A 118,440-nucleotide genomic window follows, 5' to 3' on the forward strand; every position below is an offset into this window, starting at 1 on the left:
CTTAAAGGGTTAAAATGTTTCCAAGCTTTAAAAAGTTCTGTATCATACCTGTCCCCTTGCTCAAATTGGCCCTCATTTACTATTGCAAACCCGACATGTTTTGTCGGGTTGTGCGCCAGATTCTGTCACATTGCGCCAGCAATTCTGTCTGCACCAGATTGTGCGCCAGAATTGAAACACCCCGACTAACTCTCCATTTTGCTAAGAAAACCTGAAAAGGGGTGTGGCTGCCGGGGAAAGGGGTGTGGTCTCAGAAAAGGGCCGTACTCCCGACATTTTCACAGAAACCCAACATATTTACTAAGGTTTCCACATAAAATGTGGTAGATTTGAGCTGAGGAAAACCAGACAGATCAGAGCATGTGTAAAAAAAAGCAAAGTGTAGGGAAAGTGGAAAATGTAGGGAAACCTTAGTAAATACCGTGGAAAATAAATTGTAGGGAATTAAAACCCACAAAGAAACCTACACTCCACTCTTAGTAAATGAGGGCCATTGTGTGAGTTCCCGGCAGGAGAAAGTGGGCATTCCCCAGCAGGCGCAACGTCACTGAAGATTCCCGCCCAGTGCGCGGTGGGGACCGAAATTCCCACGGGAGCACAGGTATGCCCTTGGTCCTTAAGTGTCAGGGCGTACCCGTACGCCTGTGGTCCTTAAGGGATATAAATGTTTCGGAGCTTTAAAAAGTTCTGTATCATACTTTTCCCCTTGCTCACATTGTGTGAGCTCCCGGCAGGAGAAAGTGGGCATTCCCCAGCAGGCGCAACATCACTGAAGCCTGCAAGAGCTGTGCCTTGCCATGCCCCACATGCACTTCCTGAGTTTGGTCTCCTGCTAGACCGGGAGGAGACCAAACTAACTGTTTTGCTGTAGGGAACAGAACAGAGCCACCTAATGGCCATTTTTTCAATCACATTAACCCCTTAACGACGCAGGACGTAAATGTACATCCTGGTGAGCTGATACTTAACGCACCAGGACGTACATTTACGTCCTATGCATAACCGCGAGCATGGAGCGATGCTCGCTTCATGCGCGACAGGTCCCAGCTGCTGATAGCAGCCAGGGACCCGCCCGTAATGGCGGACATCCGCAATTGCGCGGATGTCCGCCATTAACCCCTCAGCCATGATCAATACAGATCACGGCATCTGCAGCATCGCTGTACTTTAAATGGATGATCGGATCGCCCGCAGTGCTGCCGCGGTGATCCGATTGTCCAGCATGGTGGCCGGAGGTCCCCTCAGCTTGCTCCGGCCGTCTCCCGGGGTCGAGCAGACCAGAGCAGAAGATCACCGATAATACTGATCAGTGCTATGTCCTATGCATAGCACTGAAAAGTATTAGCAATCGAATGATTGCTATAAATAGTCCCCTATGGGGACTATTAAAGTGTAAAAATATTTTTTTATACATATTAGGTATCGCCACATGTGTAAATATCCCAGCTATTAAAATAAAATGTTAATGAACGGCGTGAACATAAAAAAAAAAAAAAAAAATCCAAAATAGCTGCTTTTTTATAACATTTTATTCCAAAAAAAATTTATAAAAAAAGTACTAAAAGTTTTATATAAGCAAATATGGTATCAATAAAAAGTACAGATCACGGCGCAAAAAATGAGCCCTCATACCGCCGCTTATACGGAAAAATGAAAACGTTATAGGTCTTCAAAATAGGGGGGGATTTTAAACGTACTAATTTGGTTAAACAGTTTACGATTTTTTTTAAGCGCAACAGTAATAGAAAAGTATATTATAATTGGTATCATTTTAATTGTATTGACCCAAAGAATAAAGAACACATGTCATTTTTACCGTAAATTGTACAGCGTTAAAACGAAACCTTCCAAAATTAGCAAAATTGCGGTTTTCTTTTTAATTTCCCCACACAAATAGTATTTATTTGGTTACACCATACATTTTATAGTAAAGTGAGTGATGGCATTACAACTGACAACTGGTCACGCAAAAAACAAGCCCTCGTACTAGTCTGTGGATGAAAATATAAAAGAGTTATGATTTTTTGAAGGAAAGGAGGAAAAAACTAAAACGGAAAAAAAATTGTCTGAGTCCTCAAAGGTGAAAACCTTTTTTTTTTTTTTTTTTTTTTTAAATCAACTGGTGCCAGAAAGGTAAACAGATTTATAAATTACTTCTATTAAAAAATCTTTATCCTGTACTTATTAGCTGCTGAATATTACAGCGGAAATTCTTTTCTTTTTGAAACACAGAACCGTCTGCTGACATCATGAGCACATTGCTCTCTGCTGACATCTTTGTCCATTTTAGGAACTGTCCAGAACAGCATATGTTTGCTATAGGGATTTCCTTTTACTCTGGACAGTTCCTAAAATGGACAGAGATGTCAACAGAGAGCACTGTGCTCATGATGTCACCAGACAGCTCTGTGTTTCAAACGGAAAAGAATTTTCACTGTAGTATTCAGCAGCTAATAAGTACAGGAAGGATTAAGATTTTTTTAATAGAAGTCATTTACAAATCTGTATAATTTTCTGGCACCACTTGATTTAAAAAAAACTTTTTCACCGGAGTACCCTTTAAGGCCCAAATGGGTTGAGTCCTTAAGGGGTTAAAAACATGTAAAGTTTGGGAATTTTAACAGCAAGTGTCTTATAATTACATTAGGAACAATATATTTAAAGGTTAGTTTGGGGACAGGTACTCTTTAAACAGGTAGCTTACTAGCTGAGATGCCTGTCATTGTGGATTTTTCCCTTCACCACCGTTCCTTTGCACTCCCCTTGCCATTGCCTGCTGATTTTGTACTATACTATCCTCCTGGTTTCACTCCTGCTCTGACTGTGATACTGTTTCTGTTTTGTACTGCATGGCCCTCTTGATTTTTAACTTTCTGCCTTGTTCCTGGTTAACTCCTTGTCTATTGTCTGCTTATGCGTTGATTTTGTACCTTTCTGCCGTTGTGTTGCTGATCTGGGCTGTCTGACTACTCAAGATGCTCTGTGCACATAGTAACTGATGCCCAGTTGATGGGCACCGTTTTAGGGTGGATTGGCCAATCAGGTAGGGACAGTCGTTTGGAGTTAGCTCAGATCTGCACTGCTCCCTACCTGCCGTCACAAACCAGCTGCAATTCACAACAGACCTACTGAATGTTGCCCAACCCACTTATCTACCCACTTTACTATGTGGGACACCAAGGGGGCATTATTAAGTTTTGGGGCATTATAGGTGGTGGAAAAGTGCCATGCATCAGAGAACACGTCACCTGTGAGTCACCGGATGTAACTGTAGAATGCAGTCACTTACTGTATGTGGTCTATAGTGGTAATGATGGTGGTTGTAGTCGGCCTTGTAGTATAGGAGTTGGGAAAAAGTTGGGAGGTATGCTCTTTGACACTTAGCATTTGTCTACTTTATTGATACACAGACAGGCATATGAAAGGTACCATTGGAGAGAGTTATCAAAACCTGTGCAAAGGAAAAGTTGACCAGTTGCCCATAGCAACCAGTCAGGTTGCCTTTTTTTTTAAAGAGGCTTTTTTTTTTAAAATTAAGGACGCTATCTGAGTGGTTGCACGGGTTTTGATAAATCTCTACACATGTCTCCATGCTCTAACACAGTGTTTCCCAACTAGGGTGCCTCCTGCTGTTTCAAAACTACAACTCCTAGCATGCCTGGACAGTCTTTGACTACAACATACAGTGATTCTTTTTCTAACATATGGTTAAAAAGATTTGGTGTTGTTCTTGGAAGATATCAGATCTGCTTTTACAATCATGAATAACCCTAGACATGCTATCCTCTATCCAGAGCAGTGTTTCCCAACCTTTTTCGGCTCGGGGCACCCTTCGAAAAAAAAAATGCAGGGCACCCCTACCGAAGTTGCCAAGCAAAAAAAAAAAAAAAAAGGCAAAAAACCGCAATGCACAATATGCAATATCTATTTATCAGTGTGTACATGGTTTAAAGTGCTGCTTCATACAGCAACTCACATGTGACGTCTTCTCTGATCAGCATCGTTCCATGTTCTTCAAGGCCATTTCTTCCAGCCACAACTCTTCACCATTAAACCTGCAAAACAAATCTATTAGGCTCCGCACTTAACCAGCATCAGCCTCCTGATTCCCCCTTTACTAGTGAAGAGGAATACAGGGGCGTATAGGTGTAAAGGGGTAACAGAGGGGTGTACATGGGAGACAGGTGTGTAGAGGAATCTACGGGGGTGACAGAGGGGTGTAGAGGAGTGTCCATGGGTGGCAGAGGGGTGTAGAGGAGTGTCCATGGGTGGCAGAGGGGTGTAGAGGAGTGTCCATGGGTGGCAGAGGGGTGTAGAGGAGTGTCCATGGGTGGCAGAGGGGTGTAGAGGAGTGTCCATGGGTGGCAGAGGGGTGTAGAGGAGTGTCCATGGGTGGCAGAGGGGTGTAGAGGAGTGTACATGGGTGACAGAGGGGTGTAGAGGAGTGTACATGGGTGGCAGAGGGGTGTAGAGGAGTGTACATGGGTAACAGAGGGGTGTACATAGGTGACAGAGGAGTGTACATGAGTGGCAGAGGGGTGTAGAGGAGTGTACATGAGTGGCAGAGGGGTGTAGAGGAGTGTACATGGGTGGCAGAGGGGTGTAGAGGAGTGTACATGGGTGGCAGAGGGGTGTAGAGGAGTGTACATGGGTGGCAGAGGGGTGTAGAGGAATTTACATGGGTGGTAGAGGAGTGTACATGGGTAACAGAGGGGTGTACATGGGTGACAGATGGGTGTAAATGAGTGTACATGGGTGACAGAGGGGTGTAAAGGGGTGTGCATGGGTGGCAGAGGGGTGTACATGGGTGATAGGAGTGTAAAGGGGTGGCAAAGGGTGACATGGGTGACAGAGGGGTGCGGAGGAGTGACAGATGAGTGTAGAAGAGTGTACATGGGTGACAGAGGGGTGTAAAGGGATGTACATGGGTGGCAGAGGGGTGTACATGGGTGGCAGAGGGGTGTACAGGAGTGACACATAGGTGTAGAAAAGTGTACTGTACATGGGTGGCAGAGGGGTGTACATGGGTGACAGAGGGGTGTAAAGGGATGACAGAGGGGTGTAGAAGACTGTACATGGGTGACAGGGGGTGTCGGGGGTGACAGGGGTGGACAGGAGGGACAAGGTGGTAACAGGGGTGACAAAGGAACAGAGGGGTGAACATGGGTGACAAGGAGGTGGTCAGAGGGGTGGACAATGGGGGGTAACATGGGTGACACAGGGATGACAGAGGGGTGGATAGAGGGATGGCCAAGGTGGACATGGATGACAGGAGGGTGGACATGGGAGACAGGGGGTCAGCGGGGTGGGCATGGGTGGCAGAGGGGTGTAAAGGGGTGTGCATGGGTGGCAGAGGGGTGTACATGGGTGATAGGAGTGTAAAGGGGTGGCGTGACAGATGAGTGTAGAAGAGTGTACATGGGTGACAGAGGGGTGTAGAGGGATGTACATGGGTGGCAGAGGGGTGTAGAGGAGTGACACATAGGTGTAGAAAAGTGTACTGTACATGGGTGGCAGAGGGGTGTACATGGGTGACAGAGGGGTGTAAAGGGGTGACAGAGGGGTGTAGAAGACTGTACATGGGCGATAGGGGTGTCGGGGGTGACAGGGGTGGACAGGAGGGACAAGGTGGTAACAGGGGTGACAAAGGGACAGAGGGGTGAACATGGGTGACAAGGAGGTGGACAGAGGGGTGGACAATGGGGGGGTAACATGGGTGACACAGGGATGACAGAGGGGTGGATAGAGGGATGGCCAAGGTGGACATGGATGACAGGAGGGTGGACATGGGAGACAGGGGGTCAGAGGGGTGGACAAGGGTGACAAGACGTTAAAAGAGGTGTTGACAGGAGTGACAGAGTGACAGAGCGGTGAATAGGGGGGGTGGACATAGGTGACCGAGGTGTAGACTGGGGGGTGGTCAGAGGAGTGGACAGGGGGGGAGTGAACATGGGCGACAGGGGGATGGACAGGGGTGACAGGAGGGTGGACACGGAAAATATGGGGGTAAACAGGGATGACAGGAGGGTGGACAAGGATGGCAAGGGGAATAAAAAAGAGGGGTGACAAAGGGACAGAGGGGTGAATAGGGGGGTGGACATGGGTGACAGGGGGTAGACTGGGGGAGGTAGACTGGGGTGTGGACAGGGGTGTGGACAAGGTGGACATGGATGACAGGAGGATGGACATGGGTGGGGGGGGGGTGGACATGGTACAGTACCATAAGCAAGCCATTTTTCTTCCCCGTTCTTCCCCTCTCCGGCAGGGCCCCAACTCAGGGCTCCAGCAGGGCACTCATTCACTGCGCCACAGAGGTACGCTGGGGCACGGGTCCCTACACCGGCCTGGCGCAGCTTCCTAATACTTCCCCTCTCTGGCAGGGTACTCACGTAGCCGCAAGGGGGAGGGGGACGCTGAGGGATGCAGGGGGGCGCACGGACGGACGCACACACAGCGCACACAAACTTCCCTCCCCCTTTTGCCCCCCGGGAGGGAAATAAAAAAATATAAATATAAAATTTTACAGCAAAATCCTGTGGCACCCCCGGCAGTGCCGAACAGCACCGCAGTGTGCCGCGGCAGCCCGGTTGGGAATCACTGATCCAAAGTATAGGGGATAGCATGTCTGATCGCAGGGGTCCCGCTGCTGGGCCACTCCGCAACATTAAGGACACAGAAGCCTGGGGCTTAAGTGATCGTGACGTCACGCCACACCCCTTCCATTCATGTTTAGTACACAGCCATCACGCCCCAGGCTTCCGTATCCGTAACAGCGGCCCCAAGAATTTGGGGGTGGATCAGACATGTGATCCTTTGCATAGGGGATAACATGTCTAGGGACAGAGTTCCCCTTTAAGGTAGGTTTCAAACACAGCATGTAGTGTTTCAGTTTTTTAAAGGGGTACTCCGGTGAAAAACAATTTCTTTTTTAAATCAACTGGTGCCAGAAAATTAAACAGATTTGTAAATTTCTTCTATTTAAAAATCTTAACCCTTCCAATACTTATCAGCTGCTGTATGCTCCACAGGAAGTTCTTTTCTTTTTGAATTTGTTTTCTGTCTGACCACAGTGCTCTTTGCTGACACCTCTGTCCATGTCAGGATTCAGGAACAGTACCGAGCAGGATAGGTTTGCTATGGGGATTTTCTCCTGCTCTGGACAGTTCCTGAGACAGACAGAGGCGTCAGTAGAGAGCACTGTGGCCAGACAGAAAATAATTTTAACCCCTTAAGGACCCAGCCATTTTACACCTCAGGACCCGGCCATTTTTTGCACATCTGACCACTGTCACTTTAAACATTTATAACTCTGGAATGCTTTTAGTTATCATTCTGATTCCGAGATTGTTTTTTCGTGACATATTCTACTTTAACATAGTGGTAATATTTTGTGGTATCTTGCATCCTTTCTTGGTGAAAAATCCCCAAATTTTATGAAAAATTAGAAAATTTTGCATTTTTCTAACTTTGAAGCTCTCTGCTTGTAAGGAAAATGGATATTCCAAATAATTTTTTTTTATTCACATATACAATATGTCTATTTTATGTTTGCATCATAAAATTGATGAGTTTTTACTTTTGGAAGACACCAGAGGGCTTCAAAGTTCAGCAGCAATTTTCCAATTTTTCACAAAATTTCCAAACTCACAATTTTTCATGGACCAGTTCAGGTTTGAAGTGGATTTGAAGGGTCTTCATATTAGAAATACCCCACAAATGACCCCATTATAAAAACTGCACCCCCCAAAGTATTCAAAATGACATTCAGTCCGCGTTTTAACCCTTTAGGTGTTTCACAGGAATAGCAGCAAAGTGAAGGAGAAAATTCACAATCTCCATTTTTTACACTCGCATGTTCTTGTAGACCCAATTTTTGAATTTTTACAAGGGGTAAAAGGAGAAAAATGTATACTTATATTTGTAGCCCAATTTCTCTCGAGTAAGCACATACCTCATATGTCTATTTAAATTGTTCGGCGGGCGCAGTAGAGGGCTCAGAAGCGAAGGAGCGACAAGGGGATTTTGGAGAGTACGTTTTTTTTAAAATGGTTTTTGGGGGGCATGTTGCATTTAGGAAGCCCCTATGGTGCCAGAACAGCAAAAATCCCCCACATGGCATACCATTTTGGAAACTAGACCCCTTGAGGTACGTAACAAGGAATAAAGTGAGCCTTAATACCCCACAGGAGTTTCACAACTTTTGCATATGTAAAAAAATAAAAATAAAATTTCACTAAAATGTGTGTTTCCCCCCAAATTTCACATTTTTGCAAGGGTTAATAGCAGAAAATACCCCCTAAACATTGTAACCCCATCTCTTCTGAGTATGACGGTACCCCATAAGTTGACCTGAGGTGTACTATGGGTGAACTACAATGCTCAGAAGAGAAGGAGTCATATTTGGCTTTTTGAGAGCAAATTTTGCTCGGGGGCATGTCGCATTTAGGAAGCCCCTATGGTGCCAGGACAGCAAAAATCCCCCACATGGCATACCATTTTGGAAACTAGACCCCTTGAGGTACGTAACAAGGAATAAAGTGAGCCTTAATACCCCACAGGAGTTTCACGACTTTTGCATATGTAAAAAAATAAAAATAAAATTTCACTAAAAGGTGTGTTTCCCCCCCAAATTTCAAATTTTTGCAAGGGTTAATAGCAGAAAATACCCCCCAAAATTTGTAACCCCATCTCTTCTGAGTATGGAGGTACCCCATAAGTTGACCTGAAGTGCACTACGGGCGAACTACAATGCTCAGAAGAGAAGGAGTCATATTTGGCTTTTTGAGAGCAAATTTTGCTCGGGGGGCATGTCGCATTTAGGAAGCCCATATGGTGCCAGGACAGCAAAATAACCCCCACATGGCATACCATTTTGGAAACTAGACCCCTTGAGGAACGTAAGAAGGCGTAAAGTGAGCATTTACCCCCCACTGGTGTCTGTCATATCTTTGGAACAGTGGGCTGTACAACATTTTTAATTTGCACAGCCCACTCTTCCAAAGATCTGTCAGACACCTGTGCGGTGTAAATTCTCACTGCACCCCTCATTACATTCCGTGAGGGGTGTAGTTTCCGAAATGGGGTCACATGTGGGGTTTTGTTTTTTTTCGTTTGTCAAAACTGCTGTAACAATCAGCCACCCCTGTGCAAATCACCTCAAATGTACATGGCGCACTCTCCCTTCTGGGCCTTGTTGTGCGCCCCCAGAGCAGTTTGCGCCCACATATGAGGTATCTCCGTACTCGGGAGAAATTGCGTTACAAATTTTGGGGGGCTTTTTTCCCCTTTACCTCTTGTCAAAATGAAAAGTATAGGGCAACACCAGCATGTTAGTGTAAAAAGTTTATTTTTTTTACACTAACATGCTGGTGCAGACCCCAACTTCCCCTTTTCATAAGGGGTGAAAGGAGAAAAAGACCCCCAAGATTTGTTAGTCAATTTCTCCCGAGTACGGCGATACCCCATATGTGGCCCTAAACTGTTGCCTTGAAATACGACAGGGCTGCAAAGTGAGAGCGCCATGTGCATTTGAGGCCTGAATAAGGGATTTGCATAGGGGTGGACATAGGGGTATTCTACGCCAGTGATTCCCAAACAGGGTGCCTCCAGCTGTTGCAAAACTCCCAGCATGCCTGGACAGTCAACGGCTGTCCGGCAATACTGGGAGTTGTTGTTTTGCAACAGCTGGAGGCTCCATTTTGGAAAGAGTGGCGTACCAGGCGTTTTTCATTTTTATTGGGGAGGGGAGGGGGGCTGTGTAGGGGTATGTGTATATGTAGTGTTTTTTACTTTTTATTTTATTTTGTGTTAGTGTAGTGTAGTGTTTTTAGGGTACAGTCACACGGGCGGGGGATTACAGCGAGTTTGAGCTGCCGCGCAAAATTTGCTGCATTGCAAACTTGCAGCCCGATACTCACTGTAAGCCCCCTGCCCATGTGAATGTACCCTGTACATTCACAGGGGGGGGGACCTCCAGCTGTTGCAAAACTACTACTCCCAGCATGCCTGAGAATGTTTGGGAGTTGTGGTTTTGCAACAGCTGGAGGCACACAGGTTGGGAAACACTGAGTTAGGAAACAATGTTTCCCAACCAGTGTGCCTCCAGCTGTTGCAAAACCACAACTCCCAAACATTCTCAGGCAGGCTGGGAGTAGTAGTTCGGCAACATCTTTAGAGCCAGATGTTGCCGAACTACAACTCCCAGCATGCTTGGAGTTGTAGTTTTGCAACATCTGGAGGACTACAGTTTGCAGACCACTAATACAGTGGTTCCCAATCTGTGCCCTTCCAGATGTTGCAAAACTACAACCCCCAGTATGCCAAAACTGTCCAGGCATGCTGGGAGTTGTAGTTCTGCAACATCTGAAGGGCCAGATGTTACAGCACTACAACTCCCAGCATGCCTGGACAGTAAGGGCATGCTGAGGATGTGTAGTTTTGCAACATCTGGAAGGGCACAGTGGTCCAAAAACTGTGGACCTCCAGATGTTGCAAAACTGCAACTCCCAGCATGCCCAGACGCCAAGGGCTGTCTGGGCATGCTGGGAGTTGTAGTTTACAGGGTCCTATTACAGCAATGCATGTCACTTTACGGCGACGTGCATTGCTGTAAAGGGCCCGACCACGGCTGAAGATCTACTCACCTGTCGCCGCCGCCGCCATCTTCCTCGCCGGAATCCGGGTCTTCAGGGACGAGGTAAGTACCGGGGCTGGTCCCCAGCACTCCCCCGTCCCCCGCCGCGTCCTCCGGTCTTCCTCCCGTCCTCTCCGGACTTTCAGGGGCCTGGCAGGACGGGAGGAAGTAACCGCCCCCCCCCCCCTCCTGCGATTGGTCGGTTAACTAACCGACAGATCGCAGGGTATAGGAGGAGGTGGCCGGCTTGCCACCTCGCTCCTATACGTTAGCATGGTCCTGGCTGTCTGTGACAGCCGGGATCATGCGAAATTACCAGGCGGTCGGGTCCCAGAGACCCGATCAGCCCGGTATCGCCGCAGATCGCAAGGGTGATTTCCCTTGCGATTTGCGGCGATTGCCGACATGGGGGGCCTACATGGCCCCCCACGGCGTTTGCCCTGGATGCCTGCTGAAGGATTTCAGCAGGCATCCAGTTCCGATCTCTGCCCGGCGCGCGGCAGAGACCGGAAAACGCCAGGACGTACGGGGACGTCCTTGGTCCTTAAGGCCCAGGGTGCGGGGACGTCCCCGTACGCCCTGGGTCCTTAAGAGGTTAAAGGGGTACTCTGGTGGAAAACTTTTTTTTTCTTTTTTTAAATCAAGTGGTGCCAGAAAGTTAAACCGATTTGTAAATTACTTCTATTAAAAAATCTTAATCCTTACAGTACTTATTAGCTGCTGAATACTACAGAGGAAATTATTTTCTTTTTGGAACACAGAGCTCTCTGCTGACATCATGAGCACAGTACTCTCTGCTGACATCTCTGTCCATTTTAAGAACTGTCCAGAGTAGAAGAAAATCCCCATAGTAAACATATGCTGCTCTGGACAGTTCCTAAAATGGACAGAGATGTCAGCAGAGAGCACTGTGGTCATGATGTCAGCAGAGAGCACTGTGTTCCAAAAATAAAATAATTTCCTCTGTAGTATTCAGCAGCTAATAAGTACTGGAAAGATTAAGATTTTTTAACTCCTTAGGGACGGAGCCCATTATAACCCTAAGGACGGGAGCATTTTTTGCAATTCTGACCACTGTCACTTTAAGCATTAATAACTCTGGAATGCTTTTACTTTTCATTCTGATTCCGAGATTGTTTTTTCGTGACATATTCTACTTTATGTAAGTGGTAAATTTTTGTTGATACTTGCATCATTTCTTGGTGAAAAATTTCAAAATTTGATGAAAAAATTTAAAATTTTGCATTTTTCTAACTTTGAAGCTCTCTGCTTGTAAGGAAAATAAACATTCTAAATAAATAATATTTTGATTCACATATACAATATGTCTACTTTATGTTGGCATCATAAAGTTGACATGTTTTTACTTTTGGAAAACATCAGAGGGCTTAAAAGTTCAGAAGCAATTTTCCAATTTTTCACAAAATTTTCAAAATCGGAATTTTTTAGGGGCCAGTTCAGTTTTGAAGTGGATTTGAAGGGCTTTCCTATTAGAAATACCCCATAAATTACCCCATTATAAAAACTGCACCCATCAAAGTATTCAAAATGACATTCAGTAAGTTTGTTAACCCTTTAGGTGTTTCACAGGAATAGCAGCAAAGTGAAGGAGAAAATTCAAAATCTTAATTTTTTACACTCGCATGTTCTTGTAGACCCAGTTTTTGAAATTTTACAAGGGGTAAAAGGAGAAAAAGCCCCCAAAATGTGTAACCCAATTTCTCTCTAGTATGGAAATACCTCATATGTGTTCGGCGGGCGCAGTAGAGGGCTCAGAAGGGAAGGAGTGACAATGGGATTTTGGAGAGTGAGTTTTGCTGAAATGGTTTTTGGGGGCATGTCACATTTAGAAAGCCCCTATGGTGCCAGAACAGCAAAAAAAAAAAAAACACATGGCATACTATTTTGGAAACTACACCCCTCAAGGCACGTAACAAGGGGTCCGGTAAGCCTTAACACCCTACAGGTGTTTGACGATAACTTTTCGTAAAATTTGGATGTGTAAAAATTTTTACTAATTTTTCATTTTGCAGTTTTTTCCCCAAATTTACCATTTCTACTAAGGGTAATGGGAGAAAAATCCCCCCAAAATTTGTTAAGCAATTTCTCCCGAGTACGGAGATACCCCATATGTGGCCCTAAACTGTTGCCTTGAAATATGACAGGGCTCTGAAGTGAGAGAGCGCCATGTGCATTTGAGGCCTGAATAAGGAATTTGCAGTAGGGGCGGACCCGGATGCAAGATGGGGCTTGTCTCCACCAAAACCCTACAGCAGTGTCTCCCACAGGGTGCCTCCAGCTGTTGCAAGACTCCCAGCCTGCCAGGACAGTCTATGGCTGTCCGGCAACACTGGGAGTTGTGGTTTTGCCACAGCTGGAGGCGCCATTTAGGAAACACTGCCGTATGAGACGTTTTTCATTTTTATTGGGGGGGGGGGGGGGGGGCGACGTGTAAGGGGGTGTATATGTAGTGTTTTACTTTTTATTATTTGTTAGTGTAGTGTAGTGTTTTTAGGGTACATTCACACAGGCAGGGGTTCACAGTAAGTTTCCTTGAAGGAAACCCACTGTAAACCCGCCCGTGTGAATGTACCCTGTACATTCACATGGGGGGGCGCCCCAAACCTTCAGCTGTGGCAAAATGACAACTCCCAGAATGCACTGACAGACCATACATGCTGGGAGTTGTAGTCTTGCAACAGCTGTAGGCACATTGGTGGGGAACCACTGAGTTAGAAAACAGACTCTAGCTCAGTGATTCCAACCCATGTGCCTACAGCTGTTGCAAGACTACAACTCCCAGCATGTATGGTCTGTCAGTGCACTCTGGGAGTTGTAGTTTTGCAACAGCTGGAGGCACACGGGTTGGAATCACTGAGTTAGGAAACAGACTCTAGCTCAGTGTTTCCCAACCAGTGTGCCTACAGCTGTTGCAAAACTACAATTCCCAGCACGGCCAGACAATCAGGGATGCTGGGCGTGTAGTTCTGCAATATCTGGCCATTCAGATGTTGCATAACTACAACTCCCAGCATGCCTGGACAGTCTGGGCATGCTAGGAGTTGTAGTTATGCAACAGCTGGGGAAGAACAGTGGTCTCCAAACTGTAGCCCTCCAGATGTTGCAAAACTACAACTCCAAGCATGCCCAGACTGTCCAGGCATGCTGGGAGTTGTAGTTCTGCAACATCTGAAGGGCCAGATATTGCAGAACTACACGCCCAGCATCCCTGACTGTCTGGGCATGCTGGGAGTTGTAGTTTTGCAACATCTGGAGGACCACAGTTTAGAGACCACTTCACAACTGTGACCCTCCAGATGTTGCAAAACTACAACTCCCAGCATGCCCACACAGCCTTTGGCTGTGTGGGCATGCTGGGAGTTGTAGTTTTGCAGCTTTTAGAAGGCCACAGTGAAGATCACTTACCGCGATCTTCACTGCAGCCTTCTCAGCCGCACTTCCCGGCCACCGCTCTTCCTCCTGCCACCGCTTGCTCCTGCCGCCGCTGCTCTGGGATGCCGCCGCCGATGCCGGTCCGGGTAAGCCGGGCCATGTTCCCCCCCCCCCCCTCGCCGCCAGTGTTCCCCCTGCTCTGTACCGACTTCGATGGGTGCGCAGAGCGGGTGGAAATGAACTGTAGCCTGACCGACCAATGGCAGGGGATTGGAGGGGGTGGCAACATTGCCACCTCGCTCCTATGCTTTAGGCTGGTCGGAGCTGTCTCTGACAGCTCCGATCAGTCTTATTCTCCGGGAGATCGGGTCACCAGTGACCCGATTTGCCCGGATCGCGGCAAATCGCAGGTCTGAATTGACCTGCGATCGCCGATATGGGGGGGTCTCAGGACCCCCCTAGGCATTGCCACGGGATGCCTGCTGATAGATATCAGCAGGCATCCTGGTCCGATCACCGCCCGGCGAGCGGCAGTGATCGGAAATACGGAGGGCGTATGGATACGCCCTCCGTCCTTAAGTGACGGAACGCGAGGGCGTATGCATACGCCCTTCGTCCCCAAGGAGTTAATAGAAGTAATTTACAATTCTGTTTAACTTTCTGCCACCAGTGGATTAAAAAAAAAAAAAAAAAAGTTTTCCACCGGAGTACCCCTTTAAAAAAGAAAATAACTTCCTATGGAGCATACAGCAGCTGATAAATACTGGAATGATTAAGATTTTTAAATAGAAGTAATTTACAAATCTGTTTAACATTCTGGCACCAGTTGATTTTTAAAAAAAGTTGTTTTTCACCGGAGTACCCCTTTAAGCCAAAGCCAGAAGTGGATCTAGCAGGAAGGAGAAGTATAAGTCCTTCCTTTAAATCTCCATTCCTTTTACTCTATTTCAGCCTTTGGCTCGAAAATCTAAAAGAAAAATTGTCACAAATGCTGTACCCCCCCCCCCCCCCTTATAAATATGGGAGTCTAACCTTTCCTAGCCACACCCTTATTTTAAATCTTTTCAGATTTTAAGATGAAAAGCACATTTGGCATTGTTACTTTGCACATACTCTGTATTTGATTGTGTAACTTGTTTTCAAAAGGATTTGGTTAATTTTTCTGCCTTCTGCTGTAGCTGCAGTATGTCATTTTTATTTTAGTTTTTTCTACAAGTTGTGCGGCTTTTTTTTTGTTGTTCCAGTGTTGCTGCTTGTAAACGGATTCTAAACGGTTGTAAAATAATCCCATTGATGTCAATGGGATTTTTTTTTTTTACAATCCTTTTACATCCATTTGCACCTGTCTGCGCTCATTTCCGTTTTATTTATTTTTAGGGGAGAAAATACAGTGCATGCAGTATTTTTTCTCCAGTCCAAAAAAAAAACGAAAGAAAGAAAAAACGGATACAGTAACGTTAACATTGAAGTCTATGGAAAACGGGTGAGTCATGTCATCCGTTTGCACCGTTTTTTTCAATCCGTTTTTTGATCCGTTTTTACTTCTGAGCATGCTCAGAACAAAAATTTTTATTTTTTTTGGTTTATTAACTGAACAATAACGGGTCCAAACGGATCCATTTTTATTTTCGATGGGAGAAGAACAGGACGGGTCTAGACGGCCGTGTGAACGCAGCCTTAGAATTAATTTAGACCCTTAGAAAATGTATTTATTTATTTTTCATTGTTTTAAAATATATAGTATTTAAACTTTCCATACAGTTTTGAATTCTAGAATACTCTTCTAATCTATCGCCGCCTTTTGCTGGCCCTAGTTCTCCCTTGAAATGAGGTTGTAAGGGTTAATGTCACACAGCCTGTGTTTTAGACACCAGGCACTAGGTGTCCTTTTTGGCAAAGAGAGAGAAGGAGAGGGGGAAGGAAGGAGAAGGAGGAGTGGAGGGAAGGAGGGGGTGTCTGTTTTTACGTCTGGTTGCGTAGGAAAGATCATGGCGGATGGAGACTGATATCTCCCCCTTCTCTGCCAAAGCCCGGGAGAAAAAAAATTGAATAAGCAAAGGGGTAAGTAAAGATTAGGACTAGTGACTGAGGCACCACAGTGCTAGCAGCACACAGGCTCTTGTCCTCGGTCCTTGTCACTTTAGCAGCAGAGTGTGACAGGGAGAGCAGGCACTCAGTCGTCCATTCTGGGCCCTGCAGGGGAATAGGAGGGTTAAAAGCCAGCTTTGGAGTGAACAGAGGAAAAAGCAATGGCTGCTGTTCACTTGCTTGTGTTATGGTTGTAGATTAGGGGGAAGGGAGAGCTAGGGGGAGGGGAGAAAGGCAGCAAGAGGAGTGTACTGCAAAATAAGACAGGACAAGATGGAAGGAACATGGATTTACATGTCAAGTGTTTGCTATTAGTTTGCGGGCTCCGCTGGACAGAAGTCTTTGTGCTCAGGACATGTTTGTTTGTCTATTATGGTGCGGTCATTGTCCCTGTTGTATGCTGTATATACCTTGTGTTGTGCCCTCCTACACTGAATGTAAACATTTGGCTGGCAACCCCTCCGTATGCTGTACCTACATGACTGGCTATGTATATATATGCACGTATTCATGTATAGGTGATTACATGCTTATATAAGTCATATAATGTCTTACTGTCCATTCATTCCTATCACACCCTAATAAATGCCAGCTTCTACCTATCCTTGACCTATATTCCCATACCTGCTGATGGCTGCTTTTGAGCCAAACCAGTATGTTTATGAAGACTGATTGCTAATAAAGTTATTTTCAATAAATAAATAAAAAATGATTGAGCTTGCGAGCCAAGTATGCATGTTTTGGGGAGTCGGGAGGAAAAGCTCTGTTAAAAAAGCAGTCAAAGCACGAATATATCACGGACAAACTTACCATTTTATTCCGTAAGGGGCATGTTCACACTCTGTGCCGATTTGGAGGCAGAATCTACGAATAATTTTCCAGTGTCTATATCATGCTGACAAATCTGTGCAATTTCAGTAAAATCAGCCTGAAAATTGTCATGTTTCTGTAGGGAATCACTGCAGCTTTATTATAAAATCCAGATTTTGTGGCGACAGCTATTTTATTGTGTGAACAAGCCCTGAGATTTGCATATCCTGATAACTAAGGTAATATAACACAGTAGGCTTACCTGTAGTCCTATGTAAAAGTTCTTACAACACAACATGATTATGTCGGGTTCACATGTGCATGTTATATGTGTATTTTGGGTCGGTAGTCTGATGACCCCAACTGACAGCTGTCAGTTGGGGTCATTAGAAACGTGGTCAGGTCGGGATTTGTGTCTGTAAGGCTAGGTTCACATCAGCGTTGAACGCAACGTTCACATCACGATTTCTCCATCCGACTTGAGTACGCGATTTTTATAGCTTGAAATCGTATATAAAGTCTGATCCATTGACCTCTATTAAAAAAATCAGATCCATTACACACATCCGATTTGATCCGCATCCGATTTCACACGATTTTTGTTCGGGTCTGAAATCGGGGTTTGACCACGATTTCAGACCTGAACTAAAATCGTGTGATATCGGATGTGGATCATATCGGATGTGTGTAATGGATCAGATTTTTTTATGGAGGTCAATGGATCAGACTTTATATACGATTTCAAGCTATAAAAATCGCGTACTCAAGTCGGATGGAGAAATCGTGATGTGAACGCAGCCTTAGTCTGTTAAAACTATGATACCTGAGCAGAGACACTTGACAAAAACCTGCCGGACCCTATTAAAAGTCAATGGGCCCCGTCTGTATCCATTGTGCTCCAACCTGTTTAGGGTCTGTTTGGTGCAAAAATCCTATTACATCTCTCTATGCAGTGTCTCTCTTTTTAGTGCATAATGGCTACAGAAAGGGCATGATAATAGGTAGAAAAGTAGCACATAGTAGGTGGGGGGTCCTTTTACATATTCTGCATCAGGGCTCAGAAGCCTCAGGTTACCCTTCTGTACGTGTATACAGCCACAATCCTTTAGGTATATCTAGATTAGCGGTCTTCAAACTGTGGCTCTCCAGATGTTGCAAAACTACAACTCCCAGCATGCCCGGACAGCCAACGGCTGTCCGGGCATGTTGGGAGTTGTAGTTTTGCAACATCTGGAGGGCCACAGTTTGAAGACCACTGATCTCGATGAACCAGTAATGCTGCAGATTTTCAGGTATAACGTCCTATTTGTAGCCAGTGATTTTTCTGAAGAAATGCTGCAGATTTTACCAGCAAGATTGAAAATCCAAAGCCCAGTTTCCTATGGCCTTACCCTTAAACCATGGGCCAGATCTATCTTTTTACATGCATGCCATGCCCTAGCCTCACTGCCACAACAATAGCCATTCATATCAACTGGCTAGACAATTGTCAGGAATCAATGACTTCCTAAATCCTTGACACTTGTCGGGAATAGTGCCGAGTAGTATGGAACTACATGAAACAGTCTGTTGAGTAGCGTGTGGACCCCGAAACAGTCTCTTGAGTAGTGTGTGGACCCCGAAACAGTCACTTGAGTAGTGTGCGGGCCCCGAACCCCAGTGTGACTACTTTTACTTAACATATATCATTATATTCATTTGCCTTTACTAAAACTGTCATGGAGATAGCATGCTGGTTTGTATGATGTATTTATATTTGATCTTGTTTCTCTTATTTCCTGTAGAGTGGATGCTTCTTGGCCCCTTTGCTTTCTCCATCCTATGGTTGCAAGTCGTACACTACCTTACTGCTGGGCATCTGGTGAAACTAAGGAGCTCCATGGAAACATAACACGGGACCCGCTTCTTGTCATCCTCCAAAAATTTAATCTCGGTACCTGCTGTTTATAGGACCATAACTTGTCAGTCGAGTTTACATGTCAGCTGTGTGACTCCATCTTGAAGACTTGAGGACTGTCTCCTTAAGGAATTATAGTATTACCTTGCTCCTGGAGTCATGAAGAAACCTGGGCATCTGAGGGGTAATTATTTGCTGTTATTTCTTACTTAACCATTCTATACATCCATACTCATACCAGGGTTGTATATAAGGTTTAGGGATCGACCGATTATCGGTTTGGCCGATATTATCGCCGATAATCACGATTTTGGACATTATTGGTATCGGCAATTACCTTGCTGATAAGCCGATAATGCCCCCCGGCCAGAGACGACCGTCGCCGCTGCTGCCCCATTGCCTCCCCCCATCCTCTGCCCACATACCGCTGCCCCATTGCCTCCCCCCATCCTCTGCCCACATACCACGGCCGCTGCCCCATTGCCTCCCCCCATCCTCTGGCCACCTGCCGCTGCCCCATAACCTCCCCCCCATCTTCTTCCCACATACCGCCGCTGGCCTATCTCCTCCCCCATCCCTGGTGTTATAATTACCTGTTCCCGGGGTCTGCAATCCTTCTGGCTCCTGTGCTGTTGCAGTGCACTGCGCAATGACGAGTGACGTCCCCAACGCGACGTCACCGTCAGTGCGCACAGTGACAGCGCAGGATGCCAACGGAGCCAGAAGTATCGCGGACCCCCAGAACAGGTAATTATAACACCAGGGATGGGGGGAGGCGATGGGGCGGCAGCGGTATGTGGGCAGAGGATGGGGGGTGCGGCGGCAGTATGTGGGCAGAGGATGGGGGGGGGGGGAGGCGATGGGGCAGAGGATGGGGGGGGGGGGGGGCGATGGGGCAACTGTGGTGGTTAGACTCAGGACCCCAGGACAGGCAGGGGGAGAGAAGCGGGCGGCGGTCTCTGGCCCGGCAAAAGCCGCTGCAGTTCATTGATTTAAAGCACCTGCTTTAAATCATTGATCTGCAACGGCTTCTGCCCCGCCGGGGGGGGGTGAAATAGCCAATAACTTATACCGGAATATCGGTATAAGTTATCGTCTATCGGCCTGAAAGGTGACAGATTATCGGTATCTGTATCGGCCCTAAAAAAAATCGATATCGGTCGATCCCTAATAAGGTTGTTCTTCTTTTCTGCCTTTAAAAGAAGACAAAAAACACAGGCAGGTATTTAGTACTTCATTTTTTCGCTTGAAAGAAGTAGAACATAAAAAGTTATCCCCTATGCAAAGAATTGGGCAGAATTGGGCAGTGCCTTTGGTTGTCTGTGCATGCTAGGAGATGTAGTTTTGCAACAGCTGAAGGTACACTAGTTGAGAAACACTGGGATAGGGGATAACAAACTGATTGGTGGGAGGGTTGACCCCTGTGTTTAGAAGCTCAATTCTTTGAGGGGACCACAGTAGTCAGACCCTGACAGATTACCCTAAGTTCAGACTAACCCAACAGAATAATTATTGCAATTATTCCAATATACTTTCCTCCCCTACACCAACTCCATTTGGCCAATACCTACACAAGCAACCCAACAAGTCTTGGATCTAGTTCCCAAAAACCAGACTTGGCATGAAACCTCTTTTAACAGGCTGATAATATACTCGGCCTCACCCACCTTAGTGAAAGCCAACACCAAATTCCTTGTGCTATTAAGGACTTGGACTCCTCACCAGTAACCCAAAGGTATTTAATATATAAGTTGGTCGGCACTTCTGTTTGAGGTTGTGCACCTGGTGGATCAGGTCCAGGAACAGTGTAAATAATGTCCCAGCACTCACCAAGTATATTCAGGAACAAGAAGCTTTATTGTATAACCTTTAAACCAAACAAGACATATTTCAGCAGTAGCCTTACTCTTCTGTACCCCAAAAGTAGTCCACACACTAGTGCACAGGGACGTTACTCAGGTGAGCTGGGGGTAGTAGTCCTAAGGTGCCTGTCATGTGGCGGGGTGGTGTAGCTAACCTGATGTTGGAGATCCATGTTTAGCCTCCTCCTCTCTGGTGTAGTCGATATTCTTCCTCTCGGAGATGAAGAACTTATAGACCAGAAGCAGGAACAGTGACTTGATCATAGACAGGATTATACCTAGATAGACGACATGTGGCCTAGGTGTAGGTAGCAACAGTAGAGCTAGGAGATATAGACAGTTTGCTGTCTGACTAGAATACTTAGCAAGTGCAGAGCTAGAAGATGTTCCCCTGGCAAAAGCAATGTCTAGACTACTAAAAGTTTTGGGTCCACCCCTTCTCCTGGCTGCACTTGAGGCTGCACTCGGGGCTCCTCCTGCAACCATTGGTTGGGAGGATCATGTGATCGTTTAAAAAAGGTTAACCCTTTACAACTTTAATACCTCATTGTATACAATAAAAGTGATGCAATGCACATAACTCTCCAGTACCTAATATGCAAAACCTTTTACTCTCAGCAACACAATATCTTTCTCAGGATAGTAGCTGGACTGTTTGTACCAGTTTCACAATGTTGTACCAGGACACTACCCCACTGCCTCTTCTGTTACAATCTACAGGCCTAGGTAGGCAACCCCAATGCATCATGACAATATGCCCCCAGTGGATGACCCACACAATGTGGATGACCCACACAACTTCTTCCCAGGCCTAACATCACTCTCAGGACCTTGGTAACCAGTGACATCTGTCAATAGTCAGCCACTTCAGCCTCACCTGTGTCTTGCAATGTAGATAGCCTCCAGCCTACTTGGGGTTGGACAAAATAGGTAGAACACCTCTATTTTTCTCAGTTACATAGTTTATATCACTATATGTAGAAAAAGAGAACGTGCGGTTCTAGCATTCACCACCAATCTTAATCAATGCAACAAACCAGGCTTTATTCAGTTCAGCGCATAAAGCTACATCCAGTTAGGCTGGGTTCACATCACGTTTTTCAAGTACGGTTCCCGTATACGTTTTTATTATTGAAAACGTATGGAACCGTATTGAAAACCGTATACATAGACAAATAATTGAAAACCATATGCACCCAGGTGCATCCGGTTGCGGATGGTTTGCTTGCAATACGTTTTTTTCCCATACTCAAAACCGTGGTTGACCACGGTTTTGTCTCCGGTTTAAAAACCGTACTGCATATGTTTTTTTTGGACGTCAATGGGAAACGCACAAGTATATGGTTCCATACGGGAAAACCGTATACAGTTTTTACTTTGCACATGCGCATTTGCATCCTAAAGTTTACATTTTTAAAAATTAATTTATTTTAAATAACATTTTCAAAAACTTATGTTTTTTATTTTTTTATTAAAAAACAGACGGAACCGTATGCAATTTTAAAAACGGTAAACGGTCTAAAAACGCATACGGTTTACTTTTTTCCATACTGTTACATCCGTTTTTTTGCCATACAGTTTTCTTTAGAAAAACTGATTGAAAACAGTATGGCAAAAACATGATGTGAACCCAGCCTTAGACAGACACACAAGGGAGCAACGGTGGACAGGTGAGGCGGGGGGGCGTGCACAGGGGCAGCACAAAGGTGCTTCCTCTGGCCCGTACCGATATTACATGTCAAGGTGTGGTTTTTATGTAGTAACTTGCGGGCGTTACTATGGAAACAATGAACAGGTATGTGATTTAAAAACTATAAAAACAACACTTTATGCATGTGAGGCATTAGTGGAGAAAGGTACCAAACTCATTTTTATCATTGAGCCCCAAAGGACCAAGCGCTTCGGCTCTGATGATCCAGCAGGCTTCTTGTTCCATGAGTATATGGTGTCTGTCTCCACCTCCTACTGGCTCATCAATCTTTTCAATTCACCAGATTTAAAAACAATCACGACAGAGAATCCTATCATAACACATAAGCGCAATAAAACCTTACAGTCTTTGTTAAAAACGCATAAAAAATAGAATAAGGCCAAACCAACAAGTACAATTGATTAACGGATAGCACTCCAAAAGGTAATTTTAAATGTCACAGTTGTTCAGTCTTTAGCCAGAACCTGGCTAGGAGCTGGTTCAGATTGGGTGAATGTGAGATAATGGTAAAACACTGAATCACTTGCCAAACTACTTTTGTAGTTTATTGTATACCTTGCTCATGCGGGTATTATTACATTAGGCAAAACTAAAAGAAAACGGATGGTTAGAGTAAAGGAGCATTTTCGCTCAATACATACAGGTGTAGGAGCCACGCATTTTATAGCCCATGTCCGCACCTGTCATTCATAATAGTGATATGTCTAACTGAGGTTTGCCAGACTTGAAAAGATTGAAGTGTCAGTAGGAGGTGGAGACAGACACCGTATACTCATGGAACAAGTAGCCCACTGGATCACTTATGGTTTTTAAATCACTTAAACTGTATGTCACATACCTGTTTATTGGTTCAATAGTAACACCCGCACGTTACTCTATAAAAACCCCACCTTGACGTATAACGTCAGAAGTTCCAGAGGAAGCGCCTTTGTGTGTGAAACTTGTTGCCGCCTCACCTGTCCACCGTTGCTCCCTTGTGTGTCTGTCTAACTGGATGTAGCTTTATGCGCTGAACTGAATAAAGCCTGGTTTGTTGCATCGATCAAGATTGGTGGTGAGTGCTTGAACCGCATGTTCTCTTTTTCTACATATGTTAAAGTCTTGTTCCTTGGGAATATAGCACCTCCACGATTAACAGTATACTATGATCTGCTGAATGCTGATTACTACACTGCATAATAGAGGATTGATCCACAGCTAGTGGTGCCAGACGGTTTTCCTTCTCTAACCACATGTAGTTTATATTACTGTTGATAAACTTTATAACCTGTGCTGTTCTAAATATCTGTTTATTTGTATTAGGACATATGTCATACTTATGTTGTGGCCCAGTGAGGGGGTGTTGCCCCGTGCCCTTGCTGCCCTGTCTGGCAGTCTCCCTTCAGTGTCCCCTGGGCACCTTGTACTTTTTTCCCCCATGTATATATGTTTTGCTATGTATTATAATATATAATGTGTTGTTGCTTTAAGAAATGTACCATGTGATTGTTACCCAGGAGGTACCAGTGACCAGGTGATCCAACGGGTGACCTATGAACTCCCTGCTAGTCTCCTCCATATAAGCCCTGGGTGGAGCTAGTTTGCTCTCCTGTTGCTGAGGTCCAGTGCTGTCAAATCGAGTCTAGGTGTGTGTCCAGAGTCATTGGAGGCCTCAAGCCAAGTCTGCAGCCACAGTCAATGGCAAGTAAGCTACAGTCATAGCTTTGTCAGTCATCAGTCAAATCAGTCCCTGTCAGCTACTGTCAAGTCAGCGTAGCCTGCATCAAAATTGTCCAGTCCTACTACAAGTTCCAGCAAGCCCTTAAGGTCTCTGAGTCACTGGTCACCTCTGTGGGCCCTGGCTGAACTGTATAGACTTTACCATCTGTCTACCCTCAGTAAAGCTACCATTATTCGTAACTTAGCGTCGGAGTCATTATTGCCCCCGTGCCTAACCCAGGATCTAGCGGTATACCTTTGGGTGGTATCGAGGATAAACCATGCCCTGGCGTCACGAATACAAAGGGTTAATTCCATCTGCCCCTAAGGTAACAACATCTGCCCTCATCACACCCCGTTACCACAACTTTTGGCCTCATGAACTGGATACAGGTGTGTGCCTTATGCAACAAGTTCTCCCCCCCAGTATGAACTGTGTCCAGTATTGTCAGAAAATTGCATGCCAATGCGAATTAAATTTGCCCAGAAAGTGTATGGGACTCTGTCAGTGGAAAGTGTTTTACCCGAGGCGCTTGTGAAATAGAGGGGAAGGTGAAGAAAAGACTGTTATCTGCTATTTAGAATAACCCTAAAGTCGTGAACACTATGTGCAAAATCCGTACTGAAATAATGTTACGTGCCAAGATGTCTGCTGCCATACCTGAAAGGGTTAATCTGATGGAAGAAAAGCGTAAGAAAGGATCCCGCCAGAGCCAGGGTCCCATCCCTGGGCGTGGAAGCCAAGTCGCAGTCCCTAGTCCTAAGTGGAGCTCAAAAGGTCCACCCCTTGTTGCCGGGGGAGCGGAAGAAGAGGACGCACCGCTGAGTCATTTTCGGTGCCAGGCCCTGCTGATGACGTAGTTCCGGCTGGGGGCGATTTTGCTTGAGACCGGTATAAGAAGCGGAGCCAGACCTTCAGTCTTGTGGATGTTCCTGGTGAGAGCAAGAAGATGGTGGATGCGCAGCAGACTGCGTGTGCAGAGAGTCCCAAGATGGCGCTGGAGGCCCGGCGAGTCACCGCGGTACACATGTTCCAAGCGTGTTCTGGACCATCTCCAGAAGATCTTCATCGGGGCCGAGGAGGCCTGCTGCGAAGTCCCACTGCCCGAGGATGACGGAGACTGGCCAGCAACCCCGGCGGAAAGTACTCCGAAGTCTTCAAGAGGGCCGTTGCAGCTGTCGCCCCACCACAGGACCTGGGGATCCTGGGCGGAGATCTACACGGAGGAATCAGAAGTGAGTACCGCGGCTGAGGCCGCATTCTCTACCCCTCCATCTACCCCCAGTCCAGAGCCTGCGCCCCAGGTCCAGCAGCCCCCAGTCACCACCATTACCTAAGTGGCTATTTGGCGATGAGCCTCCATTAATCCAGTTCATGAGGGACCATCTTCTACCCCTGCCAAAGAAGTCCCATCCTTCTGTTCCAAATGCCGAGGCTGAGAAGGCCAAACGGGAGGCCGAAGTGGCTGCCATCATGGAAGAGTTAAGGGCACAGAGGAGAAGAGAGTATGGCCCTAAAGTAGTGCCTTATGAAGTACATCAAGTCCAGCAGCAGGACACTAAAAACCTTGAGGCCTTGTATATCAGAGGGAGAGCCACCCTTAGAGTGGCGGAGAGACACAGTCATCAAGTTCAACAGAGTGAGGGGGGTATGGCACATTAATGAACTGTCACCACCATGGTACTATTCTGGTCAACCGGAGAGCAGTGAAGAGAGACTACCTCCCTCCACCACTACACTCCCTAGAGCACGGGGAGATTGTAGAATTGACCCCGGTACAGAGCCTGCAAGGGCAATGGGCAGCAGCTGTCACTAGGCCCAAGAACCCAACACAAATCCACTTCGCCTACTTCCCCTCTGAAGATTGGGATTCAGATCCATTTGGTCTCCTGCCACCAAGCATCAAGGGAAAAGTCATCCAAGAAGAATGGTATCCTGAGTCACCTGTTATGGACCCCAGATATCTGCATCGAGGGTCTTCTACAGATGTGCTCAGGCCTACTCCTGTGGTCGAGGAGGTTTGGACTAACGGGCAACAACTAAAGTGCCTCTGCCTACTCCTGCAGGAGGAGGAGGTTTGGCCGGCCCAACAGGCACCTACACATGATTCCCCAGTGGCACATGCTGCTGCTGTACAAGTGGTGATCACAGTGAGCCCAACCGTCACTGATTCCAGCTTGTCCCTTGTGTCATGGGACACTCATGTCAGCCCTATGGAGGGGGCACAGTCTCGTGGTCCTAGGTACATGTTCCAGGCGAGAAAACAAGCTGACTGTCGAGGTTGGGATGCAAAGTTGCCTGGCCACAGTGCAAGTGCCTGATGAACTTGTCAAGAAGTTTATTTGTAACCATATGTGTAAGTGTTCGTACCCGGCTTATAGCCGTGATCCTTTACTGAGAACTCAAAATGTACCAGAACTGTAGAGCGGTACTCTCCATTTTTATTCAGAGTAACATATTTTGTCTATATTTTTGCACAGATAAATGCACACGTTACTGTACTATATTGTTTATGGAATGTTGTAATAAAATGTATATAACATGTATACACGGAGTTGTCTAAGATGTATCCTTGTGTTTATGGCGATTTATATAGGAGGTATCCTGCCAGGTCAGGAGAAACATTACTGCCTCACCGCCATGACAAATTCCCGCAAGCTACAAAGAGTAGGCCACAATATAATGTGTAAAGTTGTACCACACATCGTTAGTCCATACATAATCTAAATAGTCCACACACATGTAAATATCTAAGTTAGGACTGTAACATCATTCGTAGTCCCAGTCCACAAGTCTTCAATGTATGCATATATATATATATATGTCTAATGTTTTCTCTCCTGTCCACGCTTACACGGTACTCTACTGGCCAGAGGGTTCCCTGAGATATAGGTTAAAGCACGTATAGATACTGAATACAATATGTAAAGGTAACACTGTTGTATAGAATAACAATGTATGTTGAGTTCTGGGGAGAAGTGTTGAGAACCGAAGGGCGCCAGCAGCCAAGGCATTGGGAAGATAGCCTCTGGCAGCCCAATCCGCAACTTTTGTGTATTGGTGTCTTAACTGTGTTACTAAAGCAGTTACAAGGTCCGTGACCCCCACATGTTTATTGCCCTAAAATATAGGAGCCTGTATGGACATTTACAAGTGCTACATGGGATCGCCCCTGTTTTGCTTTTCATAACCAGACCTGTGAAGAACATTTTGTATAATGCTCCAGGAACTATCACTAAGCCCCAGTGGCCACTTCGGTCATCCACCAAAGGCTGTCCGGGCATGCTTCGAGTTTTAGATTTGTAAACTCTGGAGGCACACTGTTTGGAAAACACTGCTTTACATGGTTGAAATAAGTATAGCAACAGTGCCCCCACTAATGCTCCATTCACAATGGGAATGCAAGGACTGCGTTTGCAACAGCTGGAGGTTTGCCCCCCCTCCCCTCCATGTGAATGTACAGGGTACATTAACACGGGAGGGGGTTTACAGCGAGTTTTCTGCGGCAAGATTGAAATGCTTTAGGGTATTTTGGTGGCGGATGCTAATCCCCAAAATAGGTCTCAAATGCACATGGCGCTCTCTCGCTTTGGAGCCCTGTCATATTTCAAGGCAACAATTTAGTGCCACATATGGGGTATTTCTGTACTCGGGAGAAATTGCATTACAAATTTTGGGGGGCTTTTTCTTCTTTTACCCCTTATGAAAAGGTAAAGTTGGGGTCTACAACAGCATTTTAGTGTAAAAAAATTTAATTTTTTACACTAACATGTTGGTGTTGCCCCATACTTTTAATTTTCACAAGCGGTAAAAGGAAAAAAAGACCCACAAACTTTGTAACCCAATTTCTCCTGAGTACGTAAATACCCCATATGTGGTCGCAAAGTGCTCTGCGGGCGCACAGCAGGGCTCAGGAGTAAGAGCGCACTATGTACATTTGAGGTCTAAATTGGTGATTTGCACAGGGGTGGCTGATTTAAACGCAAAACAATAAATACCCACATGTGACCCCATTTTGGAAACTACACCCCTCACGGAATGTAACAAGGAGCATAGTGAGCCTTAACACCTCACAGGTGTTTGACGAATTTTCATTAAATTTGGATGTGAAAATGAAAAAAAAAAAAATTCACTAAAATGCTGGTGTTGCCCTATATTTTTCATTTTTACAAGGGAGAATAGGAAAAAATCCCCCCCCCCCAAATTTGAAGCCCCATTTCCTCTGAGTAAGAGCATACCCCATATGTGGATGTACAGTGCTCTGCTGGTGAACAACAATGCTCAGAAGAGAAGGAGCATCATTGGGCTTTTGGAGAGAGAATGTGTCCGAAATTGAAGGCCATGTGTGTTTACAAAGCTCCCATAGTGCCAGAACATTGCACACCCCCCATGTGACCAGATTTTGGAAACTACACCCCTCACAGAATTTAATAAGGGGTACAGTGAGCATTTACACCCCACAGGTGTCTGAAAGATTTTTGGAACAGTGGTCCGTGAAAATGAACATTTTTAATTTGCTCAGCCCACTGTTCCAAAGATCTGTCAAACACCAGTGGGGTGTAAATGCTCACTGCACCCCTTATTAAATTCTTTGAGGGGTGTAGTTTCCAAAATGGGGTCACATGTGGGGGTCCACTGTTCTGGTACCACGGGGGGGGAGGGGGGGGGGCTTTGTAAACGCATATGGCCCCAGACTTCCATTCCAACCAAATTCCCTCTCCAAAAGCTCAATTGCACTCCTTCTCTTCTGAGCATTGTAGTTCGCCCGCAGAGCACTTTACATCCACATATGGGGTATTTCCATACTCAGAAGAAATGGGGTTACAAACTTTGGGAGTCTTTTTCTCCTATTTCCCCTTGTGAAAATGAAAAATGTCAGGTAACATCAGCATTTTAGTGAAAAATGCGGAAATTTGTCAAACACCTGTGGGGTGTTAAGGCTCACTGTACCCCTTGTTACGTTCCTTGAGGGGTGTAGTTTCCAAAATAGTATGCCATTTGTTTTTTTTTTTTGTTTGTTTTTTTTTCCTAAATGTGACATGACCTCCAAAAACCATTTCAGACAAACTCACTCTCCAAAATCCCATTGTCGCTCCTTCCCTTCTGAGCCCTCTACTGCACCCGCCGAACACTTGACATACACATATGAGGTATTTCCTTACTCGAGAGAAATTGGGATACAAATTTTGGGGGGCTTTTTCTCCTTTTACCCCTTGTAAAATTTCAAAAACTTGGTTTACAAGAATATGCGAGTGTAAAAAATGAAGATTTTGAATTTTCTCCTTAACTTTTCCGCTGTTCCTGTGAAACACCCAAAGGGTTTACATGCTTTCTGAATGTAATTTTGAATATTTTGAGGGGTGCAGTTTTTATAATGGGGTAATTTATGGGGTATTTCTAATATGAAGGCCCTTCAAATCCACTTCAAAACTGAACTGGTCCCTGAAAAATTCTGATTTTGAAAATGTTGTGAAAAATTGGAAAATTGCTGCTGAACTTTGAATCCCGTCTTTCAAAAGTAAACACATATCAACTTTATGATGAAAATGTAAAGAAGGCATATTGTATATGTAAATCAATGTATAATTTATTTGTTATATCTATTTTCCTTATAAGCAGAGCGTTTCAAAGTGACATTTTTTTTTCACCAAGAAATGATGCCAAAAATTTACCACTGACATAAAGTAGAATATATCATGACATATTATACAGAAACATTCTCTGACTGAAAGTAAAAGCATCCCATAGTTATTAATCCTTGAAGTGACAGTGGTCAGATGCGCAAAAAAATGCCTGGGTCCTTAAATTGAAAATGGGCTGGGTCATTAAGGGGTTAAAAATGAAAGAAGCATTCTGATTGGTTGCTATGGACAACTGCATCACTCTTCCTCTACACACATTTGAATAAAACTCCCACAGTGTCTGCGTCATGTCTGCACCCAACGGCGCCAGTTTGCACCAGAAAAATCCCACAAACCCGACATTACACTGTGAAAAGCTGAAAAAGGGGTGTGGTCTGTCCAAAAAGGGGTGTGGGTAACTAATGTGTAAATAGAAGGATACCTAGGAAATAGTGATCATAATATAATACATTATAACTTGTTCTTCAATAAGGGAACCTCGTGTGGGGCCACAAAAACAATGATCTTTAGGAAGGCAAAGTTTGATCAACTCAGAGAAACCCTTAAAATAATAAAATGGGATAATGTCCTCAATAACAAGAATACTGACACTAAATAGGAGACTTTTAAGAATATTTGAAATTCTTGCTGTAAGAGGTATATACCTTTATGGGAATAAGAGGGTCAGGTATAAAAGAAAAAAACAATATGGATGAATAAAAATGTTAAGGGGGCAATAAATGACTAAAATAACGCATTTAAACTACTAAAACAGGACAGCATTAAAAAGCTATAGAGAAAAATGTAAAATATGTAAAAATAAAACAGATAAAATCCGAAAAAATAGAGACAGAAAGACTCATTGCCAAAGAGAGTAAAACTAACCCCAAAATGTTCTTTAACTATATAAATAGCAAAAAGGTCAAAAATGAAAGTGTAGGTCCTTTAAAAAATGATGAGGAAGAAATTATAGACGGGGATTAGGAAAAAGCAAATATATTAAATAATATATTCACCGAGGAAAATGAAATGCCAGGTGAAATACAGCGAGATAAGCCAAACTCCCCAGTACAGGTCACCTGTCTAACCCATGAAGAAGTACAGGTCACCTGTCTAACCCAGGAAGAAGTACAGTGCCACCTACAAAAATCAAGAGACAAATCACAAGGTCCAGATGGCATTCACCACTGTGTTCTAAAGGAAGTAAATAATGTAATAGACAGACCCCTATTTTTAATATTCAGGGACTCTATAGTAATAGGTACTGTTCCCCAGGACTGGCACATGGCAAATGTGGTGCCAATATTTAAAAAGGGGTCAAAAGGTGACCCTGGGAATTATAGGCCTGTTAGTTTCACCTCTGTTGTATGTAAATTGTTTGAGGGTTTTCTAAGAGATGCTATTTTGGAGTATCATCATAAATGTATGACCCCATATCAGCATGGCTTTATGAGGGATCGGTCCTGTCAAACTAACCTGATCAGCATTTATGAGGAGGTGAGCTCCAGACTGGACCAGGGTGAATCGCTGGATGTCATATATCTGGGTTTTTTCCAAAGCATTTGATACGGTGTCACATAAAAGATTTGTGCATATAATTAGAAGGATTGGGCTGGGGGAGAATGTGTGTAACTGGGTAAGTAACTGGCTCAATGATAGGAAACAGGGGGTGGTTATTAATGGTACTTATTCTGATTGGGTGACTGTTACTAGTGAGGTACCACAGGGGCCAGTCTTGGGTCCTGTTCTATTTAATATATTTATTAATGACCTTGTAGAGAGGTTGACTAGTAAAGTAGCAATATTTGCAGATGATGCTAAACTCTGTCAAGTGGTGAACACTGAAGTGGAAAAGGACTTGGGAGTCTGAGTTAACAGTAAATTTAGCTGTAGTGACCAGTGTCAGGCAGCTGCTGCCAAGGCTAATAAAATTATGGGGTGCATCAATAGGGGCATAGATGCCCACGACAAGGAAATAATTCTACCACTGTACAAATCACTAGTCAGACCACACATAGAATACTGTGTACAGTACTGGGCACCAGTGTACAAGAAAGATATAGTGGAGCTGGAGAAGGTTCAAAGATGAGCAACCAGAGTAATACGGGGAATGGGAGGACTACAGTACACAGAAAGATTATCAGAATTAGGGTTATATAGTTTAGAAAAAAGAAGGCTTAGGGGAGACCTAATAACTATTTATAAATATATCAGGGGACAGTACAGAGATCTCTCCCAAGATCTATTTATACCCAGGACTGTATCTATAACAAGGGGGCATCCTCTACGTCTTGAGGAAAGAGGGTTTCTACACCAGCACAGACGGGGGTTCTTTACTGTAAGAGCAGTGAGACTATGGAATTCTCTACAAGAGGAGGTGGTCATGGGTAACTCTGTAAAAGAGTTCAAAACGGGTCTGGATGCATTCTTGGATAGTAATAACATTGCTGGTTATGTATACTAGATTTATAGGGACAGAACGTTGATCCAGGGATTTATTTTGATGCCATATTTGGAGTCGGGAAGGAATTTTTACCTCTAGTATGAGGGTTTTTTGCCTTCCTCTGCATCAACTCAGTAGGGACTCATTAGGGATATAGGTTGAACTTGATGGATTCTGGTCTTTTTTCAACCTAATGAACTATGTTACCACCCGTCCTATTTACTATTAAATTCACAGAAAATCCTGTGAATAAATGGCTGGAAATCTCCACCTAGAAATCTGTGAATCCCCATAGTAAATAGAAAGGATTCCTGCAAGTCTGAAACATTTCACACTCGTAATAACTCGAGTTTCTTAGTAACTGAGGACAATTCTGGCAAAATTCTGCCCTCTATGGTTGTGTTCACATGGCATAATGTTCACCCCGAAAATTTCCAGGTGGACATTCCATAGACAAGTCCTTATAATACAAATATTTTCCTAAAGAAAACCAGTGTAGTGGAATCAAAATGGCGACATTTGGAATAATAATGAGGATGTCCACCAGAACCTAAAGGGGCTGTTTCCCAAAGACATCTCTTATCTATGTGCCCTGTTAAAGCATATACACATCATAAAAAGGAGTTCCCACTTGGAACCTCTCTCTGTGAGGCACTACTGAGAGTCCTTTACAGAAAGAGTCTCTTAGAAGTTAGGACCCTTTTAGACAGAGCAGTTTTCAGCCGAATAGGCTGATATTGTCCTGTGAAACACAGCCAGTTATCAGCCTGGGGCCTTGTTCTGACATCCTAAAATAATTCATTGAATGTGGCCCACACATCTCCCAGAGTAATAGGCCATCCCTACACGATAGTTGCAAGATTGGCGCTTGTTTACTGCTCTTCCCGGCACCTGTAATAGGGCCCTGGTGGGAACAGCCTATCATGTTTATTTGGCTATGTAATGCTACATTTCTCCTGGAACTAGACTAAAGCAGAAATGATGGTCTAAATGTGGCTTCCCCGGTGACAACAGATGATTGCTGCGGGTCACAGAAGCCAGTCAGCCAACTTCATAAAGGGATTGGTGGGACAATCCATTCAAACACAGTGATATATCAGTAAACCCGAAGTTTAGCATACTTATCAAATTCAGCAAACAGGGTTAATAAGATACTGACTCACTATCTTATTTTATTTTAGCATCAGACTGGAAGGACGGTAGGAGACATGGCCGACCAGCAGACATGCACACGCATCAAGGTATAGTTTAACCCTGTCTGCTCTGATCTACTGAATGGCACTGCTTCTAGAGACAGGGCCACACCTATCCATGGGTTATGTCTTATATTGTACTCACGTCCATTAAAGTGAGTGGATCTGAGCTACAAAATTCTACATATTACCTGAGGACAGGTTTGACACTGTTTTTGGAAGAAAGCAGCCATTATTTTCTAATCCTCTACAACTACTTTAACTGGATGAGATTTATTAGTGTTAGGGAATTGCATGAGCAGAATAACACAACTGGTGCTGGTCATATTGAACAGATAGAAGTGTATTGTAAGATAGCGATCTGTATTGGCTGGTTTCTGGGGGTTCTTTACCCATATAGGCAGGTTTCCTATGACTCCATGAAATGCAGAATTTCGGGTTTCAATATTGTGAGAGACAAGGAATTTGCTCTCTTCTCCTGATGACTTTCACGTTCCTCCTGCTGTTCTATATAATTGTTCCTGTTGTCAGCTGGAATTATTCTGTCACTAATAATTTACAGTATATGGAAATTGCTGTCATTCACTTCCCCAATTTTTCATTAGCCCCTCTGCTGGCTCAGCTAATGGATTTTAGCTGGAGCCTTTAAAGGCATGTTAGCCCGTTCTGGATAGTATATAGCATTACCAGGTTTTACATAAATACGGGATGTGCTAGTGTTAACTGTGCAGTCATCTACATACATAGATGCCTTCTGTCTACACTAAAAGCATGAAAGGAGCATGCCATATAACTGGATCACCCCTGGAGCGCTCAGCATGACATCCACATTGACTCTTAGTTATCAGAATTGATTGGAATTATTATTTTCTACCTATTGAAATGCAAGATTTAGTATCCGGCAAATCAGGCCTTTCCACAAAGAGCAGAAATGGAAGGATTCTTTAAAGGGGTACTCCACTGGAAAACATTATTTTTTATCAACTGATGCCAGAAAGTTAAACAAATTTGTAAATTACTTCTATTTTAAAATCTTAACCCTCCCAGGACTTATCAGCTGCTGTATGTTCCAGAGGAAGTTCTTTTCTTTTTTGCATTTCCTTTCTGTCTGACCACAGTGCTCTCTGCTGACACCTCTGTCCATTTTAGGAACTGTCCAGAGCAGGAGAGGTTGGCTATGGGGATTTGCTCCTACTCTGGACAGTTCCTAAAATGGACAGAGGTGTCAGCAGAGAGCACTGTGGTCAAACAGAAAATAAATTAAAAAAGAAAAGAACTTCCTGTGGAGCATACAGTGGCTGGAAGGATTAAGAGTTTTAAATAGAAGTTATTTACAAATTTGTTAAACTTTCTGGAACCAGAAATGTTTTCCTATGGAGTACCCCTTTAAAGGGGTACTCTGGCCTTAAGACATCTTATCCCCTATCCAAAGGACTCCCACAATTTTTCATGCAGCACCCCGCTATCATCAGCCTCCGATGTTTGCTCCGGAGACTGATGATAGTGGGTTGCTGCATGAAAGATTGTGGGAGTCCCCAGCGGCGGGACCCCCGCAATCAGGCATCTTATCCCCTATCCTTTGGATAGGGGAAAAGATGTCTTAGGCCCGGAGCTAAAATAAATGCTATACAGAGGCCAAATTATCTGGGCGTTTTTCTTTCAGGACACATGGATTATGCACAGATGAGAGTTACAATACTTCCTGCTCGCTTTTGAGCTTTCTCACTGCACAAGCAATCTGTTAAGGGATACCACTGTTACGGCCTCCTGCTCCTGTGCCAGCCTCTAAGGGGAAGTTCCATGTGAGCAGCTGTATACTGGATGCAGCCATGTAGAACCAGAGAATGACAACCTTAGGGGATCATGCACACTTGCCCTGTACAAAGAGCATATTGTGGCTTGAACCATATGAGGACTCACTGGCTGGCATTTTATGGGCTTACTATGACTGGCACTGTAATACACAGCTCGGCTGCTACAGAAAGGAGATTTTGCAGCAGCTGAGTTATTAAAGGAAAACTGACAGCACTAACCTGCTGGTACTGACTGTTTGTGAGGGTGGCACTAATCACAAGGGTGTTTACCTTATTTTACCTTAAAAGGGGTTATCCACCATAAGGGGACTTTAGCACTTACCTACCAAACAGTAATAGACATGCCTAGGAAGGATCTGTACTTGTCCTGGGGTTAAATGGCTATGTTGTGAGTCCACCATAATGTTGCTGCTTTCTTTTTGTGACATGGCAGTTTCCTGTTGGAGTTTTTTCTCCAGGATTCCTTTGTTTGTAAGTGTGAGGTAATTTTTCTTCCTCCTACACATCAGCCACCCCACCCAATGCAACACAGCTGAGCTCCCTTCGATGCTGTCCTTAAAAGTACAATTTTCTGCAGCCCTGTGGAGAATGATCTCCCCTCACCCAGCCCACCCTGTGAAGTACAGACAGGCTTCCTTTCAACGACTTACTAGTGATGTAATGTCTCGGACCCCACTGCAACCTGAGAAAAGCATGAGACAACATTAATTTTGTACACTGTTAAAAATGATCATAGGGTAAAAGATCACATAAGAATTGCGAGACCAGCCATCAAACACAGGTACAGCTACTATATTATGAACTACACTAACTTCACTGCCCCTGTAGCACAGTCAAAAAAAAAAAAAAAATCCTGGAGTAACCATTTAAGTGCTGTCGTTCCATATTACTAAAAATCTTAATATGAAAAAAAAAAAGAGGTTCTTGGTGCACTTGTTCTTCTTCCCGGACGGTCCTAATTCCTGCCGCCTAATGAATATTCATACTCTCCCTCTTCTGCAAGTAGCTGCTGCGTGTTGAAATTCCGCTCGTGCATGACCGTAGTCAGGGCCATGCATGCGGGAGATCTGTGCGTGCACATGTGTGCTATAAATTGTTGAAAATGTTACAAGACACAACAAGGTCTTGTAATAGCTTTTGTAATTTACAGTAGAAAGATACATTACAATACATAAAATCCGGAGAACTTTAACGTGCATAAGTGCATGAAAGTCAATACATGGGAAACACCTTTTGCCCATTCTTCCAGACAAAAAATGCTCCAACCCCTTAAAGCTAGATGGGTTGAATTGGAGTACATTAGTCATTCCCAGAGTCAAACAGATTTGCGTCTGGGCTTTCACTAGGTCATCGCAATATCTTTTAATGTTTTCCCTTAAACCTCGCAAATGTATCTTCAGCATTTTGTTTAGGATCGCTGTCAAACTAAAAGGTGAACACTATCGTGTCACTAGATGGAAACAGGTTTTCTAGAATGTACCTGTCGTCAACAAAAACTTTTTATATAATGTAGATAATACCAATATATATATGTTTGTAATATACATTGGTTGAAATAGATCTGTATTTTGTCCCTGCAGCTATTGCCTGTGTGTTTCTGTGAGGAGTCCACCCGAAGTGTGGGTGGACAAGCATGGCTCTGTGCACTGAGGACAAGCAGGGCTCTGTACACTGAGGACAAGCAGGGCTCTGTACACTTAGGACAAGCAGGGCTCTGTGCACTGAGGACAAGCAGGGCTCTGTACACTGAGGTCAAGCAGGGCTCTGTGCACTGAGGACAAGCAGGGCTCTGTACACTGATGACAAGCAGGGCTCTGCACTGAAGACAAGCAGGGCTCTGTACACTGAGGACAAGTAGGGCTCTGTGCACTGAGGACAAGCAGGGCTCTGTGCACTGAGGACAAGTAGAGCTCTGTGCACTGAGGACAAGCAGGGCTCTGTACACTGAGGAAAAGTAGGGCTCTTTACACTGAGGACAAACAGGGCTCTGTACACTGAGAACAAGCAGTGCTCTGTGCAGTGATGACAAGCAGTGCTCTGTGCAGTGAGGACAAGCAGGGCTCTGTGCACTGAGGCTCTGAAACGGGCTCCTGGATCACACAGCAGGATGATTGACAAACCAGAAGTCTGCACAGAGCCCTGCTTGTCCTGCCCTCACTTCCTGTATTTGGTCTCCTCACAGATACACACAGACAATTGCTGCAGGGACAGGATTTTTTCACCCAAAAATATACACATTTTTTAACCAATGTATATTACAAATATACATATGATGCTAATATCTACTTTATATAAAAAGTTTTGGTTGACAACAGGTACACTTTAAGAATTGTTATCTTTCCCTTAACCCTGACCAGTTTCTTTGTACTCACTTATGAGAAACATCACCACATAATGATACTGCCACCACCATGCTCTACTAAGGGAATAGAGATCTTGGGGTGATGGGATGTGTTGGGTTTGTGCCATGCTCAGCATTTTCCAAGGATAGCCAAATAGTTCAGTTTTAGTCTTATCTGACCAGATAAACTTCTTTCATGTGTTTCAGGAGTCTGCAATATGCTGTTTGGAGAACTCCCAATATGTTTTAGCCTGTTTTTCTTTAGGTAATTGCTTATTTTCTGGCCACAATCCCATAAACCCCCACTCTGTGGAGTATACAGCTTATAGTGGTCCTACAGACATATACTTTCAATTCTTTCTTTATAACCAGTCCTTCATCTATAATTCTCCACAACTTTATCTCTGACCTGTCTGGAGAGCTCATTGGTTGGTTTATGCCTCTTGGTTAATGGTGTTGCAGACTTTTGCAACAGGTGTATTGATACTGTCAACATGTGACAGATCATGTGACACAGTGGTTGTACACAGGGGACTAATTCAACTTGTCTTGTAACTTTTCAAGATATTGAGTTGGACCAGACATTATTTAGGGGTTTTACGGCAAAGAAGAAACACCAAGGAATGGGGGGGGGGGTTAATACTTTCACTCTATAGGCAATATACATATATATATATATATATATATATATATATATATATATATATATATATAAATAAATACAGACCACATACACACCATAAATACTTTATATACATGCACACATGGTGATGCCTGTTTTTCCTGACCCCATAGGCACAGCTCAGCAACCCTGAAAGTGATTTGTCAAATCTACTGAACAAAGCTCCCTCCCCATACAGTAAGCCATTGGACTTCTTTTCCTACAAATTGGGTTGACTTTGGTAAAATGACATGGCTGAAGGTTGCACTTTAGTGGGTAGGATAAATGTTAGCATCTCCTGTTCCTCATAGGATTGTCACTTTATTTATATTTTTTTATTGCTAATAAATTTGTCATTTTTTTTATACTTAAAAAGGTTTTTGCCAAGTGAGCCTGTCCTGCAAATGACCAGTTAATCTATGCCTGGTAATATAATGAGAGTTTTGAATGAGAATGTTCTGTGCTTTCATCCAATGTTGACTATACAGTACCTATCATGGTCAGAATTCCCTATAAAACTCTAGAGCCTGTCAGCTGTATAGATGAGTACATAGTACCTGGCGCCTTGGGACATACAGAATTAATGGCCATTTAGAAGCAGGGTCACCTGTACAACATATGAGCATATCCTATGTCTACACTAATAATATTTTGAAATGATAACAGCTATATACTTACAGCTATGTGCTGAATTGTATAATATAAAAAAAAAAAAATCGTCAAGTCAAGTTTGGCTTCTCCTTTTCCAATTCTTCTGTCATGTCTAGGTTTCCAGATTCTAAAGGACTCTATAATCCCCTACAAGTGGCCAAAGTCAGAGTTTTTCTGCACTTTTTTGCAGTCAGTAAAAGGTGTGTAGCCTGCGGGGAAGAGATCATTCATCAAATATTGACAGGTCTCTTCTTTTTTCATTAATCTGGTCCTCTTTCTTGTGGTTATCTATTAACAAAATAACCACAAAATGTTAGTATAGGTAATGAAAGGATATGTAATGAAAGTTTTACTTTTATGGAAAAAATTTGAATATGTGGGTATAGGCTAAAGCTGTAAATCTGTGGTCAGTGACACATCTTCTTGTCCTCAGATCCCTCCAATCGTCCCCTAACTGACCTAACTTCCCTCTGGTATTATTGCTGATGGAGAAGCACTTTATGACAGCAGCACCCTGAAACAGCTGTCTGCAGATGGGTCTTCTTCCCTTCTGGGGAGAATTCTGGCTTGGCATAAATCCCAATCAGTTTCTTAGACTTTGTAACTGGAGCCAGAGCTGATCTTAGGGCATGCTACCTGAGAAGGTGGTGTGATGAGCTGCTTTGTATATTCCTTACCCAGAAAGCCCGCGGAGTGCTAATGGCCTTTTTGATTCTCTGTTCTACATCGGAAGCGGTGCTCCTCCCTAAGAAGAATACTTACCTCAATACATATACAGTGGTCCCTCAACATACGATGGTAATTCGTTCCAAACGACCCATCGTTTGTCGAATCCATCGTATGTTGAGGGATCCGTGCAATGTAAAGTATAGGAAGCTGTACTCACCTGTCCCGGCCGCTCCGGACCAGGTCCTCACCGCTCCCGATGCTGTCCCAGGGGCTCCCGATGCTGTCCCGCTGCTCCGGTGTCTTCTTCGCGATCCTCCGGTGTCTTGTGCATCTTCTGCAGGGTCCGGGCCTCGCTTTCTGGTGACGTTATTACGCCGACACGGCGTGCGTAGTGACGTAATAACGACGCCGGAAAGCGAGGCCCGGACCCTGGAGAAGATGCGGAAGATGCCGGAGGATGGCGAAGTGAACCCAGAGCAGCGGGAATAGGTAAGCGAACCTGCCCGGGATGCTTAAACTGCTATCCGACAGCAGCTTAAGCATTTTGTGCTGTCGGATAGCAGTTAATGCGATGGCCCCGACATATAAAAGCATTGTATGTCGATGCTGACATTGACATGCGATGGCCTCTGAGAGGCCATTGTATGTCGATTTTATCATATGTCGGGGCCATCGCATGTCGGGGGGTTACTGTATTTAAAAAGACAAATCTGGAGAAGCCTTGGATCCTCTTTAAATAAAATAAAATTATGTTATTCCATAAAGTTTTATCCCAATTGTAATACCACTTAATACATCACTAGTGATAACTGTTCTGCACATAAGGGTGTTGTTTTAAATCGCTTTTTGTGTTTGTACTATTTAGCAAGTAGACTGTCCAGCTTTGGAGTTTTTTTTTTACCTGTGTTGCGCACTAGTCGGCATTTATCAAGATGTCTTCACCTTTTGATAAATGTTAGCTAATGTTTACATGTGAATTGGAGCTAATATGAAGCACACTACTGACTCGGCATGGATCAGCTTCCTGCTCCTGGTCCTGACTGGAGTGGCCATTAAACAAAACCATGTGACTTTTGCAAATGTTGCGCGTCATAAATCAATGCGTAAACTGTGCGCTTAAAAAACCACGCCCACTTTATTTTAGCTAGTGTATATATAGCTTTTTGTGCCTGTGAAAGTTGCATCATGAAAACAGAGCACTCTACGTGAATTCTCAAATATATAGGATTTGGGCTTTAATAAATGACACCCAAAGACTCTATTGTGCTGAAACGTTTTATCAAATGATCCTTTTGGCATGTAAAATAGATGCTGCAGAGCTTAACTTGCATGTTCAGACAGCAGCGGTGCAGACAAGTGACATCATCCTAAAGCACATTGTAAAAGCTTTCCATAGTTAAGCGCTATTGGGTACAATGCTAACATCTCATACAAGCTTATGACTGAGGGCAAGGTTGTTTCTTGTACTTTTGGATCCACAATACTGCGCTTATAGCCTGCTATGGGCCCATAGGGGAACATTTATCAATGTTGGTATGAGGTAGTATAGATTTTACCCCTGTTTTCTTGGTGTATTTTTTACACAGTCTCTAAAGATTAATCAAAATGGTGCACAAACTTGATCAAATCTGCACAATTATAGAAACCAGTGAGCTGCAGAGCTAGGGTTAAGCTTTGTGTTCTGGCATCTGACACATTTGTACGTGTCCTGTTAGCTGTCATACACCTGTGCAAAACAACACTTCTAAATTTTTTGGGTGCAAATAATAAATACAGCTCCACTGCAATAAGTGGTGTCTGGTGCACTAAACAGTAGACAACACTGAAAGATGTTCTTCTGAAAATTGCGCCCAAAAAATTGAAGGGATATTTAAAGAGGTGTAAAGCCAATGATAAATGTCCCCCATAGTGTATCTTTGGGTACATCTGTGTTAAATACGGGCACACACAGAGGTCCCCCCTCTCTTGAACAAGCTAAGTGAATGGGCGCCACTTCATTTTGTATATTACTGTGTGTTGTCTGTGCATTGCATTGTGTATCTATGTATAACTAACAAAAAAAAATAGTACAAGTTTGCATCTGCGAATAGTATGACTAATGTATAACTCCTTTCTGTACAGGTCACTTCAGTTGGGAAAAATATCTGAAGGAGACTGGATCTCAACCAGCACCTCCTCACTGCTTCAGACAGGTGAGATGTTCATGCAAAGAGGTTTTCAAAGTTCTAATCTGAATAACAGTATTATATCTGATAAACTCATATGTGATATATTTTAATTGAACATACTAAGCTTTTGATATATTAACACCTACTACATGCTACCTAACTATAATATAGGCGATAAATGGCTGGGGGCTCCAATCACTCAGACTCTCACCAATCAGAAGAATGGGTTCCCATATGCCCTGTTTGAATAGCATGGCAGTCTAGCACGTGTCCTGACGTTTCATTTAACTCTATGGGACTGGCAGGAATAGCTAAGCAATGGATATGTGCAACCAGCTCAGATCAAGCACTTCTGAAAGGTGCTCTGTCTCTTAAAGGATCATGCAACATAAATTGCAACAACAGTATAACAGTGAAACTGAATACAGTACTTGCAGAACACATTGCAGGCTACCTAAGCAGTCCACGGTTCTCTTACCTGTTATCACTCTGTTCAGCCATAAGAGTAGTCCCTGCGGTAGACAGTTAGCCACTCTTTTCTCTTGTCAGTCTGTCTGCTTGGGCATGTGCTAATGCCAGACACCTCTTTATGAAGTCTTTCAGCCTCGAAACGAAGTAGCCATTGCCCAAAATAGTCTGGCAGCGCCCTTACATACTGTGGCCCTCTGGCAAGTCAACCCAAGGGCAATGCAGGCATACAGTACAAGTAGGGGAAATTAAACATGGCATCAGTGGGGACATGTTAACAGGGGCAATAGCAACTCAAGGAGAAAAACCAAGGTGTGAACAAAAGGTTTATCAGTAATATCCTCCATGTTGCTGCTACTTCTTGGGATGCACTATAGACACGCATAAGAGTAGCATGCATTGTATGGAAGACATCATAGCTGCAATTACAGATGAAGCCTGCAGAGCAAAAATCTGGTGAAAAATGTTATATACAAGTGATATAATGGGAAGAAATGCTACTCCTCATGTGCACACATTACAGCTTATCTTGAAAAGATACCTGAATCAACAGGAGAAGTAACTTATATCTATCTATCTGTGGTGGCCCAGTACAGGAGTTGTACCCCTGTACCCTTGCTGTCCTGCCGGGCAGCCTCCCTGCCGTGTCTCCTTGGCCCCCTGCATTTGTTATGATAGTTATCTTTGTACTGTGTGTTGTATATAAAAGTGTTATAGCTTTAAGAACAGCTGTCATGTGATTAAACAGTTGTCATGTGATTGTAACCCAGTGAGGTATCAGTGACCATGTGACCTAAGGGTGACCTATGGGACCCCTCAGAGTCTCCGCCATATAAGCCCTGGGTGGAGCCTCTGCTCTCTCTTCTTGCTTAGCTGAGTTGTAGTAAGGTCAAGTCCTAGGTGTGTGTCTGGAGTCCATAGGAGGCCTATATTCAGTCAAGCAGCCACGGATTCTCAAGTACATTGCCCCACAGGTCAAGTCAAAGCCTGGTAAGCTACAAAAGGGGTGAAGTAAGTCATAGTCTGTCATAGTCAAGTCAGTCAAAGTCAACCTATCTTAAGTCCGTGTGGCCTGCATCAAAATTGTCCAAGTCCACTGTAAGTCCCAGGGAGCCCTAAGGTCTCTGAAGTCACTGGTCACCTCCGTGGGCCTGGCTAAGCTGTATAGACTGTTACATCTTTCTGACTCAGTAAAGCTGCCGTTGTTCCGTAACTTGGTGTCTGAGTCATTATTGCCCCCCGTGCCGACTTTTGGGGCAATGTTTTTAACACCAAGCATAACCTGGATATAAAGGTACTGAAAAACCTGCACCCTCACTATCTGCTGTGAAACTACTAATGCCTGCAGGTCCACAGGCATGCTGGAAACTCCATAACCTAATGGGAAAACCCCAGGCTAAGTGTTACTAAAAAATACTGGGCGTGAACTTCAGCGTGTAATCCTATTTTTCAGAGGCCTTTTTAAAAATTAAATGGGTATTCCGGTGGAAAACCTTTTTTTATTTTAATCAACTGGTGGCAGAAAGTTAAATAGATTTGTAAATTACTTCTATTAAAAAATCTTAATCCTTCCAGTACTTATTAGCTGCTGAATACTACAGAGGAAATTATTTTCTTTTTGGAGCACAGTGCTCTCTGCTGACATCATGACCACAGTTCTCTCTGCTGACACCTCCGTCCATTTTAGGAACTGTCCAGAGCAGCATATGTTTGCTATGGGGATTTTCTCCTACTCTGGACAGTTCTTAAAATGGACAGAGATGTCAGCAGAGAGCACTGTGGTCATGATGTCAGTAGGGAGCACTGTGTTCCAAAAGAAAATAATTTCCTCTGTAGTATTCAGCTGCTAACAAGTACTGGAAGGGTTAATTTAATAGCAGTAATTTACAAATCTGTTCAACTTTCTGGCACCAGTTGATAAAAAATAATAATAATAATTTCCACTGGAGTACCCCTTTAACCCCTTAAGGACCCAGCCAATTTTCACTGTAGGACCCGGCCATTTTTTGCACATCTGACCACTGTCACTTTAAACATTAATAACTCTGGACTGCTTTTACCTTTCATTCTGATTCCAGATTGTTTTTTTATGTGACATATTCTACTTTATGATAGTGGTAACATTTTGTCGATATTTGCATCATTTCTTCCAATTCCAAAATTTGATGAAAAAATTGAAAATTTAGCATTTTTTTTTACATTGAAGCTCTCTGCTTATAAGGAAAATGAATATTCCAAATTAATTATATATTGATTCACATATACAATATGTCTACTTTATATTTGCATTATAAAGTTTACATGTTTTTACTTTTGGAAGACATCAGAGGGCTTCAAAGTATAGCAGCAATTTTCCAATTTTTCACAAAATTATAAAAATCGAAATTTTTCAGGGACCAGTTCTGTTTCGAAGTGGATTTGAAGGGCTTTCATATTAGAAATACCCCATATTTACCCCATTATAAAAACTGCACCCCTCAAAGTATTCAAAATGACATTCAAAAGGTTTGTTATCCCTTTAGGTGTTTCACAGGAATAGCAGCAAATTGAAGGAGAAAATTCAAAATCTTTATTTTTTTACACTGGCATGTTCTTGTAGACCCAGTTATTGAATTTTTACAAGGGGTAAAAGGAGAGAAACCTTCCTAAAATGTGTAATCCAATTTCTCTCAAGTAATAAAATACCTCATACGTGTATGTCAAGTGTTTGGCGGGCGCAGTAGAGGGCTCAGAAGGGAAGGAGCGACAGTGGGATTTTGGAGAGTGAGTTTTTCTGAAATGGTTTGGGGGGGGCATTTCACATTTAGGAAGCTCCTATGGTGCCAGAACAGCAAAAAAAAAAAGCACATGGCATACTATTTTGGAAACTACACCCCTAAAGGCACGTAACAAGGGGTCCAGTGTAGCCTTAACACACCACAGGTGTTTGACGACTTTTCGTTAAAGTTGGATGTGTAAATGATTTTATTTATTTTTTCACTAAAATGCTAGTTTTCTCTCAAATTTAAAATGTTTACAAGGGATAAAGGACAAAATGCCCCCCAAAATTTGTAACCCCATCTCTTCTGAGTATGGAAATACCCCATGTTAGGACGTAAAATGATCTGCGGGCAAACTACAATGCTCAGAAGAGAAGGAGTCACATTTGGCTTTTGAAAAGCAAATTTTGCTGAAATGGTTTTTGGGGGGCATGTCCCATTTAGGAAGCCCCTATGGTGCCAGGACAGCAAAAAAAAAAAAACATATGGCATACTATTTTGGAAACTACACCCCTCAAGGCACATAACAAGGGGTCCAGTAAGCCTTAACACCCCACAGGTGTTTGACGACTTTGGATGTGTAAATTATTATTATTTTTTTCCACTAAAGTGCTAGTTTTCCCTCAAATTTAAAATTTTTACATGGGATAATAGGACAAAATGCCCCCCCAAAATTTGTAACCCCATCTCTTCTGAGTATGGAAATACCCCATGTGTGGACGTCAAGTGCTCTGCTGGTGCACTGCTCAGAAGAGAAGGAGCACCATTGAGCTTTTGGGAAAAAAAATTTGGAATGGAAGTCAGGGGCCATGTGCGTTTACAAAGTCCCCCGTGCTACCAGAACAGTGGACACCCCCATATGTGACCCTATTTTGGAAACTACACCCCTCACAGAATTTAATAAGGGGTGCAGTGAGTATTTACACCCCACTGGCATTTGACAGATCTTTGGAACAGTGGACTGTGCAAATGAAAAATTACATTTTTCATTTTCACGGACCACTGTTCCAAAAATCTGTCAGACACCTGTGGAGCGTAAATGCTCACTGTACCCCTTATTACATTACGTGAGGGGGGAAGTTTCCAAAATGGGGTCACATGTGGGGGGGGGTCCATTGTTCTGGCACTATGGGGGCTTTGTAAACACACGTGGCCTTCAATTCCGGACAAATTTTCTCTTCAAAAGCCCAATGGTGCTCCTTCTCTTATGAGCATTGTAGTTCGCCCGCAGAGCACTTTACATCCACATATGGGGTATGTTCTTACTCAGAAGAAATGGGGTTACAAATTTTGGGGGGCTTTTGTCCTATTTTCCCTAAAAATTTCAGGGTAACACCAGCATTTTAGTGAAACATATTTACTTTTTTTTTTCATTTTTCCATCCAACTTTGAAGAATTTTCATTAAACACCTGTGGGGTGTTAAGGCTCATTATACCCCTTGTTACGTTCCGTGAGGGGTGTAGTTTACAAAATGGGGTCAGATGTGGGTATTTCTTTTTTTGCGTTTATGTCAGAACCGCTGTAAAATCAGCCACCCCTGTGCAAATCAGCAATTTAGGCCTCAAATGTTCATAGTGCACTCTCACTCCTGAGCCTTGTTGTGCGCCCGCAGAGCATTTTACACCCACATATGGGGTATTTCCGTACTCAGGAGAAATTGCGTTACAAATTTTCGGGGTTTTCTTTTTTTTCTTTTAACGCTTGTGAAAATGAAAATGATGGGGCAACACCAGCATGTTAGTGTAAAAATTTTTTTTTTTTTTACACTAACAAGCTGGTGTTGCCCCCAACTTTTGTTTTTCATAAGGGTAAAAGGAGAAATTTGTAGTGCAATTTCTCCCGAGTACGGAAATTCCCCATATGTGGCCCTAAACTGTTTCCTTGAAATACGACAGGGCTCTGAAGTGAGAGAGCTCCATGCGCATTTGTGGACTAATTTAGGGATTGCATAGGGGTGGACATAGGGGTATTCTATGCCAGTGATTCCCAAACAGGATGCCTCCAGCTGTTGCCAAACTCCCAGCATGCCTGGACAGTCAGTGGCTGTCCGGAAATGCTGGGAGTTGTTGTTTTTCAACAGCTGGAGCTTCCGTTTTGGAAACACTGCCATACAATACATTTTTCATTTTTATTGGAGGGGACAGTGTGAGGGGGTGTAGTGTAGTGTTTTTAGGGTACATTCGCACTGGGAGGTTACGGTGAGTTTCCTGCTAGGATTTTGTGCTGCGGCGAAAAATTTAACGCAGCTCAAACTTCAAGCAGGAAACTTACTGGAAACCTGTCTGTGTGAATGTACCATGTACATTCACATGGGGGGGGGGGGGGGGAGGGCAAACCTCCAGCTGTTTCAAAATTACAACTCCCAGCATGTACTGACAGACTGTGCATGCTGGGAGTTGTACTTTTGCAACAGCTGGAGGCACGCTGGTTGGAAAACCTTCAGTTAGGTTCTGTTACCTAGCCCAGTATTTTCCAACCAGTGTGTCTCCAGCTGTTGCAAAACTACAACTCCCAGCATGTACTGATCGCCGAAGGACATGCTTGGAGATGTAGTTATGCAACAGCTGGAGGTGCGCAACTACGACTCCCAGCATGCCGTGACAGCTGTTTGCTTTTTGGGCATGCTGGGATTTGCAGTTTAGCAACATCTGGAAGGCTACAGTTTAGAGTCCACTGCACAGTGATCTCCATACTGTGGCCCTCCAGATGTTGCGACACTACAAATCCCAGCATGCCCAGACAGCAAACTGCTGTGTGGGCATGCTAGGAGTTGTAGTTTTGCAAGATCTAGAGGGCTACAGTTTGGAGATTACTGTGCAGTAGTCTCTAAATTGTAGACCTCCAGCTGTTGCAAAACTACAACTCCCAGCATGCCCAAACAGCTGTCTGGGCATGCTGGTACTTGTAGGTTTGCAACATTTGGAGGGCTACTGTTTAGAGACCACTGTATAGTGGTCTCAGACTGTAGCCCTCCAGATGTTGCTAGGCAACTCACCGGCTTCTGTAGGATCCAAGGAGCCAGCCGCATGATATCTCGGTTTCCCCATCCTGCCCTGCCTATTGTGGGTGGGCAGAACGGGGAAACCGAAAGTAACCCCCCCCCCCCGATCTGCTATTGGTCGTCGTGTCAATACGACCAATAGCAGGGATAGGAGGGGTGGCACCCCTGGGGGATCATGAGTGTCTTGGACAACTGCGATTCCCCTTATATTCCGGGTAACCATAGACCCGTAATGACCAGTAATTGCGCAAATCGCAAGTTTTAATTCACTTGCGATTTACCGCAATCGCCAACATGGGGGGGGGGGGGGGGGGGTTGTCTGATGACCCCCCTGGGTGTTTGCTGAATGATTTCAGCATGCATCCCGGTTAGATCCCCGCCCGGCACACGGCGGGGACCGGAATTCTCCATGACGTATGCGTACTAGGGATCAACCGATTTTCGGTATGGCCGATATTATCGGCCGATAATCACGATTTTGGGGATTATCGGTATTGGCAATTACCTTGCCGATAAGCCAATAATGCACCGCCCCCACCGCGACCGCCCCCCGACCCACCGCACTGCGTCGCACCCCCTACCGTAGTGCTGGGCGGTATACCGGTATGGATTTTGGCCCATACCGCTATACTGGTCGGGCCCCTCCCCCACCCTCCGAGTCAATAAAAAAAAATTAAACTTACCCGTAATGGGGGTGGTCCGGGCCATCGATCGTTCCTGTAGTGTCTGGGGGTATTCCGGGTGAAGAGTGAACCGGTCCGGGCTGTCCTTCTTCTCCCACGGTCTTCTTCTCCACTCCGGGCAGGCTCCGGCCTAGTACGCTGCATAGACGCCGCTACGCCGTGACGGCAAACGGGCGTCACTGCGCAGCGGCGTCTATGCAGCGTACTAGGCCGGAGCCCGCCCGGAGTGGAGAAGATGACCGCCGGAGAAGAAGAACAGCCCGGACCGGTTCACCCTCCACCCGGAACGCCCCCGGACACTACAGGAACGATGGATGGATGGCCCGGACCACCCTGACAGGTAGGGGGAGAGAAGCGGGTGGTGGTGGCGGCGGCCTATGGCACCGCAAAAGCCACTGCAGTGCATTGATTTAAAGCGCCCGCTTTAAATCAATGCTCTGCAGCGGTGTCAAGGGGGGATAAATAGCCGATAACTTATTCCAGAATATCGGTATAAGTTATCGGCTATCGGCCCTAACCTCCACCGATTATCGGCCCTAAAAAAATGATATCGGTCGATCCCTAACGCGTACGTCATGGGTCCTTAAGTACCAGGGTGTTATAACGTACGCGTATGTCAGGGGTCCTTAAGAGGTTAAAGAAGTGATCTGAGTGGTTGCACAGGTTTTAATGAATCTCCCCACATGTGTCTCCATGCTCTAACACAGTGTTTACCAACTAGGGTGTCTCCTGCTGTTTCCAAACTACAACTTTTTTGAATTATTTTTTTTTTTTTACAATTTATTAACAAAAGTCAATATAACAGCAATTGTGATACATATAACAACATGACAAAGTGAATAAAACATAACCTGAGCAGCTCAATTTCTTTTCAATAAATTGTCTTTCAAAAAAGAAAACCTGAGTAGTGTATACCAAACCACACTATACGATATATATGTTGCAATATATATGAGGCAAAACTTCCTTCCTATCAGACTCCTGTGAAGGAGAAATATAACATTTTCCATAGGATTAGTATAGCACAGACAACCCCTGCCAAAGAAATGCCTGTAGTAAAACCCAACAATGAACTCCTTTTTTTTATCATCTGCTTATATGTTTGTTTTTTTTCTTTTTGTTTTTTTCCATTTTCTATGTACAGTCCTGTTCTCCACCATCCAATGATTTCAAGATTGGAATGAAGTTAGAAGCCCAGGACCCAAGAAATACAACGTCCACTTGCATCGCCTCTGTGGTAGGCCTCACAGGAGCACGACTTAGACTGCGTCTTGATGGAAGTGACAACAAAAATGATTTCTGGAGATTGGTGGATTCATCAGAGATCCAACCCATTGGCACATGTGAAAAGAGTGGGGGCATGCTGCAGCCTCCCCTAGGTGTGTCTTATTGATGTATTTCTTTTTATATCTATGGGTTACTTAAAGGAAGAGGCACTGTGCACCCAGTTTTCTTCTTTGCCACTGTTTATCCAGCTCTACCGATTGTCTGCCTCCTACTAACACTTATGACATAAAAAATCTATTAAAAAATCTTAATCCTTCCAGTACTTTTTAGGGGCTGTATAATAAAGAGAAATCCAAAAAAGAAATGCATTTCCTTTGATGTCATGACCACAGTGCTCTCTGCTGACCTCTGCTGTCCATTTTAGGAACTGTCCAGAGCAGGAGAAAATCCCCATAGCAAACATATGCTGCTCTGGACAGGAGAGGTCAGCAGATGGGCACTGTGGTCATGACATCAAAGGAAATGCATTTCTTTTTTGGGTTTCTCTTTAGTATACAGCCCCTAAAAAGTACTGGAAGGATTAAGATTTTTTAATAGAAGTTAGTTACAAATCTGTTTAACTTTCTGGCCCCAGTTGATTGTTTTCCACGGGAGTACCCCTTTAAATATGTTCAGTAGGTCCTGAGAAATGCCCCCCAAAAGATCCTCTCCTAAATTCTGGGAATTGCGGACAGGGGGCTTCACCCGCACAATTTACTTATTCATTGTCTGTGTGTGTCACTAAGATGTGGAGTCACAGACAATGAATATGTAAATAGAGCTAAAGAAGCCCCGCCCACTGTGCGCAATTCACTATATTTAACAGAGGATCTTCTGGGGGACATATCTCAGGACCTACTGGACATATTTAAGTAAGTGACCCTTAGTTGGACTCCTGTTCACCCACACTATAACCCAGGTTTTTTATTTTTTTAAACTATGTGCACAGGCTTGGTAATAAAATAAAATAGCTTAAACATACCTCCCTTGCTCCACGCCAGGCTCTGGTATCAGGGTGTCCCATTTGCAGCCACTAACACTTCCCCTTTTGGAGCTGATGTAGCTCACAGTACCTCTCTGCCAGTAACTGGCCGCAGCGGTGTCCCATCTCAGTATATATATATATATATATATATATATATACACATATATATATATACAGTTGCAAGAAAAAGTATGTGAAACCTTTGGAATTATATGGATTTCTGCAAAAATTGGTCATAAAATGTGATCCTATCTTCATCTAAGTCACAACAATAGACAATTACAGTCTGCTTAAACTAATAACAGACAAATAATTAAATCTTATCATATTTTTATTGAACACACCATGTAAAAATTTACAGTGCAGGTGGAAAAAGTATGTGAACCCCTAGACTAATGACATCTCCAAGAGCTAATTGCGAGTGAGGTGTCATCCAACTGGAGTCCAATCAATGAGATGAGATTAGAAGTGTTAGTTACAGCTGCCCTATAAAAAAAAGACCCACCAGTTCTGGGTTTGCTTTTCACAAGAAGCATTGCCTGATGTGAATGATGCCTCACACAAAAGAGCTCTCAGAAGACCTACGATTAAGAATTGTTGACTTGCATGAAGCTGGAAAGGGTTATAAAAGTATTTCCAAAAGCCTTGCTGTTCATCAGTCCACGGTAAGACAAATTGTCTATAAATGGAGAAAGTTCAGCACTGCTGCTACTCTCCCAAGGAGTGGCCGTCCTGCAAAGATGACTGCAAGAGCACAGTGCAGACCACTCAATGAGATGAATCCTAGAGTGTCTGCTAAAGACTTACAAAAGTCTCTGGCATATGCTAACATCCCTGTTAGCGAATCTACGATACATAAAACACTAAACAAGAATGGATTTCATGGGAGGATACCACAGAGGAAGCCACTGCTGTCCAAAAAAAAGTTTGCACAAGAGCACCTGGATGTTCCACAGCAGTACTGGCAAAATATCCAGTGGACAGATGAAACCAAAGTCGAGTTGTTTGGAAGAAACACACAACACTATGTGTGGAGAAAAAGAGGCACAGCACACCAACATCAAAACCTCATCCCAACTGTGAAGTATGGTGGTGGGGGCATCATGGCTTGGGGCTGCTTTTCTGCATCAGGGCCTGGACAGATTGCTATCATCGAAGGAAAAATGGATTCCCAAGTTTATCAAGACAGGAGAACTTAAAGGGGTTATCCAGGAAAAAATGTGTATATATATATCTCAACTGGCTCCAGAAAGTTAAACAGATTTGTAAATTAGTTCTATCATTTTTTTTTTTTAATCCTTTTAGTACTTATGAGCTGCTGAAGTTGAGTGGTTCTTTTCTGTCTAAGTGCTCTCTGATGACACCTGTCTCGGAAACTGTCTAGAGTAGAAGCAAATCCCCATAGCAAACCTCTTCTACTCTGTGCAGTTCCCGAGACAAGCAGAGATGTCAGCAGAGAGCACTGTTGACAGACAGAAAATAACAACTCAACTTCAGCAGCTGATTATTGGAAGGATTAAGATTTTTTAATAGAAGTAATTTACAAATCTGTTTAACTTTCTGGAGCCAGTTGATATATAAAAAATGTTTTTCCTGGAATACCCCTTTAAGGCTATCTGTCCACCAGCTGAAGCTCAACAGAAGATGGGTGTTGCAGGAGGACAGCAACCCAAAGCATAGAAGTAAATCAACAACAGAATGGCTTAAACAGCAGAAAATACATCTTCTGGATTGGCCCAGTCAGAGTCCTGATATCAACCCGATTGAGAGGCTGTGGCATGACCTCAAGAAAGCGATTCACACCAGACATCCCAAGAATATTGCTGAACTGAAACTGTTCTGTAAAGAGGAATGGTCAAGAATTACTCCTGACCGTTGTGCACGTCTGATCTGCAACTACAGGAAACGTTTAGTTGAAGTTATTGCTGCCAAAGGAGGTTCAACCAGTTATTAAATTTAAGGGTTCACATACTTTTTCTACCTGCACTGTGAATGTTTAGTTCTTTGTCTGTTATTAGTTTACTTTAAGTAGACTGTGATTTTCTATTGTCGTGACTTAGGTGAAGATTAGATCACATTTTATGACCAATTTGTGCAGAAATCCATATAATTCCAAAGGGTTCACATACTTTTTCTTGCAACTGTGTATATATAAAGACAAAAAAATTCTGCAGCACTCCGTAGTATGTGATGAAAGATGAGTAGTTTATTCCATCAGACAAGTTCAACGTTTCGGTCGCCAGTTACGGCCATTTTCAAGCATGCTTGAAAATGGCCGCAACTGGCGACCGAAACGTTGCACTTGTCTGATGGAATAAACTACTCATCTTTCATCACATACTGCGGAGTGCTGCAGAAACTTTTTGTCTTTGTCTACGGTGCCTGGGACCGGGCCTTTGTCTGCTTGCACCCCCCTGTATTTTTTACACTTTAGGAGTGCTGCTCCGCCACAATTTTGTGTATATATATATATATATATATATATATATATATAAATATATATATGATACATATGTGTATAATTCAGTTACCTCAGTTATGGAGGGTTGACCTCCTACCAATCCAATATCTAGTGCCCTTTTTGGGCATCAGAAGCATCACAATAGATATTATCTGGAGTATCTGCCAGCAAAATAATCTCAAGGGTATGACCAGTTTAATAGCTGAAGAATTTAGAGTTTTACAGTTTCAGGAAAACATCATCTGTTAGTGTTACTTTTCTTGGCTTCTCATTGCAGAGTATAGCATTTGCAGGCTACTAAATGCTCTTATCTATAGAGAATTCATGACTGTAACAGAATCTGTTTTTAGGTTTTAGACTTAATGCCTCCTCTTGGCCTATGTTCCTCCTGAAGACACTAAACGGAGCTGAGATGGCACCAGCTAAAATATTCCACAAGGTATAATTGAATTTTGTTAATTATATTTTCACACATTTGTCTTGTAAAAATAAACTGAATTGAGATTTATCCCTTGGCTTTTAGGTGGCAAATATTTGTACTGTGTTGATACAGCATGAACTTTTAGCATAGTCATATTACTTCTAAACATCATTATATGAGCTCCCACATTGCATTGCTTTTTGGCTACTGAAAAATTATAGTTGTAGCTTTGGAGAAAAATTTGTAACTTAAATCCTTTTATTACATACATAACTATATATTTACAACTTCTTAGGCTTGGCCCACAAATGTATGCAGTTAATTTTGTCCTCAGAGGTTATTCTCTGATTATTTATGGGTGTCGTAGGAAAAGTTGATTGATGGCCTAAAAAGGGGGTGGGGTGCTTTTATACATGCAATATATGGGGCTTGGGTCCTCAGCTCTGTACACGGTATAGTGAAGTAATCTGGCAAGGCTTTTCAGTTCTGGGCTTACATCCAGGTCCCATGGCTTGCCTGATCAGCTATTGATGGCCTCTCCAAAGGTGTTTTTTTCATGAGAGGGAAAAATATACACCAATATAGTATATACGCTTTCACTTCTTCACTGTTTCTCCTTTGCCACAGTCTGGGTCCCTCCTCAGTCTGGCACTGGCGTCATTGAAGCAAATTGGGCCTGCTACCATTCCCTGCACAGCTGGGTGGGCCTGCTATGCGTGGAAAACATAAAAATAATCACAATGCTAAATTTGCGCTGTGGTCACTTCATTCCCAGGATCATTACTAGAGATCAGCAATGACATCACTGAGAATGTAACCTATCTATTCACTAGAGATCAGCAATGACATCACTGAGAATGTAACCTATCCATTCAGTAGAGATCAGCAATGACATCACTGAGAATGTAACCTATCCATTCACTAGAGATCAGCAATGACCTAACTGAGAATACAACCTATCCATTCACTAGAGACCAGCAATGGCATCACTGAGAATGTCACCTATCCATTCAGTAGAGATCAGCAATGACATCACTGAGAATGTAACCTATCCATTCACTAGAGATCAGCAATGACATCACTGAGAATGTAACCTATCCATTCAGTAGAGATCAGCAATGACATCACTTAGAATGCAGTCTATTGATTCATTAGAGATCAGCAATTAAATCACTGAGAATGCACCCTATCCATTCAGTAGAGATCAGCAATGACATCACTGAGAATGTAACCTATCCATTCACTAGAGATCAGCAATGACATCACTGAGAATGTAACCTATCCATTCACTAGAGATCAGCAATGACTTCACTGAGAATGTAACCTATCCATTATGTAGAGATCAGCAATAGCATCACTGAGAATGTAACCTATCTATTCACTAGAGACCAGCAATGACATCACTGAGAATGTAACCTATCTATTCACTAGAGATCAGCAATGACATCACTGAGAATGTAACCTATCCATTCACTAGAGATCAGCAATGACATCACTGAGAATGTAACCTATCCATTCACTAGAGATCAGCAATGACATCACTGAGAATGTAACCTATCCATTCAGTAGAGATCAGCAATGACATCCCTGAGAATACACCCTATCCATTCACTAGAGATCAGCAATGACATCACTGAGAATGTAACCTATCTATTCACTAGAGATCAGCAATGACATCACTGAGAATGCAGCCTATTCATTCACTAGAGATCAGCATTGACATCACTGAGAATGCAGTCTATTGATTGATTAGAGATCAGCAATGACATCACTGAGAATGTAACCTATCCATTCACTAGAGATCAGCAATGACTTCACTGAGAATGTAACCTATCCATTCACTAGAGATCAGCAGTGACATCACTGAGAATGTAACCTATCCATTCACTAGAGATCAGCAATGAAATCACTGAGAATTCAGCCTATCTATTCAATAGAGATCAGTAATGATTTTACTGAGAATGCAACCCACTGAGAATACAACCTATCCATTCACTTGAGATCAGCAATTACATCACTGAGAATGTAACCTATCTATTCACTAGAGAACAGCAATGACTTCACTGAGAATTCAGCCTATCTATTCAATAGAGATCAGTAATGATTTTACTGAGAATGCAACCCACTGAGAATACAACCTATCCATTCACTAGAGACCAGCAATTACATCACAGAGAATGTAACCCATCTATTCACTAGAGATCAGCAATGACATCACTGAGAATGCAGCCTATTCATTCACTAGAGATCAGCAATGACATCACTGAGAATGCAGCCTATTCATTCACTAGAGATCAGCAATGACATCACTGAGAATGTAACCTATCTATTCACTAGAGATCAGCAATTACATCACTTAGAATGCAGTTTATTGATTGATTAGAGATCAGCAATGACATCACTGAGAATGTAACCTATCCATTCAGTAGAGATCAGCAATGATATCACTGAGAATGTAACCTATCCATTCAGTAGAGATCAGCAATGACATCACTGAGAATGTAACCTATCCATTCAGTAGAGATCAGCAATGACATCACTGAGAATGTAACCTATCCATTCAGTAGAGATCAGCAATGACATCACTGAGAATGTAACCTATCCATTCACTAGAGATCAGCAATGACATCACTAAGAATGTAACCTATCCATTCATTAGAGATCAGCAATGACATCACTGGGAATGTAACCTATCCATTCACTAAAGATCAGCAATGACATCACTAAGAATACAGCCTATCCATTCACTAGAGATCAGCAATGACATCACTGAGAATGCAACCTATCCATTCAGTAGAGATCAGCAATGACATCACTGAGAATGTAACCTATACATTCACTAGAGATCAGTAATGATTTTACTGAAAATGCAGCCTATCCATTCACTAGAGAACAGCAATGACATCACTGAGAATACAGCCTATCCATTCACTAGAGATCAGCAATGACATCACTGATAATGTAACCTATCCATTCACTAGAGATCAGCAATTACATCACTGACAATGTAACCTATTCATTCACTAGAGATCAGCAATTACATCACTGAGAATGCAGCCTATTCATTCACTAGAGATCAGCAATGACTTCACTGAGAATTCAGCCTATCTATTCAATAGAGATCAGTAATGATTTTACTGAGAATACAATCTATCCATTCACTAGAGAACAGCAATGACATCACTGAAAATACAACCTATCCATTCACTAGAGATCAGCAATGACATCACTGAGAATGCAGCCTATCTATTCACTATGACATCACTGAGAATGTAACCTATCTATTCACTAGAGATCAGCAATGACATCACTTAGAATGTAACCTATCTATTCACTAGAGATCAGCAATGACATCACTTAGAATGCAGTCTATTGATTCATTAGAGATCAGCAATGACATCACTGAGAATGTAACCTATCCATTCAGTAGAGATCAGCAATGACATCACTGAGAATGTAACCTATCCATTCAGTAGAGATCAGCAATGACATCACTGAGAATGTAACCTATCCATTCACTAGAGATCAGCAATGACATCACTGAGAATGTAACCTATCCATTCTCTAGAGATCAGCAATGAGATCACTGAGAATACAACCTATCCATTCACTAGAAATCAGCAATGACATCACTGAGAATGTAACCTATCCATTCACTAGAGATCAGCAATGACATCACTGAGAATACATCCTGTCCATTCACTAGAGATCAGCAATGACATCACTGAGAATGTAACCTATCCATTCACTAGAGATCAGCAATGACATCACTGAGAATGTAACCTATCCATTCTCTAGAGATCAGCAATGACATCACTGAGAATACAACCTATCCATTCACTAGAGATCAGCAATGACATCACTGAGAATGTAACCTATCCATTCACTAGAGATCAGCAATGACATCACTGAGAATACATCCTGTCCATTCACTAGAGATCAGCAATGACATCACTGAGAATGTAACCTATCCATTCAGTAGAGATCAGCAATGGCATCACTGAGAATGTAACCTATCCATTCAGTAGAGATCAGCAATGGCATCACTGAGAATGTAACCTATCCATTCACTAGAAGATCAGCAATGACATCACTGAGAATGTAACCTATCCATTCATTAGAGATAAGCAATGACATCACTATGAATGTAACCTATCCATTCACTAGAGATCAGCAATGACATCACTGAGAATACAGCCTATCCATTCACTAGAGATCAGTAATGATTTTACTGACAATGCAGCCTATCCATTCACTAGAGAACAGCAATGACATCACTGAGAATGTAACCTATCCATTCAGTAGAGATCAGCAATGGCATCACTGAGAATGTAACCTATCCATTCACTAGAGATCAGCAATGACATCACTGAGAATGTAACCTATCCATTCATTAGAGATAAGCAATGACATCACTAGGAATGTAACCTATCCATTCACTAGAGATCAGCAATGACATCACTGAGAATACAGCCTATCCATTCACTAGAGATCAGTAATGATTTTACTGAAAATGCAGCCTATCCATTCACTAGAGAACAGCAATGACATCACTGAGAATGTAACCTATCCATTCACTAGAGATCAGTAATGATTTTACTGAAAATGCAGCCTATCCATTCACTAGAGATCAGCAATGACATCACTGAGAATGTAACCTATCCATTCACTAGAGATCAGCAATGACATCACTGAGAATGTAACCTATCCATTCACTAGAGATCAGCAATGACATCACTGAGAATATAAGCTATCCATTCAGTAGAGATCAGCAATGACATCACTGAGAATACACCCTATCCATTCACTAGAGATCAGCAATGACATCACTGAGAATGTAACCTATCCATTCACTAGAGATCAGCAATGACTTCACTGAGAATTCAGCCTATCTATTCAATAGAGATCAGTAATGATTTTACTGAGAATGCAACCAACTGAGAATACAACCTATCCATTCACTTGAGATCAGCAATTACATCACTGAGAATGTAACCTATCCATTCACTAGAGATCAGCAATGACATCACTGAGAATGTAACCTATCTATTCACTAGAGATCAGCAATGACATCACTGAGAATGCAGCCTATTCATTCACTAGAGATCAGCAATGACATCACTGAGAATGTAACCTATCCATTCTCTAGAGATCAGCAATGACATCACTGAGAATGTAACCTATCTATTCACTAGAGATCAGCAATGACATCACTTAGAATGCAGTCTATTGATTGATTAGAGATCAGCAATGACATCACTGAGAATGTAACCTATCCATTCACTAGAGATCAGCAATTACTTCACTGAGAATGCAGCCTATTCATTCACTAGAGATCAGCAATGACATCACTGAGAATGCAACCTATCTATTCACTAGAGATCAGCAATGACATCACTTAGAATGCAGTCTATTGATTTGATTAGAGATCAGCAATGACATCACTGAGAATGTAACCTATCCATTCCCTAGAGATCAGCAATTACTTCACTGAGAATTCAGCCTATCTATTCAATAGAGATCAGTAATGATTTTACTGAGAATGCAACCCACTGAGAATACAACCTATCCATTCACTAGAGATCAGTAATGATTTTACTGAAAATGCAGCCTATCCATTCACTAGAGAACAGCAATGACATCACTGAGAATACAGCCTATCCATTCACTAGAGATCAGCAATGACATCACTGATAATGTAACCTATCCATTCACTAGAGATCAGCAATTACATCACTGAGAATGTAACCTATTCATTCACTAGAGATCAGCAATTACATCACTGAGAATGCAGCCTATTCATTCACTAGAGATCAGCAATGACTTCACTGAGAATTCAGCCTATCTATTCAATAGAGATCAGTAATGATTTTACTGAGAATACAACCTATCCATTCACTAGAGATCAGTAATGATTTTACTGAAAATGCAGCCTATCCATTCACTAAAGAACAGCAATGACATCACTGAGAATGTAACCTATCCATTCACTAGAGATCAGCAATGACATCACTGATAATGAAACCTATCCATTCACTAGAGATCAGCAATGACATCACTGAGAATGTAACCTATCCATTCATTAGAGATAAGCAATGACATCACTAGGAATGTAACCTATCCATTCACTAGAGATCAGCAATGACATCACTGAGAATACAGCCTATCCATTCACTAGAGATCAGCAATGACATCACTGATAATGAAACCTATCCATTCACTAGAGATCAGCAATGACATCACTGAGAATGTAACCTATCCATTCACTAGAGATCAGCAATGACATCACTGAGAATATAAGCTATCCATTCAGTAGAGATCAGCAATGACATCACTGAGAATACACCCTATCCATTCACTAGAGATCAGCAATGACATCACTGAGAATGTAACCTATCCATTCACTAGAGATCAGCAATGACTTCACTGAGAATTCAGCCTATCTATTCAATAGAGATCAGTAATGATTTTACTGAGAATGCAACCAACTGAGAATACAACCTATCCATTCACTTGAGATCAGCAATTACATCACTGAGAATGTAACCTATCCATTCACTAGAGATCAGCAATGACATCACTGAGAATGTAACCTATCTATTCACTAGAGATCAGCAATGACATCACTGAGAATGCAGCCTATTCATTCACTAGAGATCAGCAATGACATCACTGAGAATGTAACCTATCCATTCTCTAGAGATCAGCAATGACATCACTGAGAATGTAACCTATCTATTCACTAGAGATCAGCAATGACATCACTTAGAATGCAGTCTATTGATTGATTAGAGATCAGCAATGACATCACTGAGAATGTAACCTATCCATTCACTAGAGATCAGCAATTACTTCACTGAGAATGCAGCCTATTCATTCACTAGAGATCAGCTATGACATCACTGAGAATGCAACCTATCTATTCACTAGAGATCAGCAATGACATCACTTAGAATGCAGTCTATTGATTTGATTAGAGATCAGCAATGACATCACTGAGAATGTAACCTATCCATTCCCTAGAGATCAGCAATTACTTCACTGAGAATTCAGCCTATCTATTCAATAGAGATCAGTAATGATTTTACTGAGAATGCAACCCACTGAGAATACAACCTATCCATTCACTAGAGATCAGTAATGATTTTACTGAAAATGCAGCCTATCCATTCACTAGAGAACAGCAATGACATCACTGAGAATACAGCCTATCCATTCACTAGAGATCAGCAATGACATCACTGATAATGTAACCTATCCATTCACTAGAGATCAGCAATTACATCACTGAGAATGTAACCTATTCATTCACTAGAGATCAGCAATTACATCACTGAGAATGCAGCCTATTCATTCACTAGAGATCAGCAATGACTTCACTGAGAATTCAGCCTATCTATTCAATAGAGATCAGTAATGATTTTACTGAGAATACAACCTATCCATTCACTAGAGATCAGTAATGATTTTACTGAAAATGCAGCCTATCCATTCACTAAAGAACAGCAATGACATCACTGAGAATGTAACCTATCCATTCACTAGAGATCAGCAATGACATCACTGATAATGAAACCTATCCATTCACTAGAGATCAGCAATTACATCACTGAGAATGTAACCTATCCATTCACTAGAGATCAGCAATGACATCACTGAGAATGTAAGCTATCCATTCAGTAGAGATCAGCAATGACATCACTGAGAATACACCCTATCCATTCACTAGAGATCAGCAATGACATCACTGAGAATGTAACCTATCCATTCACTAGAGATCAGCAATGACTTCACTGAGAATTCAGCCTATCTATTCACTAGAGATCAGCAATGACATCACTGAGAATGCAGCCTATTCATTCACTAGAGATCAGCAATGACATCACTGAGAATGTAACCTATCTATTCACTAGAGATCAGCAATGACATCACTTAGAATGCAGTCTATTGATTGATTAGAGATCAGCAATGACATCACTGAGAATGTAACCTATCCATTCACTAGAGATCAGCAATTACTTCACTGAGAATGCAGCCTATTCATTCACTAGAGATCAGCAATGACATCACTGAGAATGTAACCTATCTATTCACTAAAGATCAGCAATGACATCACTTAGAATGCAGTCTATTGATTGATTAGAGATCAGCAATGACATCACTGAGAATGTAACCTATCCATTCACTAGAGATCAGCAATTACTTCACTGAGAATTCAGCCTATCTATTCAATAGAGATCAGTAATGATTTTACTGAGAATGCAACCCACTGAGAATACAACCTATCCATTCACTTGAGATCAGCAATTACATCACTGAGAATGTAACCTATCCATTCACTAGAGATCAGTAATGATTTTACTGAAAATGCAGCCTATCCATTCACTAGAGAAAAGCAATGACATCACTGAGAATACAGCCTATCCATTCACTGGAGATCAGCAATGACATCACTGATAATGTAACCTATCCATTCACTAGAGATCAGCAATTACATCACTGAGAATGTAACCTATTCATTCACTAGAGATCAGCAATTACATCACTGAGAATGCAGCCTATTCATTCACTAGAGATCAGCAATGACTTCACTGAGAATACAACCTATCCATTCACTAGAGAACAGCAATGACATCAATGAGAATACAACCTATCCATTCACTAGAGATCAGCTATGACATCACTGAGAATGCAGCCTATCTATTCACTATGACATCACTGAGAATGTAACCTATCTATTCACTAGAGATCAGCAATGACATCACTTAGAATGTAACCTATCTATTCACTAGAGATCAGCAATGACATCACTTAGAATGCAGTCTATTGATTCATTAGAGATCAGCAATGACATCACTGAGAATGTAACCTATCCATTCAGTAGAGATCAGCAATGACATCACTGAGAATGTAACCTATCCATTCAGTAGAGATCAGCAATGACATCACTGAGAATGTAACCTATCCATTCACTAGAGATCAGCAATGACATCACTGAGAATGTAACCTATCCATTCTCTAGAGATCAGCAATGACATCACTGAGAATACAACCTATCCATTCACTAGAGATCAGCAATGACATCACTGAGAATGTAACCTATCCATTCACTAGAGATCAGCAATGACATCACTGAGAATGTAACCTATCCATTCACAAGAGATCAGCAGTGACAACACTTAGAATGTAACCTATCCATTCACTAGAGATCAGCAATGACATCACTGAGAATGTAACCTATCCATTCAGTAGAGATCAGCAATGACATCACTGAGAATGTAACCTATCCATTCACTAGAGATCAGCAATGACATCACTGAGAATGTAACCTATCCATTCTCTAGAGATCAGCAATGACATCACTGAGAATACAACCTATCCATTCACTAGAGATCAGCAATGACATCACTGAGAATGTAACCTATCCATTCACTAGAGATCAGCAATGACATCACTGAGAATGTAACCTATCCATTCACAAGAGATCAGCAGTGACAACACTTAGAATGTAACCTATCCATTCACTAGAGATCAGCAATGACATCACTGAGAATGTAACCTATCCATTCACTAGAGATCAGCAATGACATCACTGAGAATGTAACCTATCCATTCACTAGAGATCAGCAATGACATCACTGAGAATGTAACCTATCCATTCAGTAGAGATCAGCAATGGCATCACTGAGAATGTAACCTATCCATTCAGTAGAGATCAGCAATGACAATACTGAGAATGTAACCTATCCATTCACTAGAGATCAGCAATTACATCACTGAGAATGTAACCTATCCATTCACTAGAGATCAGCAATGACATCACTGAGAATGTAACCTATCCATTCACTAGAGATCAGCAATGACATCACTGAGAATACAGCCTATCCATTCACTAGAGATCAGCAATGACATCACTGAGAATGTAGCCTATCCATTCACTAGAGATCAGCAATGGCATCACTGAGAATGTAACCTATCCATTCACTAGAGATCAGCAATGACATCACTGAGAATACAGCCTATCCATTCACTAGAGATCAGCAATGACATCACTGAGAATGCAGCCTATCCATTCACTAGAGATCAGCAATGACATCCCTGAGAATGTAGCCTATTCATTCACTAAAGATCAGCAATAACATCTCTGAGAATGTAACCTATCCAGTCACTAGAGATCAGCAATGACATCACTGAGAATGTAACCTATCCATTCACTAGAGATCAGCAATGACATCACTGAGAATGTAACCTATCCATTCACTAGAGATCAGCAATGATTTTACTGAGAATGCAGCCTATCTATTCACTAGAGATCAGCAATGACATCACTGAGAATGCAGCCTATCCATTCACTAGAGATCAGCAATGACATCCCTGAGAATGTAGCCTATTCATTCACTAAAGATCAGCAATGACATCACTGAGAATGCAGCCTATCCATTCACTAGAGATCAGCAATGACATCACTGAGAATGTAACCTATCCATTCACTAGAGATCAGCAATGACATCACTGAGAATGTAACCTATCCATTCACTAGAGATCAGCAGTGACATCTCTGAGAATGTAACCTATCCATTCACTAGAGATCAGCAATGACATCACTGAGAATGTAACCTATCCATTCACTAGAGATCAGCAATGACATCACTGAGAATGTAACCTATCCATTCACTAGAGATCAGCAATGACATCCCTGAGAATGTAGCCTATTCATTCACTAAAGATCAGCAATGACATCACTGAGAATGCAGCCTATCCATTCACTAGAGATCAGCAATGACATCACTGAGAATGTAACCTATCCATTCACTAGAGATCAGCAATGACATCACTGAGAATGTAACCTATCCATTCACTAGAGATCAGCAGTGACATCTCTGAGAATGTAACCTATCCATTCACTAGAGATCAGCAATGACATCACTGGGAATGTAACCTATCCATTCACTAGAGATCAGCAATGACATCACTGAGAATGTAACCTATCTATTCACTAGAGATCAGCAATGACATCTCTGAGAATGTAACCTATCCATTCAGTAGAGATCAGCAGTGACATCACTGAGAATGTAACCTATCCATTCACTAGAGATCAGCAATGACATCACTGAGAATGTAACCTATCCATTCACTAGAGATCAGCAATGTCATCACTGAGAATGCAGCCTATCTATTCACTAGAGATCAGCAATGACATCACTGAGAATGTAACCTATCCATTCACTAGAGATCAGCAATGACATCACTGAGAATGCAGCCTATCCATTCACTAGAGATCAGCAATGATTTTACTGAGAATGCAGCCTATCATATTTTGGTGGGCGGGGTGTGAGGTGCAGGGCAGATGTTGTTACCCTAGGGGCAGATGGCATTAACCCCTTTTATTTATGACGCCAGGGCATGGTTTAGCCTATAACCACCCAAAGGTATACCAATGGATCCTGGACTAGGCACGGGGGCAATAAAGACTCCGATGCCAAGTTACGGTAGCTTTACTGAGGATAGACAGTTGGTAAAGTCTATACAGTTCAACCAGGGCCCAAGGAGGTGACCAATGACTCAGAGACCTTAAGGGCTTGCTGGGGCTTGTAGTGGGACTAGACAATTTATTGCAGGCCCCGTTGCTTGACAATTTGACAGAGACTGTCTTGACTTGACTGATGATGGACAATGCTGCAGATTTAGCTTACTTGCACTTGACTGTGGCTGCAGGACTTGAGTTGAGGCCTTCAATACTCTGGACACACACACTAGGCACGACTGACCTCAGCAAAGACTTGATGCTAAAGAGAGGCTAGCTCCTCCCAGGCTTTTATGGGGGAGACTAGCAGGGAGCCCATAGGTCACTCTTGGGATCACCTGGTCACTGGTACCTCCTGGGTTACAATCACATGACATATCACATGGTATAACTCTTGAAGTGATAACACATTTTATAGAGTACAACATATTTACAATGGGGAAACTAATGCAGGGGGCCCTGGGAACACTGAGGGATGCTGTCCCTTGTAAGAAAAAAAAAAAAGCCTTTACTTACCTCCTGTGCTTCCATGGTGCCTCTGGTATCGCTACTGTGGTCCCCAATATGATCCATTTCCTGGTGCTGGGGGTCAATATGTCACAGTGCAGCTCAGTGTATCGCTGGCCATAGCGAGGTCCGGCCTCAGCTAGTGATCGGTTGAGCAGCAATGTGACGTATTGAGTCCCTGTGTCTGTCTGTCTGTCATCGACCCATCTGGCATCACAGTTACCAGATGAGCAGTCTGGCTCTGTCTGCTATGCTCACTTCTAAGACAGTGTGTCTGTGCAAAAATATATATTTGCTCCCTAGAAAACCTATTAAAGTGCTCTGTCTGTCCAATGTTTCTGGTGTTCACAAAATATCTTCACAGAACTGGGGTCTTTTTCTCATTCATCCAACTGTTTTGTTACAGGAACCTTCTTCTCCAACTCAAAACAATTTTGAGATTGGCATGAAGCTGGAGGCAGTAGACAGAAAAAACCCTCACTTTATTTGCCCGGCCACCATTGGGGAGGTGAGGGGCAGCGAGATTCTTGTGACTTTTGATGGATGGAGAGGGGCTTTTGACTATTGGTGCCGATATGACTCCAGGGATATCTTTCCAGTGGGATGGTGTTCTCTGACTGGTGACAACCTTCAGCCTCCTGGCACTAAAGGTATGTAGTACACTGCAAGAAGGGGGCCCCCTCATATGGCACTAGTATTTCTTTCTACACATGTGCTAGTTAAAACTCAGCCCTTGGCTTGTAAAATATTGATTATCACTAAGATTGCTGTTACGAGATATTGGAATTCCTCCACTGAACCAAACACAGGAAAAGCTGTTGTTTCTTAACGGAGTACTCCACCGCCCCAACATTTTGTTCCGAACACTGGGTGCGGGCTGCGGGGGTCGTGACGTCACTGCCACGCCCCTCTTGATGTCACACCATGTCCCCTCAATGCAAGTCTATGGGAGGGGGCATGGCTGCTGCCACGTCCCCATAGTTTTTCCCTAACTATGCCCCATTAAACAAATTTGGGCTTCTTGGTGTTTTCAGTCTTATTGTATACACACCTTTTAATTAGTCTGGAGCAACTGGAGTCCGCTGGACTTTTTTTTTTTTATAAACTTATAATCATACTGGTGCATTACAGGGGTTATTTTGGTTACAATTTTTTTTTATTTTTCTGCACAAAGTATTCTTTTTCCAAGAACAAACAACTGGCCATAAAAAGGTAAAACATAAAAAAATTGGCTGATTTATAATTTATTTATTTTTAACCAATTTGTATAAAATAGCTTTCAACAAAAACTAAGGCTATAAAAAAATACAACAGAATGAAGCCTAGCAATGATATTTAGTCCTTCTAAAAGATGTGATCAGCCGACAAACAAGCATTTGCTTGTTCATTGGCTGATCACTGGGCCTATTACACAAGGCAATATCACTGATAATCGCCCCAAGTTTTAAATCGCCCCCCCCCCTAAGAGTTTTAAATGACAAATTACTTCAACCCCATAAGGACCAACCTACTGTGCTCCTCCAGAACCAAGCAATATTATATTACTTACATTGACACTTTAAATTATTTTTATTTTTCCTTCGATGTTGCATAAGGAGACTTGTGTATTGCAAGATACTTTGTCGTTTTTTTTTTTTTTATCATTTAAGGTGTCATTATTGTTATTTTAGAGGAAGGGGCAAAAAACACCAATCCTACCATTGTTTTTGCTATATTTTTCAGTCTTACACTAAAAGGAAAGCTGTTAGGCCCTGCCTGTGGCAGACCTGGGGACCACATTGGTGTTACGCCGAGCGCTCCGGGTCCCCGCTCCTCCCCGGAGCGCTCGCAACATCCTCGCAATTGCAGCGCCCCGGTCAGACCTGCTGACCGGGTGCGCTGCGATACCTCTCCCAACCGGGATGCGATTCGCGATGCGGGTGGCGCCCCCTCGCGATGCGCACCCCGGCTCCCGTACCTGAATCGCTCTCCGTCGGCCCTGTCCCGGCGCGCGCGGCCCCGCTCCTTAGGGCGCGCGCGCGCCGGGTCTCTGCGATTTAAAGGGCCACTGCGCCGCTGATTGGCCCAGTTGGCTTAATTAGTGTGTTCACCTGTGCACTCCCTATTTATACCTCACTTCCCCTGCACTCCCTCGCCGGATCTTGTTGCCATTGTGCCAGTGAAAGCGTCTCCTTGTGTGTTCCTAGCCAGTGTTCCAGACCTCCTGCCGTTGCCCCTGACTACGATCCTTGCTGCCTGCCCCGACCTTCTGCTACGTCCGACCTTGCTCTTGTCTACTCCCTTGTACCGCGCCTATCTTCAGCAGTCAGAGAGGTTGAGCCGTTGCTAGTGGATACGACCTGGTTGCTACCGCCGCTGCAAGACCATCCCGCTTTGCGGCGGGCTCTGGTGAATACCAGTAGCAACTTAGAACCGGTCCACCAGCACGGTCCACGCCAATCCCTCTCTGGCACAGAGGATCCACCTCCTGCCAGCCGAATCGTGACAGTAGATCCGGCCATGGATCCCGCTGAAGTTCCACTGCCAGTTGTCGCCGACCTCACCACGGTGGTCGCCCAGCAGTCGCAACAGATAGCGCAACAAGGCCACCAGCTGTCTCAACTGACCGTGATGCTACAGCAGCTACTACCACAGCTTCAGCAATCATCTCCTCCGCCAGCTCCTGCACCTCCTCCGCAGCGAGTGGCCGCTTCCGGCCTACGACTATCCTTGCCGGACAAATTTGATGGGGACTCTAAGTTTTGCCGTGGCTTTCTTTCACAATGTTCCCTGCACTTGGAGATGATGTCGGACCAGTTTCCTACTGAAAGGTCTAAGGTGGCTTTCGTAGTCAGCCTTCTGTCTGGGAAAGCTCTGTCATGGGCCACACCGCTCTGGGACCGCAATGACCCCGTCACTGCCTCTGTACACTCCTTCTTCACGGAGATTCGAAGTGTCTTTGAGGAACCTGCCCGAGCCTCTTCTGCTGAGACTGCCCTGCTGAACCTGGTCCAGGGTAATTCTTCCGTTGGCGAGTACGCCATCCAATTCCGTACTCTTGCCTCCGAATTATCCTGGAATAATGAGGCCCTCTGCGCGACCTTTAAAAAAGGCCTATCCAGCAACATTAAAGATGTTCTGGCCGCACGAGAAATTCCTGCTAACCTGCATGAACTTATTCATCTAGCCACTCGCATTGACATGCGTTTTTCCGAAAGGCGTCAGGAGCTCCGCCAGGATATGGACTTTGTTCGCACGAGGCATTTTTTCTCCCCGGCTCCTCTCTCCTCTGGTTCTCTGCAATCCGTTCCTGTGCCTCCCGCCGTGGAGGCTATGCAAGTTGACCGGTCTCGCTTGACACCTCAAGAGAGGACACGACGCCGCATGGAGAATCTGTGCCTGTACTGTGCCGGTACCGAACACTTCCTGAAGGATTGTCCTATCCGTCCTCCCCGCCTGGAAAAACGTACGCTGACTCCGCACAAAGGTGAGACAGTTCTTGATGTCAACTCTGCTTCTCCACGCCTTACTGTGCCTGTGCGGATATCTTCCTCTACCTTCTCCTTCTCTACTATGGCCTTCTTGGATTCCGGATCTGCAGGAAATTTTATTTTGGCCTCTCTCATCAACAGGTTCAACATCCCGGTGACCAGTCTCGCCAGACCCCTCTACATCAATTGTGTTAACAATGAAAGATTGGACTGTACCGTGCGTTACCGCACGGAACCCCTCCTAATGTGCATCGGACCTCATCACGAAAAAATTTAGTTTTTGGTCCTCTCCAATTGCACTTCCGAAATTCTCCTTGGATTACCGTGGCTTCAACGCCATTCCCCAACCCTTGATTGGTCCACAGGAGAGATCAAGAGGTGGGGTACTTCTTGTTTCAAGGACTGTCTTAAACCGGTTCCCAGTACTCCCTGCCGTGACCCTGTGGTTCCCCCTGTAACCGGTCTCCCTAAGGCTTATATGGACTATGCTGACGTATTTTGCAAAAAGCAAGCTGAGACTTTACCCCCTCACAGGCCTTATGACTGTCCTATTGACCTCCTCCCGGGCACTACTCCACCCCGGGGCAGAATTTACCCTCTGTCCGCTCCAGAGACTCTTGCTATGTCTGAATACATCCAGGAAAATTTAAAAAAGGGGTTTATCCGCAAATCCTCCTCTCCTGCCGGAGCTGGATTTTTTTTGTGTGTCCAAAAAAGATGGCTCCCTACGTCCTTGCATTGATTACCGCGGACTTAATAAAATCACGGTAAAGAACCGCTACCCCCTACCTCTTATCTCAGAACTCTTTGATCGCCTTCAAGGTGCCCACATCTTTACCAAACTGGACTTAAGAGGTGCTTATAATCTCATCCGCATCAGGGAGGGGGACGAATGGAAGACTGCATTTAACACCAGAGATGGACACTTTGAGTATCTGGTCATGCCCTTTGGCCTGTGCAACGCCCCTGCCGTCTTCCAAGACTTTGTTAATGAAATTTTTCGTGATCTCTTATATTCCTGTGTTGTTGTGTATCTGGACGATATTCTGATTTTTTCTGCCAACTTAGAAGAACACCGCCAGCATGTCCGCATGGTTCTTCAGAGACTTCGAGACAATCAACTTTATGCCAAAATGGAGAAATGTCTGTTTGAATGTCAATCTCTTCCTTTCCTAGGATACTTGGTCTCTGGCCAGGGATTACAAATGGACCCGGATAAACTCTCTGCCGTCTTAGATTGGCCACGCCCCTCCGGACTCCGTGCTATCCAACGTTTTTTGGGGTTCGCCAATTATTACAGACAATTTATTCCACACTTTTCCACTATTGTGGCTCCTATCGTGGCTTTAACCAAGAAAAATGCCAATCCCAAGTCCTGGTCTCCCCAAGCGGAAGACGCATTTAAACGGCTCAAGTCTGCCTTTTCTTCTGCTCCCGTGCTCTCCAGACCTGACCCATCTAAACCCTTCCTATTGGCGATTAAATTGGCACTTGAGGAATGGAGGCATCTGCTGGAGGGATCAAAATTTCCAGTTATCATTTACACCGATCACAAGAATCTCTCCTATCTCCAGTCTGCCCAACGGCTGAACCCTCGCCAGGCCAGGTGGTCGTTGTTCTTTGCCCGTTTTAACTTTGAAATTAATTTTCGCCCTGCCGACAAGAACATTAGGGCCGATGCCCTCTCTCGTTCCTCGGATGCCTCGGAAGTAGAGGTCTCTCCGCAACACATCATTCCTCCTGACTGTCTGATCTCCACTTCTCCAGCCTCCATCAGGCAAACCCCTCCAGGGAAGACCTTTGTTTCTCCACGCCAACGTCTCGGGATTCTCAAATGGGGTCACTCCTCCCACCTCGCAGGCCATGCGGGCATCAAAAAGTCCTTGCAACTCATCTCTCGTTTCTATTGGTGGCCGACTCTGGAGACGGATGTTGTTGATTTTGTGCGGGCCTGTACTGTCTGTGCCCGGGATAAGACTCCTCGCCAGAAGCCTGCTGGTCTCCTTCATCCTCTGCCTGTCCCCGAACAGCCTTGGTCACTGATTGGTATGGACTTTATTACAGACTTACCCCCATCCCGTGGCAACACTGTTGTTTGGGTGGTCGTTGATCGATTTTCCAAGATGGCACATTTTATTCCTCTTCCTGGTCTTCCTTCAGCGCCTCAGTTGGCAAAACAATTTTTTGTACACATTTTTCGTCTTCACGGTTTGCCCACGCAGATCGTCTCGGATAGAGGCATCCAATTCGTGTCTAAATTCTGGAGGGCCCTCTGTAAACAGCTCAAGATTAAATTAAACTTCTCTTCTTCTTATCATCCCCAATCCAATGGGCAAGTAGAAAGAATTAACCAGGTCCTGGGTGACTATTTACGGCATTTTGTTTCCTCCCGCCAGGATGACTGGGCAGATCTTCTACCATGGGCCGAATTCTCATACAACTTCAGAGTCTCTGAATCTTCTGCTAAGTCCCCATTTTTCGTGGTGTACGGCCGTCACCCTCTTCCCCCCCTCCCTACTCCCTTGCCCTCTGGTTTGCCCGCTGTGGATGAAGTGACTCGTGATCTTTCCACCATATGGAAAGAGACCCAAAATTCTCTTTTACAGGCTTCATCCCGCATGAAAAGGTTTGCCGATAAGAAAAGAAGAACTCCCCCCATTTTTGCTCCCGGAGACAAGGTATGGCTCTCCGCTAAATATGTCCGCTTTCGTGTCCCCAGTTACAAACTGGGACCACGCTATCTTTGTCCTTTCAAAGTCTTGTGCCAGATTAATCCTGTCTCTTACAAACTCCTTCTTCCTCCTTCTCTTCGTATTCCCAATGCCTTCCATGTCTCTCTCCTTAAACCACTCATCATCAACCGTTTCTCTCCCAAACTTGTTTCTCCCACTCCTGTTTCCGGTTCTTCTGACATCTTCTCCGTGAAGGAGATACTGGCCTCCAAGACGGTCAGAGGAAAAAGATTTTTTTTGGTAGATTGGGAGGGCTGTGGTCCAGAAGAGAGATCCTGGGAACCTGAGGACAACATCCTAGACAAAAGTCTGGTCCTCAGGTTCTCAGGCTCCAAGAAGAGGGGGAGACCCAAGGGGGGGGGTACTGTTACGCCGAGCGCTCCGGGTCCCCGCTCCTCCCCGGAGCGCTCGCAACATCCTCGCAATTGCAGCGCCCCGGTCAGACCTGCTGACCGGGTGCACTGCGATACCTCTCCCAACCGGGATGCGATTCGCGATGCAGGTGGCGCCCGCTCGCGATGCGCACCCCGGCTCCCGTACCTGACTCGCTCTCCGTCGGTCCTGTCCCGGCGCGCGCGGCCCCGCTCCTTAGGGCGCGCGCGCGCCGGGTCTCTGCGATTTAAAGGGCCACTGCGCCGCTGATTGGCCCAGTTGGCTTAATTAGTGTGTTCACCTGTGCACTCCCTATTTATACCTCACTTCCCCTGCACTCCCTCGCCGGATCTTATTGCCATTGTGCCAGTGAAAGCGTCTCCTTGTGTGTTCCTAGCCAGTGTTCCAGACCTCCTGTTGTTGCCCCTGACTACGATCCTTGCTGCCTGCCCCGACCTTCTGCTACGTCCGACCTTGCTCTTGTCTACTCCCTTGTACCGCGCCTATCTTCAGCAGTCAGAGAGGTTGAGCCGTTGCTAGTGGATACGACCTGGTTGCTACCGCCGCTGCAAGACCATCCCGCTTTGCGGCGGGCTCTGGTGAATACCAGTAGCAACTTAGAACCGGTCCACCAGCACGGTCCACGCCAATCCCTCTCTGGCACAGAGGATCCACCTCCTGCCAGCCGAATCGTGACAATTGGGCTACCATGGAACATATCAGTACCCTGTGATAACAGCCCTGGGGGGAGGAGCAAGGGCTGATAGAGCTTAAAATCTAACTTTCATTTAAAAAAAACTTTTGACATGCCATAGAGACATAACAAATGTTTTGATTGGCCGGGGTCTGGTGCTGAGACTGATTGCCAGAACTGGCATGAAGAAGCTGGAAGCTTGTTCTCAATGCAGAAGGCTAGACCAGTAAAAAAAAAAACTTTTGGCATGTCTCTATGTCAACACATTTTTTGTAATGACAGTAACACTTGAATGACTAGAATCTGAAATGACTCTCATGCTGGCTGTCGCAGTGGGTTGTTGGCTGATGACAATGAGACAACAGCTGATGACATGTGTAGCGCTCTAGTGCCATCCTCTAAATGTACCATTATATTCATTTGTGCTAAGATATTGTCCAGGAAATTTTTTTTATGTTAAACATAAAAAAGGAAGATATACTCACCTACCCCTACACCTTCCAGGCAATGTTTTCCAGTCTATGCTTATCACTGTATATTGATGGTCTCTGTTGGAGTGTTGCTTCAGCATTCCAAATGACCGTTCAGTCAATAACTGGCTACAGCAGTGTCCTGCCTCAGTATGCGATTGACTGAGCAAGCGATTTCTGCTGAGGCGATGCTTTACTAGGAAGCAGGATAAAGCATTGAGGAGTCGGGACTGGCAGACGTTGTCTGGGGATTTTAGGGGATCAGAGTTGGTGAGTATAGCTACTTTTTATATTTAGCATGCCTCCAGCAAAATATAAAAAAATTATAATAATTTCCAGTTCCCCTAGAAGAATTCAAATGCATTTGGATGGCACACGTGGCTTTATAATCAGAACTTGAATAGTAATAGTCTTTAAGATTTATCATTTACAATAAGCTATGTCAGACAATACTTTGCATAAATCACTGGTGATAACAGATTAGTAGACACATCCTTTTTGCCAATTCTCTTCCATCTTTTTTTCACATAATGGCTAAACATCAGTGTGTTCTAAACATATCTCTGCTTTCTTTTGTAGTGGCTATTCCTAAAAGTCCAGCTCCGGCTGCAGGTATCGCCTCTGGTATATTGCGAGGCCCTAAAACCTTGCTACCTGGTGTTCCAGGGTGTAGACGTCGAAAGCCGGGAAGGAAGAAGGGACAGCTGCCTAAAGCTCTAGCACATCAGTTGACAGGTCAACCCCCAAAACTTTGTGAACCTTTCCGTTTTCCCAAGAAGAGAGGCCCCAAGCCTGGAAGCAAGGTACTTATGCGTAAGATAACACATTTGCAGAAGCTACATCTTATTGGTCACAATTCAACATATTTACAGTATGTCCCATGTCATCAATACCAAGTTGTATCCAATGTATCCTACATTTACCAGTATTATCAATTATATATACACACACATTTATGTGTATATATATATATATAGAGAGAGAGAGAGAGAGAGAGAGAACTTCTGTGCTCATCTACAATCTCTACATTTTTATGCAATAGATTATCACTTGCATGTATGTAACTTACTATTTTCTGCATGTATATCATTTGCTTTATTCTGCTAAAAGTTTCCTAATTTCATGTTTTTATATTTGATTTTGTAACTCTATCTTATTTTATAGCAGAGCTGTTCATAAAACTATTGTTTTTAAACAGAGAAAGCCACGACTTCTGCTAAACCAGGTCCCTACTTCCCCCACAAACAGCACCCCAGAACCAGATACAAGCACTGTACCCCAAGATGCTGCCACCATTCCATGTGCTGCAATGCAGGCACCCACAGGTACTAACATTAGAACATAACAGCTTTTGTCTGTAAATATTTTATGCTGTCTGGGCATGACGGGAGTTGTAGTTTTGCAACAGCTGGAGGTACACTGGTTTTTAAAACACCTTACTCTACTTAGAATACATGCATAGTTATACTTTGTATTGAATCCCATGTTTATTGTGTGCATGTGAAGCCGTGGGTGTTACTCTGTTTGAGGTTGTTTTGTTTATGTGTTATATACAGGGTGTGTTAACAGTATCTTATACACAGAACCTCCACCAAATAATAAATCTATATAATCATATTAAAAGATATGTGACATAGTTTCTAAGGTTGAAAAAAGACAAGTGTCCATCAAGTTCAACCTAAAGCTCTACTGTGTTGATCCAGAGGAAGGCAAAAAAACCTCTGAGGCTGATGCCAATTGCCCCATGACAGAGGAAAAATTCCTTTGCGACCCTATATGGCGCTCAGAATAAATCCCTGGATCAATATTCTATCCTCATAAATCTAGTATCCATAACCTGTAATGTTATTACTCTCTAGAAAAACATCCAGGCCTCCTTGAACTTGTTTATTGAGTCAGACATCACATCATCGTGTGGCAGAAAGTTCCATAGTCTTACTGCTCTTACAGTAAAGAATCTCTGTCTGTCATGCTGGTGGTGATGATATGTAGTACTATTAATTCCCCTGTCGTTCATCAGCCTTATATATTTTTAATTCCCCTGTCCTTCATCAGCCTTATATAGTGACTTACAACTGTGAATTTCTACTGGTGATTTTTTTTCTAGTTTGCATTTATCTCAACAAGAATGGAGATTCTGGCCCTCACCTTGACCGAAAGAAAGTTCAGCACCTTCCAGATCACTTTGGACCAGCACGGGCATCTGTTGTCCTGCAGCAAGCAGTTCAAGCCTGCATAGACTGTGCTTACCATCAGAAAACTGTGTTTAGTTTTCTAAAGCAGGGTCATGGAGGGGAAGTTATTTCTGGTGAGTTCTCCATGATTTTTGACACTAAATTTCATTCATGTTACCACCTACACACTAAACTAGTTGCTTACGAGCTCAATGCAACGTGAGTTAATTCAGCACCTTCTAACAGTGTAATTTTCAATGAGCAGGTGCCAATCTGCTGTTTCTGCAATGGAGAAGCAAACACAAAAAAGGTGTGCCACCCAGCAGGCACTAACAAATATGCAAACATTGAGAATTTGAAAATTTTTACTACTTTAAATGTGAGGTCTAGAAATTAGCGAATTATTGAAAAATTTGATTTGGCCGATTTGCCGGTTTTTCCCCAAATATTTCGTTCGATCCGAATTAATTTGCGGGGAATTGCTATTAAAAACTGCTATTTCCGGGCTACAGAGAGCCTCAACGGGGGCGTAGAACACTTTGCCTTGCCGTAACACGCATAGGGAGTGTGCTGGGTTAGTGAAATAATATTGTTATTCAGTATGACATGCAGATTACAGGCATCGCTTTTAGAATCACTGCCACAAAGCAGCACAATGACAGTGAGTCTGGATGTGGCAGTAGGGTCGGGAGACCATATGGCATCACAATTGAAGAGATTAAAATAAGATTTATTTCTGTAAAATTGTAATTTCTACAACTTAAACTGCCCCCCTTTTAAATCCACCCTTGATGACCTTGTCACATATAATACTACCTCATTTTTGATGACACTTTTATCGCAGAGTTTAGTGATTTTTGAAGTTTGTAATTTTTGCACTTGCATGTTCTGTTATCAGGGCTGTAGCTCCCATGAGGCGATCGCCTCAGGTGCGCTGTTGCAATAGGGTGCAGTGGGCAGGGCTGCATTGGCCCTGGCCATTGCACCTGCTTGCACAGGAAGTCCAGCACACATTACACTGATTCCCAACTGGGGTGCCAGGACACTCTGGTGGGAAATATGGCGGTAACATTTTTTGATTTTCCAGCCCAGGCATGTGCACCTGTGAGTCACAGGCATGCAGGCCGGCCGGGAAGTCTTTGTGCAGTGCCGAGACGGGTGATGCTGCAGCTCCAATCCTCGTGTATCCTCCTCCTCCTGTGAAGCAGCTCTGGACTCTGGATTCTCCCTGGTCCCTAAGCAGAATGATAGGGAAGAAGGGAAGGAGCAGGGGCGGCGCTGACAGAGGCCTACTCAGATACTGAACCCCCACCCTTCTGTCACCCCTCTACACCCCTGTACACCTCTCTACACCCCTTTGTCACCCCTGTCATACCTTTACACCCCTGTTACCCCTGTATGCCTCTCTGTCACCCATGTACACCCCTCTACACCTCTGTCATCCATGTACCCCAGATCTCTACACCCCTCTGACACCCATGTGCACCCCATCTGTTTCCCCTCTGTCTCCCAAGTACACCCCTCTGTCACCCATGTACACCCCTGTCACCCATATACACCCCTCTATCACTCCCGTTCACCTCACTGTCACCCATGGACACCACTCTGCCATTTCTCTACACCTATTCACCCCTGTACTCCTCTACACCTGTAAAAGGGGTGAAACCGGGGCCAAACTACCTACCTACCGGGGGTCCTACATATAGCCAACATATAAAAAATTATTCGGTAAGGTTGTCCCGACAATTTTTTATTTTCTTATTTTTTTCCAAGGGGTGCCCCAAGCCAAAATGGGGGGGAGGGGCGCAATTTTCTGTTCTCGTCTCAGGAGCAAAAAGAGCTAGCTACAGCTCTGTCTGTAATGCACATCATGTAACAATGTTTAGCACTTCTCTGATCGCTGTTATAAGAGCCTTGTAGTTTGCAGACTTTGTTTAAAGATGTTTTATAATTTATGAAAGTGACTTGTAAATTTTTAAATAATATTTAATATAATTTAAATAAATAATTGCTATACATAAAAGCCAGGTAAGAAGTCCAGAATGGAAGGTAACTTTTGTCACTACATTCTCATGGCATGAAGGACATGTTGCGGGGCTTGGAGAATCAATCAGACACCTACCAATCGGATGTGTTCCGGTCTGCACAATGCAAACAGGAACCGGTCGGTGATAGATCACTTTAGGTTGACACGTAGTGACAATGTGAGAAATAGCTTGTGGCTGTGTCGTAGTGGGCATTGGCTGCAGGCAGTATTGTGGTGTAGACAAGTATGGAGTAATTGCTGGAGGCTGGTAGGCTGGAGGCTCATCATCCATATTAGCTGTGCTTGGGATCTTCTGGTCAAACATTTTTTAACATTATCGACCTTACATGTACATTCAGTTCCTCAAATGGAACCATTCTAACTTGCAAGGCTTTTAGGGGGGAACAGCATAGGGCAGAGGCAGTTTGAGGACAGGGACTGCTCCCAGGCCATGAGGAACCCACTGAGGAGTCTGAGGAACCCACTGACTGTTGACTGGGGCTGTCAGAAGTCACTTGGGATAACGTGGATGACAGCAGATGGGTTGCCTGTCGAGACACGACCGCTAGCTCATACCTCAGGCCTCTCGCTGTGATCCTGCTGCCAAGCGCCCCTAGTCTGCTGCAACCGCTACCTGCTCCTTATGAATTTAGGCCTCTGCCACTCCTCTGTGCACGTCCTGTTACTTCTCTGCCTGACATACTTGTACAACAGCTGAGTGCATATATATTACACTTATTATAGGAAAATAAACCCCAGTACGCTTACACCTAAATTAAAAGCAGGTGTGTAGGTATTTATGGCCTTTAACACTAACTGCTTCTATGAGTTTAACAGGAGAAAAAAAGTACAACAGCTGAGTGTGAATATATTGCTCTTATTATAGGAAAATATGCCCCAGTACGGTTACACGTGAATTAGGCATTAAAAGCAGGTGACTAGGTCTTTTAGTGCTCACACTTACTGGCCCCTATTAGCTTTAGAGTAATACACCCCAGTACAGTTGCACTTGCAACATAAAAAAAAAGTGTACTCTCTCGCTCTCTCTCTCTCTCTCTACTGTCCCTGCCTATCTGCCTGCCTGCAGTGATGTGGTCTTGAGGTGAATGGATTCGCCACTGTAAAGATCTTTTTTCTCAGTAACACACAGACACTGTCTGCTCTCTCAGGAAAAAATCCCAGAAATGCCTGTCTGCAGTGGCTGCCGAATATATAGGGCAGTGACATCACAGGGTTGGCTGGCTGCTGAATTTAAGCAAATAAAAAAGGGGGCTATAGATCAGCTCACCAGTATGTCATTCAGGGTAGACGCCAGCACATCTCTCCTCGTGGAAGCAGTCGGATCCAACTCAGGAGCTGTGTCTCCAGGTGCAACAGTAATCAAAGAAGGAAAGTGATCCAGCTCCCAATCCAGTTAAAAGATAGAGCTTTATCCAAACATGTTAAAATCCAGTGGTACAAAAATGAAAATTAGGATAAAACACACAAGGGAAAACGCGTGCGTTTTCCCTTGTGTGTTTTATCCTAATTTTCATTTTTGTACCACTGGATATTAACATGTTTGAATAAAGCTCTATCTGTTAACTGGATTGGGAGCTGGATCACCTTCCTTCTTTGTTGGCTGGCTGCTGATAGGTTGCATGCCACCATGTGATTCAGGGTGATGCCTCCTACCCACGTTCCCAGAATTCCTTGCCCCATGTCCTCACATATGTAGCTGCCATTTTAGATACCCTGGACCGCACATAATGGAGTTTAATGAAGTGATTCCTTTTATCGAATCACGGCGATATTCGGATTCGTTATGAATCAAGTTTTCCGGAAATTCATAACGAATTTGGATTCATCCCGGGACCCCTGGGAATGCCGCTGCAGCACTGCACTATCATTACTGCACAGAGCGAGTTCGCTCTGCGCGTAGTGACGGGCGATACAGGGACCGGAGCATTGTTACATCACGGCTCCGCCCCTCGTGACGTCACGGCCCGCCCTCTCAATACAAGTCTATGGGAGGGGGCGTGGACCACCACGCCCACTGCCGTAGACTTGCATTAAGGGGGCGGGCCGTGATGTCACCAGGGGCGGAGCCATGACGTCACGCTGCTCCGTACCCTGTATCGCCCGTCATTACGCACAGAGCGAACTCGCGCGGTGCCGCAGTGGCGATCCCCGGGGTCCCCAACAGCGGGACCATGGCGATCTGACATCTTATCCCCTATCCTTTGGATAGAGGGATAAGATGTCTAGGGGTGGAGTACCCCTTTAAACAATGTGCTACATGTACATTAGGAGATTTACCCCTGTATTTTCAACCAAGGTCTACAAAATGTTCTCATTATTTTGAATTGTACTGTTGGGCATGATGGCTGCAGCCACCTTGTACACACCTCCCATATGCCTAAGGCTGTTTTTAATAGTATAGTATAAAGTATAGACTGAAGCTAATTTTTATCTATCTTGGGAAAATATTGCAGGCCTTTGGTCAAGAATGTCATGAAGTTTCCCATTTTAGGCCTCATTCATGCCGCTGACATTTTGAATATCGCTTGCAACAGAGTCCCATTGTTTTCAATGGGATTCTGCTGCTCTGTTCAGACTGCGGAATCGCCACAGCAGAATTCTGCTGGTGGAAAGTGTATCCAATTAAACAATGAAGATGATAATTTTTTGAGCAGAGTTATGCTGGGACTTCTTAGCATCTATGGAGATGGCAATATCTGCATAATCCTTCCGCGGATGTATTTGGGGGAGCCTGCTGCAGGCGGGCCTTCAGCCAGTAGAAAGCATGGCTAAACTAGACAATTCCATAGACTTACACTGTAAGTTTGTCTTGCTTAGTGGACTCTTCTCCGAGCTGGCTCTAGGGATCTGTCAGGATCCAGGCACTCAAACCCTGACAAATCAAAACTTTTAATATGTCTCTACAACATGTCAAAAAGTTTTTTGAAGTGACAATGCACATTTAAGCACACGTACAAGACCGTTACCAGTTAAAGGGTAAGGCTATGTGTGCACATCTGTGTTCGAGAATGGTGTCCGTTGTTTTGTAGGAGTTGAGTGGAGGAAAAATTACTGCTTGTCCTAAGTCTTGTGACGCAGATGTGAACAAGCCTGGACATAATTTTTTTTTTATCTTGTAACAGGTAGACTTTTAGTTTAATTTACTTTTGTGTTCGATAATCATTTAGTTTTGATCCATTCATGTAGCTGAACAGATCAGGTTATGAACGAATACTAAACTGATTTTAACTGATGCAATCTGTCCATTTTTCTAAAGGATCCCTCGGAACTGTCTGCCAAAATAACTCACCTTATATATAAGTTTGTATCCATTTTATTGCCACTCTAGACCAGTGACATCATGGTTACCGATTTTCACTGCCCTGGAAAGGAATAATGCCACACTGAGCTTTGAGTGAGCTTACCGCGTCCTCACATTGCATTGTTTGGATATCAGAGCTGATCCTTATCAGTGGTCTCTAGGAAGGGGAATTTTATGGAGCATTTCTCTATTGACTGGGTTCATATAATATTGAAGTGGAGAGGGGTCACTGAAGCATCTTGAACCTACTCTTGAGAAAATACACAGGAAACTGGTCTTAAGGGAATCGAGAGTTGACATAATGACGTAATATTTTCTAAAACATGATTAAGGATTATTGGAGAAACATCTCAGCTTTGGATATAAGCCCAGGAAAGAAGGAACTAAAGGAACTAAAGTCCAATGTTTGCTGAAAGACAGTGTCTCTGTTCCGGACAATTGCTTGTGGGCTCCTATATTTTAACATATGACGAGAGACAATTGATGTTAAAATTGTAACAGTAAATATATCCTTATCCTGTTATGTATCTGCTCTATGTATCTGTGGGTTATCTCCAGGACAGTGATCATTTTGAGCATTTATATATTTGATGCTATATGTAAGATCCCCTGAGGAACCATGCTGATCTGGACGATCTGTATGGGGAAATGCGTTAGGATCGTATATTTAGGATGAACATGGATCTTGTTCTTCTCACGTTCAATACATTATCGTGGTGGAAAATTTTTTCATAGATGGGGTTTATATTCACCCTATCTATGGTACATTGAGAGCGAAATGTGGATCAAACAGTTACATTTTTTGATGTTACATATTAAGTAGATTGACCTGAGAGTGAAGTATACAGTGTAGGGGTGGCCCATGACCCATTATCTGGACCTACCTGACATCATTCATGGATCCCTCAGATGTATAAAGTCTATAGTAGGACCACATATTGATATTGATGGTACAAGAATTAAACAGCTTTATTTATGGCTGCCTGAGTTCAATTATGCATGACTGATACCTACTCTGTTCAATTATGCGTGACTGATACCTACTCTGATAGGACCAATTTAAATAGACCTTAATGGTCCTCTGTAGCATGTTGGGGGAGGGGTTGTATTGTGGAATTTTTTATATCTTTGTAACTCTTATAACGATTTAGATTTCAAAGGGGTACTGTGCCCCTAGACATCTTATCCCCCATATCTAAAGGAGAGGGGATAAGATGTCTGATCACAGGGATCCCGCCGCTGGGGACCCCCGCAATCTCTGCTGTGGCACCCCAGACATCCGTTGCACGGAGCGAACTTCGCACCGTGCCGGATGACTGACATTGCGGGGCGGAGGCTCGTGATGTCACAGCCATGCCCCCTCCCATAGACTTGCATTGAGGGTGCGTGGCGTGACATCACAAGCGGGGCGCGACTGTGACATCATGAGCCTCCGGCACTGCACCCAAACACCGGCGGGACCCGTGCGATCATACATCTTAGCCCTATCCTTTGGTCCTTTGGATAGGGGATTTGATGTCTAGGGGTGGAGTAACCCTTTATGCTTTTGGTGGGTTGTTGTCTTGAGTAATAGCTAGCTGGACTGAGGTGTCAAATTTGTCAGTGATTTGTAAACCTGAGGATGATACATCAGCTGTCTGAACAACTTGCATCTATTTAGCCAATAAAAAAATGTTTAATACAACTACATTCATTGTCTTGGTTAACACAAGACAACACTCAAATAATAATCGAGCAACACTGTGGCCTAAATAACCATGCTATATAGTTTAGCAACCGCCATACACTGCTAAAATGACATACTGCACAGTTCCTAAGCAATAATCCAAGGATGTCCGGTTGTGAGCACCTCTATGTCCTGTTGAATCCAGCTGCTATAACCTCACGTTCATCACTAGGGCAGAAACAGGACATTATTGTAAGTTCCTTACAACACATTGTTGCGTAGAAGAGTTGACAGATCAAAACTAGATAAAACCACTTATGTTCCATATCTGGATTATACTCCGACCGAGTGATCTCTCTCTCCTTTGCCTACAATATGTTCTGTGAAGTTGGTGTTCATATGCATTGAATGGAGCCCAGGAATATAGAACCACATAGAATGTTTAGAAATGTCCAACATGTTTGATCTAGGGTTGACTGGTGACTGAGAGTTCTGAAATGTAAATGTGATTTTTTACCGTATTATTTTTGCAGCGGTATTTGAGAGGGAGCAGCACACACTGAACCTCCCAGCAGTAAACAGTATTGTGTACGTTCTTCGCTTTCTGGAGAAGCTTTGCCGGAACCTGCGTAGCGACAACTTATTTGGAAACCAGCCCTTCACTCAGAATCCTGCACCACAGGCAGGATCCTATGAGAATGACCGGTATTTAACAGGTACTAAAGTGAACTTTTATGGTGTATGGAATGTGTAGTTTTAGCAATTTACAAAACCTCCTCTTGTACAGTGCTTTTGACACCATTTTCTTATTTCTTAGAAAGGTGTAATTTTGAAGGCAGTGTCCATGGTCCTGGTAGAGGATCCAAGAGATACTCTCAAGAAATACCTCCATATAATGCCCCTCTGTGTCCCAAAGTACCAAAGAATGATTGCCATGCATCAGAAGGTAAGCTTGGAAAGCTGATTTAGCCCTTATCACACTGTGCCAGACATTTACAGATTTAGAGCTTGCACAGCACTATACAAGCGTGGCACGGAGATGGCACAGCTGCATGAGCTCTACCCACACCACCTGCAGCAGGAAATTACAGTTAACGCCCTGCAGTCAACTCCGATCGTGGTTATTTTACTCATCAGATGCAGCGGTCAATACTGACAGTGGCAACATAAGGGTTTTATAGAGGGTATGGGCTCCCTCTGCAAGCCTATAAACACCCCCACCTCCACTGATGGGTTGCTATGTAGCCAGACTATAAAACACTAACAGGGATAAAACACTGCAATACAGAGGAATTGCATTGTGTTTTGTATGCGATTGCTTACATAATGGGGCTAATAAGACATGTGAAAAGAATTTAAATAGGATTTTTTTATCTTTTTTATTTAGTAACCTAAACTTCACCTGAAAAGCTGATATGTTATTTATGGCAAAATAGATGTTTTTAATAGTAACCCCATCCTCAAAAACCCTAAATAAAAAGTAACAAAGTCCTATGTACTTCTAAATTGTACCAATGAAAACTACAATTTGCTTTGCAAAAACAAGCCTGTGTATCATGCTGTCACACATAACAAATAATGGTACAGGGCTGGGATTGAGGCAACACACACAAACATTTTTTTTATTAAAAAGTAGTGAGACTAGGCACTGCTAGAGTTAAACAAGATGGTAAATCACTAACTCTAATGAAACTACTATTGAAATTTCTCAATCAGGTGGAATATGGGGTGCTCAATGCTATATTTCAAAGACATGCAATTACGTAGATACTGAAAAAAATGAAGTATGGCACTAACCATTATTCATTTCCATAATGTCCGTATATGTTTAAAGTTGCAAACATGGGATACATCTGTGGTGAGGGTGTGATACAGGGCAGATGGCATTAACCCCTTGTGTTTGTGACGCCAGGGCGTGGTTTATCCTCTACACCACCCAAAGGAATACCGCTGGATCCTGGGCAAGGCACAGGGGCAAGTAATTACTTTGACGCCAAGTTACGGAACAATGGCAGCTTTACTGAGTCAGACAGATGTAACAGTGTATACAGCTTGGCTAGGCCCACTTCAGAGACCTCAGGGTTTGCTGGGACTTATAGTGGACTTGGACAATGTGGATGCAGGCCACGCTGACTTGAGACAGGATGACTTGGACTGACTTGACTATGACAGACTATCACTGACTTCACCCCTTCTGTAGCTTACCAGACTTTGACTTGACCTGTGGGGCAATGGACTTGAGAATCCATGGCTGCTTGACTGACTTTAGGCCTCCTCTGGACTCCAGACACATACCTAGGACTTGACCTTACTGCAACTCAGTATAAAAGAACATAAGAGAGCGAGCTAGCTCCACCAAGGGCTTATATGGGGAGACTAGTAGGGGTCCCATAGGTCACCCTTAGGTCACATGGTCACTGATACCTCACTGAGTTACAATCACATGACAACAGGTCTTAAAGCTTTAACACATTTTATGTACATCATATGGTATAACATAGGCATTTAAAGAATAGCTCCCACCATCCTTTTTTTTTCTTTCTGTCCCTGCCTATTGACCATCTATCCCTAACCCCCTCCCTGCCTTAATTTTTTTTTTACTATATTAAAAATGGCTTTTTATCTGCCTGGTAGTGTTCTCACTACCAGGCAGACTTCCCCAGCAGGCTCGACGTCACTGATGCCTGCTGGGGCCGACACTTCCGCCCTTAGTTCACCTGTACAAGGTGCCTCCAGCTGTTTCACCACTACAACTCCCAGCTTGCCCTGACATCTATTGGCTGTCAGGGCATGCTGGGAGTTGTAGTGATGAAACAGCTGGAGGCACCCTGTGTTGAAAACAATAAGTTAGGGGCTACCCCGTTCCTTCCCCTCCGAAAACCCCGATCTCCCCCAACCCCCATGTTAAAAACCCTGAACTCCACTGTCCCCCAACCCCTGTGTTAAAAACTCTGAACCCTGCTCTCCCCAAGACATACCCTAGAGTCCTGCAGAGTCTTGAGGCAGCATAAGCAGCGTGTAAATGCTGGGAGGCGGGGCCGGTGTGTGAGGTCAGGGAGCCAATGTGCCCTCAGCACTCGCTCCGGCGTGTCTGATTGACAGGCAGGGAGCGAGCGCAGGCTGAATGAATTTGGAGCGATTGCCCGGCCGGCATCGGTCCAAATTCAAGCGTGACGTCACGCCAGGCTGCAGCCGGCCACTAGGAGGGAGACCCCTAGTGGCCGGTTTTCAAACGTAAGTTAAAACATATTAATAAAAAATAAAAAATATAATGAAAATATATTAGAGATAAGTTGTAGTACATATGTAGGGGTCACTGTATGGAGTCTGCCAGACAGGGCAGCTAGGGTACAGGGGTGCAACTCCTGTACTGGGCCACCACACATCTGACCACAAATGCCAGAGAGATTGTGCAGGTGTTGGGGTGAGGTTAGACGATGAAGTGTCAGTAAACGTGAAACGTAGGTCAACTTACCTCATCTCGGCACCAGCACGCTCTCCCTGGAGGTTGTGATGAGATGTATCCGATGTTTTCAACTTTATAATAAACATACGGATGTTATGGATATGAATAGTGGTGAATGCCATGCTTTCATTTTCTTCAGTATCTACAAAAAAATTATATTGTAAAGAAAATATGGCTTTTGAAATATGCAGATGAAAAAAAAAAAAAAAACTAGCCAGGTACCTAAAAAATAAGAAATGATATTTGCTATATGCATAGTATAAACTGCAGTAATGTTACAATCTCTTTTGTTACAACGTTTCTATTGCTGCAGGAGAAACATTCTTGAACGATGCTGGACTCCCAGGGTCAATGGAGCAGCGCCTGGGTCCTGCAGAATCTCCTTGTAGCCCAAACACATGTAGAGTCCCTAAGGAATATCGGCCTCCTTCCTTTCGGAGTCACCACCAGCCTAGCAGCCTGTCTCAAGGAACTGTACGCCGGTTGAGCTCAGGTGGTGAGTATAAAACAGTTTCACAATCCATTTTTGAGTGTTCCCCAGTTGTCAATCCCCCTGTATGGCATCGATCTGCCTTAATAAGGTATGTGAAGAAATGTTAGTTAGAAATTTTAATCTTAGTGAGATAACCCTTTAAAGCTTATTATTTTTTCTGGTATCGGAAATAGGACATAATATTCTAGGCACATTATTGCTGTTTACTTTGAATTATAAACATTTGTTAAAGGGGTACTTACCCTTAGACATTTTAGCCCCTAACGAAAGCACCTATCCTGGGGTTGCCTATGTTTGAAAGCAAATAGAGATGAGCGAACTTACAGTAAATTCGATTCGTCACAAACTTCTCGGCTCGGCAGTTGATAACTTATCCGGCATAAATGAGTTCAGCTTTCAGGTGCTCCGGTGGGCTGGAAAAGGTGGATACAGTCCTAGGAAAGAGTCTCCAGCCCACCGGAGCACCTGAAAGCACCTGAAAGCTGAACTGGTTGTGACGAGCAGCACCAGTTTACTGTGTGGCCATTTCCTATTAAACTGACTTGCATGTTGTCAGCTCTTTTTTTATTGATAAAGTGAAAATGCAGCCAAGGGGTATACATTTTGTATATATTTTTTTTTTGTTTGTTTCTAATATGGGTGACCCATCTACCCTTAATCTGCTTTATAAAGTTGGCAGTATATGTAAAGATACCCTCCCCAGATGAATGACTGCTACAATTATAAGTGATCTGTCTGAGATTTGGAAATAGATCCTTGTGAACCTTACTTTGGGGACCCTGTGGCTGGCTCTGTGCTGGTTATCTTCCTTCTCAGTGGCGCACCTCCATCTCTCACACTGCCATGCTCAAGGGAGTTCAGGTTTAGTCACGTCTATGTGATAACAGAGTGTGCAGCCAGTAATAACGATCTCCAGATAAGAGGCCTGAAGACACCGGACTCCAACCTGTTGCTGTTCGGCAGAGAGCACAGCTGATCTGTGATGTGCTAGAGTTTAGGATCCCATAGAAACAAAGCTCCCTGCACTCATCACAAAGATCAGTAGAGGGAAAGGGATAGAGAGAACTGCACTGTTTGCAATCCGTGGGCAAGCAAACGATTTAGTACTGCTTTGCCCCGTCATTGCCCAGTGAGACTCCATGCCAGAAGCTAAAGTCAGAGCATGAAGTGACAGTGGACCAGGATGAGCTGCTCACTGCACAGTCCACCCTCCTGCACTTCTCTTCTCAGTCGGACTGTGGGCCACACATAGTACTGCATTAATGGGTCTGTGTGGCCCATCAGTGCTGCCACAGGCAGAAGCAAATAGTGTAGTAGCAACTACGACCCTTTCCACCTCTATAGCTACGCTACTGTGTGCCGGTTTAGCATGTCATCACTCCAGAAAAGTAAAGAAAGACAGGTGGGGACTTCTTGAGGACTAGCACTACAGCAGCAGGGGATTTAAAAGGTTACTATCATTGAAAACAACTTTTGACATGTTGCCCAGACAGCCGTCACGCTTCCTTCCATAGATATGAATGGAGGGGGTGTGGCCTTGACATCACGTCTTGGGAGCGTGCCTGGCACAGAATGGCAGGGGCTGCACAGAGATCGCAGGGGTCCCGCCACTGGATAGTGGATAAGATGTCTAAGGCTGGAATACCCCTTTAATGTTGGAAGAAGACTATGATATAGTGGGGATAAGTGAGACATTGCTGGATCTAAGCTATGGCTGGGCAGCTTATTTGCATAGGAAAGAGGAAAGGCTTTGCAACTCTGTGGTGCCACTTCATCTTATAAGGTGGGGCCTCGGTGCAGTGAAGGTTACTGTGATATGGGTTATTTAGCTTATATGATACTCTTTGTACTATTGTACCATTATTAGGGTACGTTCACACGAGCGGATCCCCAGCACATATTACGCTGCGGATCCACCGCTGAAGGACCGCTGTATTCTGCCTTTACAAGGGCCTGCTCGGAGCAGCAAACCGCCGCTATGAGCAGACACACTACAATGTGCGAGTCGCCGCGCGCATGCGCAGTATACTCGCACATCGCGGCTGCTCTCGTCCTAGCTCAGGGAGCAGGGGGAGCAGCCGTGATGTGTGAGAGTACACCGAGCATGCGCGGCAACTCACACATCGCAGCAGTGTGTCTGCATCTAAAGACACCCTGTAGGGCTCCTTCAGTGGCGGATCTGCAGCGTAACATACGCTGTGGATCCGCTCGTCTGAACGTACCCTTATAAAGGAAAAAATATGTATTGCTGATTGCCGTGATATTGCCCATGGTCTGTACATCATTACTTATTACCTTCTATGTACACATAGGTTTTCAACATACATTGCTTGATACTGCCTGTTTTTAAATGGTTTTAATGTATCTGATTATGTACTAAGAAAGTCCATTACTTTTCTGACTTAGATTTTTGGGCAGAAAACCTACTAATAAAACAGATATATGATGCAGCAAAGCAGAGCGATGTGGGACTTTAACTTCCCCTATAGAAACCTGCATGTCCATGAAACTAAACTGGCTTTTAGCAATAATAAAAGATTATTACCTTTCACAACTAGTGGCCAACTAGAGAGATGGGAGCAGACTGTTAAGAAGTCCTAATACTAACCAATAGGCCAGACAGTATATGAAAATTAGAGGTAGGGGGTCACCTAGGTAATAGTGCTCCTTTCTGACCACTCTGCCATAAAGCTTATATTGGGAAGTGCTGCAGTGATGGTTGACCTTCTGGAAATTTCTCCCTTCTGCACGCAGGATCTCTGGCGCTGAGCAAGACCACTGAGTTCTTGGTGATCTCTCTTACCAAGACCAAAGCTTTAGTCACACCTGTATACAAATAACATCACCTGGAAGCCAAATAATTCAAAGAGACTAGATGCACAAAGAAAACCCTGTACTGGAATTTGAACTTTATAGAAACCACAAGGGGTACTCCGGTGGAAAACATTTTTTTTTTTTAAATCAACTGGTGCCAGAAAGTTAAACAGATTTGTAAATTACTTCTATATAAAAATCCTAATCCTTCCAGTACATATCAGCTGCTGTATGCTCCAGAGGAAGTTCTTTTCTTTTTGAATTTCTTTTCAGTCTGATCACAGTGCTCTCTGCTGACACCTCTGTCCATGTCAGGAACTTTCCAAAGAAGTAGCAAATTCCCATAGCAAACCTCTCCTGCTCTGGACAGTTTCTGACATGGACAGATGTGTCAGGAGAGAACTGTGGTCAGACTGAAAATAAATTAATCTGTAGTATACAGCAGTTTAGTGCTGGAAGGATTAAGATTTTAAATAGAAGCCATTTACAAATCTGGAGCCAATTGTTTTCAACCGGAGTACCCCTTTAAAGATATGCCTGCATTTTATATGTTTTAAACTAATTTGTAATTCTCAAAATATAGGTAACATGTAATGGTGCATACTTTTTTTTTTTTTTTTTTTAAGTGCATGACTTGATTTGCTTTTACTCTGGACGACTTATCAAAATTTCTATCCTCCATTTATTTTTTGGGGGGACACTCTCCACTCTCTTCTAACTGCACATGTATATAGGATGATTTACACCAGTTTCTTTTATCCCAGATTCTGAGAGGGGTGCAAATAGTCGGCCGGGATCTCGTGACCCATCTTTATGGAACATGGAAGATGTTATGCAATTTATCAGAGAAGCAGACCCACAGCTAGGATCACATGCTGAGCTCTTCCGTAAACATGTAAGTTTTGTGAATATAGAAGCAGAAAAATGTGAAGTAGCTCCTAATTTTATGTAATGATCACATGTTTTATATAGAAACTGTCCTATACTCTGGTGTGAAATAGAATTTGTGTATCCAGTCTTGCTGTATTATTCTCTTTTCTCCTTATCAGTATAAAGTGTAATTTTCCAATCTACACAAAAGACATTGGATTACACTGTAACTTGCTCATACTCGCTGGTGTCTTCATAGGGAAGATACAGAATGAAGGATATGGAGTATTAGTGACTGTAAAGATGGGTGTCAAGCCACCTGCAATTTATATAGACAAGATACTTGGGAAAGCTGGGCCCAAACAGCCCAGATGTACTAACATATGCAAAAGATATTTGTGTAAAAAATTCTGTACAATGTAATTTTCCATTATTTCTGCTGACTCTAAGTGCACTAGAAAAGAAGTGGGATAGGCCAGTCACTGCTTCTCCAGAGTCTATATCAGATGTCTTCAAAATGTTGCATCAGTTGCACATTTCTCACGATCCACGACACTCATGTCAGTAGAGAGACTCGGGTCCCAATACATGGCTATTCCATAGGTACTTCATTTGGTATCATGTTGTCTTCTGGAATTATCTTTCACAAAAATACCTATTGAAGGCTGGGTTCACATCACATTTTAAGCAATACAGGACGGCATACAACTAGGGGGAGCTAAAACCGGGCGCTCCCGTATCCCTGCCGTATGCGACCCCTATTTAATGTATTTCAATGAGCCGACCGGAGTGAAATGCTGACTCCAGTCGGCTCATTTTTGCCCCGTGTGCGGTTTTCCCACCGGACCTAAAACCGTGGTAGACCAAACATATATTTACCCAGCAACATTTCTTTTTATCATAGGATTTCAGTATATTATGTTTTTTTTTTTTTTAACTAGTGATAAGTCACCTGATCATTTCCCTTTTTAATGTTCTCTTAAAGGCAAAAATGAGCCGACGATCCGCGCGTCGATCCGGTCGGCTCATTGAAATACATTACATACGAGCCGCATACGGCAGGGATACGGGAGCACCCAGTTTTAGCTCCCCCCAGCCGTATGTGGTCCCATATTGCCTAAAATGTGATGTGAACCCAGCCTTATACATCATGCAATGAAACAAACCAGTCAGTGATAAACAATCAAATTAAAGATGTACTTGGAGACTCAGGTGACACAGCTTCAACTTTCATATTTTGGACATATCATGTAAAGAGAACGATCATTAGACAAAGACTGAGACAAAATGCTAGAAATGAAGACCTGCCACACCATATACTGACACTATAACAACCGCTGTGAGTATAAGGCTATACACGCTCAACCATCCAACCTCAGACAGAACACGCTACAAGGAAGCTATCCAATGGGTCTTCATAAGTCAACGACTTAACAGCATTTTTTCCAAATGATAAGCAAGGGACATGACATTCATTTGCATGAATCAGGAAAAACAAAACAAAAACATAGACACACAAGTACAGTATGGGTGTCATATGACATCTGTATTACACAGCTCCATAACACAGTATGAGACACAAGCCCTTAGATGGAGAGCTAGCAATGAAACTAAAGCAAGCAATGACATTGTCCTGCCTGTTGGGCTTCCATATTTACCACCATTGTCATTATATATATATATATATATATATATATATATATATATACACGGTATATATATATAAATACGGTATATATATATATATACGGTATATATATATATATATATATATATATATCCCAAGTCTCCACTCTATAAGCCAGGGTGGAGTACCACCATGCAGTACTACATTTCCCCTACAGTAGGTGCTATACTATCCAGTCCTCAGTTGGCAAAAAGTATTGTGGCGTGCCACCAGCTTCTAGGGCAGTGGTCTCAAACTATGGGCCTCTAGATGTTGCAAAACTTCAACTCACGGCATGCCCGGACAGCCGTTGGCTGTCCGGGCATGCCGTGAGTTGAAGTTTTGCAACATCTGGAAGGCCACAGTTTGAGATCATTGTTATAGGGGATAGCAACTTCCCACGTACCCACCTTGACTTCCGACATTGATTTCCGATTTGGCACAAGAGAATGTCTCTAAAGAGGAGGCAGTTTTTGAAAGTATGTTCTTGGTCAGCAGGAGTTTCTACTGAATCTAGAGTACTTGAAAGGGCAATTTGTACCTCACAGTTTGAAAAGCACTGATCTAGATCTCCAATAAATATCTAAATAAAGGGATTATGTTACAGACGGATATAATTAAAGGGTTACTCCGGTGGAAAATAATTTACTTTAAATCAACTGGTGCCAGAAAGTTGTACAGATTTGAAAATTACCTTTATTAAAAAAAAAATCTTAATCCTTCCAGTATTTATCAGCTGCTGTATACTACTGAGAAAGTTACTTTCTTTTTTAATTTCTTTTCTGTCTGACCACAGTACTTTCTGCTGACACCTCTGTCCATGTCAGGAACTTTCCAGAGCAGGAGAGGTTTGCTATGGGGATTTGCTCCTGCTCTGGACTGTTCCTGACACGGACAGAGGTGTCAGCAGAGAGCACTGTGGACAGAAAGAAAATAACTTTCTCTGTAGTATACAGCAGCTGATAAGTACTGGAAAGATTAAAGGGGAACTCCCGTGGAAAACTTTTTTGTTTTCAAATCAACTGGTGTCAGAAAGTTAAACAGATTTGTAAATCACTTCTATTAAAAAAATCTTAATCCTTCCAGTACTTTTTAGGGGCTGTATACTAAAAAGAAATCCAAAAAAGAAATGCATTTCCTCTGAAGTCATGACCACAGTGCTCTCTGCTGACCTCTGCTGTCCATTTTAGGAACTGTCCAGAGCAGCATATGTTTGCTATGGGGATTTTTTCCTGCTCTAGACATTTCCTAAAATAGACAGCAGAGGTCAGCAGAGAGCACTGTGGTCATGACATCAGAGGAAATGCATTTCTTTTTTGGATTTCTCTTTAGTATACAGCCCCTAAAAAGTACTGAAAGGATTAACATTTTTTAATAGAAGGGATTTACAAATCTGTTTAACTTTCTGGCACCAGTTGATTTATATAAAAAAAATAAAATACAAAAAAAGGTTTCCACGGGAGTGCCCCTTTAAGATTTTTTTAATAGAAGTAATTTACAAATCTGTATAACTTTCTGGCACCAGTTGATTGAAAATAAACTGTTTTCCACCAGAGTACCCCTTTAATAAGCTATCCTAATATCTTTTATCTATATTTTCTTTCCTACAGGAAATTGATGGAAAAGCCTTGCTCTTGCTGCGAAGTGATGTTATGATGAAATATATGGGTCTGAAGTTGGGTCCTGCTCTAAAGCTGTCTCACCACATAGATAAACTGAAGCAAGGGAAGTTCTGACCAAGACGTTTTGTCCAGCTGGCACAGACCTTTAAATGATCATGCATTGGACTCTGATGTCTCAGTAACTTCGCAAAAAAAGTCACCATGAGAGGACTATGGCTCAAAGCCCCGGAGGCCCCATTCTGGGGGTTTATGTATGTTGCTGACAACTGAAACGTTTCTTACCAATAAGAATTTCTCCAATCTGTGAACTTGTCCTTGATATTTCACAATAAGGGGAGCAGAAAGATGAAGGCATTACATTTAAATTGGGCTGTAGGTTATCCTACTCCCTTATGTACTTTGAATTAATCCAAACAATACTTTTCTTATCTTATATAGCACTGGCAGTGCACACAGCGCTGTACCTTGTAGAATAAAAGAGGCACAATGAATTATTGGCCACAAAAGCTTGCAATCTGATGACTGGTTGGAGTTACTTGGGATCTGTTGTACATAATCTTGTACATGGGGAATAAAGGTGTCATCCAATTTCTAATATCAGAATTATATTAATAATAAATTCGGCAAACTTGCCTAAGCATTGGTAATAAATACCCTTCCATTGTACGTTGCATCTCTTCCGAACAAGAAAGCTACAAAATATCTATGTGTTTGAGAAAAAACACCCATGCATTAAAGGATATCCCCCTCTTGAGAATTTTTTGTTTTTGTTTTACCAATGCATCCAAGATTTAAAAAAAAAATTAAAAAAAATCAGCTTGCAAGGAAGCAGCTTTTCAGTTTTTTTTTTTTTTTTTTGCAAGCTGTAGAGAGAGTTGCCTGAGCACTTTTCCCAGCTCTGTGTGTGGAACAATAGATGGTCTCCCTACCAATGTCTCTATAACATGTCAAAAGTGACCATGACCATGTAAAGCCTATCATTTTGTATGGAGACCAATATGTCTCGTTTAGATATGTACATTTTCTGGAAAGTTCCAGGCCATGGAAAAAAAGACTGTTTTCTTTTCAAGGAAAAAAACAAACATTTTTGGAAAGATTAAAAAAATGCAGAGTTGAGTAGTTTTACAAATTTAAAATAATTTCAGAGCTGGATGTTGGTTTTACCATTTTACTGAGAGGAGGAAAAGAAAAACCAATTCACTAGTCAGCTAGATGCAGAAAACAGGTAAACAGGCTATCTGTGATGGGGAAGAGCCTTATCTGTGATGGGGAAGAACCTTATCTGTGATGGGGAGAAACTTATCTGTGATGGGGGAGAACCTTATCTGTGATGGGGAAGAACCTTATCTGTGATGGGGGAGAACCTTATCTGTGATGGGGAGAACCTTATCTGTGATGGGGGAGAACCTTATCTGTGATGGAGGAGAACCTTATCTGTGATGGAGGAGAACCTTATCTGTGATGGGGGAGAACCTTATTTGTGATGGGGGAGAACATTATCTGTGATGGGGGAGAACCTTATCTGTGTTGGGGAGAACCTTATCTGTGATGGGGGAGAACATTATCTGTGATGGAGGAGAATCTTATCTGTGATGGGGGAGAACCTTATTTGTGATGGGGGAGAACATTATCTGTGATGAAGGAGAACATTATCTGTGATGGAGGAGAACCTTATTCGTGATGGGGGAGAACATTATCTGTGATGGGGGAGAACATTATCTGTGATGGAGGAGAACCTTATCTGTGATGGAAGGGAGAACATTATCTGTGATGGTGGAAGAACATTATCTGTGATGTGGGAGAACATTATGGGTGATGGGGCAAAACATTAATAGGAATCGGTTACATAAACATCAACTACTGTAACATCAACATGATGGAGCGCAACCACAACCAAACTAAACTGAAACCTTTTTCCCTGCAGTGCCCTAGAGAGAGAAATGCACATTGCTCTTTAAAAATTGCATTCTCAGTGTGAATTGTATTCCAGGATTTGCTTGTTTTCAGGAGAGACTGGAAAACTTACAAAAATTCTCAGATGTTGTTCATAAAGGTCTAAATGTTATATAGTTTTAAAACCATATTATTTATTATTATAAAATAACAGATTTATCATTATAAAAGAACAACTCTATTTTTTTTTCCGGAAATGAAAACACAAAACAGCTTTGGAGAAAAATGGGGAAAACGTTTGAGGGCCTTTTTTAATGAGACAAGTTGTATTTTTACCATATAATGCATTGAAAAACCAAAAGTGGAATAGAAAAAAAATGCAATTCTGATATTTTATATGGGCTTGGTTTTTATGGTGCTTTCTCTGCACTAAAAATTACATGTTAACTATGTTTATTATGCAGGTGAGTACTATAACAGCAATATCCATATTTACAGTATATAGTTTTACTACTCAATGCTTTGCATTGCCATATTCTGACTTTTAACATTTTATAATTTTTTAATCCAAGCTTTTATTGGAACCTGTTTGGGGATATATATATATATATATATATATATATATATATATAGATATATATATATATATATATATATATATATATATATATATATATATCTATATATATATATATATATATATATATATATATATATATAGCTTTCTCATAATTCTTGCATTGAGTATTTTTTTCTTTACACTGTTCACCATGCAGGACAAATAATGACATGCAGCAATACCTATTACCGTATATACTCGAGTATAGGCCGAGTTTTTCAGCACGATTTTTCGTGCTGAAAACACCCCCTCGGCTTATACTCGAGTGAACTCCCCCACCCGCAGTGGTCTTCAACCTGCGGACCTCCAGAGGTTTCAAAACTACAACTCCCAGCAAGCCCGGGCAGCCATCGGCTGTCCGGGCTTGCTGGGAGTTGTAGTTTTGAAACCTCCGGAGGTCCGCAGGTTGAAGACCACTGCGGCCTTCAACATCATCCAGCCCCCTCTCACCCCCTTTAGTTCTGAGTACTCACCTCCGCTCGGCGCTGGTCCGGTCCTGCAGGGCTGTCCGGTGAGGAGGTGGTCCGGTGAGGAGGTGGTCCGGGCTGCTATCTTCACCGGGGAGGCCTCTTCTAAGCGCTTCGGGCCCGGCCTCAGAATAGTCACGTTGCCTTGACAACGACGCAGATACGTCGTTGTTAAGGCAACGGCTCTATTCCGGGCCGGAAGCGCGGAGAAGAGGCGCCCCCGGTGAAGATAGCAGCCCGGACCACCTCCTCACCGGACCACCTCCTCACCGGACAGCCCTGCAGGACCGGACCAGCGCCGAGCGGAGGTGAGTACTCAGAACTAAAGGGGGTGAGAGGGGGCTGGATGATGTTGAAGGCCGCAGTGGTCTTCAACCTGCGGACCTCCGGAGGTTTCAAAACTACAACTCCCAGCAAGCCCGGACAGCCGATGGCTGCCCGGGCTTGCTGGGAGTTGTAGTTTTGAAACCTCTGGAGGTCCGCATGTTGAAGGCCGCAGTGGTCTTCAACCTGCGGACCTCCGGAGGTTTCAAAACTACAACTCCCAGCAAGCCCGGACAGCCGATGGCTTCCCGGGCTTGCTGGGAGTTGTAGTTTTGAAACCTCTGGAGGTCCGCATGTTGAAGGCCGCAGTGGTCTTCAACCTGCGGACCTCCGGAGGTTTCAAAACTACAACTCCCAGCAAGCCCGGACAGCCGATGGCTGCCCGGGCTTGCTGGGAGTTGTAGTTTTGAAACCTCTGGAGGTCCGCAGGTTGAAGACCACTGAGGGCGAATGATGAGAAGAGGATGATGAAGGGGGGGGGGGGGTGTGGGGATGATGAAGGGGGGATGTGTGGGATGATGACAAGGGGATGATGAAGGGGGGATGTGTGGGATGATGAAGGGGGGATGTGTGGGATGACAAGGGGATGTGTGGGATGATGACAAGGGGATGATGAAGGGGGGATGTGTGGGATGACAAGGGGATGTGTGGGATGATGACAAGGGGATGATGAAGGGGGGATGTGTGGGATGATAAGGGGATGTGTGGGATGATGACAAGGGGATGATGAAGGGGGGATGTGTGGGATGATGACAAGGGGATGATGAGGATGTTAATGACGGGTCTGGATGATGACAGGGGGGATGAGGTATTTCCCACCCTAGGCTTATACTCGAGTCAATAACTTTTCCTGGGATTTTGGGTTGAAATTAGGGGTCTCGGCTTATACTCGGGTCGGCTTATACTCGAGTATATACGGTATGTTTGCTTATTTAATGTGGGGAAAGGGTATAGATTTGAATTTAATACATTTACTTTAATATTCTCTCTAAGATCTTTAATGTGTGTCAGCTCTATACTGCCTTCCCAACATACAGTGGGGATCAAAAGTTTTGGCACCCCAGGTAACAGTTTGTATTAATGTGCATAAAGAAGCCAAGGAAAGATGGAAAAATCTCCAAAAGGCATCAAATTACAGATTAGACATTCTTATAATATGTCAACAAGTTAGATTTTATTTCCGTCATTTACACTTTCAAAACAGAAAACAAAAAAATGGTGTCTGCAAAGGTTTGGGCACCCTGCAGAGTTAATATCTTGTTCTGCCCCCTTTGGCAAGTATCACAGCTTGTAAACGCTTTTTGTAGCCAGCCAAGAGTCTTTCAATTCTTGTTTGAGGTATCATTGCCCATTCTTCCTTACAAAAGTCTTCCAGTTCTTTGAGATTTCTGGGTTGTCTGTCACACACTGCTCTTTTAAGGTCTATCCATAGATTTTCAATTATGTTGAGGTCAGGAGATTGTGAAGGCCAGGGTAAAACCTTCAGTTTACGCCTCTTGATGTAATCCCCCCGTGGATTTCGAGGTGTGTTTAGGATCATTATCCATTTGTAGAAGCCATCCTCTCTTTAACTTCAGCTTTTTCACAGATGAGATGGCATCAAGTTAGCATCCAAAATTTGCTGAAATTTTATTGAATCCATGTTTCCTTCTACTCGTGAGATGTTCCCCGTGCCACTGGCTGCAATACAACCCCAAAGCATGATTGATCCACCCCCATGCTTAACAGTTGGACAGAGGTTCTTTTCATTAAATTCTGTTCCCCTTCTTCTCCAAACGTGCCTTTGCTCATTCCGGCCAAAAAGTTTCATTTCAACCTCATCGGTCCACAGAACTTGTTTCCAAAATGCATCAGGCTTGTCTATATGTTCATTTGCAAAGTTCAAACGCTGATTTTTGTGGTGAGGACGTAGAAGAGGTTTTCTTCTGATGACTCTTCCATGAAGACCATATGTGTACAAGTATCTCTTTATAGTGGAATAGTGTACCACAACTCCAGTGTCTGCCAGATCTTTCTGGAGGGATTGTGCAGTCAAACGTGGGTTTTGAATTGTTTTTCTCACAATCCAGCGAGCTGTTCTGTCTGATATTTGTCTTGGTCTTCCAGATCTTGCTTTAACTTCCACTGTTCCTGATGACTGCCATTTCTTAATTACATTCCGATCAGAGGATATTGACATCTGAAAACGTTTTGATATCTTCTTATAGCCTTTTCCAGCTTTGTGAGCGTCAACTATTTTCAGTTTCAGATTTCTAGAAAACTGCTTAGAAGAACTCATGGTGCTGATTGTTGAGGCAAGGTCAGAGTCTGGGCATTTAAAACCTTTGAGATTGACATCACCTGGTCTTCCCAGATGATGATTGAGAACAATCCATGATACTGGCAGGTCTCAGATTTGCAAAGGGGGCAGTGCATGCTATAAATTCTGCAGGCTGCCCAAACTTTTGCAGACGCCATTTTTTTATGTTATTTTGAAAGGGTAGATGATGGAAATAAAATCTAACTTTTGTTGACTTATAATAAGAATGTCTAATCTGTAATTTGATGCCTTTTGGAGATTTTTCCATCTTTCCTTGGCTTCTTTATGCACATTAATACAAATTTTCACCTGGGGTGTCCAAACTTTTGATCCCCACTGTATATGTATGATAAATATGGCTTACAGTTAGGTCAAATTATGATAAACTAAGAGTATTTGCAAAGTTGTTTCATTTTTAAATTTAGATGTACTGGATAGAGAGTTATTGTGAAGGTGGATCTTCCCTTTATATAGCATTTGGCTTAAGGGTTCCTCCTTTCTATTTGAAAAATGATTGCAAAAGGATAGTCAGATTTGGGGGCTCTCTTGATGTGTCTGGTTTAGCAAATACCTTAAATAACAATGCCAGCATGCCTTTACTTACAACTCTATATTGTGCCATTCCTTTGCTACTAAATGAACTGGGCAGTGATGTCCTGTCAATTGGGGTATATCTTTACAAACTCAAAGCAGCTTTCCTCTATATGGAAATTAACTGACTCTCTAGTGCCTCCTATTTCATGCAGCTTGGCCACTTAAAAAAGCCCTGGAACATGACTAGAGATTATCAGTCAAGTCAAACTCTCCTGTAAGTAATACTGATCTGTACCACCAGCTATTCGGGTCAGCTGTACACATTCTGACTTGTCAAATCAATTGCTGACAGTGCCCGTGTGGAGGGACATGTCCCATTGATAAGGGTTGGGGTAACATTTAGTTGTCAGTATATTTATACATTTTCTCCACAGAAAAAAAGAAACAAAATAGTGGCACAATGCAGATTGCTGCAAACAAAACAAAAATAAGTGGTACTTTATCGGGTATTCAAATCTATTCTGACACAGGAATGCCAGGAATTCAGTCAGGTGTTATATAGACAAGCCTTACTATCCTTGTGTGTTTTCATACATACTGGGGGAGATTTATCAAATCCTGTCTCGAGGAAAACTTGCTGAGTTGCCTATAGTAACCAATCAGGTCACTTTTTTCATTTTTGAAAAGGCCTCTAAAAAAATGAAAGAAACGATCTGATTGGTTGCTATGGGCAATTCGGCAACTTTTCCTCTAGACAGGATTTGATAAATCTCTCCCAGAGATGTCTACAAGATGTACACAAGAGTTTTCAGCAGAGCACCCTGGTATATTTTACCATTTTAGACAAGGCCTGTGGACAGAACTTTCATTCTGACACTTAGTGACCCTGCAGGCGGTATGCCCTTACTAAGTATACAATGTTTTTGGTATCTTCTTGATAGATGCATATTGTAAGGAAAATCAATCAATATTTTCTTGGGTTGTAATGGTAAGACTAAGGCAATATGCAAGTGGGTGTCTTTTTATCAGTGTTCTCTATAAACATCAGATGTATTTGTGATGAAAGGGAGAAGGAAGCTAACACTGATGATCCGCCTGCTCTTATATCTTAGGATAAGTATACATTTAACCCAAGAAAGTTTAAATTCACCTACTTTTGATTTTTCAACCACATCTGCATAAGTTTGTTCCAAGCATCTACTACTCTTTCAGTAAAGTAATATTTTCTGACAATACGTCTCATTATTGTTGAGTGAATTTACATTAAATGCGGCAGAAGTGGAGCCTGGTGGTTTAGCCATTGATTACTTGATCTAAAGGGGAGAAAAGGGAGAGCGCTTCTTGGTGTGATAAAAGAGAGATAATCAGTATAAAAGTGAAATAAGACAGCAACTCACCAGATGTGGTTGTGTAACTTCATACACAACAATGGTAAGCACATCAAGAGGTAGTGTATCCGCAGCCCTCCAGCTAGTCAAGGTATTCAATCGGTCTGGCTTCAAGGAGAACGCTGGCTCCACATGGCGCACGATACAAAAGGAATGGAGATCAGATAAAATTGAGGTAATTTATTTCCCAAGATTTTTCTTGGGAAATATAGATTTTTCAACCATATCTGCATAAGTTTGTTCCAAGCATCTACATCTACGGTACTATTCTTTCAGTAAAGTAATATTTTCTGACTATACTTCTCATTATTGTTGAGCGAATTTACATTAAATGCAGCCGAAGTGGAGCCTGGTGGTTCAGCCATTGATTACTTGAGTCTGCATAAATTTATTCAGTTTTTAACCCCCTAGAGAACACGAGACATATGCGCATTTCATTGTGCCCTGATACTTAGCGCACAGCTGCATACATGTATGTAGCAGTGGGTTTACCATCTATGAAGTGATCTCCAGCGCTGCGATTGCTTCATAGACCACGTACAAAATTGTCTGAACTTGCCACTAATTGTCCCATACATACCACTAAGACAACACATAAAACATGGTAAAGGGGCATTTCTCTCTGATGGATCCTCTGATAAAGGGAGTATTTAAGTGTGGCCTCAATAGACGCAAATAATGTGTGCAAATTTTTTTTTAAAAGGACTAAGATGTACCAAATGAAGAAAGATCTTCCCAATTGAAAGAATATGTAAACTGTAATAGCAGTTATAACATATATGATTGAGTGCCCTATGATCCATTGGTCAGACCATCAATTGTCTAAGAAAGCAGATAAACACTGCTCTAATAATGAAGGGGAGTATGAGCTCACAACACTTTAGCAGCCATCATGACAAAATCCTACTTTGATGCAAGTTATTCCCTTAGAAAGATTTAACAATGGTAATTTTGTAATTGGATTTTTAGAAATGAACACCCAAGTGTTAGAGCAGGTGCACTGATTTCTTACCGTATGAATAATAGCTATATATGTGTATGTACACATTATAAATACGTTGTCTCCCATGAGAGAGAAAATATTTTATATTTTCATATGACAACACTGAAGAAATGACTCCCCTCAAAATAACTAAACACACATCAACTAATGAACAAATGGCGCCCAAAGTGTCAATATTTTGTGTGACCACCATTATTTTCCAGCACTGCCGTCAGCTTTGTGGGCATGGATTTCACCAGAGCTTCACAGGTTGCCACTGAAGTCCTCTTCTACTCATCAGAATCCTGAAATGCAACAGATTTATCCTGAATCTGCAGAAGTCCACTTTATCTGCATTTCTGATGTATAAGTTCCTGGGGTTTGTGCTTTTTTAAGAAAGGATCTCCAAGCAGTTGACAGCAGTGAAGAACCTTCTGTCCTATCACTGGACTTCCATCCGGAAAGGAATGTGAATTTTGGCGCTGATGAATCCTCTTTGGAAGCCATTTCTTGGTCCTGTGCGCATTCCAGGCTTCTTCAATCCAAAGTCCTCTCTCAATGGAACCCTCTCCATTCAGATCTTGACGTTGTTTGGATGCTTTCAGAGCTCACCAACAAAGACCTATGGAGTTCAAATAGACAAGACGGCTCACCTCCACTGCGTTCTCCACACTCAGCACGGACTAGCCGGCAGTGCCTCCGGCCTCATACTAGGAGCAAAACACGTAATGTCCAGCGAGGTAGGATGCAAAAAAACAGGATTTCTTTATTGAGGACACATGGTCAGCATGTGCTGACCATGTGTCCTCAATAAAGAAATCCTGTTTTTTGCATCCTACCTCGCTGGACATTATGTGTTTTGAACAAAGACCTATAGTGATGACTCAGGACAGACAACGTATCTTAAGGATGAGATCTGTCCACTGCTCCCCAGTTAACATTCGCAACCGATTGATGCATCCATGCAGGAATGTGGTCACATGTGGGGGAGTGGACCACCCAGGAGAGCTAGAGTTCCTCTAACTTGAGAGTGATGAGGATGGTTCATCCGGCCTTGCTCCACCTTTTGTCTCTTGTCCTGGGACAGAGAGTCCTCGAATGGCCGTTGCAGTTTTTTTTCCAGGAAAATGTAAAAATAAATGGAGTATGAAATATCTTCTTTTATAATGATACATGATATGTTTATAACATGGCTTTCCAACTATTAAACATCTAAATGAAAGACATTTGAGAGTGGATTATTTAAAGAGTATGGTAATATAAATTTCTGACTGTAGGGGCGCTGCAGGGAAAAAGGTTTCAGTTTAGTTGGGCTGTGCTCCATCTTGCTTGTATACATAAACCGATCATTGGTATTACAGGAGTTAATTGTTTCACTCGATCAGATAGGCTTTAAATAATAGATAAGTGGTTAACTTTGTCAGAAAAACAAGGTTATCCTCAAAACATTGATTTCTATTAATGTTTTCCTATATCACAGATAATGTTCACAACAGACCTGTTGGGAGAGATTTATCAAAACCTGTGTAGAAAAACAGTGGTGCAGTTGCCCACAGCAACCAATCAGATTGCTTCTTTCATTTTTCACAGGCCTCCATAAAAAAAAAAAAAAAAAGAAGTGAGCTAATTGGTTGCTATGGGCAACTTTACCTCTCTTCCTCTGCACCGGTTTTGATATACTGCATATCCCCCAGTTTCCAGGACCACGATCTTGAAAATTGGCACCACATTTGCTAAGTACCTCCTGTGGAACAACCCCTGACATTATAAAATCTTTAAATATAAGGAATAGGGGTCTGTCTAGCATGGTACATCCAGATTATTTCTTAGGAGGGGGGCAACATTTTCAGTTTTATATCTCTTATTCTTTATGAATGGTGAAGAATATTGGGTTCTCATTACTTTCTATGACAATCTTTCTCTCTTTTGCATTTCATTTCTTTTTTATTCCTCTCATCAATAATTAAAAAAAACTGAAATCATAGAAAAAAAGCACATAAATAACTTTTACGCTGCAGATCCGCCGATGATGGACCCTACAGTGTGCCTTCAGCTGTGCCTGCTTGTAGCTGTGGATTGCCGCTACAAGCAGGCACAGCTGAAGGCACACAGTGTTCTGCAAGTCGCAGCGCCCATGCGCAGTGTACTCGCACACACTGCGGCTGCTCTCGGTGAAGCTCAGGGAGCAGGGGGAGCGGTCACGATGTCCCTGTGTGTCTGCTCAGAGCGGCGGAAGTTAGGGTGAGCATGGACAGCCCGCAACGACTAAGCATCCACAATGGACGGTCCCTGCAGCATAGATGGCCCGGACCAGCTCACCCTAACGTCCCGCCGATTGCTGTCCGGGCATGCAGGGAGTTGTAGTTTGGCAACATCTGGAGGTCTGCAGGTTGAAGACCACTGATGAAGGGATTGACAGGCGGTGATGATGATGAAGGGGGGGGGATGATGACGGGGGTCTGGATGATTACATGGGGGGATGATGTATTTCCGACCCTAGGCTTATAGTCGAGTCACTAACTTTTCCTGGGTTTTTGGGGTAAAATTAGGGGCCTCGGCTTATATTCGGGTCGGCTTATACTCGAGTATATACAGTTTCATGTTGAAAAAAAAATGGTAAGTTTTAGATCGCGGGGGGTCCGAGCGCTGGGCCCGCCGTTATCTCCTGTTTGGAGCCCGGGCTCTCCTATACAGCGGCACCCCGCCCCCTCCATATAGCTCTATGGGAGAGCCGTTTGGCAATCTTCGGCTCTCCCATAGAACTATGGGGTGGTGTGGCCCCACTGCCCCTGCTTCAGGCGTGGATCGTGACGCGCCTCTGTTTAGACCCTGTTCCAAATTATTATGCAAATAATATATTTCTCATTTACCTAAATAATTGATGTAAATAACAGTCAGCAAAATTCACATCAACTATTAAGAGTATAATTCAATTTTAATGAACAAACCTCCTAATGATAACAGTAACAGTTTTTTTTAAACATAAAAAACTTACAATGCACTGTTCCAAATTATTACACACAGTAAGTTTCAAAACACTTTATAGGTTGTAAAGAACTGAAAATTGTCATTTGTTGTGTTTGCAGAATATTTATTGAAATCAAAAGCTATTTAAATCAAACTTTTAACAACATTTTAACTTTTTAAAGATTTTAACAGGTCACGTTACATTTTAACATAGGACCCCTTATTTGATAGCAGCTTCACAAGTCTTTTTTGGACAGTTTCTGCTTGAATTTGTTTGCAAGATGTCAGAATAGCCTCCCAGAGCTGCTGTTTGGATGTAAACTGCCTCCCACCCTCATAGATCTTTTGCTTGAAGATGCTTCAAAGGTTCTCAATAGGATTGAGGTCAGGGGAGGAGGCCACACCATGACTTTCTCTCCTTCTAACCCCATAGCAGCCATTGATACAGAGGTAATCTTTTCAGCATGAGATGGTGCATTGTCATGCATGAAGATGATTTTATAACAGAAAGCATAGTTCTTCTGTACCAGGGAAGAAAGTGGTCAGTACTTCACATACTTTGCAGAGGTCATCTTTACACCTTCAGGGACCCTAATGGGGCTGACCAGCTCTCTTCCCATAATTCCAGCCCAAAACAGGACTTGACCACTGCTTTGCTGACGTTGAAGCCTTGTTGGAACACAGTGGCCATCCACCAACCATCCGCTAATCCATCCATCTGGACCATCCAGGGTTGTACGGCACTTATGAGTGAACAGGACTGTTTTAACCTCTTAAGGATGCAGGGCGTACCTGTACGCTCTACACCGGGAATATAATACAGGGTCACGCCGTGATCCTGCGTCATACCGGGCCGGCCCTGGCCGCTAATGAAAGCAGGGACCCTGGGCTAATAGCATACGGCACTGATTGTTGTACCGCGCTCTGTTAACCATTTAGACGCGGCGTTCAACGTTGATCCCCACGTCTTAAATGAAAGCTCAGTTGGGCTGATTGGGACCATTGCGGTGAAATCACGATGTCCCAATCAGCTAGAACACGAGCGGAGGTCCCCTTACCTGCTTCCATCGCGTCTGATCGGCGATTGATTGCTCCAAGTCTGAAATCCAGGCTTGAGCAATCGACTGCCGATAACACTGATCTTTGCCGTGTAATGCACAGCAATGATCTATGTAGCAGATCAGTGTGTGCAGTGTAATAGCCACTATAGTAAAGATCATCTAGCCCCTTCCCTAATTAAAGTAAGAATCTCCTCCCTTTTCCCATTTAAAAAAAACAAACAAAAAAACTGCATAAATAAAAATAAACATATGTGGTATCGCCGCATGTGGAAATGTCCGAACGATAAAAATGTATTGTTAATTACACCGCATGGTCAATGGCGTACACGCAAAAAAATTCCAAAGTCCATAATAGCATATTTTTGGTAACTTTTTACATCATGAAAAAATTTATAAAAAGCGATCAAAAAGTCTGAATAGTATAAAAAACGGTACCGATAAAAACTTAAGATGACGGCGCAAAAAATTATCCCTCATACCGGCCTATAAGCAGAAAAATGTAAAAGTTATAGGGGTCAGAAAACGTATACATTCTCCTGCATGTAGTTATGATTTTTTTTTGGAAGTAATACAAAATCAAAAATTTATAAGTAGGGTATCATTTTAACCGTGTGGACCTACAGAATAAATATAAGATGTTATTTTTACCGAAAAATGAACTGCGTAGAAACAGAAGCCCCCAAATGTTACAAAATGGCACCGTTTCTTAAATTTTGATGCACAATAAAAAAAAATTCTGATTCGCTGTGGATATTTTGGTAACACGACTAATGTCACTGCAAAGTAGAATGGGTGGCGCAAAAAATAAGCCATAATATGGAATTTTCGGCGCAAAATTGATTTTTAGAAGGTGACGAGTAAAGAATGAAAATGCAAAAACGGAAAGACCATGCGTCCTTAAGGGGTTAAAATTGGTCTTTATGTATTTTTCGCCGTTTCTGCTTGTGAGCATTCGTTAGTGGTGGCCAAATAGAAGGTTTATGCACAGTTGCAAGACTCTGGAGGACTCTACACTTTGATGTCCGTGGGACACCAGAGGCAACAGCAGCAGCTTCAAATATCTGTTTGCTGCTATGTAATGGTATTTTAGCAGCTGCTCTCTTGATCCAATGCATGGATCTGGCTGAAATCTTCCTCAATGTGCCTTTATCTGCACAAACCCATCTGTGCTCTGAATCAGCCACAAATCTTTTCAGTCATGAAGATGATGATCACGTTTAAGTTTTAATGAAATATCTAATGTTTTCATACCTCGTCCAAGGCACTGAACTACTTTAGTCTTTGCATCAGCAGAAAGATCCTTTTTCTTCTCCATATTGCTTGAAAATCATGCTCCGCTTAAAGCGGTACTCCAGTGGAAAACTTTTTTTTTAAATCAACTGGTGCCGGAAAGTTAAACAGATTTGTAAATTACTTTTATATAAAAAATATTAATCCTTACAGTACTTATTAGTGGCTGTATACTACAGAGGAAATGTTTTTCTTTTTGAATTTCTTTTCTGTCTGTCCACAGTGCTCTCTGCTGACACCTCTGTCCATGTCAGGAACTGTCCAGAGCAGGAGAAAATACCCATAGCAAACATGGGCTGCTCTGGACAGTTCCTAAAATGGACAGAGGTCTTAGCAGAGAGCACTGTAGACAGACAGAAAAGAAATCCAAAAAAGAAAAGAATTTCCTCTGTAGGAAACAGCAGCTAAAAAGTACTGGAAGGATTAAGATTTTTTAATAGAAGTAATTTACAAATCTGTAACTTTTTGGCACCAGTTCACCACCGGAGTACCCCTTTAATAATGTGAAACACCTACCTTTAGTATTTTTTTCTTAAATTGGGCTCACCTGGCAATCTAATTATCACAGGTGTACGAGATTGTTTTCAATGATCAAAAGAGCCCTGAGACACAATGCCATCCATGAGTTAAACGGAAAAACAAAATATTTAATCTTTGTGACACTTAAATAGAATTTGCATAATAATTTGGAACAGGGTGTAGGAGAGCCAGGGCTCTAAACAGGAGATTACAGGGGCTTCAGCGCTCAGACCCCCCGCGATCTAAAACTTATCCTTTTTTTACACAATACTTGTCCTTTAAGTAGTTAAGCAAAACAAAAAAGGAGATTTTTTTTGTCGTCACCGTAAAATCTCTTTCTCATAGCTTTCATTGGGGGACACCTTACTGATGGGTATATGCTCTTGCCACTAGGAGGCGCTGACAGTAGGAAAAAAAAGTAGTCTCCTCCCTGGCAGGATATACCCGCCCACTGGAAGTGAAGCAATCAGTAAGAGAAGCCAACAAAGACAGAAATTATAATCCGGACAAAAAAGAAAGATATGGATGGGTGGGGTGTCCCCCAATGAAGGCTACGAGAAAGAGATTTTACGGTGAGTACAAAAACATCTCCTTTTCTCTGTCGCTCTTTATTGGGGGACACCTTACTGATGGGACGTACCAAAGCAGTCCCCTAGGGTGGGAATAACAACCACTAGTGAAAGGGAAACAGTCAAAGACTGAACCCACTCAACCGTAAGGCCTGTGGACGAGACCCTAGGCCAGAGATAACAGAAGCCCAGAAACTGAGCTCCCGGAAGATCCCACTTCAATGGAGATGGATTAGGACGCCAAGGAAAGGAACTGTCTTATGCAGAGACTAAACCTACGGTCCACATAGAGACAAGAAAGAGGTCCACTAGGAAGGAAGCCAGCCAGGCCAGAGGAGGTAGAAAATTAACCCCAAGGAACACACAAACAGACAGAGGGCTAGCCCGGCTGGGAAACAAAAATTGAATAGGGCACAACAAGAGAATCCGTCCAGAGTTGACCGAACTAAGAGAACATGGCAGAAAAAACACCAGGAAGAGCAGCGTATGCCTGAGCAGAAGGCGAGCCCCGAAGGTGGAGGCCAGAAAACCACTGAAAAAAAAAAGAAAGAGACGGAAACTGGCTCTAGAGAGGTCTGGTGCAGTGACCCAAATATCAGGAGACCCGAAACCCCTGTCCCAGGAGCCCGCCGTGAGCAAACAGAAGGCGAAATTAACTCAACTGGTGCAATCCGGATGACCCGAACACCCCCCATCCCGGGAGTACAAGGACCCCGAAGGAGATAGACATGGGAACTGGAGGTTTCAGAGTCACCAGGAAGACGTACACGGAAGTATAAAACGGTCAAGAAGGAGCGGAAGACCCTGAAAAGGAGCATCCCAGAACACCAGAGCAGCCAACATGAGAAATTGGAGGTTCCGGCGTCTCCTGGAAGACTTACACCTGAAGGGGAAAGGAAACCCAACGGCTGGGACACGCTCCGGGAGACCAACTTCCGTAGGAAGACAAGAAGAAGTGCGGTACAGAAAGACCGCCCACAATGGAATCACAGTGAAGTCCGGGCAGGATCGCCACTCCTGCCCGAGACCTCAACCATCACGAAGGCCCAAAGAACCAGGAGGGCCAATCCAAAAAAAGAAGGAACGCAGCAGCAGTCTAGGATAGCTTACAAGCCGAGGAGACTAAACTGAGTTGGACCCCAGCGGTCCGAGAAGACCAGAGCACTCCGAAGCAGCATCCCGTCAGGACGGGAACAGAGGGAAAAACAAAAGGGAACCCAGCAGAGACTCCCAGGTACGGGGCACAGGGAGGTCACTCTAGAAGACTGTGGTGTCAGTGTCGCACAACCAACACAGTTAAGGGAAGGATAAATCCCAGGGAGATTACGCCATGGGATGAGGAGATTAATGGCAGGACCCAACAACAGATAGTGGCTAGAATGGCAGTCGCTGAGCCATACATAAGTGCGTAAACTCCTCCAACAGAGGAGAATGCAAAGGCAGCAGGAGCAGCAGTAGATAACCAAAATAAAAAACAGGAGGAGAGAGATGGCTCCATCTAAGCAGAAGATAGCACTCAGCAAAATAGTCCCCCTAGCAGAGAGGAAAAAGAAGGGTTGGTCGGGAGAAAAATCGCAGGCACCAACAACGCCAGCTCCTTGATCCCCGTACCACTGTGGAAGGGGGATTGACAAGTGCGCCAAGCACTGTCGAAGCAAGGAAATGCTGCCCGACGGCAATGGGACAAAATACTGGGTGGACGTAGCCCCCCAGGAACCCTACGACAATATTCAGAGATATGAGACATGGCTACAAATGCGAGTAAGAAGCACACACACAGCAACCAACAGTGTTGAGAGGAACACCCCAACGGGGTGAAACCCTGGACTAGATGGGTGCCAACTGAGCCATCCTAGACCTGTCAGGCAACAGAGAAGACATCTGAACCACGCTGTACAGGAAACCAGGAAAATACCTGGAGGCAGAGGGGGGCCTGAACTGACTGCGTTGCCCCAATAGGCCCCATTCCAGAACAGAGGTGCTCAACCGTCGCAGGACTACAGAACAAGACCACAGGAAGGCCTGAGGCACACCACACCGAGCAGAAGAGAGGGCAGACTCTACATGTGCAGAGGACCTAGCATAAATAGGGACACAGACATTGTTACCTTACGATAGTAGAGGGGAACCAAACTGCAGACACGAAGGAAACCGCAGACATCCCAAAGTCTGGCAGAATGGAAGACACTTAGCACCCAATGGTGTGTCACAACCATGCCCCTAGCAGACCAATGTGGCACTCTTAGAAAAGGGGAACAGAGAGTGCAGCTGTAGCCATGAAAAGCCATGGAACCTGCAGGAGACACTCACACCCCAGCTCCTAATGGTGCTACACCTCAGGACTGCTGTCGCAGATGCAAGAGATGAGGGATGCATGTGGGGCAGGAAACATGCAGACACAGAAGAGGTCCCATGAACCCATAGGCACACTTTGTGGAACTTCACATGGAAAGAATCACCGGACTGCGGCCACGGAAGCGGCAGGAATGGGGGAGGTGACCTGGTGGATTAGAAAGCCACACAGACACAGTCTGGCTACCTGGCATAGGGACCATGGCCACACTGGGTCCCGCATCCAGAACCACACACTAAAAGTGGGCTACCAGCCTTAAGCCATGAGAGCGGCAGGCATGTGGAGAGGGACCTGATGAATTAGGAAACCCCACGAATCAGCATGTGGCACATTGCAGAGGGCTCACGTAGCAGTAAACAATGGAGACAGCCATCCGGCTGACAGGTGGAGGATTCCTGAGCACACAGGAAAATTTCTTTGAAACCTCCCACAGACAGTGGGGCACAGGAGTGCGGCCAAACTTATGGGCAGCCCGGTGGTGTAGGAGACCATGCTGACTAAGACTGGCTTACTGTCAGGGGATTCTTGTGCCTGCAGGAACCCTAAGGGTATGTTCACACTACGGATAATGAACGGAATCTCCACTCGCAGAATTCCGCGAGCGGAGATTCCATTCTTGCGGCCACCGCCGCAATACTTCGGTGGTAGGACCGCGCGGCACTGCGCAGTCACGATTGACAGCTATACATACAGTGTTCGCAGACTTCCGCGTAAAGAATGAACATGAATTGTCCGCTGCTGAAATTCTGCAGTGTGAATGGGTCTCGCGGAAGACCCATTCACACTGATGGTTATGTTCACAGCATGTAATTCCGTTAGCGGCATTCCGCTCACGGAATTCCGCGGGAATTACGTAGTGTGAACATACCATTAGACAAAGTCCTCACACCAGCAGTGAGGTACAAGAAGCCACACCTATATGCACGCGGCACTGGTGATAAGGGGACACAGTCAGATAACAATAACTGGGCCCCCTTGACGCATGTGGAAAGGCAGCAAAGCCATGAATAGAATCCCCGTCACCCTGGGAGATCAGGGGAGGCTTAGGAGCCGTGGATTGTATCCCCTTCGACCACCATAGGGTCCACAGGACATGCCAGGTCACTCCATCGGACACCGCGCACTAGCAGTGAGGCAACAGAACTTCAGCCGCAGATACTTCAGCCCTTGGAGAAGCGACAGGCAGCAGAGAAAACCATGCAGACCACTGTCTGGCTTACTGGTATGGGTCCATGTAGACAACGGTGCACTCCATGGGAGAGCAGTCACCTCGCACTAGCAGTGCGGTACCGAAATCCAGCTGCGGACGTGGCAGTTGTGAGAGAAGAGACAAGCGAGACTACGGTCTGGCCCCATGAGGGCTGTTGCAATCCATGGCCACGCAGGGAGACTTCCACAGAGACCTCACACTGGACATGGGGATCTGGGACAGCAGCCGCGGATGTGGCAGCCTGTGGAGGAGGGAATAATGTACGTACATGTCAAGAACACCTCCGGACATGGCAAACATGTCATGACAACCGGTGGTAGAGGAGAAAGTCTTGACTGTAACCCCGGTATCTTCCAAGGCATCATAAAATCCCTGGCACCACCCGCCACAGCGAGTCACATATGTCTCCGACAGAGTGAGAACCCTGGCGAAAACAGGAATGCCAGAGGCATACCTCCACTGACTCAATGCAGTGTGTCATATCAGGACCCATACAGGGTTATGGAGACAAATACCCAGAAAAAAAAAAGAGCCAAGCAGAAGCAAGCTTCCAAATCAGCCCATATACTGAAAAATCCATTTCCTATATGGTCCCCAGATAGGGGACATATCAAATATTAAACTGATAAGAACAAATGCTGCACTTGATCTTAGCCAATAGGCCGAAAAGCGATAGATAGCACAGGCTAAGGCTGCAATTTTGTGACCCCAGAGGCCACAAGGGTGCATGGAAAAGGAGTCTCTATTTAATTATAGGCCACAAGAGGGCGCCAACCACCACTAAATGGCCTTAAAGCGTACCTGTCAGATCACCAATGTTCCTATGTTGCTAAGTACCTCATCCTGATCATGTACATGTAATTTTTATACAGTATACGGCCTTTATTTCTCTTAGAATTCCCTTTTAAAAGTCAAACCATGAAGCTTTTACTGAGAGAAGTGAGCAAACATGACAAAATGACAGCTTCCAAAGTGTAAAGAACAGTAATCCATAGATCAGGATTAACACACAGAACATACATAGGTATTTAGAATTCCTTTTTATATGCTGCTCACTGTAAAACTTGTCCACAAAAAGTAGGGGGGAGTGTCCCTCTTCTCCTCAATGTGATAACCACTCCCCCTCCCTCTCTCTGAGTCACTGTTCTTGGGAGCTAGCCTGGCAGTCAGCCAAGTACAGAAGTCTCATCTGTAACCCTTTCCTCTCTGGTTTTATGCCACACACACACACACACCCAGGAAGGAGGATTATTGGAGATTCCCTGAACTCAGCCAAGGACAATGGGGGAGATTTATGAAAACCTGTCCAGAGGAAAAGTTGTCCAGTTGCTCATAGCAACCAATCAGATCGCTTCTTTCATTTTTAACAAAGCCTCTGCAGAATGAAAGAAGCTGATTGGTTGCTATGGGCAACTTTTCCTTTGCACAGGTTTTGATAAATTTCCCTCAATATGGTGAGTGGATAACTTAGTAAAATATGTAATAATATAAATCGATTTTTTTTAAATAGTGCAAAGTTTTATAGAAAAAAAAGGTGCATATGTCTGTTTTATATGTAGATGCATACATCTGTTATATATGGTCTTATTTCATTGCTGTATATCATCGATTAGCAGTCCTGTAATGGTGGAACTTGTATAGAATAGTTGGAGGAACAGTGTTTTTTGATAACTCTTTGTTTTATAGCAACACCGCCAGGCAACCCCAAACACTGGGGGGCCGCAACACCGCTGGGGGACCGCAACAGATTGCGCAACAAAAGCCGCGCACATCACCCCCTCCCTCTGTGGGCACCTAGTGGAGGACTCCCCCCTTCTTGCACAAACGCATATATGAAAAAATATGTACATACCAACTTTCCTGCTCTCCTTGTTTCCGATGCCCGCTGCTCAGGATGCTGCTGATGTGTGTATGTGCGCACGCTCGGCTCCTGGCGGCCACATGCTCACACAGGCAGTGAGAGGGCTGGGAGCGAGCACAGCAGCGCTGGACCTGCTGTCAATCAAGGAAATCGTCCCTGACGTAGGCGATGAGCAGGACGTAGCAGACTGGTATGTGTCCCAGAAGGCAGGAGGAACCCCCTAGTGGCAAATTTTTTTGACTGGCTTTTTCTACATGAAAATCTAAAATTTTTCTAATGAAAGCAATTGCAAAGAGTGTTTTTTTCAAGGTGCTTTCCACCTCCTGGAGGGTTGGAGAGTAGAGGGATGGTGGAGCTATGCCCACTCCCCCACCTCCAAAAGAGTGATCAGCCGGTGAGGGGGAAATAGAATCCCACTTTACTACTATAAGATGGGGGACGGAGATATGTACCGAGTCCCCGTCCTGCAACACGCCCGCCGGCACCTGTGAGGGGAAGGAAAGCGGAGCTATGTCTTACCCCACCAGAAAGGCTGCAGGTGAGGAGACAATATAAGAGCAACGGGTCCTGCTCTGAAGGAAAGAGGATGGGGGCGGAGCAAAGCTGAGTCCCCGTCCATCCGAGTAGGATAGCAGCGGTGCCCGGTTGGGAAGGGTCCCGCTGGCTGGAAGACTACAGCCCTGAACCAGGGAGTCAGAGGAGGAATACAGCTTGACATCCCTGGTAGCACTTAAGACCCCTGCAATGTGCCAGTCCGGAGAGCTCGCTGCGGGAGGTAGTGGCTTCCCTGGCGGGCGCTCTGAAGGCAGTGCCGCCAAGGAAGGGAGAAAGTCTCCCCACAGTTGACCCCCAGGTTCCCGCTCGGGAAGAAGGGAGGCGGAGCTACCTGCTGCCATTATGGCTCCTGCCGGCCAGCACGTTGCCTTAGGAGCTGAGAGCCTTGACTGTGACGCAATAAGTAGAGAACTGACAGGTGAGACAGTGAGAGACCAGACCCCATTAAAGATCGTGGCAATGACCCCTTAAACTGCCCCCCCAAGAGCCAGTCCATAAGTGACAGCCCTAAAAGACACCAAGGGAACATATTAACCCCATAATTCCTGTGCAGGAAGGGAGGAGGGGAACATATTCCCCCACGGACTCCATCTTCATATACTCACCTAAGAAGTCTTCAGCCAGCTTTTAAGTCACCTGCATCACGTCAGGCTGAGACAGCAGGACGAGCAGGGAAGATAGGGGGACCTGGACCCAGGGTGCAACCCCAGGCGCTGGCCATTGGCAGGAAGGGGTTAACGGTGCATACTTTTATGTCCCGTGCCCCTTAGCCGCATATGGGGGAACAGGTAGCGCCATGCTCCTGAAACCCAACCTGAAAAAAGGAAGCAAAAGGGAGTAAAGAACCTAACTAAACAGCCCTTACTAGAAAATAATTTAAAAAAAATACCAGGTCTGGGGGGCTTCCAGACCTGTGTCTTGCCTCCTGCTGACAATAGCTAAAACTGATTACCTCACTTCCAGTGGGCGGGTATATCCTGCCCGGGAGGAGACTACTTTTTTTTTTTTTTTTTTTTTACTAGTGTCAGCGCCTCCTAGTGGCAAGAGCATATAACCATCAGTATGGTGTCCCCCAATGAAGAGCGACCGAGAAACTATATAACTTTATCACCATAACTGTACAGACGCATAAAAGTTAAACCAAAAAGTTATAATTTAACCTCTCCCATAGGTAAAAAGTTTTAAGGTTTTGTAAGAGATGCTCTCCTGGAGTATCTCAATGAAAATACTTATCACATAGGAAGGAAAAATATTCCTTACCATTACACACAAAATGGGAAGTCACTGGGTAACACTGTCACTTTTAGCTTACAGTAAACATGGGGACATATTTTAAAACCTGTGACATTTTTTCTCTCACCACATTTTCATAGTTTACTTGTGTTTCTTTGAAAATATGTAGGCGTTAGTTTCCTACCACTTTTTTTTGCGCCAATTTAAAATCCTGAAAAATTCAGGCAGGGAAATTCGAAGGATATATAATGAGATTGTGAGATATAATAGCATTCTTAAGATATGTCATACAGGTTTATGGTTCAAACATTGCTCAGGCTTAAGTTAAAGGAAATATGCAGCCATAACAACTTATCCCCCCTTATGTCTGACCGCAGGGGGTCCCAGCGGTCGGACCCCCTGCTGTCAGACATAAGGGGGGATAAGTTGTTACGGCTCTGCTGTGGCTCTCCCGTGCAGGTGGCGTGCCTCTCTACCATAGAGCTGTATGGGGATGGGGTTTACCGTTGACCTCACTGAGGTTGGCGCTACGTGCATTAGCCGTTCGCACAGAGCGGCAATGCCGGGGCCCACTTGGGAGATCGCAGGGTATAGGGCAATGGATAGGGGTTAACTTGTTACGGCTGCAGTTGTCCTTTAATTTTTAACACGTTTTTATGAAAAAATTAAATTAAATTTACTCAAAATTGTGGCAAAAAAAAAAAAGGCACATTTTATTTGCAATGATCGCTGATGATTGCACTATTCCCGTGACAGTATTGCTAGGAGGTAATATTTAATTTGCTGTTCCTTCTCACATGGCAGCAATGCCTAAATGTAAGCAAAATCCATTTCAAACTAACCAATGAAAAAAATAAGACATGAAATTCTACCAGTGACAGTCTACAAACACTACAAATGCAGATATGCAAAGTAAACTAGGTAGATGCAAAGAAAAAAAGATTTTTTTTATTTCTAAAACATCACAATTCAAATGTTATAATTGATTAAGAGCACACCTACTAAAAAGCCAACAAAAGTAAAAATCCCCTAAAAAAAAAAAAAAAGATTTTCATATGCTGAAAAAAATACGTATTGAGGAGGTAGGTGAAAAATTGCCTGTTTTCAGGCTGTGTTCACACACTGCGTTATAGTACTACCATGTTATTGCAAAATGTTTCTAAAATCACAGCACAAAATTACACTGGTGGTGCTCAAATCCTGGTAAATAGCAGATCCTCAAATAGCAGATCCTTAAAAAATATAAAAAAATAAGCAGAATGGCCACTCACCATGTGGCCAGTGGCAAGTACCATTCTGCTTCATTTCTTTCCTTGAATATTACAAGTTATAAGTTTCTGGAGAAGGGTTGTTGTTCCAGGGATTTCTTCTTTTTCCCTCTATGATGATGAAGATTGTTTTTACTTCTTAAGGATTTTTGCCTTTCTCCAATTAACATTGCAAAATACAAGCTGACCTAGAGATATGGATGTATTTTTTCAGCCTTAAAAAGCATATACCGTATATACTCGAGTATAAGCCGATTTTTTCAGCACGATTTTTCGAGCTGAAAATGCCCCCCTCGGCTTATACTCGAGTGAACTCTCCAACTGTCAATCCCTTCTCAGTGGTCTTCAACCTGCGGACCTCCAGATGTTGCAAAACTACAACTCCCAGCATGCCCGGACAGCCATCCGGCTGTCCGGGCATGCTGGGAGTTGTAGTTTTGAAACATCTGGAGGTCCGCAGGTTGAAGACCACTGCGGCCTTTGTCATCATCCAGACCCCCCTTTAGTTTTCTACTCACCTCCCCTCGGGGGGAAAGAAGGGTGAGCTGGTCCGGGCCATCTATGCTGCAGGGACCATCCGGTGGGGAGGGTTAGTCGTTCCGGGCTGTCCATCTTCACCGGAAGGCCCTCTTCTCTGCTCCGGGCCGGCCCCGGACTAGTGACGTTGCCTTGACGACGACGCACAGGGACGTTCATGCGCAGGGACGTCACAGACGTCTGCTGCGCACGGACGTCCCTGTGAGTCATCATCAAGGCAAAGTCACTAGTTCGGTGCCGGCTGGGAGCGGAGGGCCTCCCGGTGAAGATGGACAGCCCGGAACGACTAACCCTCCCACCGGACGGTCCCTGCAGCATAAATGGCTTGGACCAGCTCACCCTTCCTTCCCACCGAGGGGAGGTGAGTAGTAAACTAAAGGGGGGTCTGGATGATGACAAAGGCCGCAGTGGTCTTCAACCTGCGGACCTCCAGATTTTTAAAAACTTCAAAACTGCAACATCTGAAGGTCCACAGGTTGAAGACCACTGATGAAGGGATTGACAGGCGGTGATGATGAAGGGGGGGGATGATAAGGGGGATGATGACAGGGGTGTTAATGACGGGGGTCTGGATGATGACGGGGGTCTGGATGATGACAGGGGGGGGGGGGAATGATGTATTTCCCACCCTAGGCTTATAGTCGAGTCAATAACTTTTCCTGGGTTTTTGGGGTGAAATTAGGGTCCTCGGCTTATATTCGGGTCGGCTTATACTCGAGTATATACGGTAATGTAATGTGCAATGTGTGTGCTATTCTTACTGACATGATGGAAACCTTACTTTTTTCCTAAAATACAAAATCAAATATATATAAAAAAGCAAGACCCGGTAGAAAGCGGCTTTATTAGTAACACATTACAGTGCAACCAAAATGATATACAGGAGATGTTCCTGCTAGGGTTGACAAAGACTATACACTGAGA

At 43.6% G+C, this 118,440-nt stretch overlaps 1 protein-coding gene and 1 non-coding gene across 4 annotated transcripts; one reads left to right on the forward strand and one right to left on the reverse strand.

Annotated features, from left to right (window-relative positions):
- The first annotated feature begins 15,974 nt into the window (after positions 1 to 15,974).
- Positions 15,975 to 94,103, forward strand: SCMH1 (Scm polycomb group protein homolog 1). 3 transcript variants are annotated; one of them, XM_056557326.1, is made up of 16 exons: positions 15,975 to 16,087; positions 18,709 to 19,005; positions 33,339 to 33,398; positions 38,301 to 38,364; positions 41,608 to 41,678; positions 49,711 to 49,945; positions 53,629 to 53,717; positions 66,137 to 66,380; positions 74,048 to 74,271; positions 74,667 to 74,793; positions 75,576 to 75,776; positions 83,190 to 83,372; positions 83,474 to 83,602; positions 86,436 to 86,618; positions 90,194 to 90,324; positions 93,576 to 94,103. In XM_056557326.1, the coding sequence occupies exons 3-16, from the start codon at positions 33,366 to 33,368 to the stop codon at positions 93,699 to 93,701; spliced, it is 2,040 nt and encodes a 679-aa protein (XP_056413301.1). In that variant the 5' UTR covers positions 15,975 to 16,087; positions 18,709 to 19,005; positions 33,339 to 33,365; the 3' UTR covers positions 93,702 to 94,103. The 3 variants fall into 3 exon arrangements, with proteins under 3 accessions (XP_056413301.1, XP_056413302.1, XP_056413303.1); XM_056557327.1 differs by lacking the exon at positions 38,301 to 38,364; XM_056557328.1 differs by lacking the exons at positions 33,339 to 33,398; positions 38,301 to 38,364.
- Positions 94,104 to 112,542: 18,439 nt separating this feature from the next.
- On the reverse strand, positions 112,543 to 112,736 carry LOC130359936 (U2 spliceosomal RNA). Its single transcript, XR_008890505.1, has one exon. It is a non-coding gene; the product is annotated as a U2 spliceosomal RNA (small nuclear RNA).
- Positions 112,737 to 118,440: the final 5,704 nt, after the last annotated feature.

This window comes from Hyla sarda, chromosome 2 (assembly GCF_029499605.1).
Source record: "Hyla sarda isolate aHylSar1 chromosome 2, aHylSar1.hap1, whole genome shotgun sequence".
Classification (NCBI taxonomy): Eukaryota; Metazoa; Chordata; class Amphibia; order Anura; family Hylidae; genus Hyla; species Hyla sarda.

What these genes read in the sequence shown, in the direction of transcription:
- SCMH1 (XM_056557326.1), top strand. Translation starts at nt 33,366, where the DNA reads ATGGCCGACCAGCAGACATGCACACGCATCAAG. An exon ending in CAAAGCTCCCTCCCCATACA is followed by an intron (nt 38,365 to 41,607) that starts GTAAGCCATTGG and finishes CTTTCTGTACAG; the next exon opens with GTCACTTCAGTTGGGAAAAA. An exon ending in TGATTGCCATGCATCAGAAG is followed by an intron (nt 83,603 to 86,435) that starts GTAAGCTTGGAA and finishes CTATTGCTGCAG; the next exon opens with GAGAAACATTCTTGAACGAT.